A 144179-nucleotide genomic window follows, 5' to 3' on the forward strand; every position below is an offset into this window, starting at 1 on the left:
CAAAGCCATCCCCACACCCCCACTTCTTGCCTTCAAACAACCACACAACCTCAAACAGACCACTATCTGCAGCAAACTACCCAGCCTTCAGGAGAATAGAGACCACAACACCACATAACTCTGCCACAGCAACCTCTGCAAGACATGCCAAATCATCGACACGGATGCCATCACCTCACGTGAGAACACCATCCACCAGGTACACAGTACATAGTCTTGTAACTCGGCCAATGTTGTCTAACTGATACGCTGCAGGAAAGGATGTCCCAAGGCATGGTACATTGGGGAGACCATGCAGACGCTACGACAACAGATGAATGAACACAGCTCGACAATCACCAGGCAGGCGTGTTCTCTTCCTGTTGGGGAACAGTTCAGCGCTCACAGGCATTTGGTCTTCGATCTTTGGGTAAGCGTTCTCCAAGGTGGCCGTCACGACACATGACAGCACAGAGTCGCTGAGCAGAGACTGATAGCCAAGTTCCGCACACATGAGGATGGCCTCAACCAGGATCTTGGGTTCATGTCACACTATCTGTAACCCCCATGACTTGCCTGGGTTTGCAAAACCTCACTCACTGTGCTGTCTGGAGACAATACACATCTCTTTAACCTATGGTTAATGCTATCTCCACTCACATTGCCTGCACCTTTAAGACTTGAATAGCAGATGAGCTGTAGAGACTCATATTCTGTAAACTGTGTGTGCCTTTATATGCCTTGTTCCTGATCAGAACTTTCCACTCACCTGACGAAGGAACAGCATTTCCGAAAGCTTGTGGCGTTTACTATCAAATAAACCTGTTGGACTTTAACCTGGTGTTGTGAGAGTTCTGACTGTGTGAACCCCTTTAATAAAGGAGCCAGACTCTGGGTTTATCTGTGTGAACCCCTTTAATGCAAGAGGCAGACTCTGGGTTTATGTGTCTGAACCCCTTTAATGCAGGAGCCAGACTCTGGGTTTATCTGTGTGAACCCCTTTAATACAGGAGCCAGACTCTGGGTTTATCTGTCTGAACCCCTTTAATGCAGGAGGCAGACTCTGGGTTTATCCGTCTGAACCCCTTTAATGCAGGAGCCAGACTCTGGGTTTATCTGTCTGAACCCCTTTAACGCAGGAGCCAGACTCTAGGTTTATCTGTGTGAACCCCTTTAATACAGGAGCCAGACTCTGGGTTTATCTGTCTGAACCCCTTTAATGCAGGAGCCAGACTCTGGGTTTATCTGTGTGAACCCCTTTAATGCAGGAGCCAGACTCGGGGTTTATCCGTCTGAACCCCTTTAATGCAGGATCCAGACTCGGGGTTTATCTGTGTGCACCCCTTTAAACACAGTAAACCGTCTGACTACACCAGGTCAGACTTTTTACTGTGTATACCCCAGTCCAACGCCGGCATGTCCACATCATGAACCCCTTTAATACAGGAGCCAGACTCTGGGTTTATCTGATGTTTTATTATGTTTATTTTTAATTTACTTTATATTTTTTAATCCCTGCGGCGCTGCCAATCTGGTACCGAAGGTCTGACATTGAAAACCGATTGTGATTTCCCTTGTACAGCCTGTGGTGCGTGTGTGTGTGTGTGTGAGGACTTGTGTTTCCCTGAACTGTTCCCGCTCACTCTGTGTCCCTGTCCATATTTGGTCTTCACCGTCACACCATGGGCTGAGGGGCGGAGTCTGGACTGTGCCATTCTGAGACACACAGGGGGGGAGTGAGGAGTAATGTCCCAGCCTCTGTCAGGGAAAACCGGGTTAAAAGCTGCTTTTCCCCTGAAGGGATTGGAGTGAAACAACAATCCGAGTGCCGGCTTCCGGGAAACTGTTCAGCCCACACCCGGGGAGAGGGAGGAGAGAGCGGGGATGGTCAGCACCCCCCCTCTCTGTGTGAATGAACCCAGGTCCCGCCTCCCGGATGATCAGAACACTCGGCGGGAAAGTCCCTCTTTGCGGCTCAGTGGAGAATCTGATGTTTTCTGTCCCTCCTGTTGTCAGTGTGGAGTCTCCGAGCTGATCCCTGTGTGGGGAATGGATGGAAAGGAGCTGCAGGTACTGTCAGTGTCTCAGAGCCGGGGGGGAAAGGGGGGGATCTGGGGGAAACTTTCCTTCATCCTCACCCCCATTCAGCTCCTTATCCGGGGGAATGGATGGAAAGGAGCTGCAGGGACTGTCAGTAAAAACAGGAGCGGGGGAGGGGGCTGAGGGGAGAAATGGAGGGAGAGGGGAGAGTTGATGGGGAGAGAGGGGAAGGGGTGGCGGCAGTGAAGAGGCAGCTGGAGCGGCTCCTGATGATTTAGAGCCATTGAAAAATAAATGAAGAAAATTGCAGTGCCTTTGATTGATAAGCAGATGTAGAATCTGATTGACTCGCCCTCTGACTCTTCATCCGGTAGGAAAGTTGTGTAAATCCCCAGCTCAGAATTAAAATTTAAAATTCAATGTCATAGGGATCATAGAATCCCTACAGTGCAGAAAGAGGCCATTTGGCCCATCGAGTCTGCACCGACCACAATCCCACCCAGGCTCTATCCCCATATCCCTGTACATTTAACCCGCCAATGCCTCTAATCTACACATCCCTGGACACTAAGGGGCAATTTAGCATGGCCAATCAACCTAACCCGCACATCTTTGGAGTGTGGAAAGAGGAGAGCCCAGAGGAAACCCACACAGACACGGGGAAAATGTGCAGGCTCCATACAGACAGTGACCCAAGCTGGGAATCGAACCCAGGTCCCTGGAGCTGTGAAGCAGCAGTGCTAATCACTGTGCTACCGGGCCACCCATTTCTCTTCAGAACTGTTCTGTTTTTAGCTCCAATTTAGAGCAACTGAAATATGTTCCGTTTTAACCTAAAAACTACAGACAATGATGATGTAGTTATATCTTTCTCTTCTGTTCCCACTGCCACATTCTTCAATAAAACCTCCCAAAGCCACAACCTCCCAAAGCCACAACCTCCAGCCTCCAGCCTCCTCTAGAAGGACAAGGGCAGCAGGAACGTGGGGAACACCATCACCTCCAAGTTCCCCTCCCAGTCTCTCACACACCGTCCCCACTTGGAGATATATCGGCCGTTCCTTCATCGTCACTGGGTCTAAATCCTGGAGCTCCCTCCCTAACGGCACCGTGGGAGCACCTTCACCACACGGGACTGAAACTGGTCAAGAAGAAACCCCATCACCACCTTCTCAAGGGACATCTTCACATGTCAGTTTTCACAGTGAATGTTTAATTTTAGAAGATTAAATTTCAAGCAGTTCATTTTGGGAAGCCACGTTGTCATGAAAGGTGCTACATAAATGCAAGCCCTGTTTTCAAAGTTGCTCCAAGGTCTCCCTCCAATACCGGCATCCATGAACCTGGCAGCAATGATGTTCCATTTCTAGTGGCTGGAATCAGCGCTCCAGAGGCTGCCCTCTGCTCCTGGGCAATGGCCTCCTTGAAAGGCACTCACACAAAGAAGGCAAATATCCTTGCAAACCTCTTGCGGCATTTCAATGTCAGTTCTGCTTCCTCCAGCTTGCTGTCAGAAGTAGGTGGGTTGCAGCGGACCGGAGGTTGCTGCTTTCTCCTTGAGCATCGAGGCCTGGGTTCAGTCTCTTCATCGGGCAGCAAGCGAGTTGACGCAGCCAAGTCCAGCACATCCATCTCAAATCCAAGGTTAGGGACAGAGAATGGGAGCTGGCAGGTTCCAGAGTTTCTTCCGAGACTCTAGATATGACCCACGAGCGTGGCTATGTCCGTATCCATTCCTGGCCACCAGACAGAGCACCTTGCGAGCATTTTAATTTTTGTTACTCCTGGGCAGCCATGGTGATGTTTGGCCAGGATGGGACAGTGGCCCTGGCATGGAATAACAACTCTGGAGTCCCATAGGAGAACATAGAACATTACAGCAAAATACAGGCACTGCGGCCCTCGATGTTGTGCCAAGCTATGTCAAGCCCAAGATTAAACTATCGCACTCTCTATCACTCTGGTGCGCTCCATGTGCTTATCCAATAACCGCTGGAAAGTTCCTAAAGTGTCCGACTCCATTATCACAGCAGGCAGTGCATTCCACACCCCAACCACTCTGAGTAAAGAATCTACCTCGTACATCCCTCCTATATCTCCCACTATGAACCTTATAGTTATGCCCCTAGTAACAGCTACATCCACCCGAAGAAATAGTCCTTGCACATCTGCTCTACCTATCCCCTAAATAAAGTCTGCACATTCTTCCCCGTGTCTGTGTGGGTTTCCTCCGGGTGTTCCAGGTTTCCTCCCACAGTCCAAAAGATGTGCTGGAATGGGTTCATTGGCCATGCTAAATTGCGCCTTAATGTCCCAGGATGTGTAAGTTAAATGGATTGGCCATGCTAAATTGCCCCTTAATGTCCCAGGATGTGTAAGTTAAATGGATTGGCCATGCTAAATTACCCCATTAGTGTCCAAAGATGTGTAGGTTCGGTGGATCAGTCATGTGTGGAGTCTCAATCTTTCTCTACACCCGAGCTGTGACTGTTACACTACATTCTGCACTCACTCATTTCCTCCTCTACATACGGCATGCTTTGTCTAAACAGTGTGCAAGAAACAATACTTTTCACTGTATACTAATACATATGAGATACATAATAAATACAATCCAATCCAGGGTAGGGGAAAGTAAGATACTCTGTCTAAATGGCCTCTTCAGCACTGTAGGGATTCTATGATGATATTGTAACTGGATAGATAGGCAGACAGACAATCTATCAAGGGGGCACTGAATATTGAAGCAGATTCACAAGGTTTAATGGGTGACTCCAAAGCCAGCACATCATTTTCTGTATGACTGTCGTGTGGGTAAATTAGACAGAAAAGCAATGATTAACATGGAACTTGAAAAACATTGCTGACTGTGTATTTTTGCCCCATGCGGTGAGTGTTGGTAGAATCACAAGGAAGCCCAGAGGTAAACTGAGCACAAAAGCCCAAACTAATTTCGCCGGGGAGTCTCAGACTGCGTCAGTCCAGTAATAGATTTAGCCCCAATACTAAATTTACCCAGTATCAGTACCAGATATTGAGAGTGTAATGAGAACGGAAAGGAAGGATTGATAGAAATTCAAGTCTCTTTGTTCTAAATGCTGCTGGAAAGTGCCAGTGTTTCAATCTCTCACGGGGACAGGATTAAAGAAATGAGTTCCCGCACACTATCCACTGCATCGACACACAGGCAAGAATAGGGATTTGAGAGCAGTGAAGCTTTCAATATTTCAGGAATTTCAACTGTGTGTCAATAATGGAAAGTTCTGCAAACAAAAGACCTGTTTCAGCTGATTGAGAGAGAGGTAGCCACACAATGTAATCATTCCAGAACAAGAGGCAACTCGGAATCTGGTTAGATCGCAACAACATCACAAGTCACCCCTCAGCACTTCAGCATGTTGTCATTTCCCCGCCCACAACATTACTTTCAACATCCAAATATCTCCCAACTAAAGCATCTGTGGAGTTATCCAGACATGCAAATCACATTGGTTCAAAGTGCTGGGGGCAAACAGAATTCAACTCGTAATCTTAAATGTGCCGTAAATATTCTGTGCGCTGGGTAAGAGCTGTGCATGCTGCTACACGCAAACACACAGGAACACACCTGAGTGCACGCACACATATATGCACAAGCATACACAGGCACACACATGCAAACAACACACCTGTGTGTGCATGCACACACACACGCAAACACACCTGGTGCATGCACACACACATGTTCATGCATGCACAGGCACACGTTTGTGGGCACATACACACATACAAACACACGCCTGAGCGTATGTACACTGGCATACATTTGCACACCTGTGCAACGCACACCTACATACATTCACCCAACTGCATGCATGCACACATCTGTTACAGGCACACACACTTGAGTACACATAGCTATATACATAACATGTATGCATGTGGACATGCGCACACACACACACACAGCTGTGTCTGCACATCTGTGAGTACAGACATAGACAGACTCAGAGCTGCACCTTTCAAGACTTGATTCAAAAGCTTTATTGTGTTTCCTTCAGAAAGTTTTCCAATGTCTGCAGCACTAAGAAACAAAAGACAATAATCAGATTATGCCTGCTATCTTCCATGGCCAGCTGCTGGCTCCAGCTCCAGTATGTGTGGAATGTCAGCTGGAATGGCTTTTTCAGTTTCCCCGTCATACGAACTGTTTCAATTTTGCCAGAGCCGGATCTTTTTGAGTCCACAGCCAAATTGTATTTGCTGCCACTGGGAGAGTTTCCAAAAAGTTAATTGTCATCACCATCTCTTCCATTGGGGGTACAAGTGGAGTGTCGATCTGTAGTAACTCAAGACATCTGTGTTAGTGATTCAGCCTCCTGGACGGTGGTCCAGTTGATAATTAGAGGCAGCCAAGAATGAAGTTCATCATTGGATTCAGGCTGTTACCATGGGTGACACCACCTTGTCATCCTTTAGCAATCCTAGTAGTGGTTTGTGGTCTGTGACAATGATTAACTTTCACCCTTACAGCTCCTGGTGGAATATCTCAACCCCGAATATTCCCACAAACCCTTCTTTTTCAATGTGGAGTATTTGTGTTCTGAGATCGTCAAGGTCATGGAAGTATACACGATTGGGTGTACATCTTCAATTGGCCACCCATGTACTAATACCACCCCGATTGTGTATGGGGTTGCATTGCAGGTCAGTAATAGTTCTTTCCTTGGATCGTAATATGCAAGAACATTCAACAAGGAAAGCTGTTGTTCCACTTTATGGAAAGCCAAGGATTGAGTGGAAGCCCACTCCTAAGGCTGATCTTTTTTTAGTAGTTGGTGTAACGGGGCCAGGAAGGAGGCAAATTGGGTATAAATTTCCCAAATTGGGTTACCAACTCCAAAAATGATCTTAGCTCTTGAATGGACATGGGGCGCCTTTGATTGCCCGTATCTTGTCTTCCAAGGGGTGTACATCAGACTTGTCCAATCTGTTGCCCAGTTGGGTCACTTGGGGGACTTGAGGTACACAATTCTCCTTTCTTAGGTGTACACCTATTGTGGAAAATTGACTTTGAAATTCCTCAAGGTTCTCTAAACCTTTTTTAAAGTTAAAGTTTATTCATTAGTGTCACAAGTCGACTTACATTAACACTGCAATGAAGTTACTGTGAAAATCCCCCAGTCGCCACACTCTGGCACCAGTTCAGGTACACTGAGGGAGAATGTAGCACGGCCAATGTACCTAACCAGCGCGTCTTTCGGACTGCGGGAGGAAACCGGAACACCCGGAGGAAACTCCTTATTCGTTTTTCCCTGTTATGAGGACATCATCCAGATAAACAGCTACCTGAGGCAGACGATATAAGATGTTTTCCATCGTCTGCTGGAAAATCGTGCAGGCTAACGATACCCCAAATAATAATCTAGTGTACTGGTAAAGGCCTTTATGGGTATGAATTGTTGAATATTGGTGGGAATTCTCGTCCAGTTGTATTTGTAAGTAAGCGTCACTCATCAAGTTTCGAAGAGTCCTCCTGTCAACTTCACATACAAGTCCTTGATCTGAGGGATCGGGTATTTATCCAGCTGCGAGAAATGGTTTACCATTTGTTTAAAATCCCTGTAAAGGAGGACTGATCCATCTAGATTCAGAACTGGTCCATATGGTGCTGTGCTGGTTTGATGATCCCTTCACGCTCCAGTCTCCAGATTTAAGTTTCAATGTTTTCTCGGAAGGTAAATGGTACTGGGTGCGCCTTGCAAAATTGCAGAATTGCTTCCTGATCAATTTGTAAGGTTGCCTTGGCTCCTTTGATAGTCCCTAGGCCCTCCTGGAAAACTTCAGGGTATTTAAGCAGGACTTCACGAAGATGGCCATTTTTTTAAATGTTATGGGGCTGTGTTTTTCTAAATCTATGTCTTGTAGGGCTCCTTTGCTGTTTTGGCTCCACATACCAGAAACAATTACAATGCACCACCAGGCGGGATTCTGAAGGGACATGAGACTGATTGATTGCAGTTTGGCTTTGTTTTGGGGATGTGCTGTGGACAGACCTGAAGGTTTGTGTATCTGGATGCTTCCTGAGTGAGGCTATGTAATCGCCTGTGTTCAAATTGTGGTCCCCGAACTCAGTCAAACCGGCGTGGGGTGTCCACTTCCATCGGGATATCTTGCAACTCATACGTTCCGCTAGCAGCATTTTCCAATGGTGAGGCCAATGTAAGGCTATAGCACCTGTGTGAAGTCAAGTTAAGCTTCAGTTAATAGATATTTTTGAATCGTTCCATTTTTAATCCCGCAAACCAGGAGGTCTCTAAGCATCTCATTAAACCAAATTTACATGCTTCCACCAGTCAGCTTATACTCGATAGGAAACCAATTTCTCTTTATTTATTTATTATTGTCACAAGTCGGCTTACATTAACACAGCAATTAAGTTATTGTGAAAATCTCCCAGTCTCCACACTCTGGTGCGTGTTTGGATACACTGAGAGATGGTCAATGCCCTTAACCAGCAAGTCTTTCAGACTGTGGGAGAAAATCAGAGCACCCAGAAGAAACCCACGCAGACATGGGAAGAACATGCAGACTCGACACAGACAGTGACCCGAGCCAGGAATCGAACCCAGGTCCCTGGAGCTGTGAAGCAGCAGTGCTAACCACTGTGCTACCCTTCAGAGCCCGTGGTGTAGGAGGCAAGATACCAGCATAGATAGAAGATTGGTTCACTGGGCGAAGGCAGAGAGTGGGGGTAAAGGGGTCTTTTTCAGGATGGCAGTCAGCGACTAGTGGAGTTCCACAAGGTCCACAACTTTTTACTTTATATATCAATGATCTAGATGAAAGAATTGAAGGCGCTGTGGCTAAGATTACAAACGAAACAAAGATAGGTGGAGGGACAGGTAATATCGAAAAGGTGGAAGGACAGGTTAGGAGAATGAGCAAAGAAGTTGCAGACAGAATACAATGTGTGAGATTGTGAACTTTGGTAGGAAGAATAGAGGCATAGACTATTTTCTAAATGGAGAGAGAATTCAGAAATCGGAAGTGCAAAGGGATCTGGGAGTCTTAATTCAGGATTCCCTTGAGGTTAATTTGCAGGTTCAGTCTTAGGACGAGAATATAAAAGCAGGGATGTACTGCTCAGGCTTTATAAGGCTCTAGTCTGACCACGTTTAGAATATTACGAGCAATTTTGGGCCCAGTATCGAAGGAAAGATGTGCTGGCTGTAGAGGGTTCAGAGGAGGTTCACAAGAATGATCCCGGGAATGAAAAGCTTAATGTACAAGGAGCGTCTGAGGACTGTGGGTCAGTACTCGATGGAGTTTAGAAAGCTGAGGAGGGGAATCTCATTGAAACTTACAGAATAATGAAAGACATGGATAGAGTGGACATGGGGAAAGATGCTTCCATTAGTGGGAGAGACGAGGATCCAAAGGCACAGCCTCAGAGTAGAGCGGCGACCCTTTAGAACTGAGATCAGGAGGAATTTCTTCAGCAAGAGGATTGAGAATCTATGGAATTCATTGCCACAGAAGGCTGTGGAGGCCAGGTCACTGAGTGCATTTAAGACAGAGACAGACAGGTTCTTGATTGGTAAAAGGATCACTGGGAAAAAGCGGGAGAATGGAGTTGAGAAACTTATCAGCCATGATGTCATGCTGGAGCAGTCTCAATGGGCCAAATTACCTAATTCTGCTCCTATATCCTGTGGTCTTATAGAGGACAGTGGAGGTAGGGTCATGGAATACTTTAATTTGGAGTTAAACAGATTTTTATTGATGAGAAACTCATAGGGTTTTGAGGGCGGGTAGTAGTGTGAGAAAACAGGAAAATAAAATTGAGGCCACTGTCAAGTCGGCCATTATCCGGTCAAATGGTGATGCAGGGTTGAGGAGCTGAATGGCCTACTCCTGTTCCTAATTTCTACGTTCCTGTGTCTTGCATTAGCAGAACAAACTGTACACAGTACTCAATGTTTGGTCTGGCCCATGCTCCACTTACATTTCAGCAAGACTTTTTTCCTCTTATTTTTCTAGCAAATTGCAATGAAGGCCAACATCCCATTTACCTTGTTGACTGTTTGCAGTACCTGGGTGTTAACTTGGTGATTTGGATACAAATCTCCAAATACCATTCACTGGCCTCTCAGCTTTTCCATTCTTCCAAACCATTTCCCACATTATATTCCATCTGCCACCATTATTTCCTGATGTGGGGATGCTGGTGTTGGACTGGTGTGGGAGGTTCTCTCCAGCCGGTGCTGTGCAGTGTCAGTGGTACACACCAGTTCCACAGCTACCACCGACACTGCAAACTGCTGGCTCAAAGTGGAGAGGATCTCCAAGAAGATTGTGGATATCGCCACTCACCTGATGAAGGAGCAGCACTCCGAAAGCTCGTGATTCCAAATAAACCTGTTGGATTTTAATCTGCTGTTGTGTGACTTCTTATTGTACCCATTATTTCCCAATTACTGAACTGGCCAAGATCTGTTTGCAGCCTCAGTGTCCTCCTCACAGCTTACTCTCCCACTTTCTATCATCAGTAAACTTGGACATATCGCACTCTCTCCCCTGATCAAAGTCACTGATAGGGATTGTGAATATCTGAGACTCCAGCACTGATCCCTGCAGCACCAGTTACATCCCACCAACCAAAAATCACCCATTTGTTCCTCCTCTGTTTCTGTCCATTAACCAGTCCTCAATCCATGCTATATTACCCCCAGTCCCCTGAGCCTGTATCTTGTGGAACAACCTGTTGTGTGGCACCTTATCAAATACCTTCTGAAATTCCAGATACATTCCTCATCCACTGGTTCTCCCAGTGGGATAATATTTGCTCCTTTCCAATCCACGGGGACTGTTCAGCGGCGAGAGGATAACAAGCTGGAAGTGACTGGTTAACGCTGCTCAATGATAGGGTGGATTGAAGCATCCTCACAGCTCAGTAAATGGACAGTTCTAGAGTTCAGCAACATTGAACAAACATTATAAACCAAAAACAGGATTCAATGGAAACAGTGGAACATTCTGGAACTCACCGTCGTTAGCACTTTCGGAATATATAAATTCCAATTCCAGCAACAACAAAAATAGCAACAAGAATTCCGATTCCCAATCCAACTCTTGTTCTAGTAGAGGGTTCAGGACCTAGAGACAGAATGAAGCCATTAACAGACTGAGACACACTCACAAAACTAACAGCAGAGACTTTCAGCATCGAGTGTTTCAGAACCATCCCCAGTACAAACAGATCCCTGGTTAATTCTAGTCCTGGAGGGATGTGTGAGGTGAGTTACCAATAATCTCACACACACCAGGCCGCTCCACAGCTCCTTGCACACACACACTGCCCCATAATGTGATCGATACATGCTTTCCAATAGAGATAACTGGTCATTGAGCAGCAATAGCCCCCCCACTGCACCACCCCCCTGCAACCCCCACCACCACCACGCCCCTCACCACCGCGCTCCCCCCCCCCAGCACCACCCCCCCAACCTCTTCACTCCCCCTTAAACCCCAACACTCCACTAAAATAGAACAAGAACCTCAAACTAAAATCCGGTGGAAAATCTCAGGATGAGATGGAACATCCGGCACCGTAACATTGACATGTCTGCCCTGAGCGAGACACGACGGGCAGGGGAAGGCCAGCTAAAAGACCAAGGTGGTGGATATACCTTCTTCCGAAAGAAGAATGTTGTCTCTACGGCGTTGGCTTTGCCATAAAAACAGATGGGTCAGACGTCTCAATAGACCCACCGGGGGAGGAAACACCTCATGACTTTATGGCTCACTCTGCCCCAGAAACAGCTCATCACAGCCGTCTGTGCCTCCACCCCAACCCTAGACTTAAGGGACAAGACAAAGGAAAGAGTCCACTCCAGCCTTGACCAATCGCTGTCCCACATCCCAAAAGGAGACAAGCTGATTCTCTTCAGTGATGTCAGTGTTCGAGTCGGGAGGGGAACAAACATTTAGAAATGCGCGCTGGGTGGGGAAGGCGCTCCGAAGACAAACACCATCTTCAGGAAAGCAGACGGGTCCGACTGTGGAAATTACAGAGGGATTTTCCTACTCTCCACCGTGGGAAAGGTCATTGCAACAATCCTCCTCAACGATTCCTCCCAGTGTCTGTACAGCTGCTCCCTGACCCTCAGTGTGGCTTCGCCTGTTAAGAGACACAATGAACATGATCTTCAGCACGCGGCAAATCCAGGTAAAGTGCAGGGAGCAGCATCAATCGCCGTACATGGCCTTCTTCCATCTCACAAAGGCTTCCGATTCTGTCAACTGTGAGGGATTGTGGAACATCCTCCTCAAATCCGGCTTCGCACGGAAATTCGTCACCATTCTCCACCTGTTCCACAATGATAATGCAAACTGTGATCCTCACCAGTGGAGCCACCACACACCCAATACGTCCACAAACTGGGATCAAACAGGACTGCATCACTGCACCAACATATTCCTCACAGCAACACTCCATCCCATCACCTTGAAGCTTCCCGCTGGAGTGGAACGAAGCAGGAAACTGTTCAAACTCCGACACCTCTAGTGTCTGCAGAGCCACAACCAAGAGGCCGAGCTACAAACCACCGTCAACACATTCACTGAGGCATATAAGAGAACGGACCTCAGACTAAACATCTGGAAAACACAGGTTCTCTACCAACCCGCTCTTCCTGTATTAAACTGCCCCCACCCCCCAACCATCAGGATCCACAGTGAGCCCCTGGACAATGTGGATCATTTCCCACATCTCCTCCGGCACGAGCAGATATCGACAATGAAATCCAGCATCAACTCCAATGTGCCAGTGCAGCCTTCAGACATCCGAGCAACAGAGTGTTCGAAGCCTGAGACCTCCAATCCAGCTCATGGTTACAGTGCACCCTCCTGTATGCATCAGAAACATGGACAATGCACAGCAGACACCTCAAATCCCTGGAGAGATATCACCAACACTGCCTCTGCAAAACCCTGCAAATCCACTGGCAGGATAGGCGAATCAATGTGAAAATCGCCTCCCAGGCTGATATCCCCAGTATTCAGGCATTGGTCACACTGCTGCGATGGACAGGCCACATTGTCCGCACGCCCGACACAAGACCTGCTGAAACGAGTGCTCTGAGCTCTGCAATGGTAAGCAATAGGGCACACAGAGAAAAAGCTACAAGGACACTCTGAAAACCTCCCTAAATAAATGTAACATCCCCATTGACACGTGCAAATCACTGATCTTAACTGGAGACAACACATCTGTGAAGGCACCAATCACCTCGAGTGTCAGTGAGTAGAGCACGCAGAGGACAAGTGTAAACATTGGGAATAGAGCACAGAACCCAGAGCGAGCCACCCACCCACCCATCTCATCAACCACCAGCTACCAAACCCGGGGCAGAATCTGCGGCTCCAGGATTGGGCTATTCAGCCAGCTGCAGAACCCACCTCTCTGCAGGAGAAGCAAGTCATTCTCAACCCTGAGGGACTGTCATAGAAGGAGAAGATTAGTGAACCAGGTGGGGTTTTATAATAATGCAATAGCTTCATGGGCACTTTTAGTGGGACCAATTTTATATTTCCAGATTTTTATTAAATAAACTGAATTTAAATTCTGAAACTGAGACAGTGGGATTTGAACTCACATTCTCTGGATTATTAGTCCAGGTCTCGGGATTATTAATCTAGTAACATAACCACGGCACGACTGAACCCATAAAAATTAGAGATTAAATACACAAAACCTGAAACAGAAATCTCTCACCTGTTACAGAGAGATGGACGAGATGAAATTGCTCCCAATAATAGCCTGTCTCCAGCCTCTTGTAAATCTGACACTGATAATCATTCTGGTCTGAGTCCCTGAGGTCAGAGAGCAGGACTGACCAGTTTCCTTGTTCCAGTTGATCTTTGAATAACTTTGTTCGGTTTCTGAACCGTGGATCTTGTTGCGTCAAATCATCGTTTCCATTGACCACTCTGTGTAAGATATCACCCTTGGTAGTTCCCCAGATTCCCAGTAAATCTGAGATGGTAACATTCCCCTTGTAGGTACAGGGCAGCACAACCTGCTCCCCAAGGAACCCAGAAACTGGGACAGGCGAGTCACCTGGAAAAGATTGGAAGTATTTATAAATGGATAGAATCTCCTTGTTGAACTCCATATCTGAGGGACAGGAAGGTGAGACTCAGGAACAGAAATAACAATTCCAGGTAATTTAAGGACCAATTACAGGTAACAGTGACTCACACCAGTCACTCTCACACAATCATTCTTTGTTAAAATATCACACAATATTTCAAACCTTCCAATGTTACTCACTGTCTATCCAGTGAAACAACTGCAGAAATGTTCAAAAGACTCTAAATCATTTTAATATCATCACTGTATCATAAATGTGGAATATCTGAAATAGAAACCTCTCACCTGTTACAAAGAGATTGACTGAATCAATTTTCTCCAAATGAATTTGTTTATCAATCTTGGAGATCCAACACTCGTACTGGCTCCGGTCTGATTCCCTGAGGTCAGAGAGCAGAACTGACCAGTTTCCTTGTTCCAGTTGATCTTTGAACAGCTTTGTTCTGTTTCTGAACTGTGCATCTTGTTCTGTCAAAGCATCGTTTCCACTGACCACTCTGTGTAAGATATCACCCTTGGTAGTTCCCCAGATTACCAGTAAATCTGAGACTGGGACATTCCCTTTGTAGGTACAGGGCAGCACAACCTGCTTCCCAAGGAACCCAGAAACTGGGAAATGTGAAAAACCTGGAAAAGATTGGAAGTATTTATCCACAGATATAACCTCCCTGCTGGTACATCACATCCCAAGCTTCACATGGTTACACTGCGATGCTCGATTTACAAGAAGCACTGATCAGTACCTCACTGCTTTCATTTGTGTGGGAAGGTTAAAGCTCAGACATTGAGAGCCTTTAACTAAAACCAGCTTGTGCTGGATATTTGTAAGCACAGAGCAGCTGGACAACACTTTGAATCACATGTTTTCCATTTGTACACGTGCTGGGAGAACACATCAGGATATTGGTCACCTCCCCTTGGGAGAAAAATCACAGACTGTCGGGGGGTGGACAATGTGAGGTGGAACTCAGGAGCTGAAAACTGACCCTGAAATGTAAAGGTCGGATTTACTAACGTCGATCTGATCTCAGGACAGTCCCAGACTCCTGATTCCAGAGCTCAGGATCTCATCCCAGTCCCTTTCGATTCCCATCTGAGACCCACTGGCTCTCAGGCACCCATCCCAGTGTTATCCAGTCACCCATCCCAGTGTCACTGAGTGTTGCTCAGTGTCCAGATCCCACTGTTCACATCACAGGGGTTAATGTGAAAACATTAACTTCCTTCCTTTCAGTTCTGATGATCATTGTGTGTGATGTGAAACTACCGTGTCCACTCCCTCAATGGCTCCACTGGCAGGACACACAGCACCTTAAAGCTAGATGTATTCCTGATCCCCCCACCCTGTGATCAGTGCTGAAATGTTCCAGCAGTCACAGCTCTTACCTGAAACAGCAGCAACAACACTCAGCAGCAGCAGCAGGAGTCTGTGGAAGTTGTGTCCCTGCAACAAGAAAACACAGTGACCCCCTTTACAACAGGTTCACCCACTGTTCAGACTGATGATTGGACTGCCTCAAACTTCCAGTGCAAAGAATTGTCCCCTTGCCCAGGATTACATGCTGAGAGACACATTCAAGCTTGGAACAGCTGCTGCCAGGGCACGATGGGGAAAGGTCACTTTGTAAAGCCTTTCAGCCAAGTCACTGAAGCGCTGTTAAAGATCTATAAACCCCGAGACTGTGAGTTTAATCCCAGTCTCGTGTCGGATGGCACGTGGGATGAGATTGTGGATTCTTGTGAAGAGTATCTCTGCCTGGATTTAATATTTCCGTGAGGATTTCACCTGCGCCAGAGGCCTTGCTGTTTTTCAGCTTTCGGATGGTTTTTTTGCCCTCACGTTGAGCTGGGGTTGTGCTGAGATGGTGGTGGGTAGTGTGTTCCAAGATGGTGTCAATGGCATTGTGTCAAAGACTGGATCCTGGTTACAGAGATCCTAAAGTGCTCTCCCCAGTGGGTGTTAACTGCCTCTCTGCGCTGCATTATTAGTGAGTATTGAAGTGCCCCAAAGTGCAACATGACCGATCGTTTGAAAAGAATTGTACTCTCTGTAACAAAAATATAGAAATGTTTCTGATATCGTCAGATCTCTGGAGAGAATGTGAATATCACTGCGATTTACAGTCTGACATGTTTTGTAATGTGTCTTCAAGATTTTAGATGAAATTATATTATTACAAATAAAAACAACTTTGTTTCTCCCTCTTTCTGGTTTTAATGAAGGGTGATTGATGTGAAACATTAACTCTATCAGAGGGTCAGTACTGCTGAGGATCACTGTGTGTATGTCATTGTGGAACAGGTGGAGAATGGTGATGTATTTCCGTGGGAAGCCGGATTTGAGGAGGATGTTCCACAATCCCTCACGGTTGACAGAATCGGAAGCCTTTGTGAGATGGAAGAAGGCCATGTACGGAGATTGATGCTGCTCCCTGCACTTTACCTGGATTTGCCGTGTGCTGAAGATCATGTCCATTGTGTCTCTTAACAGGCGAAGCCACACTGAGGGTCAGGGAGCAGCTGTACAGACACTGGGAGGAATCGTTGAGGAGGATTGTTGCAATGACCTTTCCCATGCTGGAGAGTAGGAAAATCCCTCTGTAATTTCCACAGTCGGACCCGTCTCCTTTCCTGAAGACGGCCACAATTAAGGCATCTCTGAAATCTGCTGACATGCTGCCCGAGAAGGAACAGCCAGTTCCAAAAGCCAGTGGCATTTGCTACAAATAAATCTGTTGGATTTTAACCTGGCACGTGGGATGAAATTGGGGATTCTTGTGAAGAGTATCTCTCTGCCGGATTTAATATCTCAGTGAGGATTCCACCTGCGCCAGAGGCCTTGTTGGACGGCTGTTTTGCCCTCACGTTGAGCTGCGGTAGCACTGAGATGATGGTGGGTAACGTGTTGCGAGGTGGTGTCAATGGCTCTTGCGGCAAAGGCTGGATCCTCGTTACAGGGAGCGCCGAGGGAGCACCGTCAGAGGGTCAGCGCCGAGGGAGCGCCGCGCCGTCAGAGGGTCAGTACTGAAGGAGTGCCGCACCGTCAGAGGGTCAGCGCCGAGGGAGCGCCGCACCGTCAGAGGGTCAGCGCCGAGGGAGAGCCGCACCGTCAGAGGGTCAGCGCCGAGGGGGCGCCGCACCACACCATCAGAGGGTCAGCACCGCACCGTCAGAGGGTCAGCGCCGAGGGAGCGCCGCACCGTCAGAGGGTCAGCGCCGAGGGAGCGCTGCGCTGCACCGTCAGAGGGTCAGCGCTGAGGGAGAGCCGCACCGTCAGAGGGTCAGCACTGAGGGAGCGCCGCACCGCACCGTCAGAGGGTCAGCGCCGAGGGAGCGCCGCACCGTCAGAGGGTCAGCGCCGAGGGAGCGCTGCGCTGCACCGTCAGAGGGTCAGCGCTGAGGGAGAGCCGCACCGTCAGAGGGTCAGCGCTGAGGGAGAGCCGCACCGTCAGAGGGTCAGCACCGAGGGGGCGCCGCACCGCGCCGTCAGAGGGTCAGCGCTGAGGGAGCGCCGCGCTGGGCGTTTGTCTGACTTCGTTCCAGAATATCCCACTGGACTTTTTTGTAATTGAAATGTAATTACAGTATTAAATAGAAATTATTGCTCTGTTATGTGTTTTGAGACAGTAGCTGGGATTTTACCAGCACGCCCTGCCCATCGATAGGCAGAACGAGCCGGTAAAATCGCACAGGAGCTGAAAAATCAGGATCACACCCAATTTCTCAGCTCTCACGAGTTTATGAGATGTGGATTTCTGGCGGGGTCAGCCTCTCACCGGAAATGGGCGTGGGTTGGATAAATTATGGTAATATTTATTTGCATGTACTTGCCTTTGTGGCCTTGCTGGGCAAGGTTCTCTCCTTGGGCAGTGGCAGCCTGGTAGTGCCACCCTGGCACATTGGCACCGCCAACATGGCAATGCTCACCAGCTACTGTCCCCCAGCCAGTGCTAAGGAGCGGAGACTATGGAGATGGGATCAGGTGCAGGGCCTATGGTGCAGAGGTGGAGCCAATGGGTGCATAGCCAGGGGCAGGGCCTGATCAGGGAGGGAGGGGGCTGTTGCGCACTGTGCATTGCTATTGGGTCAGGAGAAGAGGACATGATCAGTCTGGGCAGCGAGGTCTGCATTTGAGTGTTGTGGGGCTTATGATCAGCCGCGGGTCCCCATGATTGCGAATTAGGGGGTGGGGTTTGTTTCAGTTGCCTGCAGCAGCAGCAGCCTGACAGCCCTCTGTCTGTCAGACCCCTGCTGTTCAACTTGTGCATGTGCAGAATCAGAGGTCTGCACATGCGCAGTAGCTCCCTCTGCAGGCCAGCTGCCGAATTAAGCCCAACCCAGTGCCTGCAGCAGCAGCAAGTAACAAACCATTTTCTTTCCTCGAAGATTGGGCGTGAAAACTCACCCAAGAAACAGATCAGGAACTCTCTCATTTTCACACTCGCTGGGCACTTAGAATCATTCATGTAAAATTCTGCTCAATATCTCTATGATGAGACTTTATGTTAACTCTGAAATGAATTCAATGGGCTGAGGGAATTGAGATCTGATGCCAAGGTTGTAGTTGGTGAGGTTTCTGGATATGTTGACCATGGTTTCTTCACCCTGTCTACTGCTGTAAAATTGAGATGGATGCTCTGAATCACAGAAACTGTCACTGGCTATTTTTTTGCAGTGAGGGTTGGGAATGTAACTGATTACCGCAGTGAGTCATAAGAACATAAGAACATAAGAAATAGGAGCAGGAGTAGCCATCTGGCCCTTCGAGCCTGCCCCGCCATTCAATAAGATCATGGCTGATCTGTCGTGGCTCAGTTCCACTTTCCCGCCCTCTCCCCATAACCCTTAATCCCCTCTCTTATCAAAAACCCATCAACCCGCTTCTTAAAAATATTTAGCGAGGCAGCCTCCACCACTTCAACGGGCAGAGAATTCCAGATATTCACCACCCTTTGAGTGAAGAAGTTCCTCCTCAACTCCGTTCTAAACCGCCCCCCCTTTATCTTGAGGCTGTGCCCCCTAGTCCTACTGTCTTTTTTGAGCGGGAAGAGTCTCTCCACCTCTATCCTATCCATCCCATTCATCATCTTATACGTCTCAATGAGATCTCCCCTCATTCTTCTAAACTCTAACGAGTACAAGCCTAGTTTATTCAGCCTCTCCTCATAGCTCAACCCCCTCAACTCCGGTATCAGCCTAGTAAACCTCCTCTGCACTCCCTCCAAGGCCAAAATATCCTTGCGCAGGTGCGGCGCCCAAAACTGCACACAGTACTCCAGCTGCGGCCTCACCAATGCCCTATACAGCTGCAGCAAGACCTCTCTACTTTTATATTCAATCCCCTTCGCTATGAAGGCCAGCATCCCATTCGCCTTCCTGACCACCTGCTGCACCTGCAGGCTGGGTTTTTGCGACTCATGCACAAGGACCCCGAGGTCCCTCTGCACCGTCGCCTGCTGCAGTTTTTCGCCACGTAAGTAATAGTCCTTCCTACCATTCTTCCGACCAAAGTGGACCACCTCACACTTGCCAACATTAAATTCCATTTGCCATTTCCTGGCCCATTCGCCCAGTCAGCAGGTAGTACATAAGAACATAAGAAATAGGAGCAGGAGTAGGTCATCTAGCCCTTCCAGCCTGCCCCGCCATTCAATAAGATCATGGCTGATCTGTCGTGGCTCAGTTCCACACTCCCGCCCTCTCCCCATAGCCCTTAATCCCCTCTCTTATCAAAAACCCATCAACCCGCTTCTTAAAAATATTTAGCGAGGCAGCCTCCACCACTTCAACGGGCAGAGAATTCAAAGAGATTCACCACCCTTTGAGTGAAGAAATTCTTCCTCAACTCCGTTCTAAACCGCCCCCCCTTTATCTTGAGGCTGTGCCCCCTAGTCCTACTGTCCTTTCTGAGCGGGAAGAGTCTCTCCACCTCTATCCTATCCATCCCATTCATCATCTTATACGTCTCAATGAGATCTCCCCTCATTTTTCTAAACTCTAACGAGTACAAGCCTAGTTTATTCAGCCTCTCCTCATAGCTCAACCCCCTCAACTCCGGCATCAGCCTCGTAAACCTCCTCTGCACTCCCTCCAAGGCCAAAATATCCTTGCGTAAGTACGGCGCCCAAAACTGCACACAGTACTCCAGCTGCGGCCTCACCAATGCCCTATATAGCCGCAGCAAGACCTCCCTACTTTTATATTCAATCCCCCTCGCTATGAAGGCCAGCATCCCATTCACCTTCCTGACCACCTGCTGCACCTGCAAGCTGGGTTTTTGCGACTCATGCACAAGGACCCCGAGGTCCCTCTGCACCGTCACCTGCTGCAGTTTTTCGCCACGTAAGTAATAATCCTTCCTACCATTATTCCTACCAAAGTGGACCACCTCGCACTTGCCAACATTAAATTCCATTTGCCAGTTCCTGGCCCATTCACCCAGCCTATCTAGATCCTTCTGCAGACTCTCCACACCCTCCGCGCAATTTGCCGTTCCACCAATCTTGGTGTCATCAGCAAATTTCGACACCATACACCTGGTTCCCTCCTCCAGATCATCTATGTAAATGGCAAATAGCTGAGGCCCCAGCACCGACCCCTGGGGCACTCCACTAGTCACCAACCGCCAATCCAAATAGCACCCATTGACCCCCACTCTCTGCCTCCTATTTGACAACCGATCCTCTATCTACGCTAACACCCTACCCCCAACTCCATGTCCCCTGACCTTCTGCAATAACCTCTTGTGAGGTACCTTGTCAAACGCCTTCTGAAAATCCAGAAAGACCACATCCACCGGCTCTCCTCTATCCACTGCCCTAGACACAACCTCATAGAACTCCAGTAAATTTGTCAGACACGACTTCCCTTTAATGAAACCGTGTTGCGTCTGCTCTATCAAGCAATTCCCTTCAAGATGCCTCGCAATTTCCTCCTTAATGACGGATTCTAACATTTTACCTACCACAGACATTAAACTAACCGGCCTATAATTCCCCGCCTTTTGCCTGGCACCCTTCTTAAACAACGGTGTAACATTAGCCTTTTTCCAATCTTCCGGCACTTCCCCGGAATCCAGCGATGTCTGGAAAATAACCACCAAGGCATCCACTATAACCTCCGCCATTTCTTTCAGAACCCTCGGATGCATTCCATCCGGTCCTGGGGACTTGTCCACAATCAGCCCCTCCAGTCTGTCAAGCACCACCTCTCTAGTAACAGTAATGTCATTAAGACCCTCCAGTCCTACCACCTTTCCATCGCTAACACCCGGCAAATTATTCACGTCCTCCTCCGTGAAGACAGAAACAAAAAAGTTATTCAAGACCTTAGCCATATCCCCATCCCCTACCACTAGGTCCCCTTTCTCATCCTCTAAAGGACATTAAGAAGCGGGTTGATGGGTTTTTGATAAGAGAGGGGATTAAGGGTTATGGGGAGAGGGCGGGAAAATGGAACTGAGCCACGACAGATCAGCCATGATCTTATTGAATGGCGGGGCAGGCTCGAAGGGCTAGATGGCCTACTCCTGCTCCTATTTCTTATGTTCTTATGTTCTTGAACCTGCTGCAGTCCCTGAGGTGTAGGTACACCCACCATGCTGTGAGGAAAATTGGAAATCATGAGGTACTTGGCAACATGGGGAATTTTTAAAAAGAGAGATTTTTAAGGCTAGGGATTCTTAACAATAAATGGCTGATAATCGCAATCTGTTATCGAGAAGTATGAGGCAGAGTCTTATTCACTATTTACAAAGCATGACCATTGAAAGGAACTGAACTGAATCAATCGCAACCTATTGCCCTGGTTAGCTGCCTCGCTAAATATTTTTAAGAAGCGGGTTGATGGGTTTTTGATAAGAGAGGGGATTAAGGGTTATGGGGAGAAAGCGGGAAAGTGGAACTGAGCCACGACAGATCAGCCACGATCTTATTGAATGGCGGGGCAGGCTCGAAGGGCTGGATGGCCGACTCCTGCTCCTATTTCTTATGTTCTTATGAAACGCAAATAAAAGCAGTTGCTGTCCACAGTGTAAAAACCAGGCAGCTTGCTGAACCGGTCTGTTTCTGCTTGAAGTAAAATGTAAATAGAATCATCCTCCCAGTCCAGGGAATAAGAGACAGACACTGATCTCATCCTCCAACCATCACCACTCTTTTTCCATCCATTTCCCATTGCCCCCACCCCATTCCCCCGGTGCCCCCACCCTTACATTCTCCACCCACCCATTGCTGTCCCTCTAGACCCTGCTGACAGTCCCTGCAGCTCCTTTCCATCCATTCCCCCGGATAAGGAGCTGAATGGGGGTGAGGATGGAGGAAAGTTTCCCCCAGATCCCCCCCTTTCCCCCCCCGGCTCTGAGACACTGACAGTACCTGCAGCTCCTTTCCATCCATTCCCCACACAGGGATCAGCTCGGAGACTCCACACTGACAACAGGAGGGACAGAAAGGGTCAGATTCTCCACTGAGCGGGAAAGAGGGACTTTCCCGTTACAGCACAATCTGTAACAGCAAAGGGCAGCGCAGGACCATCTCAAACTTCAGCGGGGGGGGGAAACCTGCGTTTATTCACACAGACAGAGGGGGGGGTGCTGACCATCCCCGCTCTCTCCTCCCTCTCCCCGGGTGTGGGCTGAACAGTTTCCCGGGAGCCGACACTCGGATTGTTGTTTCACTCCAATCCCTTCAGGGGAAAAGCAGCTTTTAACCCGGTTTTTCCTGACAGAGGTTGGGACATTAATCCTCACTCCCCCCCCGTGTGTCTCACAATGGTACAGTCCAGGCTCGCTCCTCAGCGGGAAGTTTCCCGTTACTCAAAACGGGATCAGTAAAGGTAATAACACCCACACATATCACTGCAAACCACAAAGCTGGGGTAAGGAAGGTCAGGGTAATCCGTTTTCAGTGTCAGGCCTTTTGGCTAAGATCAAGTGTAGTATCGACATGCTGCACTTGGTTGAAGTCATTAGGTTACATTTCAGCTTCATTTGAAGCAATTTTTTAAAGCGGCGTCTCGGCCTTTTGGCTAAGATGCAAATTAGATCAAGCCATGGAGGAGGAACTACACCTACTCCAGTCAGCTTGGATCATGTAGATCAAGCCCAAGACAGGAGGTGAGAGCCCTGTCTTGTCAGCTTCGATCGGGAATGTCCCAACTTGTTGGGACTCTGAATTGGGTTTAATTTAACTTGATTGGATTGGAATAAAGTTTATTAAAAAAAAATCCGTTTTCAGTGTCAGATTGGCAGCGCCACAGGGATTAAACAATATAGAATAAATTAAAAATAAACAGAATGAAATATCAGATAAACCCAGAGTCTGGCTCCTGTATTAAAGGGGTTCACACAGATAAACCCAGAGTCTGGCTCCTGGATTAAAGGGGTTCAGACAGATAAACCCAGAGTCTGGCTCCTGTATTAAAGGGGTTCACACAGATAAACCCAGAGTCTGGCTCCTGTATTAAAGGGGTTCACACAGATAAACCCAGAGTCTGGCTCCTGTATTAAAGGGGTCCCGGCAGCAAATGGTGATGTTATCGAGCTGACGTGGTGAATACAAACTGATCAAGAGGCAGCACAGTAGCACAGTGGTTAGCACTGCTGCTTCACAGCTCCAGGGACCCGGGTTCGATTCCCGGCTTGGGTCAACGTCTGTATGGAGTTTGCACATTCTCCCCGTGTCTGCATGGGTTTCCTCCCACAGTCCAAAGATGTGCAGGTTAGGTTAATTGGCTATGCTAAAATTGACTCTTTGTGTCTCAACATGTGTACGTTAGAGGGATTAGCAGGTAAATGTGTCAGGATATGAGGATAGAGCCTGGGTGGGATCGTAGTCAGTGCAGACTCGATGGGCTGATTGGCCTCTTTCCACACTGTAGGCTATGATTCTATTAGCACCATCAGGTGAAATAGCTCAGTATTTCAGGGGTATATTCAATTTAAAATGGCACCCTGTTGATTTTCATAGCACCCTGCATAGCTGGTACAGTGCTTAGTATAGCTGCCTCACAGCGCCAGGGACCCGGTGACTTGTGTGGAGATTGCAGTTTCTCCCCACATTGTGTGGGTTTCCTCCACATCCCAAACATGTGCAGGTTCGGTTGATTTACTCTGTTAAATAACTCCTTTGTGTCAGGGGATTAGCAGGGTAAAACCATGGGGGTTACGGGGGTAGGGCCTGGCTGGGATTGTAGTCGGTGCAGGCTCGATGGGTCAAATGGCTCCTATTGAACTGTAGGGACTCTATGGTTTCCACCATGAGCGATTTAAGGTCAATAAAATACATCTTTGGAAGTCTAGTCACAGCTGCAAGGTAGAAAATAATGCAATAATGTAATCACAGCAAACTCTCACAAAGGAGAAAGTCAGAAACAGACTCAACTGTTTATCAGAAATGTCAGGCTAGAATAGCACGGCAGCACCACCTCCCCCCCAGGGCCCACCCTCCCACGGCACGGCAACCCCCTCAGGGCCCACCCTCCCAGGGCATGGCAGCCCCCCCCCCAGTGTGAATACATCCTACAAGGCGAATGTAGTCACAGAAACAGCTCAAAGACAGCAGGTCAAATATTCCAACCCTCACTTACCCTGAATAAGGATCCAACCATGTAAAATTAAACCATCATTGTCACTCACATGAAGAATGGGTATTTATGCAAGGTAGCAGAGGCTGCAGGAATCCACATGTCAGACGTGACTCAATGGCTAACATTCTCACCCCAGAATCAGCAGTTTGTGGGTTCGAACCCCACTCCTCTGAGTGGAGTTCAGAGTAAATGCTAACAATCCCACTGCAGTGCTGAGGGTCTGTATTTCAAAGACATTAAACTGAGGAATCTCTCAGGGATCCTACACCCACTATTGGAAATAGAATCGCTGAGTTGTTACGAGTTTATTTGCAGTATTTATCCACCAATCTCCACCTCAAACAGGTGATAATTGTTAAATCAACCACTATAAAACTCAGATCATTCTTTAATATTAGAACAACGTTCAAATGAGGGAAACAAAACGGAAACTTACCTTTGAGACACATTGAACTGTTGGCTGCGGGGGTCTCTCCTCGTGTTGCTGTGATTTGGAACATGTTTTACTGTCCATGTGTCTCAACACTCACAATGTTTAATAACATCCACACTTCAGAAAAAAAAACGGACATTCCTCGTTGTTGTGATTGAGTTGATGTCAGTGCCCAGGATACATTGATCATTCCATTTAGTTGCTGTTGGTCTTGTTTCAGTGTCCAAGGTGGGGATGGGGCTTCTTCTTGAACAGTTTCAGTCCCGTGTGGTGAAGGTGCTCCCACGGTGCCGTTAGGGAGGGAGCTCCAGGATTTTAACCCAGTGGCTGCGAAGGAGCGGCCGATATATCTCCAAGTGGGGACTGGGAGGGGAACTTGGAGGTGATGGTGTTCCCCATGTTCCTGCTGCCCTTGTCCTTCTAGAGGAGGCTGGAGGTTGTGGCTTTGGGAGGTTTTATTGAAGAATGTGGCAGTGGGAACAGAAGAGAAAGATATAACTACATTATCAGTGTCTGTAGTTTTTAGGTTAAAACGGAACATATTTCAGTTGCTCTAAATTGGAGCTAAAAAGAGAAATGGGTGGCACGGTAGCACAGTGATTAGCACTGCTGCTTCACAGCTCCAGGGACCTGGGTTCGATTCCCAGCTTGGGCCACTGTCTGTATGGAGTCTGCACATTTTCCCCGTGTCTGCGTGGGTTTCCTCTGGGTACTCCTGTTTCCACACTCCAAAGATGTGCGGGTTAGGTTGATTGGCCATGCTAAATTGCCCCTTAGTGTCCAGGGATGTGTAGATTAGAGGCATTGGCGGGTTAAATGTACAGGGATATGGGGGTAGAGCCTGGGTGGGATTGTGGTCGGTGCAGACTCGATGGGCCAAATGGCCTCTTTCTGCACTGTAGGGATTCTATGATCCCTATGACATTGAATTTTAAATTTTAATTCTGAGCCGGGAATTTACACAACTTTCCTACTGGATAAAGAGTCAGAGGGCGAGTCAATCAGATTCTACATCTTCTTATCAATCAAAGGCACTGCAATTTTCTTCATTTATTTTTCAATGGCTCTAAATCATCAGGAGCCGCTCCAGCTGCCTCTTCACTGCCGCCACCCCTTCCCCTCTCTCCCCATCAACTCTCCCCTCTCCCTCCATTTCTCCCCTCAGCCCCCCCCCCCCCCGCTCCTGTTTTTACTGACAGTCCCTGCAGCTCCTTTCCATCCATTCCTCCGGATAAGGAGCTGAATGGGGGTGAGGATGGAGGAAAGTTTCCCCCAGATCCCCCCCTTTCCCCCCCGGCTCTGAGACACTGACAGTACCTGCAGCTCCTTTCCATCCATTCCCCACACAGGGATCAGCTCGGAGACTCCACACTGACAACAGGAGGGTCAGAAAACATCAGATTCTCCACTGAGGAGGAAAAGAGGCACGTTTACCCGTTAGAGAACAATTTCAAACTTCAGCGGGGGGGCGGGGAAACCTGGGTTCATTCACACAGAGAGGGGGGGTGCTGACCATCCCCGTTCTCTCCTCCCTCTCCCCGGGTGTGGGCTGAACAGTTTCCCGGGAGCCGACACTCGGATTGTTGTTTCACTCCAATCCCTTCAGGGGAAAAGCAGCTTTTAACCTGGTTTTTCCTGACAGAGGCTGGGACATTAATCCTCACTCCCCCCACTGTGAATGGGAGAGTCCAGGCTCTGCCCTCAGCCCCATTCTGCAGCTTCCTGCAGTTTGAATGAATGAACTCCATCAGCAGCACCCACATTATCAAGTTTACTGGGAGGATTCGGTCAGGAAACTAGTTTCATCATCAACCCTTCAGTGGCAGCTTGAAAATTAATATTCACAGTTTGGTTCTCTAATCCGGAATCAATCAGACCCCCTAATACTGGCTCAAGATTGACAGCACCACATGGCTTCAAATAAACCATCAGATAAACCCAGGGTCTGGCTCCTGTATTAAAGGGGTTCACACAGATAAACCCAGAGTCTGGCTCCTGTATTAAAGGGGTTCAGACAGATAAACCCAGAGTCCGGCTCCTGTATTAAAGGGGTTCAGACAGATAAACCCAGAGTCCGGCTCCTATATTAAAGGAGTTCACACAGATAAACCCAGAGTCTGGCTCCTGTATTAAAGGGGTTCAGACAGATAAACCCAGAGTCTGGCTCCTGTATTAAAGTGGTTCACACAGATAAACCCAGAGTCTGGCTCCTGTATTAAAGGGGTTCACACAGTAAAAAGTCTGACAACACCAGGTTTTAGTCCAACCTATTTATTTGATAATATACTCACAAGCTTTCGGGTTGGCCCCTTCGTCAGGTGAATGGAGAGTTCTGGCCTCAGACAGAGCGTATAAAGCACAGTTTAGAGATTACTGATTAAAATGCGAATCCTTACACCTAACCTGCTGTTCAAGACCTGAAGTGGCTGATAATGTGAGTGGAAGGAGCACTGATCACAGTTTAAAGAGATGTGTATTGTCTCCAGACAGTACAGTAAGTGAGGTTTTGCAAACCCAGGCAAGTCACGGGGGTTACAGATAGTGCGACATGAACCCAAGATCCCTGTTGAGACCGTCCTCATGTGTGCGGAACTTGGCTATCAGTCTCTGTTCAGCGACACTGCGCTGTCGTGTGTCGTGAAGGCCGCCTTGGAGAATGCTTACCCGAAGGTCAGAGGCTGAATGCCCGTGACCACTGAAGTGTTCGCCAACAGGAAGGGAACAGTCTTGCCTGGTGACTGTCGAGCGATGTTCATTCATCCGTTGTCGTAGCGTCTGCATGGTCTCCCCAATGTACCATGCTTCGGGACATCCTTTCTTGCAACGTATCAGGTAGACAATGTTGGCCGAGTTGCAAGAGTATTTACCATGTACCTGGTGGATGGTATTCTCACGTGTGATGATGGTATCCATGTCGATGATCCGGCATGTCTTGCAGAGGTTGCTGTGGCAGGGTTGTGTGGAATTGTGGTCACTGTTCTCCTGAAGACTGGGTAGTTTGCTGTGAACAATGGTCTGTTTGAGGTTGTGTGGTTGTCTGAAGGCAAGAAGTGGGGGTGTGGGGATAGCCCTGGCGAGATGTTCGTCTTCATCACTGATACGTTGAAGACTCCGGAGAAGATGTCGTAGCTTCTCCGCTCCGGGGAAGTACTGGACGACGAAGGGTACTCTGTCCACTGTGTCCCATGTTTGCCTTCTGAGGAGATCGGTGCGGTTTTTCGCTGTGGCGCATCGGAACTGTCGATCTATGAGTCGAACACCATATCCTGTACTTATGAGGACAGATTCACACAGATATCTCACACACAAATCTCACACAGATAAACCCAGAGTCTGGCTCCTGTATTAAAGGGGTTCACACAGATAAACCCAGAGTCTGGCTCCTGTATTAAAGGGGTTCACACAGATAAACCCAGAGTCTGGCTCCTGTATTAAAGGGGTTCACACAGATAAACCCAGAGTCTGGCTCCTGTATTAAAGGGGTTCACACAGATAAACCCAGAGTCTGGCTTCTGTATTAAACGGGTCCCGGCAGCAGATGGCGCTCTGTCCAACCAACAGCGCCACCAGGTGACCAGCTGATGGTGTTGCAGGGAACCGTGGAACAAATTTGAAAATCGGAGCTGCATTTGTCTAGCGCCTTCCAGACAGGAATTCCCAAAATGTATCACTTGAGATTTCACCTCGTCAAAATAAACCTTCACAGTGAAAACTGATATGTGAAGATGTCCCTTGAGAAGGTGGTGATGGGGTTTCTTCTTGAAGAGTTTCAGTCCCGTGTGGTGAAGGTGCTCCCACGGTGCCGTTAGGGAGGGAGCTCCAGGATTTTGACCCAGTGACGATGAAGGAACGGCCGATATATCTCCAAGTGGGGACGGTGTGTGAGAGACTGGGAGGGGAACTTGGAGGTGATGGTGTTCCCCATGTTCCTGCTGCCCTTGTCCTTCTAGAGGAGGCTGGAGGTTGTGGCTTTGGGAGGTTTTATTGAAGAATGTGGCAGTGGGAACAGAAGCGAAAGGAAACTTGTTCTCCTCCTTGTCCTCTCACCCTCCTCAAACTCAACTTTGGGAAGTTGGCCATTGACTTTGACCTTCCACCTCCCAACCCACTTTTCAAATTTGAACTTTTTCCTTCTGGGTTTCTGCTCGCGGTGGGGGGAGGGTCTCAGAAATTGCTGACCAATCAAACACCAGGTCCCAATCAGATGTCAGCCAGAGTTGGCCCCCTCCCCCTCAGCACACTCCCCTTTTCCCTCCAATTTCTCCTCATCAAGCCAGTGGTTGGTTGCCCCAGATCAGGCCAATGATTGCTGGCTGTTTGGCCTTATCAGGTGCTGGCTTCTCCTGTCAACAGTGAAAAATCACAGAAAAATTCCTCAAATCCGTCTGCAGTGAGCCCCTCATTCTGCAACTCTGCCCTCTGGTCCTACACTCTGCCATGAGTGGAAACATCCTCCCATCATTTACCCTGTCTAACCGCCTCAGAATCTTAATGTTTCAATCATATCACCTCTCATTCTTCTGAACTCCATGGAGTACAGACCCAACCTGTTTATTCTTTTCTCATATGCCAGTCCCTCTTTAGCCATGATCATCCTCGTAAACATCCTTTGTGCTGCCTCCAATGATAATATATCTTTTCTTAAATAAGGGGACCAAAACTGCCCACAGTAAATGTGGCCTGACTAGAACCTTGTGCAGTTGCAGCAACACCTCTTTAATACTTCACTCCCCTTGAAATAAAAACCAGTGTGACATTTGGCTTCCCTATTACCTGCTAGCTTCAGGAACAAGGACCCCCATTTCTCTTTGTGCTTCAGCTTTCTGCAGTCTCCATTTAAAATCCATCTTATTCTTCCAAAATTAACAATCTCAGCTTTTCCCAAATTGAATTCCATTTGCTTATTTTCAGTCCACTCCTATAACCTATCACTATTTCTCTGGAATCTATTTATATCCTCCTTACCACCTGCCTTCCCTCTCCCTTTGTATCACCTGCAAATTTGGCCTCAGTACACTCTGTTCCTTCCTTGAAATCATTAATATGTATTGTGAAGACCTGTGGTCCCAGCACTGATCCCTGTGGACTACATTTATTACTAGTATACAGTGAAAAGTATTGTTTCTTGCACTATACAGACAAAGCATATCGTTCATAGAAAAGGAAAGAAGTGCTGAATGTAGTATTACAGTCATAGCTCGGGTGTAGAGAAAGATCAACTCAATGCAAGGTAGCTCCATTCAAAAGTCTGATGGCAGCAGGGAAGAAGCTGTTCTTGAGTCGGTTGGTCCGTGACCTCAGACTTTGGTATTATTTCCTGACAGAAGATGGAAGAGAGAATGTCCAGGGTGTGTGGGGTCCTTAATTATGCTGGCTGCTTTGCTGAGGCAGTGGAAAATGTAGACACAGTCAGTGGAAGGGGGGTGGTTTGTGAGATATATTGGGCTTTGTTCGTGACTCTTTGTAGATTAGTGTGGTCTTGGTCAGAGCAGGAGCCATACCAAGCTGTGATACAGCCAGAAAGGATGTTTCCTATGGCATTTGTAAAAGTTAGTGAGAGTCGTAGCAGACATGCCGAATTTCCACAGTCTTCCAACAGGAGAAGGAACTCCTTTTCATGGATCTGATGATAATCCGATGCCTTCAGACTCGCCTTAGCACAACATTCCCAAATTTGGCTGTCAAAGTTGAGTTAAAACAAGCCCAGAAAAGGGACCATGAGGTCAGAGATTGGATAGAATCTTTAAGACGGCAGACACGGTCCACGTGAGGAACTTCGCCGACGGCTGTCTGTGGCTTCCGGGAGTTATTCTTAAAAAAACAGGACTGGTGTGATGTGAGGTGCAAACCAGGGAGAAAATCTTCAAAACACATCAATCTCCTCCGTCACAGCGAACGGGTTCTACAGACATTCCACTGTCAGCATCCTTCACACCGGCCTATGGACAGGGAATTCCACCCACTAAAACCTTAAGAGCCAGTCCTCAGGATGCTGATGATTCTGGCTCAGATATGGAGACAGAGGCAGCGGAAACCCAGCCAGTGGTCACCCTGAGAATGAGCCTGTGCACTGGTTCTTCAGCACTCTGCATGAAATAGCTGTTCACCAACCCGTTATACGCCTTCTGCCTGCCTCCTGGATTGACCCTACAAGTGGTGGAGATGAGGCCAAAGGTGAAGACACAGAGAAGGCCCCACCATCGTGGTGAGAGGGGTGTGATAACCCCAATGAGGTCCGGGAGAATCCCTGATTGATCTCCCTGTGGGGCTTGTTGAGTTCCCCTGACAACAGGCAATGACTTGCCCAGTTGGAGCTAATTACCTAAGACTTTTATAAGGCAAGACCCAGGACTGGGCCTGCTGAACTACTTGCCCCAGGCAGGGACTCGTGTGTGTACACCATGGTCGTGGTTTTACTTTGCATTCTTAGAATCATAGACCGGACTTTTACCATCTCGCTCGCCACAGCAATCGGAGTGGGTGAGGGGCAGAGCATGGAAAGGTCCGTTGACTTCAGGCAGGATTTTCCAGTTTCCGGACGATCAATGTTGTAACATCCCGCCCATAGAATCCCTACAATGCAGAAGGAGACCATTCAGTCCATCAAATCTGTACCAATAACAATCCCACCCAGACCCTTTCCCTGTCACCCCATGTAATTACCCTGCTAATCCTTGACACTACAGGGCAATTTAACATGGCCAATCAAACTAATCTACAGATCTTTGGCCCTGCAATAATTGTTCCTTTCTGATCAGCTTCCTGAGTTATTACAAAACATTTTGGAGTAGGTGCAGCAGTCTGTGTTTCCATTTCATTCCCTTTTTAAACTGTTTAACCAGTTTCAATGTCTACGTTCCATACTCTAGCTCCAGAATGTTTGTTTATGGCTTGTTTCCGTAACAACGGGACATATAAAACCTCCAACGGGTTCAGACCCAGCCAGATCCATTTCTTTTCCGTTAGACTCCAGCACTGTGGCCCTCGGCCGTTTTCCCGTCTCCTGTTCGAGCTCCATGTTTCCCAATTCAGAAATCATCCCTGTGTGGGGAATGGATGGAAAGAAGCTGCAGGTACTGTCAGTGTCTCAGAGCCGGTGGGGGGAAAGGGGGGGAGGATCTGATCAAAGGGTGGGGGGGTCTGGAATACATCTTGCTTTAAGGTGCTATGTGTACTGCAAGTGGAGCCATTGAGGGAGTGGACACGGTCGCTTCACATCACACACAATGATCATTAGAACTGAAAGGAAGGCAGTTAACCCCTGAGATGTGAATGGTGGGATCTGGACACTGAGCAACACTCAGTGACAGTGGGATGGATGTGTGTGTGACACTGGGATGGGTGACAGGGATCAGGTGGGACTGAGATGAGGTCATGTGGAACTGGGATCGGGAGTCTGGGACAGTACTGGGATCGAATAGAGCTGGGAATTGTCTAGGAGTGTGGGGAGTAGGGTCATCAGATTGGTGAATCCACTTGATTCATCAGCCGCACTCACAAGACAGCCCCGAACTTCACCCAAGCAGAAGACAACACCATCCACGCTCTCAAGACCAACTATAACATTGTCATCAAACCAGCAGACAAAGGAGGGGCCACCGTCATAGTGAACAGAACGGATTATTGCAAGGAAGTGTACCGACAACTGAACAACGAGGAATACTACAGACAGTTATCCGCAGATCCGGCCAAAGAACACATCTGCTAGTTCAACAGACTGGTCAAGACCTTTGATCCGGACCTTCAGAGCACCCTCTGTGCTCTCATTCCACATACTCCCCGTGTTGGAGATCTCTACTGCCTCCCAAAGATACACAAGGCAAACACACCCGGCCGTCCCATCGTATCAGGCAATGGGACTCTGTGTGAGAACCTCTCCGGCAACGTCGAGGGCATCCTGAAACCCATTGTACAAAGAACCCCAGCTTTTGATGCAACACTACAGACTTCCTACAGAAACTCAGCACACATGGGGCAGTTGAACCAGGAGCTCTACTCGTCACAATGGATGTCTCGGCTCTCTACACCAACATCCCCCACAAAGACAGCATTGCTGCAACTGCCTCAGTACTCAACAGCGACAATTGCCAATCTCCAGATGCAATTTTATAACTAATCCACTTCATCCTGGATCACAATGACTTTACCTTCAACAACCAGTTTTTCATCCAGACACATGGAAGAGCCATGGGGAGCAAATTTGCACCTCAATATTGCCAACATCTTCATGCATAGGTTCGAACAAGACCTCTTCGCCACACAGGATCTTCACCCGATGCTGTACACTGGATAACATCGATAACATTTTCTTCCTTTGGACTCATGGTGAACAATCACTGAAACAACTATATGATGGCATCAACAAGTTCCATCCCACCATCAGACTCACCATGGACTATTCTCCAGAATCAGCTGCATTCTTGGACACACGCATCTCCATCAAGGACGGTCACCTCAGCACCTCACTGTACCGCAAGCTCACAGATAACCTGATCATGCTCCACTTCTCCAGCTTCCACCCTAAACAAGTTAAAGAAGCCATCACCTACGGACAAGCCCTCTGTATACACAGGATCTGCTCAAATGAGGAGGATCGCAACAGATACCTCCAGACGCTGAAAGATGCCCTCATATGTTGCAACTGTACACTACTCTAGTGCGGTCGCATTACAAGAAGCGTTGGAGAGGGTGCAGAGGAGGTTTACTAGGATATTGCCTGGTATGGTGGGGAGGTCCTATGAGGAGAGACTGAGGGATTTAGGGTTGTTTTCGTTGGAAAGAATTTTTCGTTTTTTTTTCGTTGAATTTTCGTTGAAACATATAAGATGATTAGAGGTTTAGATAGGGTGGATAGTGATAGCCTTTTTCCTCGGATGGAGAAAGCTAGCACGAGGGGGCATGGCTTTAAATTAAGGGGGGGTAGCTACAGGACGGATGTCAGGGGTAGGTTCTTTACCCAGCGGGTGGTGAGGGATTGGAATGCCCTGCCTGCTGCAGTTGTAAATGCGTCTAGTTTGGGGGCGTTTAAGAGATCTCTGGATAGGTTTATGGACGAAAAGGGATTGGTATAGGCTAGTGGGTCATTGTTTTTGTAACTGGTCGGCGCAACATCGTGGGCCGAAGGGCCTGTTCTGCGCTGTAATGTTCTATGTTCTATGTTCTATAAGAATAGGATATGGCACTCAACTCATCCATCGATAGTTCTGGCGCGCCACAGCGAAAAACTGCACCGACCTCCTCAGGAACACGTCATCCAATACTTCCCCGGAGCGGAGAAGCTACAACATCTTCTCCAGAGCCTTCAGCATATCATTGATGAAGACAAACATCTCGCCAAAGCCATCCCCACACCCCCATTTCTTGCCTTCAAACAACCTCACAACCTCAAACAGACCACTATCTGCAGCAAACTACCCAGCCTTCAGGAGAACAGAGACCACAACACCACATAACCCTGCCACAGCAACCTCTGCAAGACATGCTGAATCATTGACACGGATGCCATCACCTCACGTGAGAACACCATCCACCAGGTACACAGTACATAGTCTTGTAACTCGGCCAATGTTGTCTAACTGATACACTGCAGGAAAGGATGTCCCAAGGCATGGTACACTGGGGAGACCATGCAGACGCTACGACTACAGATGAATGAACACTGCTCGATAATCTCCAGGCAGGCGTGTTCTCTTCCTGTTGGGGAACGCTTCAGCGCTCACAGGCATTTGGCCTTCGATCTTTGAGTAAGCGTTCTCCAAGGTGGCCTTCACAACACATGACAGCACAGAGTCGCTGAGCAGAGACTGATAGTCAAGTTCCGCACACATGAGGATGGCCTCAACCAGGACCTTGGGTTCATGTCACACTATCTGTAACCCCCATGACTTGCCTGGGCTTGGAAAACCTCATTTGCTGTCCTGTCTGGAGACAGTACACATCTCTTTAACCTATGCTTAATGCTATCTCCACTCACATTGTCTGCACCTTTAAGACTTGAATAGCAGATGAGCTGTAAAGACTCACATTCTAATCAGTATTCTGTAAACTGTGTGTGTCTTTATATGCCTTGTTCCTGATCAGAACTTTCCACTCACCTGACCAAGGAACAGTGTTTCCGAAAGCTTGTGGCGTTTACTATCAAATAAACCTGTTGGACTTTAACCTGGTGTTGTGAGAGTTCTTACTGTGTGAACCCCTTTAATACAGGATCCAGACTCTGGGTTTATCTGATGTTTTATTCTGTTTATTTTTAATTTACTCTATATTTTTTAATCCCTGCGGCGCTGCCAATCTGGTACCGAAGGTCTGACATTGAAAACCGATTGTGATTTCCCTTGTACAGCCTGTGGTGTGTGTGCGTGTGAGGACTTGTGTTTCCCTGAGCTGTTCCCGCTCACTCTGTGTCCCTGTCCATATTTGGTCTTCACCGTCACACCATGGGCTGAGGGGCGGAGTCTGGACTGTGCCATTGTGAGACACACGGGGGGGAGGGAGTGAGGATTAATGTCCCAGCCTCTGTCAGGAAAAACCGGGTTAAAAGCTGCTTTTCCCCTGAAAGGATTGGAGTGAAAGAACAATCCGAGTGCCGGCTCCCGGGAAACTGTTCAGCCCACACCCGGGGAGAGGGAGGAGAGAGCGGGGATGGTCAGCAGCCCCTCTCTCTGTGTGAATGAACCCAGGTCCCGCCCCCTGTATTATCGGGACTGATCCTGCGCTGAACTGTGTTGATGTGGGTATGCCGGCGTTGGACTGGCGTAAACACAGTAAAAAGTCTGACAACACCAGGTTTTAGTCCAACCTATTTATTTGATAATATACTCGCAAGCTTTCGGGTTAGCCCCTTCGTCAGGTGAATGGAGAGTTCTGGCCTCAGACAGAGCGTATAAAGCACAGACAGTTTAGAGATTACTGATTAGAATGCGAATCCTTACACCTAAATAAATAGGTTGGACTAAAACCTGGTGTTGTCAGACTTTTTACTGAACTGTGTTCTCAGAACACTCGGTGATAAAGTTCCTCTTTGCTGCTCAGTGGAGAATCTGATGTTTTCTGTCCCTCCTGTTGTCAGTGTGGAGTCTCCGAGCTGATCCCTGTGTGGGGAATGGATGGAAAGGAGCTGCAGGTACTGTCAGTGTCTCAGAGCCGGGGGGGAAAGGGGGGGATCTGGGGGAAACTTTCCTCCATCCTCACCCCCATTCAGCTCCTTATCCGGGGGAATGGATGGAAAGGAGCTGCAGGGACTGTCAGTAAAAATAGGAGTGGGGGAGGGGGGGTGAGGGGAGAAATGGAGGGAGAGGGGAGAGTTGATGGGGAGAGAGGGGAAGGGGTGGCGGCAGTGAAGAGGCAGCTGGAGCGGCTCCTGATGATTTAGAGCCATTGAAAAATAAATGAACAAAATTGCAGTGCCTTTGATTGATAAGCAGATGGAGAATCTGATTGACTCGCCCTCTGACTCTTTATCCAGTAGGAAAGTTGTGTAAATTCCCAGCTCAGAATTAAAATTTAAAATTCAATGTCATAGGGATCATAGAATCCCTACAGTGCAGAAAGAGGCCATTTGGCCCATCGAGTCTGCACCGACCACAATCCCACCCAGGCTCTACCCCCATATCGCTGTACATTTAACCCGCCAATGCCTCTAATCTACACATCCCTGGACATTAAGGGGCAATTTAGCATGACCAATCAACCTAACCCGCACATCTTTGGAGTGTGGAAACAGGAGCACCCAGAGGAAACCCACAGAGACACGGGGAAAATGTGCAGACTCCATACAGACAGTGACCCAAGCTGGGAATCGAACCCAGGTCCCTGGAGCTGTGAAGCAGCAGTGCTAATCACTGTGCTACCGTGCCACCCATTTCTCTTCAGAACTGTTCTGTTTTTAGCTCCAATTTAGAGCAACTGAAATATGTTCCGTTTTAACCTAAAAACTACAGACAATGATGATGTAGTTATATCTTTCTCCTCTGTTCCCACTGCCACATTCTTCAATAAAACCTCCCAAAGCCACAACCTCCAGCCTCCTCTAGAAGGACAAGGGCAGCAGGAACATGGGGAACACCATCACCTCCAAGTTCCCCTCCCAGTCTCTCTCACACCGTCCCCACTTGGAGATATATCAGCCGTTCCTTCATCGTCACTGGGTCAAAATCCTGGAGCTCCCTCCCTAACGGCACCGTGGGAGCACCTTCACCACACGGGACTGAAACTCTTCAAGAAGAAACCCCATCACCACCTTCTCAAAGGATATCTTCACATGTCAGTTTTCACAGTGAATGTTTAATTTTAGAAGGTTAAATTTCAAGCAGTTCATTTTGGGAAGCCACGTTGTCATGAAAGGTGCTACATAAATGCAAGCCCTGGTTTCAAAGTTGCTCCAAGGTCTCCCTCCAATACCGGCATCCATGAACCTGGCAGCAATGATGTTCCATTTCTAGTGGCTGGAATCACCGCTCCAGAGGCTGCCCTCTGCTCCTGGGCAATGGCCTCCTTGAAAGGCACTCACACAAAGAAGGCATCTATTCTTGCAAACCTCTTGCGGCATTTCAATGTCAGTTCTGCTTCCTCCAGCTTGGTGTCAGAAGTAGGTGGGTCGCAGCGGACCGGAGGTTGCTGCTTTCGCCTTGAGCATCGAGGCCTGGGTTCAGTCTCTTCATCGGGCAGCAAGCGAGTTGACGCAGCCAAGTCCAGCACATCCACCTCAAATCCAAGGTTAGGGACAGAGAATGGGAGCTGGCAGGTTCCAGAGTTTCTTCCGAGACTCTCGATATGACCCACGAGCGTGGCTATGTCCGTATCCATTCCTGGCCACCAGACAGAGCACCTTGCGAGCATTTTAATTTTTGTTACTCCTGGGCAGCCATGGTGATGTTTGGCCAGGATGGGACAGTGGCCCTGGCATGGAATAACAACTCTGGAGCCCCATAGGAGAACATAGAACATTACAGCACAATACAGGCCCTTCGACCCTCGATGTTGTGCCAAGCTATGTCAAGCCCAAGATTAAACTATCGCACTCTCTATCATTCTGGTGCGCTCCAGGTGCTTATCCAATAACCGCTGGAAAGTTCCTAAAGTGTCCGACTCCATTATCACAGCAGGCGGTGCATTCCACTTCCCAGCCACTATCTGAGTAAAGAATCTACCTCGTACATCCCTCCTATATCTCCCACTATGAACCTTACAGTTATGCCCCTAGTAACAGCTACATCCACCTGAAGAAATAGTCTTTGCACGTCTGCTCTACCTATCCCCTAAATAAAGTCTGCACATTCTTCCCCGTGTCTGTGTGGGTTTCCTCCCACAGTCCAAAAGATGTGCTGGAATGGGTTCATTGGCCATGCTAAATTGCCCCTTAATGTCCCAGGATGTGTAAGTTAAATGGATTGGCCATGCTAAATTACCCCATTAGCGTCCAAAGATGTGTAGATTCGGTGGATCAGTCATGTGTGGAGTCTCAATCTTTTTCTACACCCGAGCTGTGACTGTTACACTACATTCTGCACTCACTCATTTCCTTCTCTACATACGGCATGCTTTGTCTCTACAGCGTGCAAGAAACAATACTTTTCACTGTATACTAATACATATGAGATACATAATAAATACAATCCAATCCAGGGTAGGGGAAAGAGGGGAAAGTAAGATACTCTGTCAAAATGGCCTCTTCTGCACTGCAGGGATTCTATGATGATACTGTAACTGGATAGACAGACAGACAGACAGACAATCTATCAAGGGGGCACTGAATATTGAAGCAGATTCACAAGGTTTAATGGGTGACTCCAAAGCCAGCACATCATTTTCTGTATGACTGTCGTGTGGGTAAATTAGACAGAAAAGCAATGATTAACATGGAACTTGAAAAACATTGCTGACTGTGTATTTTTGCCCCATGCGGTGAGTGTTGGTAGAATCACAAGTAAGCCCAGAGGTAAACTGAGCACAAAAGCCCAAACTAATTTCGCCGGGGAGTCTCAGACTGCGTCAGTCCAGTAATAGATTTAGCCCCAGTACTAAATTTACCCAGTATCAGTACCAGATATTGAGAGTGTAACGAGAACGGAAAGGAAGGATTGATATAAATTCAAGTCTCTTTGTTCTAAATGCTGCTGGAAAGTGCCAGTGTTTCAATCTCTCACGCGGACAGGATTAAAGAAATGAGTTCCCGCACACTATCCACTGCATCGACACACAGGCAAGAATAGGGATTTGAGAGCAGTGAAGCTTTCAATATTTCAGGAATTTCAACTGTGTGTCAATAATGGAAAGTTCTGCAAACAAAAGACCTGTTTCGGCTGATTGAGAGGGAGGTAGCCACACAATGTAATCATTCCGGAACAAGAGGCAACTCGGAATCTGGTTCGATCGCAACAACATCACAAGTCACCCCTCAGCACTTCAGCATGTTTTCATTTCCCCGCCCACAACATTACTTTCAACATCCAAATATCTCCCAACTAAAGCATCTGTGGAGTTATCCAGACATGCAAATCACATTGGTTCAAAGTGCTGGGGGCAAACAGAATTCAACTCGGAATCTTAAATGTGCCGTAAATATTCTGTGCGCTGGGTAAGAGCTGTGCATGCTGCTACACGCAAACACACAGGAACACACCTGAGTGCACGCACATATATATGCACAAGCATACATAGGCACACACACACGCAAACACACCTGTGTGCATGCACACACACATGTTCATGCATGCACGGGCACACGTTTGTGGGCACATACGCACACATACAAACACACGCCTGTGCGTATGTACACAGACATGCATTTGCACACCTGTGCAATGCACACCTACACACATTCACCCAACTGTGTGCATGCACACATCTGTTACAGGCAAACACACTTGTGAGAGTACACATAGCTATATACACAACATGTATGCATGTGGACATGCGCACACACACACAGCTGTGTGCGCACATCTGTGAGTACAGACATAGACAGACTCAGAGCTGCACCTTTCAAGACTTGATTCAAAAGCTTTATTGTGTTTCCTTCAGAAAGTTTTCCAATGTCTGCAGCACTCAGAAACAAAAGACAATAATCAGATTATTCCTGCCATCTTCCATGGCCAGCTGCTGGCTCCAGCTCCAGTATGTGTGGAATGTCAGGTGGAATGGCTTTTTCAGTTTCCCCGTCATACGAACTGTTTCAATTTTGCCAGAGCCGGATCTTTTTGAGTCCACAGCCAAATTGTATTTGCTGCCACTGGGAGAGTTTCCAAAAAGTTAATTGTCATCACCATCCCTTCCATTGGGGGTACAAGTGGAGTGTCGATCTGTAGTAACTCCAGACATCTGTGTTAGTGATTCAGCCTCCTGGACGGTGGTCCAGTTGATAATTAGAGGCAGCCAAGAATGAAGTTCATCATTGGATTCAGGCTGATGCCACGGGTGACACCACCTTGTCATCCTTTAGCAATCCTAGTAGTGGTTTGTGGTCTGTGACAATGATTAACTTTCACCCTTACAGCTCCTGGTGGAATATCTCAACCCCGAATATTCCCGCAAACCCTTCTTTTTCAATGTGGAGTATTTGTGTTCTGAGATCGCCAAGGTCATGGACGTGTACACGATTGGGTGTACATCTTCAATTGGCCACCCATGTGCTAATACCACCCCGATTCTGTATGGGGTTGCATTGCAGGTCAGTAATAGTTCTTTCCTTGGATTGTAATATGCAAGAACATTCAACAAGGAAAGCTGTTGGAAAGCCAAGGATTGAGTGGAAGCCCACTCCCAAGGCTGATCTTTTTTTAGTAGTTGGTGGAACGGGGCCAGGATGGAGGCAAATTGGGTATTAATTTCCCAAATTGGGTTACCAACTCCAAAAATGATCTTATCTCTTGAGTGGACATGGGGTGCCTTTGATTGCCCGTATCTTGTCTTCCAAGGGGTGTACATCAGACTTGTCCAATCTGTTGCCCAGTTGGGTCACTTGGGGGACTGGAGGTACACAATTCTCCTTTCTGAGGTGTATGCCTATTGTGGAAAATTGACTTTGAAATTCCTCAAGGTTCTCTAAACCTTTTTTAAAGTTAAACTTTATTCATTAGTGTCACAAGTCGACTTACATTAACACTGCAATGAAGTTACTGTGAAAATCCCCCAGTCGCCACACTCTGGCACCAGTTCAGGTACACTGAGGGAGAATTTAGCACGGCCAATGTACCTAACCAGCGCGTCTTTCGGACTGCGGGAGGAAACCGGAGGAAACTCCTTATTCGTTTTTCCTGTTATGAGGACATCATCCGGATAAACAGCTACCTGAGGCAGACGATATAAGATGTTTTCCATCGTCTGCTGGAAAATCATGCAGGCTAACGATACCCCAAATAATAATCTAGTGCACTGGTAAAGGCCTTTATGGGTATGAATTGTTGAATATTGCTGGGAATTCTCGTCCAGTTGTATTTGTAAGTAAGCGTCACTCATCAAGTTTCGAAGAGTCCTCCTGCCAACTTCACATACAAGTCCTTGATCTGAGGGATCGGGTATTTATCCAGCTGCGAGAAATGGTTTACCATTTGTTTAAAATCCCTGTAAAGGAGGACTGATCCATCTAGATTCAGAACTGGTCCATATGGTGCTGTGCTGGTTTGATGATCCCTTCACGCTCCAGTCTCCAGATTTAAGTTTCAATGTTTTCTCGGAAGGTAAATGGTACTGGGCACGCCTTGCAAAATTGCAGAATTGCTTCCTGATCAATTTGTAAGGTTGCCTTGGCTCCTTTGATAGTCCCTAGGCCCTCCTGGAAAATTTCAGGGTATTTAAGCAGGACTTCACTAAGATGGCCATTTTTTAAAATGTTATGGGGCTGTGTTTTTCTAAATCTATGTCTTGTAGGGCTCCTTTGCTGTTTTGGCTCCACATACCAGAAACAATTACAATGCACCACCAGGCGGGATTCTGAAGGGACACGAGACTGATTGATTGCAGTTTGGCTTTGTTTTGGGGATGTGCTGTGGACAGACCTGAAGGTTTGTGTATCTGGATGCTTCCTGAGTGAGGCTATGTAATCGCCTGTGTTCAAATTGTGGTCCCCGAACTCAGTCAAACCGGCGTGGGGTGTCCACTTCCATCGGGATATCTTGCAACTCATACGCTCCGCTAGCAGCATTTTCCAATGGTGAGGCCAATGTAAGGCTATAGCACCTGTGTGAAGTCAAGTTAAGCTTCAGTTAATAGATATTTTTGAATTGTTCCATTTTTAATCCCGCAAACCAGGAGGTCTCTCAGCATCTCATTAAACCAAATTTACATGCTTCCACCAGTCAGCTTATACTCGATAGGAAACCAATTTCTCCTTATTTATTTATTATTGTCACAAGTCGGCTTACATTAACACAGCAATTAAGTTATTGTGAAAATCTCCCAGTCTCCACACTCTGGTGCATGTTTGCATACAGTGAGAGATGGTCACTGCCCTTAACCAGCACATCTTTCAGACTGTGGGAGAAAATCAGAGCACGCAGAGGAAACCCACGCAGACATGGGAAGAACATGCAGACTCGACACAGACAGTGACCCGAGCCAGGAATTGAACCCAGGTCCCTGGAGCTGTGAAGCAGCAGTGCTAACCACTGTGCTACTGTGCCACCCTTAAGAGCCCGTGGTGTAGGAGGCAAGATACCAGCATGGATAGAAGATTGGTTGACTGGGCGAAGGCAGAGAGTGGGGTAAAGGGGTCTTTTTCAGGATGGCAGTCAGTGACTAGTGGAGTTCCACAGGGTCCACAACTTTTTACTTTATATTTCAATGATCTAGATGAAAGAATTGAAGGCACTGTGGCTAAGATTACAAACGAAACAAAGATAGGTGGAGGGACAGGTAATATCAAAGAGGCAGAAGGACAGGTTTGGAGAATGAGCAAAGAAGTTGCAGACAGAATACAATGTGTGAGATTGTGAACTTTGGTAGGAAGAATAGAGGCATAGACTATTTTCTAAATGGAGAGAGAATTCAGAAATCGGAAGCGCAAAGGGATCTGGGAGTCTTAATTCAGGATTCCCTTGAGGTTAATTTGCAGGTTCAGTCTTAGGACTAGAATATAAAAGCAGGGATGTACTGCTCAGGCTCTATAAGGCTCTAGTCTGACCACGTTTAGAATATTACGAGCAATTTTGGGCCCAGTATCTAAGGAAAGATGTGCTGGCTGTAGAGGGTTCAGAGGAGGTTCACGAGAATGATCCTGGGAATGAAAAGCTTAATGTACAAGGAGCGTCTAAGGACTCTGGGTCAGTACTCGATGGAGTTTAGAAAGCTGAGGAGGGGAATCTCATTGAAACTTACAGAATAATGAAAGACATGGATAGAGTGGACATGGGGAAAGATGTTTCCATTCGTGAGAGAGACTAGGATCCAAAGGCACTGCCTCAGAGTAGAGCGGCGACCCTTTAGAACTGAGATCAGGAGGAATTTCTTCAGCAAGAGGATTGAGAGTCTATGGAATTCATTGCCACAGAAGGCTGTGGAGGCCAGGTCACTGAGTGCATTTAAGACAGAGACAGACAGGTTCTTGATTGGTAAAAGGATCACTGGGAAAAAGCAGGAGAATGGAGTTGAGAAACTTATCAGCCATGATGTCATGCTGGAGCAGTCTCAATGGGTTAAATTACCTAATTCTGCTCCTATATCCTGTGGTCTTATAGAGGACAGTGGAGGTAGGGTCATGGAATACTTTAATTTGGAGTTAAACAGATTTTTATTGATGAGAAACTCATAGGGTTTTGAGGGTGGGTAGTAGTGTGAGAAAACAGGGAAATAAAATTGAGGCCACTGTCAAGTCGGCCATTATCTGGTCAAACGGTGATGCAGGGTTGAGGAGCTGAATGGCCTACTCCTGTTCCTAATTTCTAAGTTCCTGTGTCTTGCATTAGCAGAACAAACTGTACACAGTACTCAATGTTTGGTCTGACCCATGCTCCACTTACATTTCAGCAAGACTTTTTTCCTCTTATTCTCCTAGCAAATTGCAATGAAGGCCAACATCCCATTTACCTTGTTGACTGTTTGCAGTACCTGGGTGTTAACTTGGTGATTTGGGTACAAATCTCTCCAAATGCCATTCACTGGCCTCTCGGCTTTTCCATTCTTCCAAACCATTTCCCACATTATATTCCATCTGCCACCATTATTTCCTGATGTGGGGATGCTGGTGTTGGACTGGTGTGGGAGGTTCTCTCCAGCCGGTGCTGTGCAGTGTCAGTGGTACACACCAGTTCCACAGCTACCACCGACACTGCAAACTGCTGGCTCAAAGTGGAGAGGATCTCCAAGAAGATTGTTGATATCACCACTCACCTGATGAAGGAGCAGCACTCCGAAAGCTCGTGATTCCAAATAAACCTGTTGGATTTTAATCTGCTGTTGTGTGACTTCTTATTGTACCCATTATTTCCCAATTACTGAACTGGCCAAGTTCTGTTTGCAACCTCAGTGTCCTCCTTTTTCTATCATCAGTAAACTTGGACATATCGCACTCTCTCCCCTGATCAAAGTCACTGATAGGGATTGTGAATATCTGAGGCTCCAGCACTGATCCCTGCAGCACCAGTTACATCCCACCAACCAAAAATCACCCATTTGTTCCTCCTCTGTTTCTGTCCATTAACCAATCCTCAATCCATGCTATATTACCCCCAATCCCCTGAGCCTGTATCTTGTAGAACAACCTGTTGTGTGACACCTTATCAAACACCTTCTGAAATTCCAGATACATTCCTCATCCACTGGTTCTCCCAGTGGGATAATATTTGCTCCTTTCCAATCCACGGGGACTGTTCAGCAGCGAGAGGATAACAAGCTGGAAGTGACTGGTTAACGCTGCTCAATGATAGGGTGGATTGAAGCATCCTCACAGCTCAGTAAATGGACAGTTCTCGAGTTCAGCAACATTGAACAAACATTATAAACCAAAAACAGGATTCAATGGAAACAGTGGAACATTCTGGAACTCACCATCGTTAGCACTTTCGGAATATATAAATCCCAATTCCAGCAACAACAAAAATAGCAATAAAAATTCCGATTCCCAATCCAACTCTTGTTCCAGTAGAGAGTCCAGGACCTAGAGACAGAATGAAGCCATTAATAAACTGGGACACACTCACAAAACTAACAGCAGAGACTTTCAGCATCGAGTGTTTCAGAACAATCCCCAGTACAAACAGATCCCTGGTTAATTCTAGTCCTGGAGGGATGTGGGAGGTGAGTTACCAATAATCTCACACACACCAGGCCGCTCCACAGCTCCTTGCACACAGACACTGCCCCATAATATGACCAATACATGCTTTCCAATAGAGATAACTGGTCATTGAGCAGCAATAGCCCCCCCACTGCACCACCCCCCTGCAACCCCCACCACCACCACGCCCCTCACCACCACGCTCCCCCCCCCCCCCCCCCCCAGCACCACCCCCCCAACCTCTTCACTCCCCCTTAAACCCCAACACTCCACTAAAATAGAGCAAGAACTTCAAACTAAAATCCGGTGGAAAATCTCAGGATGAGGTGGAACACCCGGCACCGTAACATTGACATGTCTGCCCTGAGCGAGACACGACAAGCAGGGGAAGGCCAGCTTAAAGACCAAGGTGGTGGATATACCTTCTTCCGAAAGAAGAATGTTGTCTCTACGGTGTTGGCTTTGCTATAAAAAACAGATGGGTCAGACGTCTCAATGGACCCACCGGGGAAGGAAACACCTCATGACTTTATGGCTCACTCTGCCCCAGAAACAGCTCATCACAGCCGTCTGTGCCTCCACCCCAACCCTAGACTTAAGGGACAAGACAAAAGAAAGAGTCCACTCCAGCCTTGACCAATCGCTGTCCCACATCCCAAAAGGAGACAAGCTGATTCTCTTCAGTGATGTCAGTGTTTGAGTCGGGAGGGGAACAAACATTTAGAAAGGTGTCATAGAAATCATAAAAACCTATGGCACAGAGAGAGGCCATTCAGCCCATTGAGTCTGCACTGACCACAATCCTACCCAGGCCCTATCCCCATATCCCTACATATTTTACCCACTAATCCCTCTAACCGATACATCTCAGGACCACAAAGGGGCAGTTTAAGCATGACCAATCAACCTCAACCTAACCTGCACATCTTTGGACTGTGTTCAGCTGGAAAGACACGCTGGGCGGGGAAGGAGCGCTGGGCGGGGAAGGAGCGCTGGGAGGGGAAGGCGTGTGGAAGACAAACACCATCTTCAGGAAAGCAGACGGGTCTGACTGTGGAAATTACAGAGGGATTTTCCTCCTCTCCACCATGGGAAAGGTCATTGCAACAATCCTCCTCAACGATTCCTCCCAGTGTCTGTACAGTTGCTCCCTGACCCTCAGTGTGGCTTCGCCTGTTAAGAGACACAATGGACATGATCTTCAGCACACGGCAAATCCAGGTAAAGTGCAGGGAGCAGCATCAATCTCCGTACATGGCCTTCTTCCATCTCACAAAGGCTTCCGATTCTGTCAACCGTGAGGGATTGTGGAACATCCTCCTCAAATCCGACTTCCCACGGAAATTCGTCACCATTCTCCACCTGTTCCACAATGATAATGCAAACTGTGATCCTCACCAGTGGAGCCACCACACACCCAATACGTCCACAAACTGGGATCAAACAGGACTGCATCACTGCACCAACATATTCCTCACAGCAACACTCCATCCCATCACCTTGAAGCTTCCCGCTGGAGTGGAACGAAGCAGGAAACTGTTCAAACTCCAACACCTCTAGTGTCTGCAGAGCCACAACCAAGAGGCCGAGCTACAAACCATCGTCAACACATTCACTGAGGCATATAAGAGAACGGACCTCAGACTAAACATCTGGAAAACACAGGTTCTCTACCAACCCGCTCTTCCTGTATTAAACTGCCCCCACCCCCCAACCATCAGGATCCACAGTGAGCCCCTGGACAATGTGGATCATTTCCCCCATCTCCTCCGGCACGAGCAGATATCGACAATGAAATCCAGCATCAACTCCAATGTGCCAGTGCAGCCTTCAGACATCCGAGCAACAGAGTGTTCGAAGCCTGAGACCTCCAATCCAGCTCATGGTTACAGTGCACCCTCCTGTATGCATCAGAAACATGGACAATGCACAGCAGACACCTCAAATCCCTGGAGAGATATCACCAACACTGCCTCTGCAAAACCCTGCAAATCCACTGGCAGGATAGGCGAATCAATGTGAAAATCGCCTCCCAGGCTGATATCCCCAGTATTCAGGCATTGGTCACACTGCTGCGATGGACAGGCCACATTGTCCGCACGCCCGACACAAGACCTGCTGAAACGAGTGCTCTGAGCTCTGCAATGGTAAGCAATAGGACACACAGAGAAAAAGCTACAAGGACACTCTGAAAACCTCCCTAAATAAATGTAACATCCCCATTGACACGTGCAAATCAGTGGTCTTAGAATGCACTAACTGGAGACAACACATCTGTGAAGGCACCAATCACCTCGAGTGTCAGTGAGTAGAGCACGCAGAGGACAAGTGTAAACATCGGGAATAGAGCACAGAACCCAGAGCGAGCCACCCACCCGCCCATCTCATCAACCACCAGCTACCAAACCCAGGGCAGAATCTGCGGCTCCAGGATTGGTCTATTCAGCCAGCTGCAGAACCCACCTCTCTGCAGGAGAAGCAAGTCATCCTCGACCCTGAGGGACTGTCATAGAAGGAGAAGACTAGTGAACCAGGTGGGGTTTTATAATAATGCAATAGCTTCATGGGCACTTTTAGTGGGACCAATTTTATATTTCCAGATTTTTATTAAATAAACTGAATTTAAATTCTGAAACTGAGACAGTGGGATTTGAACTCACATTCTCTGGATTATTAGTCCAGGTCTCTGGATTATTAGTCTACTAACATAACCACTGCACAACTGAACACATAAAAATTAGAGATTAAATACAGAAAACCTGAAACAGAAATCTCTCACCTGTTACAGAGAGACGGACGAGATCAAATTGCTCCCAATAATAGCCTGTCTCCAGCCTCTTGTAAATCTGACACTGATAATCATTCTGGTCTGAGTCCCTGAGGTTAGAGAGCAGGACTGACCAGTTTCCTTGTTCCAGTTGATCTTTGAATAACTTTGTTCGGTTTCTGAACCGTGGATCTTGTTGTGTCAAATCATCGTTTCCACTGACCACTCTGTGTAAGATATCACCCTTGGTAGTTCGCCAGATTCCCAGTAAATCTGAGATGGTAACATTCCCTTTGTAGGTACAGGGCAGCACAACCTGCTCCCCAAGGAACCCAGAAACTGGGACAGGCGAGTCACCTGGAAAAGATTGGAAGTATTTATAAATGGATAGAATCTCCTTGTTGAACTCCATATCTGAGGGACAGGAAGGTGAGACTCAGGAACAGAAATAACAATTCCAGGTAATTTAAGGACCAGTTACAGGTAACAGTGACTCACACCACTCACTCTCACACAATCATTCTTTGTTAAAATATCACACAACATTTCAAACCTTCCAATGTTACTCACTGTCTATCCAGTGAAACAACTGCAGAAATGTTCAAAAGACTCTAAATCATTTTAATATCATCACCATATCATAAATATGGAACATCTGAAATAGAAATCTCTCACCTGTTACAAAGAGATCAACTGAATCAATTTTCACCAAATGAATTTGTTTATCAATCTTGTAGATCTGACACTCGTACTGGCTCCGGTCTGATTCCCTGAGGTCAGAGAGCAGAACTGACCAGTTTCCTTGTTCCAGTTGATCTTTGAACAGCTTTGTTCTGTTTCTGAACCGTGGATCTTGTTCCCTCAAATCATCATTTCCATTGACAAACTTGTGCAAAAATTCACGTTTGGGTGTCCCCCAGATTACCTGTAAATCTGAGACTGGGACATTCCCTTTGTAGGTACAGGGCAGCACAACCTGCTCCCCAAGGAACCCAGAAACTGGGTAATGTGAAAAACCTGGAAAAGATTGAAAGTATTTATCCACAGATATAACCGCCCTGCTGGTACATTACATCCCAAGCTTCACATGGTTACACTGCGATGCTCGATTTACAAGAAGCACTGATCAGTACCTCACTGCTTTCATTCGTGTGGGAAGGTTAAAGCTCAGACATTGAGGGCCTTTAACTAAAACCAGCTTGTGCTGGATATTTGTAAGCACAGAGCAGCTGGACAACGCTTTGAATCACATGTTTTCCATTTGTACACGTGCTGGGAGAACACATCAGGATATTGGTCACCTCCCCTTGGGAGAAAAATCACAGACTGGGGGGGGGTGGACAATGTGAGGTGGAACTCAGGAGCTGAAAACTGACCCTGAAATGTAAAGGTCGGATTTACTAACGTCGATCTGATCTCAGGACAGTCCCAGACTCCTGATTCCAGAGCTCAGGATCTCATCCCAGTCCCTTTCGATTCCCATCTGAGACCCACTGGCTCTCAGTCACCCATCCCAGTGTTATCCAGTCACCCATCCCAGTGTCACTGAGTGTTGCTCAGTGTCCAGATCCCACTGTTCACATCACAGGGGTTAATGTGAAGACATTAACTTCCTTCCTTTCAGTTCTGATGATCATTGTGTGTGATGTGAAACTACCGTGTCCACTCCCTCAATGGTTCCACTGGCAGGACACACAGCACCTTAAAGCTAGATGTATTCCTGATCCCCCCACCCTGTGATCAGTGCTGAAATGTTCCAGCAGTCACAGCTCTTACCTGAAACAGCAGCAACAACACTCAGCAACAGCAGCAGGAGTCTGTGGAAGTTGTGTCCCTGCAACAAGAAAACACAGTGACCCCCTTTATAGAACATAGAACATTACAGCGCAGAACAGGCCCTTCGGCCCACGATGTTGTGCCGACCAGTTAAAAAACAATGACCCTCTAACCTAAACCAATCCCTTTTCATCCACAAACCTATCCACGGATCTCTTAAACACCCCCAAACTAGGCGCATTTACAACTGCAGCAGGCAGGGCATTCCAATCCCTCACCACCCTCTGGGTAAAGAACCTACCCCTGACATCCGTCCTATAACTACCCCCCCTTAATTTAAAGCCATGCCCCCTCGTGCTAGCTTTCTCCATCTGAGGGAAAAGGCTATCACTGTCCACCCTATCTAAACCTCTAATCATCTTATATGTTTCAATAAGATCCCCTCTTGGCCGCCTTCTTTCTAGCGAAAACAACCCCAAATCCCTCAGTCTCTCCTCATAGTGCCATTACGCACCGTCAGAGGGTCAGCGCTGAGGGAGCACCGCGCTGGGCGTTTGTCTGACTTTGTTCCAGAATATCCCACTAGATTTTTTTGTAATTGAAATGTAATTACAGGATTAAACAGAAATTATTGCTCTGTTATGTATTTTGAGACAGTAGCTGGGATTTTACCAGCACGCCCTGCCCATCGATAGGCAGAACGAGCCGGTAAAACCACACAGGAGCTGAAAAATCAGGATCACACCCAATTTCTCAGCTCTCACGAGTTTATGAGATGCGGATTTCTGGCGGGGTCAGCCTCTCACCGGAAATGGGCGTGGGGCTGAATAAATTATGGTCATATTTATTTGCATGTACTTGCCTTTGTAGCCTTGCTGGGCAAAGTTCTCTTCTTGGGTAGTGGCAGCCTGGTAGTGCCACCCTGTCACATTGGCACCGCCAACCTGGCACCCAGGCAAAGCTCACCAGCCACTGTCCCCCAGCCAGTGCTAAGGAGCGGAGACTATGGAGATGGGACCAGGTGCAGGGCCTATGGGGCAGGGGTGGAGCCAATGGGTGCATAGCCAGGGGCAGGGCCTGATCAGGGAGGGAGGGGGTCTGTTGCACACTCTGCATTGCTATTGGATCAGGAGGAGAGAACATGATCAGTCTGGGCAGCAAGGTCTACATTTGAGTGTTGTGGGGCTTATGATCAGCTGCGGGTCCCCATGATTGCGAAATAGGGGGTGGGGTTTGTTTAAGAACATAAGAACATAAGAAATAGGAGCAGGAGTAGGCCAACTAGCCCTTCAAGCCTGCCCCGCCATTCAATAAGATCATGGCTGATCTGTCGTGGCTCAGTTCCACATTCCCGCCCTCTCCCCATAACCCTTAATCCCCTCTCTTATCAAAAACCCATCAACCTGTGTCTGAGCAGCAGCAGCCTGACAGCCCTCTGTCTGTCAGACCCCTGCTGTTCAAATTGTGCATGTGCAGAATCAGAGGTCTGTACATGCGCAGTAGCTCCCTCTGCAGGCTCGCTGCCGAATTAAGCCCAACCCAGTGCCTGCAGCAGCAGCAAGTAACAAACCATTTTTTTCTGTAAGATTGGGCGTGAAAACTCACCCAAAAAACAGATCAGGAACTCTCTCATTTTCACACTCGCTAGGCATTTCGAATCATTCACGTAAAATTCCGCTCAATGTCTCTATGATGAGATTCTATGTTAACTCTGAAATGAATTCAATGGGCTGAGGGAATTGAGATCTGATGCCAAGGTTGTAGTTGGTGAGGTTTCTGGATATGTTGACCATCGTTTCTTCACCCTGTCTACTGCTGTAAAATTGAGATGGATGCTCTGAATCACAGAAACTGTCACTGGCTATTTTTCTGCAGTGAGGGTTGGGAATGTAACTGATTACTGCAGTGAGTCAGCAGGTAGAAAAGCTGGGTTCAACTTCAAATATTAATTCTGTTTCTCTCTCCACAGATTCTCTGTCTGGACTGCTGAGGAATTCCAACATTTTCTATATTTATCTCAGATCTGGAATTCTCTGCCCGTTGAAGTGGTGGAGGCTACCTCGCTAAATATTTTTAAGACGCAGGTTGATGGGTTTTTGATAAGAGAGGGGATTAAGGGTTATGGGGAGAGGGCGGGAATGTGGAACTGAGCCACGACAGATCAGCCATGATTTTATTGAATGGCGGGGCAGGCTCGAAGGGCTAGTTGGCCTCCTCCTGCTCCTATTTCTTATGTTCTTATTTCCAGGATCCTCAGCAGTTTATTTTGAATAAAGAGCTGAATGGGGGTGAGGATGAAGGAAAGTTTCCCCCAGTGACACTGACAGTCCCTGCAGCTCCTATTCACTCATCCCAGTCAATACGGGGATTAACACTGAGCCCAACACCAGAGGCACATTCACAGTCACCTATCCATCAGAAGTAGCCAGAAGAAACAAAGGTGCAAAGCACAGGTTGGGTGGCCCTATGTCCGAGGGATAATTCCTTCACCTTGTACCAGAGGGGATTGGTGGAGCTGGATCACTCCTGGTCTCCAGTTCCTCACCTTCCAGGTCAGAAGTGAAGTTTCCCAGGAATGTGCTTGGATCGAGATTAGAACAGTCTGGACCCACCCAGTGAAACATATTGTGGAGAAAAGTAGAGAGGCTATTAATTTAGCAAGTCAGGAAGTGCTAATATGGAAAAAAGGGTGTCCCTTTTTAGCAATGTGATATACAAGGAAACCTCTAACGAAATGTTTTAACTCATTTACAGGACGGGGTGTCACTGGCTAGACCAGCATTTATTGCCCATCTCTATTTGCCCCTTGAGAAGGTGGTGGGTGAGCTGCCTTCTTGAACCTGCTGCAGTCCCTGAGGTGTAGGTACACCCACCATGTTGTGAGGAAAATTAGAAATCATGAGGTACTTGGCAACATGGGGAATTTTTAAAAAGAGAGATTTTTAAGGCTGGGGATTCTTAACAATAAATGGCTGATAATCGCAATCTGTTAAGGAAGAATGAGGCAGAGTCTTATTCACTATTTACGAAGCATAACCATTGAAAGGAACAGAACTGAATCAATTGCAACCTATTGCCCTGGTTATTATTAAATGAAACGCAAATAAAAGCAGTTGCTGTCCACAATGCAAAACCTATTTATTTGATAATATACTCGCAAGCTTTCGGGTTAGCCCCTTCGTCAGGTGAACCTGACGAAGGGGCTAACCCGAAAGCTTGCGAGTATATTATCAAATAAATAGGTTGGACTAAAACCTGGTGTTGTCAGACTTTTTACTGTGTTTACGCCAGTCAAACGCCGGCATACCCACATCACAATGTAAAAACCAGGCAGCTTGCTGAACCGGTCTGTTTCTGCTTTAAGTAAAATGTAAATAGAATCATCCTCCCAGTACAGGGAATAAGAGACAGACACTGATCTCATCCTCCAACCATCACCACTCTTTTTCCATCCATTCCCCCGGGCCCCCACCCTTACCTTCCCCACCCCCCATTGCTGTCCCTCTAGACCCTGCTGACAGTCCCTGCAGCTCCTTTCCATCCATTCCCCCGGATAAGGAGCTGAATGGGGGTGAGGATGAAGGAAAGTTTCCCCCAGATCCCCCCCTTTCCCCCCCCCGGCTCTGAGACACTGACAGTACCTGCAGCAGCTTTCCATCCGTTCCCCACACAGGGATCAGCTCGGAGACTCCACACTGACAACAGGAGGGACAGAAAACATCAGATTCTCCACTGAGCCGCAAAGAGGAACTTTACCCGCCGAGTGTTCTGAGAACACAGTTCAGCTCAGGATCAGTCCCGATAATACAGGGGGCGGGACCCGGGTTTATTCACACAGAGAGAGGGGGGGTGCTGACCATCCCCGCTCTCTCCTCCCTCTCCCCGGGTGTGGGCTGAACAGTTTCCCGGGAGCCGGCACTCGGATTGTTGTTTCACTCCAATCCCTTCAGGGGAAAAGCAGCTTTTAACCTGGTTTTTCCTGACAGAGGCTGGGACATTAATCCTCACTCCCCCCCACTGTGAATGGGAGAGTCCAGGCTCTGCCCTCAGTCCCATTCTGCAGCTTCCTGCAGTTTGAATGAATGAACTCCATCAGCAGCACCCACATTATCAAGTTTACTGGGAGGATTCGGTCAGGAAACTAGTTTCATCATCAACACTTCAGTGGCAACTTGAAAATTAATATTCACAGTTGGTTCTCTAATCCGGAATGAATCAGACCCCCTAATACTGGCTCAAGATTGACAGCACCACATGGCTTCAAATAAACATCAGATTAATACAGGAGCCAGACTCTGGGTTTAAGGGGTTCACACGGATAAACCCAGAGTCTGGCTCCTGTATTAAAGGGGTTCACACAGATAAACCCAGAGTCTGGCTCCTGTATTAAAGGGGTTCACACAGATAAACCCAGAGTCTGGCTCCTGTATTAAAGGGGTTCGCACAGATAAACCCAGAGTCTGGCTCCTGGATTAAAGGGGTTCAGACAGATAAACCCAGAGTCTGGCTCCTGTATTAAAGGGGTTCCGGCAGCAGATGGCGCTCTGTCCAACCAACAGCGCCACCAGGTGACCAGCTGATGGTATTGCAGGGAACCGTGGAACAAATTTGAACATCGGAGCTGCATTTGTCTAGCGCCTTCCAGACAGGAATTCCCAAAATGTATCACTTGCGATTTCACCTCGTCAAAATAAACCTTCACAGTGAAAACCGACATCTGAAGATGTCCCTTGAGAAGGTGGTGATGGGGTTTCTTCTTGAAGAGTTTCAGTCCCGTGTGGTGAAGGTGCTCCCACGGTGCCGTTAGGGAGGGAGCTCCAGGATTTTGACCCAGTGACGATGAAGGAACGGCCGATATATCTCCAAGTGGGGACGGTGTGTGAGAGACTGGGAGGGGAACTTGGAGGTGATGGTGTTCCCCATGTTCCTGCTGCCCTTGTCCTTCTAGAGGAGGCTGGAGGTTGTGGCTTTGGGAGGTTTTATTGAAGAATGTGGCAGTGGGAACAGAAGAGAAAGATATAACTACATCATCATTGTCTGTAGTTTTTAGGTTAAAACGGAAAATATTTCAGTTGCTCTAAATTGGAGCTAAAAACAGAACAGTTCTGAAGAGAAATGGGTGGCACGGTAGCACAGTGATTAGCACTGCTGCTTCACAGCTCCAGGGACCTGGGTTCGATTCCCAGCTTGGGTCACTGTCTGTATGGAGTCTGCACATTTTCCCCGTGTCTGCGTGGGTTTCCTCTGGGTGCTCCTGTTTCCACAGTCCAAAGATGTGCGGGTCAGGTTGATTGGCCATGCTAAATTGCCCCTTAGTGTCCTGAGATGTGTAGATTCGAAGCATTGGCGGGTTAAATGTACAGGGATATTGGGGTAGAGCCTGGGTGGGATTGTGGTCGGTGCAGACTCGATGGGCCAAATGGCCTCTTTCTGCACTGTAGGGATTCTATGATCCCTATGACATTGAATTTTAAATTTTAATTCTGAGCTGGGAATTTACACAACTTTCCTACTGGATAAAGAGTCAGAGGGCGAGTCAATCAGATTCTCCATCTGCTTATCAATCAAAGGCACTGCAATTTTCTTCATTTATTTTTCAATGGCTCTAAATCATCAGGAGCCGCTCCAGCTGCCTCTTCACTGCCGCCACCCCTTCCCCTCTCTCCCCATCAACTCTCCCCTCTCCCTCCATTTCTCCCCTCACCCCCCTCCCCCGCTCCTGTTTTTACTGACAGTCCCTGCAGTTCCTTTCCATCCATTCCCCCGGATAAGGAGCTGAATGGGGGTGAGGATGAAGGAAAGTTTCCCCCAGATCCCCCCCTTTCCCCCCCGGCTCTGAGACACTGACAGTACCTGCAGCTCCTTTCCATCCATTCCCCCGGATAAGGAGCTGAATGGGGGTGAGGATGGAGGAAAGTTTCCCCCAGATCCCCCCCTTTCCCCCCCGGCTCTGAGACACTGACAGTCCCTGCAGCTCCTTTCCATCCATTCCCCACACAGGGATCAGCTCGGAGACTCCACACTGACAACAGGAGGGACAGAAAACATCAGATTCTCCACTGAGCCGCAAAGAGGGACTTTCCCGCCGAGTGTTCTGATCAGCCGGGGGGGCGGGACCTGGGTTCATTCACACAGAGAGAGGGGGGGTTCTGACCATCCCCACTCTATCCTCCCTCTCCCCGGGTGTGGGCTGAACAGTTTCCCGGGAGCCGGCACTCGGATTGTTGTTTCACTCCAATCCCTTCAGGGGAAAAGCAGCTTTTAACCCGGTTTTTCCTGACAGAGGCTGGGACATTAATCCTCACTCCCCCCGCCCCTGTGAATGGGAGAGTGCAGGCTCTGCCTTCAGCCCCATTCTGCAGCTTCCTGCAGTTTGAATGAATGAACTCCATCAGCAGCACCCACATTATCAAGTTTACTTGGAGGATTCGGTCAGGAAACTAGTTTCATCATCAACCCTTCAGTGCCAGCTTGAAAATTAATATTCACAGTTTGGTTCTCTAATCCGGAATGAATCAGACCCCCTAATACTGGCTCAAGATGACTTGAAATAAACCATCAGATAAACCCAGAGTCTGGCTCCTGTATTAAAGGGGTTCAGACAGATAAACCCAGAGTCTGGCTCCTGGATTAAAGGGGTTCACACAGTAAAAAGTCTGACAACACCAGGTTTTAGTCCAACCTATTTATTTGATAATATACTCGCAAGCTTTCGGGGTTAGCCCCTTCGTCAGGTGAATGGAGAGTTCTGGCCTCAGACAGAGCATATAAAGCACAGACAGTTTAGAGATTACTGATTAGAATGCGAATCCTTACACCTAACCTGCTGTTCAAGACCTGAAGTGGCTGATAATGTGAGTGGAAGGAGCACTGATCACAGTTTAAAGAGATGTGTATTGTCTCCAGACAGTGCAGTAAGTGAGGTTTTGCAAACCCAGGCAAGTCACGGGGGTTACAGATAGTGCGACATGAACCCAAGATCCCTGTTGAGACATAAGAACATAAGAAATAGGAGCAGGAGTAGGCCATCTAGCCCTTCGAGCCTGCCCCGCCATTCAATAAGATCATGGCTGATCTGTTGTGGCTCAGTTCCACTTTCTCGCCCTCTCCCCATAACCCTTAATCCCCTCTCTTATCAAGAACCCATCAACCCGCTTCTTAAAAATATTTAGCGAGGCAGCCTCCACCACTTCAACGGGCAGAGAATTCCAGAGATTCACCACCCTTTGAGTGAAGAAGTTCCTCCTCAACTCCGTTCTAAACCGCCTCCCCTTTATCTTGAGGCTGTGCCCCCTAGTCCTACTGTCTTTTTTGAGTGGGAAGAGTCTCTCCACCTCTATCCTATCCATCCCATTCATCATCTTATACGTCTCAATGAGATCTCCCCTCATTCTTCTAAACTCTAACGAGTACAAGCCTAGTTTATTCAGCCTCTCCTCATAGCTCAACCCCCTCAACTCCGGTATCAGCCTAGTAAACCTCCTCTGCACTCCCTCCAGGGCCAAAATATCCTTGCGCAGGTGCGGCGCCCAAAACTGCACACAGTACTCCAGCTGCGGCCTCACCAATGCCCTATACAGCTGCAGCAAGACCTCCCTACTTTTATATTCTATCCCCCTCGCTATGAAGGCCAGCATCCCATTCGCCTTCCTGACCACCTGCTGCACCTGCAAGCTGGGTTTTTGCGACTCATGCACAAGGACCTCATGTGTGCAGAACTTGGCTATCAGTCTCTGTTCAGCGACTCTGCGCTGTCGTGTGTCGTGAAGGCCGCCTTGGAGAATGCTTACCCGAAGGTCAGAGGCTGAATGCCCGTGACCACTGAAGTATTCACCAACAGGAAGGGAACAGTCTTGCCTGGTGACTGTCAAGCGATGTTCATTCATCCGTTGTCGTAGCGTCTGCATGGTCTCCCCAATGTACCATGCTTCGGGACATCCTTTCTTGCAACGTATCAGGTAGTATCTGATGAATGAACATCGCTCGACAGTCACCAGGCAAGACTGCTCCCTTCCTGTTGGCGAACACTTCAGTGGTCACGGGCATTCAGCCTCTGACCTTCGGGTAAGCATTCTCCAAGGCGGCCTTCACAATACACGACAGCGCAGAGTCGCTGAACAGAGACTGATAGCCAAGTTCCGCACACATGAGGACGGTCTCAACAGGGATCTTGGGTTCATGTCGCACTAACTGTAACCCCCGTGACTTGCCTGGGTTTGCAAAACCTCACTTACTGTACTGTCTGGAGACAATACACATCTCTTTAAACTGTGATCAGTGCTCCTTCCACTCACATTATCAGCCACTTCAGGTCTTGAACAGCAGGTTAGGTGTAAGGATTCGCATTCTAATCAGTAATCTCTAAACTGTCTGTGCTTTATATGCTCTGTCTGAGGCCAGAACTCTCCATTCACCTGACGAAGGGGCTAACCCCGAAAGCTTGCGAGTATATTATCAAATAAATAGGTTGGACTAAAACCTGGTGTTGTCAGACTTTTTACTGTGTTTACGCCAGTCCAACGCCGGCATACCCACATGAAGGGGTTCAGACAGATAAACCCAGAGTCTGGCTCCTGGATTAAAGGGGTTCAGACAGATAAACCCAGAGTCTGGCTCCTGTATTAAAGGGGTTCAGACAGATAAACCCAGAGTCTGGCTCCTGGATTAAAGGGGTTCACACAGATAAACCCAGAGTCTGGCTCCTGTATTAAAGGGGTCCCGGCAGCAGATGGCGCTCTGTCCAACCAACAGCGCCACCACGTGACCAGTTGATGGTATTGCAGGGAACCGTGGAACAAAATTGAACATCGGAGCTGCATTTGTCTAGCGCCTTCCAGACAGGAATTCCCAAAATGTATCACTTGAGATTTCACCTCGTCAAAATAAACCTTCACAGTGCAAACTGACATGTGAAGATATCCCTTGAGAAGATGGTGATGGGGCTTCTTCTTGAAGAGTTTCAGTCCCGTGTGGTGAAGGTGCTCCCACGGTGCCGTTAGGGAGGGAGCTCCAGGATTTTGACCCAGTGACAATGAAGGAACGGCCGATATATCTCCAAGTGGGGACGGTGTGTGAGAGACTGGGAGGGGAACTTGGAGGTGATGGTGTTCCCCATGTTCCTGCTGCCCTTGTCCTTCTAGAAAAGGCTGGAGGTTGTGGCTTTGGGAGGTTTTATTGAAGAATGTGGCAATGGGAACAGAAGAGAAAGATATAACTACATTATCATTGTCTGTAGTTTTTAGGTTAAAACAGAACATATTTCAGTTGCTCTAAATTGGAGCTAAAAACAGAACAGTTCTGAAGAGAAATGGGTGGCACGGTAGCACAGTGATTAGCACTGCTGCTTCACAGCTCCAGGGACCTGGGTTCGATTCCCAGCTTGGGTCACTGTCTGTATGGAGTCCGCACATTTTCCCCGTGTCTGCGTGGGTTTCCTCTGGGTGCTCCTGTTTCCACACTCCAAAGATGTGCGGGCTAGATTGATTGGCCATGCTAAATTGCCCCTTAGTGTCCAGGGATGTGTAGATTAGAGGCATTGGCGGGTTAAATGTACAGGGATATTGGGGTAGAGCCTGGGTGGGATTGTGGTCGGTGCAGACTCGATGGGCCAAATGGCCTCTTTCTGCACTGTAGGGATTCTATGATCCCTATGACATTGAATTTTAAATTTTAATTCCGAGCTGGGAATTTACACAACTTTCCTACTGGATAAAGAGTCAGAGGGCGAGTCAATCAGATTCTACATCTGCTTATCAATCAAAGGCACTGCAATTTTCTTCATTTATTTTTCAATGGCTCTAAATCATCAGGAGCCGCTCCAGCTGCCTCTTCACTGCCGCCACCCCTTCCCCTCTCTCCCCATCAACTCTCCCCTCTCCCTCCATTTCTCCCCTCACCCCCCTCCCCCGCTCCTGTTTTTACTGACAGTCCCTGCAGTTCCTTTCCATCCATTCCCCCGGATAAGGAGCTGAATGGGGGTGAGGATGAAGGAAAGTTTCCCCCAGATCCCCCCCCGGCTCTGAGACACTGACAGTACCTGCAGCTCCTTTCCATCCATTCCCCACACAGGGATCAGCTCGGAGACTCCACACTGACAACAGGAGGGACAGAAAACATCAGATTCTCCACTGAGCCGCAAAGAGGGACTTTCCCGCCGAGTGTTCTGATCAGCCGGGGGGGCGGGACCTGGGTTCATTCACACAGAGAGAGGGGGGGTTCTGACCATCCCCACTCTATCCTCCCTCTCCCCGGGTGTGGGCTGAACAGTTTCCCGGGAGCCGGCACTCGGATTGTTGTTTCACTCCAATCCCTTCAGGGGAAAAGCAGCTTTTAACCCGGTTTTTCCTGACAGAGGCTGGGACATTAATCCTCACTCCCCCCGCCCCTGTGAATGGGAGAGTGCAGGCTCTGCCTTCAGCCCCATTCTGCAGCTTCCTGCAGTTTGAATGAATGAACTCCATCAGCAGCACCCACATTATCAAGTTTACTTGGAGGATTCGGTCAGGAAACTAGTTTCATCATCAACCCTTCAGTGCCAGCTTGAAAATTAATATTCACAGTTTGGTTCTCCAATCCGGAATGAATCAGACCCCCTAATACTGGCTCAAGATTGACAGCACCAGATGGCTTCAAATAAACCATCAGATAAACCCAGAGTCTGGCTCCTGTATTAAAGGGGTTCACACAGATAAACCCAGAGTCTGGCTCCTGTATTAAAGGGGTTCACACAGATAAACCCAGAGTCTGGATCCTGTATTAAAGGGGTTCAGACAGATAAACCCAGAGTCTGGCTCCTGTATTAAAGGGGTTATAAGAACATAAGAAATAGGAGCAGGAGTAGGCCATCTAGCCCTTCGAGCCTGCCCCGCCATTCAATAAGATCATGGCTGATCTGTCGTGGCTCAGTTCCACTTTCCCGCCCTCTCCCCATAACCCTTAATCCCCTCTCTTATCAAAAACCCATCAACCCGGTTCACACAGATAAACCCAGAGTCTGGCTCCTGTATTAAAGGGGTTCACACAGATAAACCCAGAGTCTGGCTCCTGTATTAAAGGGGTTCAGACAGATAAACCCAGAGCCTGGCTCCTGTATTAAAGGGGTTCACACAGATCAACCCAGAGTCTGGCTCCTGTATTAAAGGGGTTCAGACAGATAAACCCAGAGTCTGGCTCCTGTATTAAAGGGGTTCAGACAGATAAACCCAGAGTCTGGCTCCTGTATTAAAGGGGTTCACACAGAGAAACCCAGAGTCTGGCTCCTGTATTAAAGGGGTTCACACAGATAAACCCAGAGTCTGGCTCCTGTATTAAAGGGGTTCCGGCAGCAGATGGCGCTCTGTCCAACCAACAGCGCCACCAGGTGACCAGCTGATGGTATTGCAGGGAACCGTGGAACAAATTTGAACATCGGAGCTGCATTTGTCTAGCGCCTTCCAGACAGGAATTCCCAAAATGTATCACTTGAGATTTCACCTCGTCAAAATAAACCTTCACAGGAAAAACTGACATCTGAAGATGTCCCTTGAGAAGGTGGTGATGGGGTTTCTTCTTGAAGAGTTTCAGTCCCGTGTGGTGAAGGTGTTCCCACGGTGCCGTTAGGGAGGGAGCTCCAGGATTTTGACCCAGTGACGATGAAGGAACGGCCGATATATCTCCAAGTGGGGACGGTGTGAGAGAGACTGGGAGGGGAACTTGGAGGTGATGGTGTTCCCCATGTTCCTGCTGCCCTTGTCCTTCTCGAGGAGGCTGGAGGTTGTGGCTTTGGGAGGTTTTATTGAAGAATGTGGCAGTGGGAACAGAAAAGAAAGATATAACTACATCATCAGTGTCTGTAGTTTTTAGGTTAAAACAGAACATATTTCAGTTGCTCTAAATTGGAGCTAAAAACAGAACAGTTCTGAAGAGAAATGGGTGGCACGGTAGCACAGTGATTCGCACTGCTGCTTCACAGCTCCAGGGGGCTGGGTTCAATTCCCAGTTTGGGTCACTGTCTGAATGGAGTCTGCACATTTTCCCCGTGTTTGCGTGGGTTTCCTCTGGGTGCTCCTGTTTCCACACTCCAAAGATGTGCGGATTAGGTTGATTGGCCATGCTAAATTGCCCCTTAGTGTCCAGGGATGTGTAGATTAGAGGCATTGGCGGGTTAAATGTACAGGGATATGGGGGTAGAGCCTGGGTGGGATTGTGGTCGGTGCAGACTCGATGGGCCAAATGGCCTCTTTCTGCACTGTAGGGATTCTATGATCCCTATGACATTGAATTTTAAATTTTAATTCTGAGCTGGGAATTTACACAACTTTCCTACTGGATAAAGAGTGAGAGGGCGAGTCAATCAGATTCTACATCTGCTTATCAATCAAAGGCACTGCAATTTTCTTCATTTATTTTTCAATGGCTCTAAATCATCAGGAGCCGCTCCAGCTGCCTCTTCACTGCCGCCACCCCTTCCCCTCTCTCCCCATCAACTCTCCCCTCTCCCTCCATTTCTCCCCTCAGCGCCCCCCCCCCACTCCTGTTTTTACTGACAGTCCCTGCAGCTCCTTTCCATCCATTCCTCCGGATAAGGAGCTGAATGGGGGTGAGGATGGAGGAAAGTTTCCCCCAGATCCCCCCCTTTCCCCCCCGGCTCTGAGACACTGACAGTACCTGCAGCTCCTTTCCATCCATTCCCCACACAGGGATCAGCTCGGAGACTCCACACTGACAACACGAGGTACAAAAAACCTCATGTTGTCTGCTCAGCGGGAAAGAGAAACCTTTACCCGTCAATTGTACTCATAATCCGGGAATAGGGGGCGGGGAAACCTGGGTTCATTCACCTAGTGAGGGGGGTGCTGACCATCCCCGCTCTCTCCTCCCTCTCCCCGGGTGTGGGCTGAACAGTTTCCCGGGAGCCGGCACTCGGATTGTTGTTTCACTCCAATCCCTTCAGGGGAAGGGCAGCTTTTAACCCGGTTTTTCCTGACAGAGGCTGGGACATTAATCCTCACTTCCCCCCCCCCCGGGTGTCTCACATTGGCACAGTCCAGACTCCGCCCCTCAGCCCGCAGTGTGACGGACTGACGACAGGGAGAGAGTTCTCAGGAACAGCTCAGGGGAACGACCCCCACACACCCTGTACAAGGGAAATCACAATCGGCTTTCATTGTCAGATTGTTTAATCTCTGCGGCGCTGCCAATATAGAATAAATTAAAAAGAAACACAATAAAACATCAGATAAACCCAGAGTCTGGTTCCTGTATTAACGGGGTTCAGACAGATAAACCCAGAGTCTGGGTCTTGTCTTAAAGGGGTTCACACAGATAAACCCAAAGTCTGGCTCCTGTATTAAAGGGGTTCACACAGATAAACCCAGAGTCTGGCTCCTGTATTAAAGGTGTTTACACAGATAAACCCAGAGTCTGGGTCTTGTCTTAAAGGGGTTCACACAGTGAACAGTCTGACAACACCAGGTTTAAGTCTAACCGATTTATTTAATAGTAAACTCACAAGCTTTCGAAGTTACCCTCTTCGTCAGGTGACCTCGAAAGCTTGTGAGTTTACTATCAAATAAATCGGTTGGACTTAAACCTGGTGTTATCAGGCTTTTGACTGTTTTTACCCCAGTCCAACGCCGGCATATCCACATCATTAAAGGGGTTCAGACAGATAAACCCAGAGTCTGGTTCCTGTATTGAAGGGGTTCAGACAGCAAATGGCGATGTTGTCGAGCTCATGTGGTGAATACAAACTGATCAAAAGCGGCACAGTAGTTAGCACTACTGCTTCACAGGCTCCAGGTTCACTTCCCCGCTTGGGTCACTGTGGAGTTTGCATTCTTCTTATGCCTGCACGGATTTCCTCCAGGTGATCTGGTTTCCTCGCACAGTCCAAAGGTGTGCGGGTTACGTTGATTGGCCATGCTAAAATTGACCCTTTGTATCCCAAGATGTGTAGGTTAGAGGGATTAGCAGGAAATATGTTGGGATATGAGATAGAGACTGGTGGGATCGTAGTCAGCGCAGACTCGATGGGCCAAATGGCCTCTTTCGGCACCATAGGGTTTCTATGATTCTGTGAGCACTATCAGGTGAAATAGCTCAGTATTCAATTTAAAATGGCACCCTGTTGATTTTCATAGCACCCTGCACAGCTGGTACAGTGGTTACTATTGCTGCCTCACAGCACCAGGGATCCAGGTGACTTGTGTGGAGTTTGCAGTTTCTCCCCACATTGTGTGGGTTTCCTCCACATCCCAAACATGTGCAGGTTACATAAGAACATAAGAAATAGGAGCAGGAGTGGGCCATCTAGCCCCTCGAGCCTGCCCCGCCATTCAGTGAGATCATGGCTGATCTGAAGTAGCTCAGTTCCACTTTCCCGCTTTCTCCCCATAACCCTGAATCCCATTGCTACCAAAAACCTATCTACCCGTATCTTAAAATATATTTAGTGAGGTAGCCTTCACCACTTCAACGGGCAGAGAATTCCAGAGATTCACCACCCTTTGAGTGAAGAAATTCCTCCTCAACTCCGTTCTAAACTGCTCCCCCCTTACCTTGAGGCTGTGCTGTCGCGTCTTGCTGTCCTTTGAGCGGGAAGAACCTCTCCACCTCTACCCTATCCATCCCCTTCATCATCTTATACGTCTCAATAAGATCCCCCCTCATCCTTCTAAACTCCAACGAGTACAAGCCCAGTCTCTTCAGCCTCTCTTCATAGTTCAACCCCCTCAACTCCGGTATCAGCTGAGTGAACCTCCTCTGCATTCCCTCCAAGGCCAAAATATCCTTGCGCAAGTGCAGCAACCAAAACTGCACACAGTACTCCAGCTGCGGCCTCGCCAGTGCCCTGTACAGTTGCAGCAAGATCTCCCTACTTTTATATTCAATCCCCCTTGCTACGAAGGCCAGCATCCCATTTGCCTTCCTGATCACCTGCTGCACCTGTAAGCTGGGTTTTTGCGACTCATGCACAAGGACCCCCAGGTCCCTCTGCACTGTAGCATGCTGCAGCTTTTCGCCCTTTAAGTAGTAGTCCCTCCTAATATTATTCCTGCCAAAGTGGATAACCTCACACTTGCCAACATTGTATTCCATCTGCCAGGTACTCGCCCACCCTCTCTAAATCCCTCTGCAGACTTTCTACACCCTCCGCACAATTGGCTTTCAGTAAGGTTGATTTACTCTGTTAAATTACTCCTTTGTGTCAGGGGATTAGCAGGGTAAAGCCATGGGGGTTACGGGGGTAGGGCCTGGCTGGGATTGTAGTCAGTGCAGCCTCGATGCGTCAAATGGCTCCTTCCGAACTGTAGGGACGCTATGATTTCCACCATGAGAGATTCAAGGTCAATGAAATACATCTTTGGAAGTCTAGTCACAGCTGCAAGGTAGAAAATAATGCAACAAATATAACCACAGCAAACTCTCACAAAGGACAAAGTCAGAAACAGACTCAACTGTTTAGCCAGAAATGTCAGGCTAGAATGAGATGGAAACTTTGCTTTCTCTTTCCAATATTGTTTCTGAGTTTCTTCATCAATCTGAGATGGGAGTCAGAGCTGCAGTTTAATGCCTCGCCCAAAAGACCACATCTGGCACAGCGCGACAGCACCCCCCCCGCCAGGGCCCACCCTCCCAGGGCACGGCAGCCCCCCCCAGTGCGAATACATCCTACAAGGTGAATGAAGTCAGAGAAACAGCTCAAACATTCCAACCCTCACTGACCCTGAATAAGGATCCAACCATGTAAAATTAAACCATCAGTCACTCGCATCAAGAATTGGTATTTACGTGAGCTAACAGAGGCTGCAGGAATCCACATGTCAGACATGACTCAATGGCTAACACTCTCACCCCAGAATCAGCAGTTTGTGGGTTCAAAGCCCGGTCCTTTGAGCTGAGTTCAGAGTAAATGCTGACAATCCCACTGCAGTGTTGAGGTTCTGTCTTTCACCAGACATTAAACCGAGGAATCTCTCAGGAATCCCACACCCACTATTGGAAGTGGAATTGCTGAGTTGTTGCGTTTATCCACCAATCTCCACGTCAAACAGGTGACAATTGTTGAATAAACCACTATAAAAACTCAGATCATTCTTCAATATTAGAACAACGTTCAAATGAGGAGATAAAACTGACACTTAGAGACACATTGAACTGTTGGCTGCGGGGGTCTCTCCTCGTGTTGCTGTGATTTGGAACATGTTTTACTATCCGTGTGGCCTCAACGCTCACAATGTTTCATAACATCCACGCTTCAGAAAAAAAAGGGACATTCCTCATTGTTGTGATTGAGTTGATGTCAGATGTCAGTGCCCAGAACACATTGATCATTCCATTTAGTTGCTGATGGTCTTGTTTCAGTGTCCAAGGTGGTGATGGGGCTTCTTCTTGAAGAGTTTCAGTCCCGTGTGGTGAAGGTGCTCCCACGGTGCCGTTAGGGAGGGAGCTCCAGGATTTTGACCCAGTGACGATGAAGGAACGGCCGATATATCTCCAAGTGGGGACGGTGTGAGAGAGACTGGGAGGGGAACTTGGAGGTGATGGTGTTCCCCATGTTCCTGCTGCCCTTGTCCTTCTAGAGGAGGCTGGAGGTTGTGGCTTTGGGAGGTTTTATTGAAGAATGTGGCAGTGGGAACAGAAGAGAAAGATAATAATTATAATTACTCTCAATAGAAATGAACGAAAAATACTTGACCTACTGGAAATTGATCTAAAGACAGAAGTTCTGAAGAGAAATGTTATTGGAAAGCTCAACTCTGAGAATTTCCAGCACTCACTGAATGAAGACTCAGCGGGTCAGCCAATCAGATTCCGGATCCCGCTGTCAATCACAAACAGCCCCGCCCCCATCTTGTTGTTTACCGTAAAAATAAACCCCTCCAGCCGGCACGCACAGGCTCCGCCCCCACCCCGCCGGCACGCACAGGCTCCGCCCCCACCCCGCCGGCACGCACAGGCTCCGCCCCCACCCCGCCGGCACGCACAGGCTCCGCCCCCACCCCGCCGGCACGCACAGGCTCCGCCCCCACCCCGCCGGCACGCACAGGCTCCGCCCCCACCCCGCCGGCACGCACAGGCTCCGCCCCCACCCCGCCGGCACGCACAGGCTCCGCCCCCACCCCGCCGGCACGCACAGGCTCCCCTCCCCCCCGGCACGCACAGGCTCCGCCCCCACCCCGCCGGCACGCACAGGCTCCCCTCCCCCCTCCCCGACATTAACAGAGCGGATCTCACCCCCCAGATCCAGTGGAATGGTGAAGGAAAGATTTCTCCCTCAGGGTGAGGAACACAAACTCCTGAAATAAACAAACTCTCTCCCCCCGCCCCGGCTGAGAGACACAGAGAATAAGGAGCTGAATGGGGGTGAGGATGAAGGAAAGTTTCCCCCAGATCCCCCCCTTTCCCCCCCGGCTCTGAGACACTGACAGTACCTGCAGCTCCTTTCCATCCATTCCCCACACAGGGATCAGCTCGGAGACTCCACACTGACAACAGGAGGGAGGAGAGAGAACCCGCAGCCGAGCGGAGAAACCCCAAACACAACAATTCCTGTCCAGATGCGAGAAAAACCAACTCCAAACAGCAAACTGACAGCAAATAAATTCACCGAGACACAAAAAAACCCCGAAACCCAGAGAGACAGCAACAAAAAACAAACCCAATTCCAAACAGCAAATAAATTCACTGAGACACAAAAACAACCCGAAACCCAGAGAGAGGAAAATGGCCGCCTGCCAACACCCAGCAGCTCCATTCACACAGAGAGGGGGGGGGTACTGACCATCCCCGCTCTCTCCTCCCTCTCCCCGGGTGTGGGCTGAACAGTTTCCCGGGAGCCGGCACTCGGATTGTTTTTTCACTCCAATCCCTTCAGGGGAAAAGCAGCTTTTAACCCGGTTTTTCCTGACAGAGGCTGGGACATTAATCCTCACTCCCCCCCTGTGTGTCTCACAATGGCACAGTCCAGACTCCGCCCCTCAGCCGGAAGTGTGACGGTGAGGATCAGATTGGTTGCAGACACACACAGTGTGTGAACAGGAACAGCTCCGGGAAACAGAACCACACACACAGCACAGACTGTGCAAGGAAGATCAGGACAACCGGGTTTCGGTGTCAGATTGGCAGCGCCGCAGGGATTAAACAATATTGAATAAATTAAAAACAGAATAAACCATCAGATAAACCCAGAGTCTGGCTCCTGTATTAAAGGGGTTCACACAGATAAACCCAGAGTCTGGCTCCTGTATTAAAGGGTTTCACACGGATAAACCCAGAGTCTGGCTCCTGTATTAAAGGGGTTCACACAGATAAACCCAGAGTCTGGCTCCTGTATTAAAGGGGTTCCGAGAGTGCATCTACTCATTAACCAAATGTGAGGTTATCCACTTTGGAAGAAATAATAGTAGGATGGATTATTATTTAAATGGTAAAAAGCTGCAGCATGCTACAGTGCAGAGGGACATGGGGGTCCTTGTGCACGAATCATAAAAACCCAGTCTGCAGATGCAGCAGGTGATCAAGAAGGCGAATGGAATGTTGGCCTTTATAGCGAGGGGGATAGAATATAAAAGCAGGGAGGTCTTGCTGTAACTGTACAGGGCACTGGTGAGGCCGCAGCTGGAGTACTGTGTGCAGTTTTGGTCCACTTATTTGCGAAAAGATATATTGGCCTTGGAGGGAATACAGAAAAGGTTCACCAGGCTGATACCGGAGATGAGGGGGTTAGCTTATGAGGAGAGATTGAGTAGATTGGGCTTATACTCATTGGAGTTTAGAAGGCTGAGGGGGGATCTTATAGAGATTTACAAGATAATGAAGGAGCTGGATAGGGTAGAGGTAGAGAGATTCTTTCTACTTAGAAAGGAAACCAGAACTAGAGGGCACAGACTCAAAATAAGGGCGGGTGTGGGGGGGAGCAGTTTAGAACATAGTTGAGGAGGAACTTCTTCTCTCAGAGGGTGGTGAGTCTCTGGAATTCTCTGTCCATTGAAGTGGTGGAGGCTACCTCGTTGAATATGTTTAAGTCACGGTAGATAGATTTCTGATCGATAAGGGAATTGAGGGTTATGGGGAGCAGGCGGGTAAGTGGAACTGATCCACTTCAGATCAGCCACGATCTTATTGAATGGCGGGGCAGGCTCGAAGGGCTAGATGGCCTACTCCTGCTCCTATTTCTTCTGTTTTTAACTCTAACTGTTTACACACATCATAAAAACATAATATTGAATACAGGATAGAGATCCCACTGTAAAAATATAACATTTGTAGGCACTTAGTTTGTGCAGAGTAATACACAGAATGTAGACTATCAATTATGTATAATACTGTGAAAGTGAAGATTGCAGAGTAAAAACTTGTAACTGCAAGATTCGTAAGTTAATGAAATGATGCTGGGTCGCAGTTACACTCACCCAGAGAGAGGTTTCTAAATACAAAAACAGCACAAATGCAAGGAGGCTGTTCTGAACAGTTATAAATCACTAGTTAGACATTAGCACCAGAATGGAGTCCAATTCAAGGCACCACACGTTAAGAAAGATGTCAAGCTCATGGAGAGAGTGCACATGGAGATGCTGCTGGAAAGGGAGTTTGTGTGAAACCTCTTCCATGTTCATCACTGGGAGCTCCATCACGTCCAGGACTGCAGTGGCTCAAGCAGAGATGGACAATAAATGGGGCCCTGGCAGCATCACTCACACTGAAAACAAGTTAATAACTTCATAATAACTCTGATGGTCCCATTCACTCATCAACAGGATATTTTGTGAGTTACCGTTTCACACAGGAAGTGATCAAGGCTAAAGGTGTTTCTGTATGTTCCTGTCAGTGGGTTTCGACACAGTCTGTCACAGGAATGTTGATAATGGCAGGTTCTTCACCTACGAAGATCATGCAAAGTCTTGTCTCTGTGAAAGTCAGCAGAATATACCTTCATCAAGTTCTGCTTTTGACATTCTGGAACCCTCCATGTGTCATGATGTGGATGTGCCGGCGTTGGACTGGGGTAAACACAGCAAAAAGTCAGACAAACCCGAAAGCTAGTGAGTTTACTATCAAATAAATCAGTTGGACTTCAACCTGGTGTTGTCAGACTTTTTACTGTGTTTACCCTCCGTGTGTGCCACACTTTGCCCAGTGTGACTGGTGTTGTGAGAGAATGTATTCAACTCTGGACGGATTGGTGCTGTTGAGATCATTGTTTGTGATGTAGGCCTGGATGGATCGAGGGCCATGTTGATGGAAGCTCTCCATTTGTTTTCTCTCCATTCTGACCCACACAAGAGGGCAGTAATGACAATCTCTCTGTATACCTGAGTTCTATTAGACACGCGTAGTGAATGGTTTCACCAAACACAGTTCAAGAGGTGGCCAAAGGAGCTGTTGGCCTTGGACGGTGGATTGAAAACTCAGTGCTGCACATTCCGTTCCTCAGAAGGTTTTGTTCTCCAGCTGCTCCATCCTGATGCTCAGGTGCAGCTGGACAACACTTTGAATCACATGTTTTCCATTTGTACACGTGCTGGGAGAACACATCAGGATATTGGGGGGTGGACAATGTGAGATGGAACTCAGGAGGTGAAAACTGACCCTGAAATGTAATGGCAGGAACGGGTGGGGGCAGGGGGTACCCGAGGATGTGGAATGGGGTTTGGACGGGTTGGGGGGGACAGTGATGGACGGGTACACTGTGTAGGGGCTGAGGCAGCATCTGATGCTCTGAAAGGGGCTGAGGCAATGTGGATCCTCACTTCCCTCCACCACTAACCTGTCAAACCTTGCTCCTCCTCCCAATACAGCTTGACCCTGCCCTCCCCCAGGACTCAAAGCCCACTTCCCAGCTCCCTGATGGCCCTATTCCCTACACTCCAAGACAATTCCCAGCTCTATTTGATCCCAGGATCATCCCAGACTCCTGATCACAGAGCTCAGGACCCCATCCCAGTCCCACTGGATCGTAGTCACCCATCCCAGTGTCACTGAGTGTTGCTCAGTGTCCCGATCCCACTGTTCATAAGAACATAAGAACATAACATAAGAAATAGGAGCAGGAGTAGGCCATCTAGCCCTTCGAGCCTGCCCCGCCATTCAATAAGATCATGGCTGATCTGTTGTGGCTCAGTTCCACTTTCCCGCCCTCTCCCCATAACCCTTAATCCCCTCTCTTATCAAGAACCCATCAACCCGCTTCTTAAAAATATTTAGCGAGGCAGCCTCCACCACTTCAACGGGCAGAGAATTCCAGAGATTCACCACCCTTTGAGTGAAGAAGTTCCTCCTCAACTCCGTTCTAAACCACCTCCCCTTTATCTTGAGGCTGTGCCCCCTAGTCCTACTGTCTTTTTTGAGCGGGAAGAGTCTCTCCACCTCTATCCTATCCATCCCATTCATCATCTTATACGTCTCAATGAGATCTCCCCTCCTTCTTCTAAACTCTAACGAGTACAAGCCTAGTTTATTCAGCCTCTCCTCATAGCTCAATCCCCTCAACTCCGGTATCAGCCTAGTAAACCTCCTCTGCACTCCCTCCAGGGCCAAAATATCCTTGCGCAGGTGCGGCGCCCAAAACTGCACACAGTACTCCAGCTGCGGCCTCACCAATGCCCTATACAGCTGCAGCAAGACCTCCCTACTTTTATATTCAATCCCCCTCGCTATGAAGGCCAGCATCCCATTCGCCTTCCTGACCACCTGCTGCACCTGCAAGCTGGGTTTTTGCGACTCATGCACAAGGACCCCGAGGTCCCTCTGCACCGTTGTCTGCTGCAGTTTTTCGCCATGTAAGTAATAGTCCTTCCTACCATTCTTCCTACCAAAGTGGACCACCTCACACTTGCCAACATTAAATTCCATTTGCCAGTTCCTGGCCCATTCGCCCAGCCTATCTAGATCCTTCTGCAGACTCTCCACACCCTCCGCACAATTTGCCTTTCCCCCAATCTTGGTGTCATCAGCAAATTTCGACACCCTGCACTCGGTTCCCTCCTCCAGATCATCTATATAAATGGTAAATAGCTGAGGCCCCAGCACCGACCCCTGGGGCACCCCACTAGTCACCAACCGCCAATCTGAATAGCACCCATTGACCCCCACTCTCTGCCTCCTATTTGACAACCAATCCTCTATCCACGCTAACACCCTACCCCCAACTCCATGTCCCCTGACCTTCTGCAATAACCTCTTGTGAGGTACCTTGTCAAACGCCTTCTGAAAATCAAGAAAGACCACATCCACCGGCTCTCCTCTATCCACTGCCCTAGACACATCCTCATAGAACTCCAGTAAATTTGTCAGACACGACTTCCCTTTAATGAAACCGTGTTGCGTCCGCCCTATCAAGCAATTCCCTTCAAGATGCCTCGCAATTTCCTCCTTAATGACGGATTCTAACATTTTACCTACCACAGACGTTAAACTAACCGGCCTATAATTCCCCGCCTTTTGCCTGGCACCCTTCTTAAACAACGGCGTAACATTAGCCGTTTTCCAATCTTCCGGCACTTCCCCGGAATCCAGCGATGTCTGGAAAATAACCACCAAGGCATCCACTATAACCTCCGCCATTTCTTTCAGAACCCTCGGATGCATTCCATCCGGTCCTGGGGACTTGTCCACAATCAGCCCCTCCAGTCTGTCGAGCACCACCTCTCTAGTAACAGTAATGTCATTAAGACCCTCCATTCCTACCACCTTTCCATCTCTAACACCCGGCAAATTATTCACGTCCTCCTCCGTGAAGACAGAAACAAAAAAGTTATTCAAGACCTTAGCCATATCCCCATCCCCTACCACTAGGTCCCCTTTCTCATCCTCATCCTGTTCACATCACTGGGGTTAATGTGAAGACATTGACTGCCCTCCTTTCAGCTCAATTATGATGGAGAAAAATCTTGGAACCACACACAGAAATATTGGACGTTAAAAAGGACCCAAGTTGTATATTTAAAAAACAGACACCAGACGCTGAAGATTGCTGAAAATGCACAATCTGTCATGGACAGGAATGATATCGGGGATTTCTCTAAGGGGCAATTGGACACTCCACCTGCTTCCAGACAAGGTACTGCTACAATTTCTCCTGGTGTTTACTGCAGTGGGAATGGCATATAAAAGTAGTGGCCTTAAGAATGTGAAAATTAGCCTCAGAGCTCCTGCAATCTCCTCCCTTACCTCACAAAGCAGCCTAAGATACCTTGGCTTGGGGGTTTATCCAGTTTTACCCCCACTAGAACTGCTAACACCTCCTCCCTCCCAATGTTAATCTGTTCAATTATATCACAGTCCCTGCCCTGTTTTCAAAATGCAAAGTATTCATATAGTACCTCACTGACGCCTTCCAACTCCATAGAGACTGTTACTTTGGTCCCTAATGGGTCCTGCTTCATCTATTATTATCCTCTTGCCCTCAATATACTTATAAAACACCTTGTGATTTTCCTTTATTTTGTCCACCGGTGCTTTTTTATGCTCCCTTTTTGCTCTCTAATTTTTTTTAAGTACCCCCTGAACCTTTTACACTCTTCTAGGGCTTCCACTGTGTTGTGCCCCCTGCATCTGTTACAAGTCTCCCCTTTTCCATATTGAATCCTGCATATCCCTTGATATCCAGCTTCTCTGGACTTTTTGGTTCCGCCCTTTACCTTTACGAGAGCATGTTGGCCCATATTCTCTCTCTATTTCCTTTTTGAAAGACTCTGACTGCTCTGATGTGGATCTTCCCACAAATAGATGCTCCCAGTCCACTTTTGCTCGACCTCAACTCATCATATTAAAATCGATTTTCCCCCACCAGTTCAGAAACCTTATTTCCGGTCCATCTTTGTCTTTTTCTTTAAATCTTACCAAGTTATGATCACTATCACTGAATTGCTCCCCATTGACACATCTAGCACCTACCCTGCTTCATTCCCTAAAATGTTGTCAAATATTGCCCCCTCTCTTGTAGGACTATCTACGTGATGGCTCAAAATTCTCTTGGATGCATTTTAAGAATTCCAATCCCTTTAAGCCTTTCGTACTCTGCCTATCCCGGTGAATATTGGAGGAGTTTAAATTCCTACTATTATTGCCCTATAATTTTTATATTTCTCTTCGCTTTGTCTACATATCTACTCTTCTAGCTGTCTCTGACTGTTTGGGGGTCTATTGTACACAGCCAACAACATGATTGCCCTCTTTTTTGATTTTAAGTTCCACCCATATGGCCTCAATTGAGGAACCTGATAAGGTATCACCCCTACTCACGGCAGTAATTGACTCTTCGATGTTGCAATACCACCTTCTCTTTTACCCCCCTCCTTCTTGCCCAGAGATTCCATACCCCAGAAAACTGAGCTGTCAGTCCCGCCCCTTCTCAACCATGTCTCTGTGATAACAATATCACACCTTCAGTTTGCCTTACCCAGAAGACTCATTGCATAAAAGTAAATGCCAGCCAGCCTTGCCATATTCCCTTGTGCCTTAACGTGTCTCTCTTTGCGCTGCCTTCTAGACTAACTTACGTTTTCTTCTATACTGGCCGTGCGTCACCCCACACTGAGATCCATGCCCCTGCCAAATTACTTTTGCCCTCTCAGTATATGTATCACATCATCATAATGTCTCAATCTTACTCTTGAGGGCTTTATTTTCATATGGCCATGTTGAACCACTTCACACAGATTTGTGCAGGTCATTATGTTACATGATGCCTCAGTGTCTACCTAACATTTCTTGTACATTTGATACTCTCCCTTTGCGGCCGTCATTGTGAAACATTTCTCCTTTAGAGTTGACTATATAAAAATAATCAGTTTTATTGTCTATATTTCTTCATCAGACTCTTCTGCTGATGTCTCTCCGGTGGCCACCAACTCAATTGGTTCATTTTGCTTCTTTCGTACCAAACACTTGTGTGAAATTATTCTGCTCTAATCCTTTTCCTGTGTCTGCCATGCTCTGCAGTATTTGCATCCTGCCCTTTTTCTGCTTGGAGTGTCTCTCAGCGTAATTTATCTCCTGGTTTGCTCCAAAATACATGTGCTCTAACTGATATTTCACAACTTCCACATTTCAACAAAGGTCTGTTTCTTTCCTTAGGTCAGTTTCTCACCAAGAGGTCTTGCATGTCTAAGTTAGTCTGTCTCTATTCAGGTCATCTTTTAACTATTTGAATTCACATGATCCTCCATTATTGCATTCAAGTACTGGACACACTCCTCATTTTCACTCTGAACCTGAGTGTTGAATACATATCGTTCGTTTGTCGCATTCACTCGAAGTTCAAAATGTGATTTTAAGGTTTTCAAATTCTCTACAGTCTGTTTTCTCTGCTCATCACTCAGATTAAGGTGGTGTACACATTTTAGTTGTCCCTCACCAACAGTGTGAAAAGCAGTGTTAAAAGTATGGCTACTCTTATTGGTTCAGGCTTGTTAATTGAGCCTGTTGCAATCTCATAGTTCTGCCATTGTAAGTGAAAATCTGTGACCCTGGGTTCTGTGTCTTCTCTACATAATTTCCAAGGTTCAAAAAACTATTTTTCTCCACTTCCTGACACAATTTTTCATTTTTGATACTATTCATTAGTATCTGTCTTAATGAGAGGCTTCATTGAACTGTTCAGAGATGATTTGATTTATTATTGTCACATGTATTAGTTTACAGTGAAAAGTATTGCTCCTTTGACACTATACACACATTCAAAGCATACCGTTCACAGAGAAGGAAAGGAGAGGGTGCAGAATGTAGCGTTACAGTCATGGCTAGGGCACAGAGAAAGATCAGTTCAATGCAAGGTAGGTCCATTCAAAAGTCTGACAACAGCAGAGAAGAAGCTGTTCTTGAGTCAGTTGGTACGTGACCTCAGATTTTTGTATCTTTTTCCTGATGGAAGAAGTTGGGAGAGCGAATGTCCAGGGTGCATGGGGTCCTTAATTATGCCGGCTGCTTTTCTGAGGCAGCAGGAAGTGTGGACAGAGTTAACGGACGGGAGGCTGGTTTGCGTGATGGACTGGGCTACATTCATGGCTTTTTGTAGTTTCTTGCGGTCTTGGCCATACCAAACTGTGATACAATGAGAAAGATTGCTTTCTACGGTGCATTTGTAAAAGTTGGAGACAGTCGTAGCAGACATGCCAAATTTCCTTAGTCTTCTGAGAAAATAGAGGTGTTGGTGGGCTTTCTTAACAATTGTGTCAGCATGGGGAGGACCAGGACAGATTGTTGGTGATCTGGACACCTAAAAACCTGAAGCTCTTGACCATTTCTACTTCGTTCCCATTGATGGAGATAGGGGCATGTTCTTCACTGAACTTCCTGAAGTCGATGACAATCTCTTTCATTTTGTTGACATTTGAGGGAGAGATTATTGTCTCCCTCAGCTGGCAGTCTAAAGTGCTTACCTCATGGCAGTCACAGGGCTATGGCAAGCAAGGTAAAGATAGTCTGTACCATCCACACACACAACTCTCCAAAGCTCCTTTACCAGCACCTTCCAAAGCTGTGACCACCAAGAAATATGCCAGCAGACACCTCCCATCACCCGCAATTTCCACTCTGAATCATCCTGACTCGGAACTATATCCCCACTGCATTCGTTTCTTCATATCAATAATTCGCCCAGCACTCAGGATTCTCCTTACACCCACTAGGGGGATTCTATTCTCCAGTTATCAATCACCCACCCCAGTGAACAGCCAACCCAGAATTAAAACTGAGCAGAAATGATATTGCAGTGTTTCAGTGTAAGAGAACTGTGGATATGTGCGACTGATAGTCAGAACTGGGGTGAGTGAAATGGTTAAATGTGAACTGAAACTATTGAACCGTTTAACTGAACTCAACCCACACTAAAAAAACAAATGTATCTGTCTGATAAAGCTGGGGGTTTGTGGATGGATTGCATGTTAACGGAAAACAGTTGAGCTGCACCGACTCCAGAGAGCGGGGATGGTCAGCACCCCCTCTGTGTGAATAAACCCAGGTCCCGCCCCCTGTATTATCGGGACTGATCCTGAGCTGAACACTCGGCGGTAAAGTTCCTCTTTGCTGCTCAGTGGAGAATCTGACCCTTTCTGTCCCTCCTGTTGTCAGTGTGGAGTCTCCGAGCTGATCCCTGTGTGGGGAATGGATGGAAAGGAGCTGCAGGTACTGTCAGTGTCTCAGAGCCGGGGGGGAAAGGGGGGGATCTGGGGAAAACTTTCCTTCATCCTCACCCCCATTCAGCTCCTTATCCGGGGGAATGGATGGAAAGGAGCTGCAGGGACTGTCAGTGTCTCAGAGCCGGGGGGTGGGGGTTGGTGGTGGAAAGGTGGGGGATCTGTGTGGGTCTCTGCTCTCTCCGGAGGAGTGAAATTGGGGTTGATCTTTGTGGCCCTCATTCCCCTGTGAGGTTGGGGGTGATGATGTGGAGATGCCGCTCCTGGACTGGGGTAAACACAGTAAGAAGTCTCACAACACCAGGTTTAAGTCCAACAGGGTGTGGGAGGGGGGTGGGGAAATAACGTGGATGGGGGCACCAGTGTGGGTGTTTTCCCCCCCCTGGGTGCTGGGGGGGGGAGGTCAGTGTGGGTGGGGATAATCAGTATGGGTGTCTTCCCCCTCCTGGGGGCTGGGGGGATCAGTGTGGGTGACTTCCCCCTCTGGGTGTGGGGGGATCAGTGAGGGTATCTTTCCCCGTGACGGTGGGGGGGGGGGGCGTAATCAGTGTGGGTGGGGATAATCAGTATGGGTGTCTTCCCCCTCTGGAGGTGAGGGGATCAGTGTGGGTATCTTTCCCCTCTGGGTGTGGGGGGATCAGTGTGGGTGGAGAGGGTGAGATGAGTATCTGTCTGTGCCTGGAAGAGAACTGGGCTGAAATTGGATTGAATGAATAAATGTATTGTTCTTGCTGCTGTTCAGTCGCTGCCTGGTTTATATCCTGTACACCTGCCTCTTTTATTTGCTTATCCGTTATTGAATGACGTATTGGCCATCTGGCTGAGGTTGATTCAATGCCCTACCACAATTTGTTTGTTTATTCTGTTAATATTGAACATCTGTCTCATACTTCTCAATATTAAGTTGCGATTATCAGCTATTTACTCTTAAAACTTGCCAGCCCTTACAAAAGCCCCCAGCTCCCCATGTTGCTAAGTATTCCATGATTCCCACTTCCCTAACAGCATTGTGGGTATCCCTACACCACCGGCAGCAGTTCAGGAAGGCAGCTCACCACCACTTTCTCAAGGGGCAATTAGAGATGGGCAATAAATGCTGGTCTAGCCAGTGACACCCAGAAAGAGTTTGTTCAGTTTGTAGGTTTTTTTTGTTGCAGAGCTGTGGGTGGAGGAAATCTTTGCTTTCCTTTCCCATCCTGACAGAGCTGGCCTGATGTCCCCGGCGTTAATACTGAGCTTCATTCAAACATTTCACAACAGAAAAAAGGCCTCTCTCACTTAAAAATATTACAGAAATTACAGGAAAGAAAAAGATGAGGGATGAAGCTAATTGAAACATTTGTCAAAATGTCAAGGTATACATGGAAAGGTTATTTCTGCACGCTCCTCCAATCCCAGTTGGAATATAGCCTGGGAACTATCGTGGGATATCAAAGAACAGTCAATGGACAATTCAACATGGAATAATCATAGGTAAAGGATGAAAGGTCAGATACCCAGGTTTCTTGGACATTAGCAAACCATGTTGTCTGCTGCCCTTGTCCTAGATGGTAGCAGTCACGGGTCTGGAAGGTGCTGCCTAAGGAGCCTTGGTGAGATGCATCTTGTAGGTGGTACACACGGCCGTCACTGTGCGTCGGGGTTGGAGGGAGTAAATGTTTGTGGTTAGCATGTTGATTAAGTGGGGCTGCTTTATGCTGGATGGTGTCGAGCTTCTCGAGTGTTGTTGGAACTGCATTCATTCAAGCAAATGGACAGTATTCCATCACACTCCCGACTTGTGCCTTGTAAAAGGTGAACAAACTTTAAGGATTCAGGAGGTGAGTTACTTCGGATTCCCGGCCTCTGATTTACTCTTTAAACCTCAGTATTTATATTGCTAGTCCAGTTTAATTTCTTATTAAGGGTAACCCGCAAGATGTTGATAGTGGGAGATGCAGCAATAATAACGCCATTGAATGTCAAGGGACAATGGTTAGATTCTCTTTGTTGCAGATGTTGTGTGGCGTGGATATTACTTGCCACTTGTTAGCCCAAGCCTAGATATTATCCAGGTCTTTCTGCACTGCTTTAGTATCTGAGGAGTTTCAATTGGTGCTGAACATTGTGCAGTCATCAGTGAACATCCCCATCTTATGACAGAAGGTCATTGATGAAGCAGCTGAAGATGGTTGGGCTGAGGACACTATCCTGAGGAACTCCTGCAGAGATATCCTGGACCTGAGATCACTGTCTCCAAAGACCACAACCATTGTTCGAGAAAAGGATCATTCCCCCCAACCATGTTTTGGAAAAACAGCAAAGAATTAAACTCTGAAGCCCAACTCTGAGGAAGACTCATACAGACTCAAAATGTTAAATGTTTCTCTCTCTCTACAGATGCTGCCTTATCTGCTGAGTTTATCCAGCATTTTCTGTTTCTATTTCAAATTTCCAGCATCCGCAGTATTTTGCTTTTAATTTAATAGAATTAAACCCTGCAGAAGGTGAAGGAATGTTTTCCCTAAACATCCCCTGCTTCCCTCCCCGCCAATATCTGAGTTATTGACAGTACCTGCAGCTCCTTTCCATCCACCACAAGGATCACTTGCAATACAGGGTACTCAGGGACACTGAAAGGGACAACCGTAACTGAGCGGGAACAAGATACCTGTAGATATTTTTTCCCGGGAATTGAGACAGTTAAAGAGTGCAGTGTTTACTGTGAGGATCCAGTGTGATTCTGGATCACTGGGAGTTTCAGGTACAGCTCCTGAGAAATGGGGATTATTGAAGGGAGAACCACACAGGTTCCAGTGGAGCTGTGATCAACAGCCACTGGTTGTTGTTAATGTAACACACTGTCTGGTGATTGTTTGAGGCAAAACATTGAACAGAAAAGCAAAATATTGGAGATAATGGAAATCTAAAATAAAGCTAACACACAGCAGGTCAGACAGAGAGGAAAAGTCAGTTAATAATAGTCGTGAATGTTCATTCCAGCACATTTCTGTTCCTCAGTTTTATGTTGCTATTTTCAGGAACACCAGATTTCTCAAAGTGCTTCAGAGTCAATGAAATACTTTCTGAAATGGACTCTCTGCTACAAGAGACATGTCAGTCTTGGATTTAGTGTTTAAGTCTGGAAATGGGACTGATTTCGGGATCCTTGCTGAGATGGAACCAATTTAGAGAGAGACAGGCAGTAAAGAGCTGAATTCTGGTGAAGATCAAAGACAGCTTCCCCTGATCCACCTCTTTTTCTTTGGGGTCTGAGACACTGACAGTTCCAGCCATTCCCTTTGTTGCGATCCCAGTTGTTGTTATACCTGAGAGAAAGATCCCAGAACAGATCCAGGCTGGGAGAAACTTTCCTTCATCTTCACCCCCATTCAGCTCCTTATCCGGGGGAGTGGATGGAAAGGAGCTGCAGGGACTGTCAGCAGGCTGTAGAGGTACAGCAATATTGGTACGAGGGAGAGTGGGGGAGAGGGTGTGAGGGTGGGGGATCTGGGGGGAATGGGGTGGGGACAATGGGAAATGGATGGAAAAAGAGTCGTGATGGTTGGAGGATGAGATCAGTGTCTGTCTCTTATTCCCTGTACTGGGAGGATGATTCTATTTACATTTTACTGAAAGCAGAAATAGACCGGTTCAGCAAGCTGCCTGGTTTTTACATTGTGGACAGCAGCTGCTTCCTTTATTTGCATTTCAGTTAATAATAACCAGGGCAATCTGGTTCCAGCTAATTCAGTTCAGTTCCTTTCAATGGTTATGCTTTGTAAATACTGAATAAGACTCTGTCTCATACTTCTCGAAAACAGATTGCGATTATCAGCCATTTATTGTTAAGAATCCCCAGCCTTAAAAATCTCTCTTTTTAAAAATTCCCCATGTTGCCAAGTACCTCATAATAAGAACAAAGAACAAAGAACAACCCAGCACGGGAAACAGGCCCTTCGGCCCAACGAGCCCGCGCCACCGCATCACCCTACACCTATTCTACCCTGTGTGTCTACGAGTGGAACCCCTAACTTAGCCAGATTCAGGGGAGAATAGTGTCAATTTGGTAAAACCAATCAGCCTAAGAGCACATCTTTGGGGTGTGGGAGGAAACCGGAGCGCCCAGAGGAAACCCACGCAACCACAGGGAGAATGCACAAACTCCCACAGACACAGGCCCAAATCCATGTATCTGCACAGCTAGCAGTGCTAGTCACCGAGCTGTTGCGGCGCCCGTCTACCGGTCCAGGATCAAGCACACACACCGACACGAAGTACTAGGCCACTCCCGGAACCTCCAAGAGCAGCCCACGCACGACCCACCGTGTGCATGCCCCTCGTTTGACAACGAGGTGGACCTCCGCCTGCGGAATAAAAAGACAAAAACGTTAATCTTACAAACCTGCTTTTCCGGTGTCTCCCGAGGTTCTGACCTTATTTAATAGCCCCTACCATAAGCCTCCATCCTCGTTTCACTCATGTGTCTATCTAACTGAACCTTAAACGAGTCCAACGTTCCTGCCTCCACCACCCTACTCGGTAGCGCGTTCCATACCCCCACAACTCTCTGCGTAAAGAACCTTCCTCTCACATCCAAATTATACCTCTCCCCCCTCACCCTTAAATCATGACCTCTCGTATTTGTACCCAGTCGAGGGAGCAGTCTCTCACTATTGACTCTATCTATTCCCTTCAGTATCTTATATACCTCTATCATGTCCCCCCTCAATCTCCGTCTTTCCAAGGAGAAAAGTCCTAGTTTCTCCAACCTTTCCTCGTAACCCAGCCCCTCCATGCCAGGCAACATCCTGGTAAACCTCCTCTGCACCCTTTCCAGAGACTCCACGTCCTTCCGGTAGTAAGGTGACCAGAACTGGACGCAGTACTCCAAGTGCGGTCTAACCAACGTTCTATACAACTGAAGCATTAGACGGCAGCTTTTGTACTCTATACCCCTTCCTATAAAGGCTAGCATTCCATAAGCCTTCCTAACAACCTTCTCCACTTGTGTCGCAACCTTCATGGATTTGTGAACCTGCACTCCCAGGTCCCTCTGTATTTCTATACTCCTAATCTGTCTACCTTTTATCACATAGCTCCTCTCTGCATTATTCCTTCCAAAATGCATCACCTCGCATTTGTCAGGATTAAATTCCATCTGCCACCTATCTGCTCAATGCACCAACCTATCTATATCCTGTTGTATCACCTGACAATCCACTTCAGTACCCGCCAACCCTGCCATCTTGGTGTCATCCGCAAACTTGCTGATCACACCACCTACACTCTCTTCCAAGTTATTTATGTATACTACAAAGAGTACAGTGAACATAAGAACATAAGAAATAGGAGCAGGAGTAGGCCATCTAGCCCTTCGAGCCTGCCCCGCCATTCAATAAGATCATGGCTGATCTGTCGTGGCTCAGTTCCACATTCCCGCCCTCTCCCCATAACCCTTAATCCCCTCTCTTATCAAAAACCCATCAACCCGCGTCTTAAAAATATTTAGCGAGGCAGCCTCCACCACTTCAACGGGCAGAGAATTCCAGAGATTCACCACCCTTTGAGTGAAGAAGTTCTTCCTCAACTCTGTTCTAAACCGCCCCCCCCTTTATCTTGAGGCTGTGCCCCCTAGTCCTACTGTCCTTTCTGAGCGGGAAGAGTCTCTCCACCTCTATCATGATTTCCAATTTTCCTCACAGCATGGTGGGTGTACCTACACCTCAGGGACTGCAGCAGGTTCAAGAAGGCGGCTCACTCACCACCTTCTCAAGGGGCAATTAGAGATGGGCAATAAATGCTGGTCTAGCCAGTGACACCCCGTCCTGTAAATGAGTTAAAACATTTTGTTAGAGGTTTCCTTGTATATCACATTGCTAAAAAGGGACACGTTTTTTCCATATGAGCACTTCCTGACTTGCTAAGTTAATAGCCTCTCTACTTTTCTCCACAATATGTTTCACTGGGTGGGTCCAGACTGTTCTAATCTCGATCCAAGCACATTCCTGGGAAACTTCACTTCTGACCTGGAAGGTGAGGAACTGGAGACCAGGAGTGATCCAGCTCCACCAATCCCCTCTGGTACAAGGTGAAGGAATTATCCCTCGGACATAGGGCCACCCAGCCTGTGCTTTGCACCTTTGTTTCTTCTGGCTACTTCTGATGGATAGGTGACTGTGAATGTGCCTCTGGTGTTGGGCTCAGTGTTAATCCCTGTATTGACTGGGATGAGTGAATAGGAGCTGCAGGGACTGTCAGTGTCACTGGGGGAAACTTTCCTTCATCCTCACCCCCATTCAGCTCTTTATTCAAAATAAACTCCTGAGGATCCTGGAAATCTGAGATAAATATAGAAAATGCTGGAATTCCTCAGCAGTCCAGACAGAGAATCTGTGGAGAGAGAAACAGAATTAATATTTGAAGTTTAACCCAGCTTTTCTGCCTGCTGACTCTCTGCGGTAATCAGTTACATTCCCAACCTTCACTGCAAAAAAAAAGTAAAAAGTCTGACAACACCAGGTTTTAGTCCAAACGATTTATTTGATAATACTCACAAGCTTTCGAGGTTTCCCTCTTCGTCAGGTGAATGGAGAGTTCTGGCCTCAGACAGAGCGTATAAAGCACAGACAGTTTAGAGATTACTGATTAGAATGCAAATCCTTACACCTAACCTGCTGTTCAAGACCTGAAGTGGCTGACAATGCGAGTGGAAGGAGCACTGATCACAGGTTACAGAGATGTGTATTGTCTCCAGACAGTACAGTAAGTGAGGTTTTGCAAACCCAGGCAAGTCACAGGGGTTACAGATAGTGCGACATGAACCCAAGATCCCTGTTAAGACCGTCCTCATGTGTGCGGAACTTGGCTATCAGTCTCTGTTCAGCGACTCTGCGCTGTCGTGTGTCGTGAAGGCCACCTTGGAGAATGCTTACCGAAGGTCAGAGGCTGAATACCCATGACCACTGAAGTGTTCGCCAACAGGAAGGGAACAGTCTTGCCTGGTGATTGTCGAGTGATGTTCATTCATCCGTTGTCGTAGCGTCTGCATGGTCTCCCCAATGTACCATGCTTCGGGACATCCTTTCTTGCAACGTATCAGGTAGACAATGTCGGCCGAGTTGCAAGAGTATTTACCATGTACCTGGTGGATGGTATTCTCACGTGTGATGATGGTATCCATGTTGATGATCCGGCATGTCTTGCAGAGGTTGCTGTGGCAAGGTTGTGTGGAATTGTGGTCACTGTTCTCCTGAAGACTGGGTAGTTTGCTGCGAACAATGGTCTGTTTGAGGTTGTGTGGTTGTCTGAAGGCAAGAAGTGGGGGTGTGGGGATAGCCCTGGTGAGATGTTCGTCTTCATCACTGATATGTTGAAGACTCCGGAGAAGATGTTGTAGCTTCTCCGCTCCGGGGAAGTACTGGACGACGAAGGGTACTCTGTCCACCGTGTCCCGTGTTTGTCTTCTGAGGAGATCGGTGCGGTTTTTCGCTGTGGCGCATCGGAACTGTCAATCTATGAGTCGAGCACCATATCCTGTTCTCATGAGGGCATCTTTCAGGGTCTGGAGGTGTCTGTCACGATCCTCCTCATCTGAGCAAATCCTGTGTATACGGAGGGCTTGTTCATAGGGAATGGCTTCTTTAACATGTTTAGGGTGGAAGCTGGAGAAGTGGAGCATTGTGAGATTGTCTGTGGGCTTGTGGTACAGTGAGGTGCTGAGGTGGCCGTCCTTAATGGAGATGCGTGTGTCCAAGAATGCAACTGATTCTGGGGAATAGTCCATGGTGAGTCTGATGGTGGGGTGGAATTTGTTGATATCATCATATAGTTGTTTCAGTGACTGTTCACCATGAGGCCAAAGGAAGAAAATGTCATCGATGTTATCTAGTGTACAGCATCGGGTGAAGATCCTGTGTGGTGAAGAAGTCTTGTTCGAACCTGTGCATGAAGATGTTGGCATATTGAGGTGCAAATTTGGTCCCCATGGCTGTTCCATGTGTCTGGATGAAAAACTGGTTGTTGAAGGTGAAGACATTGTGGTCCAGGATAAAGCGGATGAGTTGTAAGATTGCATCTGGAAACTGGCAGTTGTCAGCATTGAGTACTGAGGCAGTCGCAGCAATGCCATCGTTGTGGGGGATGTTGGTGTAGAGCGCCGAGACATCCATTGTGACGAGGAGTGTCCCTGGTTCAACTGCTCCATGTGTGCTGAGTTTCAGTCGGAAGTCCGTAGTGTCGCGACAAAAGCTGGGGGTTCTTTGTACAATGGGTTTCAGGATGCCCTCGACGTGAGGAGGATCGTGATAGACACCTCCAGACCCTGAAAGATGCCCTCATAAGAACAGGATATGGTGCTCGACTCATAGATCGACAGTTCCGATGCGCCACAGTGAAAAACCGCACCGATCTCCTCAGAAGGCAAACACGGGACACAGTGGACAGAGTACCCTTCATCGTCCAGTACTTCCCCGGAGCGGAGAAGCTACGACATCTTCTCCGGAGTCTTCAACATATCATTGATGAAGGCGAACATCTCGCCAGGGCTATCCCCACACCCCCACTTCTTGCCTTCAGACAACCACACAACCTCAAACAGACCATTGTTCGCAGCAAACTACCCAGTCTTCAGGAGAACAGTGACCACAATTCCACACAACCCTGCCACAGCAACCTCTGCAAGACATGCCGGATCATCGACATGGATACCATCATCACACGTGAGAATACCATCCACCAGGTACATGGTAAATACTCTTGCAACTCAGCCGACATTGTCTACCTGATACATTGCAAGAAAGGATGTCCCGAAGCATGGTACATTGGGGAGACCATGCAGACGCTACGACAACGGATGAATGAACATCACTCGACAATCACCAGGCAAGACTGTTCCCTTCCTGTTGGCGAACACTTCAGTGGTCACGGGTATTCAGCCTCTGACCTTCGGGTAAGCATTCTCCAAGGCGGCCTTCACGACACACGACAGCGCAGAGTCGCTGAACAGAGACTGATAGCCAAGTTCCACACACATGAGGACGGTCTCAACAGGGATCTTGGGTTCATGTCGCACTATCTGTAACCCCCGTGACTTGCCTGGGTTTGCAAAACCTCACTTACTGCACTGTCTGGAGACAATACACATCTCTGTAACCTGTGATCAGTGCTCCTTCCACTCACATTGTCAGCCACTTCACGTCTTGAACAGCAGGTTAGGTGTAAGGATTCGCATTCTAATCAGTAATCTCTAAACTGTCTGTGCTTTATATGCTCTGTCTGAGGCCAGAACTCTCCATTCACCTGACGAAGAGGGAAACCTCGAAAGCTTGTGAGTCTATTATCAAATAAATCGTTTGGACTAAAACCTGGTGTTGTCAGACTTTTTACTGTGTTTACGCCAGTCCAACGCCGGCATACCCACATCATGCAAAAAAAAAGCCAGTGACAGTTTCTGTGATTCAGAGTATCCATCTCAATTTTACAACAGTAGACAGGGTGAAGAAACCATGGTCAACATATCCAGAAACCTCACCAACTACAACCTTGGCATCAGATCTCAATTCCCTCAGCCCATTGAATTCATTTCAGAGTTAACATAGAGTCTCATCATAGAGACATTGAGCAGAATTTTACATGAATGATTCTAAGTGCCCAGCGAGCGTGAAAATGAGAGAGTTCCTGATCCGTTTCTTGGGTGAGTTTTCACGCCCAATCTTACAGAAAAAAATGGTTTGTTACTTGCTGCTGCTGCAGGCACTGGGTTGGGCTTAATTCAGCAGCTAGCCTGCAGAGGGAGCTACTGCGCATGTGCAGACCTCTGATTCTGCACATGCACAAGTTGAACAGCAGGGGTCTGACAGACAGAGGGCTGTCAGGCTGCTGCTGCTGCAGGCAACTTTAACAAACCCCATTACCCCCCACCCCTTGCAATCATGGGGGCCCGCACTTGATCATAAGCCCCACGATGCTCAAAATGCAGACCTCCCTGTCCAGACTGATCATGTCCTCTCCCCCCTGATCCAATAGCAACGCAGAGTGCGCAGCAGACCCTGCTCCCTCCCTGATCAGGCCCTGCCCCTGCCCCTGGCTGTGCACCCATTGGCTCCACCCCTGCACCATAGGCCCCACACCTGGTCCCACCTCCATAGGCTCCATTCCTTAGCACTGGATGGTGGGCAGTGGCCGGTGAGCATTGACCAGGTGCCAGGATGGCAGTGCCAATGTGCCAGGGTGGCACTACCAGGCTGCCACTGCCCAAGGAGAGAACCTCGCCCAGCAAGGCCACAAAAGCAAATACATGCAAATAAATATTACCATAATTTATCCAGCCCCACGCCCATTTCCGGTGAGAGGCTGAGCACGCCAGAAATCCGCATCTCATTAAAATCACGAGAGCTGAGAAATTGAGTGTGATCCTGATTTTTCAGTTCCTGTGCGATTTTACCGGCTCGTTCTGCCTATCGATGGGCAGGGCGTGCTGGTAAAATCCCAGCTACTGTCTCAAAACACATAACAGAGCAATAATTTCTATTTAATCCTGCAATTACACTTAAATTATAAATCAGTTAAAGGGGATACTCTGGAGCTCAGTCAGATAAACGCCCAGTGTAGCACTCCCTCAGCACTGACCCTCTGACAGTGCGGCACTCCCTCAGTACTGACCCCCTGACAGTGAGGCACTCCCTCAGTACTGACCCCCTGACAGTGCGGCACTCCCTCAGTACTGACCCCCTGACAGTGCGGCACTCCCTCAGTACTGACCCTCTGACAGTGCGGCACTCCCTCAGCACTGACCCTCTGACAGTGCGGCACTCCCTCAGCACTGACTCACTAATAATGCAGTGCAGAGAGGAGTTAACACCCACTGGGGAGAGCACTTTGAGGATCTCCGTAACTAGGATCCAGCCTTTGCCGTAAGTGCCATTGACACCATCTCGCAACACGTTACCCGCAATAACCTCAGCGCAACCCCAGCTCAAGGTGACGGTGGAAAAGCCATCTGACAGCTGAAAAACAAGAAGGCCTCTGGCACAGGTGGAATCTTCATTGAAATATTAAATCCGGCAGAGAGATACTCTTCACAAGAATCCACAATCTCATCCCACTCTTGTCTGGATGTATCTCACAACAGCAGGTCAAAGTCCAACAGATTTATTTGCAGCAAATGCCACTAGCTTTTGGAACTGGCTATTCCTTCTAATCATGATGTGGATGTGCTGGTGTTGGACTGGGGTAACCACAGTAAAAAGTCTGACAACACCAGGTTTTAGTCCAACCGATTTATTTGATAGTAAACTCACAAGCTTTCGAGGGGACTCCCTCTTCGTCAGGTGAATGGAGAGTTCTGGACAAGCCCTCCGTATACACAGGATTTGCTCAGTTGAGGAGGATCGTGACAGACACCTCCAGACGCTGAAAGGTGCCCTCATAAGAACAGGATATGGCGCTCGACTCATAGATCGACAGTTCCGATGCACCACAGCGAAAAACCGCACCGATCTCCTCAGAAGACAAACACGGGACAAGGTGGACAGAGTACCCTTCGTTGTCCAGTACTTCCCCGGAGCAGAGAAGCTACGACATCTTCTCCGGAGTCTTCAACATATCATTGATGAAGACGAACATCTCACCAGGGCTATCCCCACACCCCCACTTCTTGCCTTCAGACAACCACACAACCTCAAACAGACCATTGTTCGCAGCAAACTACCCAGCCTTCAGGAGAACAGTGACCACAACACCACACAACACAGCCACAGCAACCTCTGCAAGACATGCCGGATCATTGACATGGATACCATCATCACACGTGAGAATACCATCCACCAGGTACCCAGGAAATACTCTTGCAACTCGGCCAACATTGTCTACCTGATACGTTGCAAGAAAGGATGTCCTGAAGCATGGTACATTGGGGAGACCATGCAGCCGCTACGACAACGGATGAATGAACATTGCTTGACAATCACCAGGCAAGACTGTTCCCTTCCTGTTGGTGAACACTTCAGTGGTCACGGGCATTCAGCCTCTGACCTTCGGGTAAGCGTTCTCCAAGGCGGCCTTCACGACACACGACAGCGCAGAATTGCTGAGCAGAGACTGATAGCCAAGTTCCGCACACATGAGGACGGTCTCAACAGGGATCTTGGGTTCATGTCGCACTATCTGTAACCCCCGTGGCTTGCCTGGGTTTGCAAAACCTCATTCACTGTACTGTCTGGAGACAATACACATCTCTGTAACCTGTGATCAGTGCTCCTTCCACACACATTGTCAGCCACTTTAGGACTTGAACAGCAGGTTAGGTGTAAAGATTCGCATTCTAATCAGTAATCTCGAAATTGTCTGTGCTTTATATGCTCTGTCTGAGGCCAGAACTCTCCATTCACCTGACGAAGAGGGAGTCCCCTCGAAAGCTTGTGAGTGTACTATCAAATAAGTCGGTTGGACTAAAACCTGGTGTTGTCAGACTTTTTACTGTGTTTATCCCAGTCCAACGCCAGCACATCCACATCAGAGTTAATGTTTCACATTAATCACCCTTCATTAAAACCAGAAAGAGGGAGAAACAAAGTTGTTTTTATTTGTAATAATATAATTTATTCATCTAAAATCTGGAAGACACATTACAAAACATGTCAGACTGTAAATCGCAGTGATATTCACATTCTCTCCAGAGAGCTGACAATATCAGAAACATTTCTATATTTTCGTTACAGAGAGTACAATTCTTTTCAAACGATCGGTCATGTTGCACTTTGGGGAACTTCAATCCTCCCTAATAATGCAGCGCAGAGAGGCAGTTAACACCCACTGGGGAGAGCACTTTAGGATCTCTGTAACCAGGATCCAGCCTTTGACACAATGCCATTGACACCATCTTGCAACACACTACCCACCATCATCTCAGCACAACCCCAGCTCAACGTGAGGGCAAAAAAACCATCCGAAAGCTGAAAAACAGCAAGGCCTCTGGCGCAGGTGGAATCCTCACTGAAATATTAAATCCAGCAGAGATACTCTTCACAAGAATCCACAATCTCATCCCACGTGCCATCTGACACGAGACTGGGATTAAACTCACAGTCTCGGGGTTTATAGATCTTTAACAGCTCTTCAGTGACTTGGCTGAAAGGCTTTACAAAGTGACCTTTCCCCATCGTGCCCTGGCAGCGGTTGTTCCAAGCCTGAATGTGTCTCTCAGCACGTAATCCTGGGCAAGGGGACAATTCTTTGCACTGGAAGTTTGAGGCAGTCCAATCATCAGTCTGAACAGTGGGTGAACCTGTTGTAAAGGGGGTCACTGTGTTTTCTTGTTGCAGGGACACAACTTCCACAGACTCCTGCTGCTGCTGCTGAGTGTTGTTGCTGCTGTTTCAGGTAAGAGCTGTGACTGCTGGAACATTTCAGCACTGATCACAGGGTGGGGGGATCAGGAATACATCTAGCTTTAAGGTGCTGTGTGTCCTGCCAGTGGAGCCATTGAGGGAGTGGACACGGTAGTTTCACATCACACACAATGATCATCAGAACTGAAAGGAAGGAAGTTAATGTCTTCACATTAACCCCTGTGATGTGAACAGTGGGATCTGGACACTGAGCAACACTCAGTGACACTGGGATGGGTAACTGGATAACACTGGGATGGGTGCCAGAGATCCAGTGGGTCTCAGATGGGAATCGAAAGGGACTGGGATGAGATCCTGAGCTCTGGAATCAGGAGTCTGGGACAGTCCTGAGATCAGATCGACGTTAGTAAATCCGACCTTTACATTTCAGGGTCAGTTTTCAGCTCCTGAGTTCCACCTCACATTGTCCACCCCCCCCCAGTCTGTGATTTTTCTCCCAAGGGGAGGTGACCAATATCCTGATGTGTTCTCCCAGCACGTGTACAAATGGAAAACATGTGATTCAAAGTGTTGTCCAGCTGCTCTGTGCTTACAAATATCCAGCACAAGCTGGTTTTAGTTAAAGGCTCTCAATGTCTGAGCTTTAACCTTCCCACACAAATGAAAGCAGTGAGGTACTGATCAGTGCTTCTTGTAAATCGAGCATGGCAGTGTAACCATGTGAAGCTTGGGATGTAATGTACCAGCAGGGAAGTTATATCTGTGGATAAATACTTCCAATCTTTTCCAGGTTTTTCACATTTCCCAGTTTCTGGGTTCCTTGGGAAGCAGGTTGTGCTGCCCTGTACCTACAAAGGGAATGTCCCAGTCTCAGATTTACAGGTAATCTGGGGGACACCCAAACGTGAATTTTTGCACAAGTTTGTCAATGGAAGCGATGATTTGAGGAAACAAGATCCACAGTTCAGAAACAGAACAAAGCTGTTCAAAGATCAACTGGAACAAGGAAACTGGTCAGTTCTGCTCTCTGACCTCAGGGAATCAGACCGGAGCCAGTACGAGTGTCAGATCTACAAGAAGATTGATAAACAAATGCATTTGGTAAAAATTGATTCAGTCGATCTCTTTGTAACAGGTGAGAGATTTCTATTTCAGATGTTCCATATTTATGATATGGTGATGATATTAAAATAATTTAGAGTCTTTTGAACATTTCTGCAGTTGTTTCACTGGATAGACAGTGAGTAACATTGGAAGGTTTGAAATATTGTGTGATATTTTAACAAAGAATGATTGTGTGAGAGTGAGTGGTGTGAGTCAGTGTTACCTGTAACTGGTCCTTAAACTACCGGGAATTGTTATTTCTGTTTCTGAGTCTCACCTTCCTATCCCTCAGATATGGAGTTCAACAAGGAGATTCTATCCATTTATAAATACTTCCAATCTTTTCCAGGTGACTCGCCTGTCCCAGTTTCTGGGTTCCTTGGGGAGCAGGTTGTGCTGCCCTGTACCTACAAAGGGAATGTTACCATCTCAGATTTACTGGGAATCTGGGGAACCACCAAGGGTGATATCTTACACAGAGTGGTCAGTGGAAACGATGATTTGACACAACAAGACCAACGGTTCAGAAACCGAACAAAGTTATTCAAAGATCAACTGGAACAAGGAAACTGGTCAGTCCTGCTCTCTGACCTCAGGGAATCAGACCAGAATGATTATCAGTGTCAGATTTACAAGAGGCTGGAGACACGCTATTATTGGGAGCAATTTGATCTCGTCCATCTCTCTGTAACAGGTGAGAGATTTCTGTTTCAGGTTTTCTGTATTTAATCTCTAATTTTTATGGGTTCAGTCGTGCAGTGGTTATGTTACTAGACTAATAATCCCGAGACCTGGACTAATAATCCAGAGAATGTGAGTTCAAATCCCACTGTCTCAGCTTCAGAATTTAAATTCAGTTTATTTAATAAAAATCTGGAAATATAAAATTGGTCCCACTAAAAGCACCCATGAAGCTATTGCATTGTTATAAAACCCCACCTAGTTCACTAATCTTCTCCTTCTATGACAGTCCCTCAGGGTTGAGGGTGACTTGCTTCGACCGCAGAGAGGTGGGTTCTGCAGCTGGCTGAATAGACCAATCCTGGAGCCGCAGATTCTGCCCCGGGTTTGGTAGCTGGTGGTTGATGAGATGGGCGGGTGGGTGGCTCGCTCTGGGTTCTGTGCTCTATTCCCGGTGTTTACACTTGTCCTCTGCGTGCTCTACTCATTGACACTCGAGGTGATTGGTGCCTTCACAGATGTGTTGTCTCCAGTTAGTGCATTCTAAGACCAGTGATTTGCACGTGTCAATGGGGATGTTGCATTTATTTAGGGAGGTTTTCAGAGTGTCCTTGTAGCTTTTTCTCTGTGTGCCCTATTGCTTACCATTGCAGAGCTCAGAGCACTCGTTTCAGCAGGTCTTGTGTTGGGTGTGTGGACAATGTGGCCTGTCCATCGCAGCAGTGTGACTAATGCCTGAATACTGGGGATATCAGCCTGGGAGGCGATTTTCACATTGATTTGCCCATCCTGCCAGTGGATTTGCAGGGTTTTGCAGAGGCAGTGTTGGTGATATCTCTCCAGGGATTTGAGGTGTCTGCTGTGCATTGTCCATGTTTCTGATGCATACAGGAGGGTGCACTGTAACCATGAGCTCGATTGGAGGTCTCAGGCTTCGAACACCCTGTTGCTCGGATGTCTGAAGGCTGCACTGGCACATTGGAGTTGATGCTGGATTTCATTGTCGATATCTGCTCGTGCCGGAGGAGATGTGGGAAATGATCCACATTGTCCAGGGGCTCACTGTGGATCCTGATGGTTGGGGGGTGGGGGCAGTTTAATACAGGAAGAGCGGGTTGGTAGAGAACCTGTGTTTTCCAGATGTTTAGTCTGAGGTCCGTTCTCTTATATGCCTCAGTGAATGTGTTGACGATGGTTTGTAGCTCGGCCTCTTGGTTGTGGCTCTGCAGACACTAGAGGTGTCGGAGTTTGAACAGTTTCCTGCTTCGTTCCACTCCAGCGGGAAGCTTCAAGGTGATGGGATGGAGTGTTGCTGTGAGGAATATGTTGGTGCAGTGATGCAGTCCTGTTTGATCCCAGTTTGTGGACGTATTGGGTGTGTGGTGGCTCCACTGGTGAGGATCACAGTTTGCATTATCATTGTGGAACAGGTGGAGAATGGTGACGAATTTCCGTGGGAAGCCGGATTTGAGGAGGATGTTCCACAATCCCTCACGGTTGACAGAATTGGAAGCCTTTGTGAGATGGAAGAAGGCCATGTATGGAGATTGATGCTGCTCCCTGCACTTTACCTGGATTTGCCGTGTGCTGAAGATCATGTCCATTGTGTCTCTTAACAGGCGAAGCCACACTGAGGGTCAGGGAGCAGCTGTACAGACACCGGGAGGAATGGTTGAGGAGGATTGTTGCAATGACCTTTCCTATGACAGACTGTAGGAAAATCCCTCGTAATTTCCACAGTCAGACCCGTCTCCTTTCTTGAAGATGGCTTTTGTCTTCCGTGCACCTTCCCCGCCCTGCACTCCTTCCCGGCTGAACACAAATGTGCAGGTTAGGTTTAGGTTGATTGGCCATGCTTAAAGTGCTCCTTAGTGGTCCTGAGATGTAAGAACATAAGAAATAGGAGCAGGAGTAGGCCATCTAGCCCTTCGAGCCTGCCCCGCCATTCAATAAGATCATGGCTGATCTGAAGTGGATCAGTTCCACTTTCCTGCTTTCTCCCCATAACCCTTAATTCCCTTGTCTGTCAAAAACCTATCTACCCGTGACTTTAATATATTTAGCAAGGCAGCCTCCACCACTTCAACGGGCAGAGAATTCCAGAGATTCACCACCCTTTGAGTGAAGAAGTTCCTCCTCAACTCCGATCTAAACTGCACCCCCCTTATCTTGAGGCTAAGCCCTCTAGTCCTGCTACCCTTTCTAAGCAGGAAGAATCTCTCTACCTCTACCCTATCCATCCCTTTCATCATCTTATACGTCTCTATAACATCCTCCCTCATCCTTCTAAACTCCAACGAGTACAGACCCAGTCTATTTAGTCTCTCTTCATAGTCTAACCCCCTCATCTCCACTATCAGCCTAGTGAACCTCCGCTGCACTCCCTCCAAGGCCAATATATCCTTGCACAAGTGCGGCGACCAAAACTGCACACAGTACTCCAGCTGCGGCCTCACCAGTGCCCTGTACAGTTGCAGCAAGACCTCCCTGCTTTTATATTCTATCCCCTTGCTACGAAGGCCAGCATCCCATTCGCCTTCTTGATCACCTGCTGCACCTGCAGACCGGGTTTTTGCGACTCATGCACAAGGACCCCCGGGTCCCTCTGCACCGTAGCATGCTGCAGCTTTTTGCCCTTTAAATAGTAATCCCTCTTGCTATTATTTCTGCCAAAGTGGATAACCTCACACTTGCTAACATTGTATTCCATCTGCCAGGTCCTCGCCCACTCACTCAGCCTATCCAGGTCCCTCTGCAGACTTTCCACACCCTCTGCACAATTTGCTTTTCCACTCGTCTTTGTGTCATCAGCAAATTTTGTTCCCCTACACTCAGCCCCCTCCTCCAGATCATCGATATAAATGGTGAATAGCTGAGGCCCCAGCACCGATCCCTGCGGCACTCCACTAGTCACCAACCGCCAATCAGAATAGCACCCATTGATACCAACTCTCTACCTCCTATTAGACAACCAATCCTCTATCCACGCTAACACCTTACCCCCAACTCCATGCCCCCTAACCTTCTGAAGCAACCTTTCATGCGGCACCTTATCAAACGCCTTTTGAAAAATCGAGAAACACCACATCCATTGGTTCCCCTCTGTCTACCGCACCAGTCACATCCTCACAGAAATACAATAACTTTGTCAAACACAACTTCCCCTTAACGAATCCGTGCTGCGTCTGCTCCATCAAACCATTCTTTTCTAGCTGCCTCGCTATTTCTTCTTTGATGACGGATTCAAGCATTTTTCCAACTACAGACGTTAAACTAACCGGCCTGTGTAGGTTAGAGGGATTAGTGGGTAAAATATGTAGGGATATGGGGATAGGGCCTGGGTAGGATTTGGTCAGTGCAGACTCAATGGGCTGAATGGCCTCTCTCTGTACTGTAGGTTTTTATGATTTCTGTGACACCTTTCTAAATGTTTGTTCCCCTCCCGACTCAAACACTGACATCACTGAAGAGAATCAGCTTGTCTCCTTTTGGAATGTGGGACAGTGATTGGTCAAGGCTGGAGTGGACTCTTTCTTTTGTCTTGTCCCTTAAGTCTAGGGTTGGGGTGGAGGCACAGACGGCTGTGATGAGCTGTTTCTGGGGCAGAGTGAGCCATAAAGTCAGGAGGTGTTTCCTCCCCCGGTGGGTCCATTGAGACGTCTGACCCATCTGTTTTTTTATGGCAAAGCCAACACCGTAGAGACAACATTCTTCTTTCGGAAGAAGGTATATCCACCACCTTGGTCTTTAAGCTGGCCTTCCCCTGCCTGTCGTGTCTCGCTCAGGGCAGACATGTCAATATTGCGGCGCCGGATGTTCCGCCTCATCCCGAGATTTTCCACTGGACTTTAGTTTGACGTTCTTGCTCTATTTTAGTGGGCTGTTTGAGTTTAAGGGGGAGTGAATGGCAAGGGGAACTATTGCTGCTCGATGACCAGTTATCTCTATTGGAAAGCATATATCGGTCACATTATGGGGCAGTGTCTGTGTTGAAGGAGCTGTGGAGCGGCCTGGTGTGTGTGAGATTATTGGTAACTCACCTCACACATCCCTCCAGGACTAGAATTAACCAGAGATCTGTTTGTACTGGGGATGGTTCTGAAATACTCGATGCTGAAGGTCTCTGCTGTTAGTTTTGTGAGTGTGTCCCAGTTTATTAATGGCTTCATTCTGTCTCTAGGTCCTGAACCCTCTACTAGAACAAGAGTTGGATTAGGAATTGGAATTTTTGTTGCTAATTTTGCTGTTGCTGGAATTGGGATTTACGTATTCCGAAAGTGCCAAAGACGGTGAGTTGCAGAATGTTCCACTATTTCCATTGAATCCTATTTTTAGCTTATAATGTTTGTTCAATGTCGCTGAACTCTAGAACTGTCCATTTACTGAACTGTGAGGATGCTTCAATCCACCCTATCATTGAGCAGTGTTAACTGGTCACTTCCAGCTTGTTATCCTCTCGCTGCTGAACAGTCCCCGTGGATTGGAAAGGAGCAAATATTATCCCACTGGGAGAACCAGTGGATGAGGAATGTATCTAGAATTTCAGGAGATATTTGATAAGGTGCCACACAGGCTGTTCCACAAGGTACAGTCTCAGGGGTTTGGGAGGTAATATTGCATGGGTTGAGGATTGGTTAATGGACACAAACAGAGGAGGAACAAGTGGGTGATTTTTGGTTGGTGGGATGTAACTGGTGCTGCAAAGATCAGTGCTGGAGTCTCAGATATTCATAATCTGTATCAGTGACTTATTACACTCCATCCCTTCATATATGTCAAAGTTTGCTGAAGATATAACTCTGGGTGGGAAAGTAAGCTGTGAGGAGGACACAAAGCCATAATATAAGCAGTCTGAATTTTCCACTTTGCTGGGAAGAATGGAAAAACAGATTAGCTGGCAGACTGGAAAATGTTGGTATTCTGAAGGATTTTAGTGAATCCCTGCAGGGCAAGCAGGCAATTGGGATGTTGGCAGACGGCTCAAAGAGCCAAATGGCCAACTCCTGCTTTTATTCTTTATTTTCTATTTTTACCAAATTTTGAATGCTGTTGCATTCCCATTTCTCACAGAATCTTAGGAATGGATTATCCTACAACTCTTGTGATCTCAGATTCTGTGCTCTCACACATCCCTTGATTTCTGTCGTTCCACCATTGCTGATTGTGCCTCCAAAAGCCTGGGCTCTAATCTCAGAAAATCCCTTCCTAAATCTTAGACTCTCTCTCCCTCCTCCACGATAATGCTCCTTTAAAACTTATCCTTCTGTCTGAATTTCTCCCTCAGTAACTCAGTGTTGAATATTGTTTGATCTTTCCATGAAGTATTTCTGGGTGTTCTATAAAGATGCTATATAAATGCAAGTTGTGGTTCGTCAATCACCTCCTGCACTTTTCAGATCTCCCCTTGGCCTGGACATCAGAGGATTCAGTCACTGGGAAAGCCATGTCGGATTTCCTTCTTTCACTCAATAGCCACATCTCCGTGCTCACCACCCATCCCCACACACACCCCTCACAGTGGCAGCAGGAACTATTGCAGGGTTCTCTAACTCTATCCTCTGACCCTCCCTCTGTGGGTCAGCACAGCTCCTGTGGAGTGTCCAGCTCTTGCTCATTGCCTCCCCTACAGGCCTTCTCTCCTCTACACTCTGTGCTCCATCACCATGCAGCTCCTGTGACCCCTTTTCCAGCTGCCATTGGTACCCAGGATGTTGAGTGGAATTTAATGGGTCTGTGCTCCTGAATGGCTCCTTTACACACTTATCCAAAGTATTGGATTCTTTTCACGGGGCATAACTTTAAGGTGAGGAGCAGGAGATTTAGAGGGGATTTGAGGAAAATGTCTTTCACCCAGAGGTGGCGGGGGTCTGGAATGTGCTGCCTGGGAGGGTAGTAGAGGCAAGAAACCTCACACCCTTTAAAAGGTACGTGGATTTGCCTCGATATTAGCCAGCTGACAGAAAACAGAATATGTGTAAAATGAGTCTTTTTCTGATTGGGGGATTCCACTTCCCACATCCTGCCAATGTCTGTGCCAGAGTCTCGAATCTTTACAATTTACATTGATGATTTAGATGAGGGGAGTGAAGGCATGGTAGCTAAATTTGCAAATGACACAAAGATAAGAAAGTTTGTCGGGGAGAAGACATGTGGAGTTTGCAGATGGCTGTAGATAGGTAGACTGAGTGGACAAGAAATTGGCAGATGGGAGTGTCAAGTTGGAGGATTCAGTCACTGGGACTTCCTTGTTTCATTCAATAACCTCCTCTCTGTGCTCACAACCTATCCCCACACACACCCCTCAGCAGGAACTATTGCAGGGTTCTCTAACTCTATCCTCTGACCCTCCCTCTGTGGGTCAGCACAGCTCCTGTGGAGTGTCCAGCTCTTGCTCATTGCCTCCCCTACAGGCCTTCTCTCCTCTACACTCTGTGCTCCATCACCATGCAGCTCCTGTGACCCCTTTTCCAGCTGCCATTGGTACCCAGGATGTTGAGTGGAATTTAATGGGTCTGTGCTCCTGAACAGCTCTTTTACTCACTTATCCAAAGTGTTGGATTCTTTTCATGTGATCTGAACTCTACTTTTTTTTCTTTCCTAGGCAACCAGCCAGATACAGCATGAATCTAAATGAAACCTCTAAAGATATCCCTTTGACAGGGGAGACCTGTTAATGTGAATCATAGGGCCTTGTGACAACAGCAGCTGAGCATCAGGATGGAGCAGCTGGAGAACAAAACCTTCTGGGGAATGGGACTGTCCAGCAATGACTGAGTCTCCACTGCACTGAACTGCGTCAGGGAGGGGAAAATCAGACCAGTATTGGCATTCTTCAGGCATTCCCCATTTCAAAATGCAGAGGGATTTAGGTATTCTTGTGCATAAGTCATAAATGGTTAATGTGCCAGCACACTCTGTCTTCAAGAAGGCTGCTGATATATTATCCGTTATTATGAGAGGCATTAAGCATAAAATTTAGGATATTGTGTATAAGTTACGTAAGGCATTGATAAGAACACTTCTTGAATCCATGTGCAGTTTAGAAACACAGAAACGATGAGCATTTAGCCCAACGATCTTGTTCTTCCATTCTATAAGATCATGGTTAATCCTCCAGCTCACAGCATATTCCCACTTTCTAAAATAATTCTAAAAGAATTATCTATTTCTCTCTTGAATACTTTTAATTAGATTTATTATTGTCACGTTATTAGTATTACTGAATTATTGTTTCTTGCGTGCTGTACAGACAAAGCATACCGTTCATAGAGTACGTAAGGGAGAAAGAAAGGAGAGGGTACAAAATGGCTATTTTTGCCTCTCATCTTTCATATACTGAAAGAAAATACTCTTCCTATCTTCTTTTATATTACTAGCTAGCTTACACTCATGTTTCATCTTCTCCCCCCACTGCTTTTTCAGTTGTCCTCTGCTCATTTTTAAAGGTTTCCCACAGATCCTTGCCATAGAATCCTAAAGTGCAGAAGGAGACCATCTGGCCCATCGAGTCGATAGAGGAGAGCCGGTGGATGTGGTCTTTCTGGATTTTCAGAAGGCGTTTGACAAAGTACCTCATAAGAGGTTATTGCAGAAGGTCAGGGGACTTGGAGTTGGGGGTAGGGTGTTAGCGTGGATAGAGGATTGGTTGTCAAATAGGAGGCAGAGAGTGGGGGTCAACGGGTGCTATTCGGATTGGCGGATGGTGACTAGTGGAGTGCCCCAGGGGTCGGTGCTGGGGCCTCAGCTTTTTACCATTTATATAGATGATCTGGAGGAGGGAACCGAGTGTAGGGTGTCGAAATTTGCTGATGACACCAAGATTGGGGGAACGGCAAATTGTGCCGAGGGTGTGGAGAGTCTGCAGAAGGATCTAGATAGGCTGGGCGAATGGGCCAGGAAATGGCAAATGGAATTTAATGTTGGCAAGTGTGAGGTGGTCCACTTTGGTAGGAAGAATGGTAGGAAGGACTATTACTTACCGGGCGAAAAACTGCAGCAGGCGACGGTGCAGAGGGACCTCGGGGTCCTTGTGCATGAGTCGCAAAAACCCAGCTTGCAGGTGCAGCAGGTGGTCAGGAAGGCGAATGGGATGCTGGCCTTCATAGCGAGGAGGATTGAATATAAAAGTAGGGAGGTCTTGCTGCAGCTGTATAGGGCATTGGTGAGGCCGCAGCTGGAGTACTGTGTGCAGTTTTGGGCGCCGCACCTGCGCAAAGATATTTTGGCCTTGGAGGGAGTGCAGAGGAGGTTTACTAGGCTGATACCAGAGTTGAGGGGGTTGAGCTATGAGGAGAGGCTGAATAAACTAGGCTTGTACTCGTTGGAGTTTAGAAGAATGAGGGGAGATCTCATTGAGACGTATAAGATGATGAATGGGATGGATAGGATAGAGGTGGAGAGACTCTTCCCACTGAAAAAAGACAGTAGGACTAGGGGGCACAGCCTCAAGATAAAGGGGGGGCGTTTTAGAACGGAGTTGAGGAGGAACTTCTTCACTCAAAGGGTGGTGAATCTCTGGAATTCTCTACCCGTTGAAGTGGTGGAGGCTGCCTCGCTAAATATTTTCAAGAAGCGGGTTGATGGGTTTTTGATAAGAGAGGGGATTAAGGGTTATGGGGAGAGGGCGGGAAAGTGGAACTGAGCCACGACAGATCAGCCATGATCTTATTGAATGGTGGGGCAGGCTCGAAGGGCCAGATGGCCTACTCCTGCTCCTATTTCTTATGTTCTTATGTTCTTATGAGTCTGCACTGCCAACAATCCCATCCAGGCCCTATCCCCATAACCCCATACATGCACCCTAGCTAGTCCCCTTGACACTAAGGGGCAATTTAGTACGGCCAATCCATCTAGTTTGTACATTTTTGGATTGTAGGAGGAAACCAGAACACCCGGGGGGAAACCCATTGGAGGATGAGGTGGAAAGTGTACAAAGTTATCATTTCTAAAAAGTTGAGAACATATTTCTGCTCCTTTCTTTAATAAAAAGAATAATTGTAATAGTTGAATAATAATGTGATAGGATTGTCAATCAGCAACACAAAGCCTAGGAATAAAAACTGAACTATTAGTTTTTCTTCTGTTGGCTTGTGTTTGTTTTTGGGGTGGTTTTAAGTCTGTGCCACCTGACTTTACACTAAAATTTACTGAAAAAGTAACTTGAAAATATTGTATTCAAAGTCATGGTTTAGATTGGATCAGACCAAAACATTCAAACTTACTACACTATTTGAGAAATGTATTCCTGCCAAAGACTACCATTACTTTACACACAAATGAAATGATGTACTAGTGATTCTCTAAATCATGTTTTGTGTTGTATAAAGTTTGTATTAAGGTTATCTGCTTTTCATGATCTTTAATCAGTAAAAGGGTTAATACTTACACAAGTTTAAAAATCACAAGTTGCTATAGGAGGAACAGAAATCTTTATGGAAATCGACACATAAGCGTAATGGCCTTTAGGCTGACAGAATTCATTAAATCAGACGTCTGGACAGGGGAGGAGGGAGTGATATCCACAAACACAGACACAAACTCAGGCATCAATGTGCAGTGTGTGTTACAGAATTTTGAGAGAAAGGAACTATGTTCTCTCAACTTACTAGGAAATATTACAAATTAATTGGCAAGATGGAAAATTGATTAGAGAAAAAATAAGGTTGAGCTAATAATTTGAATAGTTTTGTATTTCAGTGTGTATGCGTGGTCTGGTTGCTTGTTGTTACATTAGATTAACAGCAGGAGTTGTTAAAAGTCTGTTTGGTGGAGTACTTATTGTGGACTATAAATGCAATGCTTTACACTTTGGTTTAACTTCAAAGGGGCTGAGGAAGTGTTAAAACTGTTAAATTTATGTATAAGATTTCTTGAATTTACTTCTGTTTTTGAGTTTAGTTACAGTTTGGAAGAAAGAAGAATGAAGACAGCTGTCTTAATCTATTTTCTTTATTTTCCTTCAATGTTTTATTTTCATCCCAATTTAAAATGTTGGATTTGAATGAGAGGTGATGTATGGAATGCATGTTGGAAGCTTCCATGTGTGTCTGTGTGTGTCTGGTAAAGTGGTTGTGTCAATGTTTTTGTTTTGTTGTTTGCTTTAATGTTTTAATTTCTTCCCCTAATTGTGATTTTATAGCAGTGGATTTGATACAGAGTTTAAATACAAATTGGAAATTGGATTGGATTAAATTGAAATAAGTTCTTGGAATTTTCTTAGCCTTTTGAGTACAATCAATGGCCATGATTGTGCTTAAAAGGTATAGAATATAACTACATAAACAGTATGTATATATGTGGGACGTTGCTTTGAACACAATTTTGGAAAGTAATTTGATACTTCAAAATCAAAGAACATAAATTGAAGTTTGAAATAACCAATTTGAATTTTGAATAATCCTGAGTTTGAATTTTGTTAAGGATTTAAACCTTGGAGGAAACCATGTGCCCTTTCCTTTGTTTTGAAGAAATTGTGATATCATCACATCGGCTGAGATTTCACCATCTTCTGTCCCTACTTTGGCAATTGAAAATTATATACATTGGAGGTTGTAAATTTTATTTTCTTCTTTTGTTTTAATTTGACAGTTTTTTTTTGAGACCAAATTAATTCATTTGGCTCCAAGCCAAATGTATCTTTTGTGTTTTGTTTTAAATAGATGGCTCATGAATAACAAGTCCAGCAGCTTCATGGCAAGCAAGTTTATCACAACCTAGTGATAACTGAGACTTGAAGAGTTGGCTCATTCAGATTTTCTCACTATTGACTTTCAAGTTAAAGCGATTGGTTACGCTTAAGTGTTACAGTTTTGACATTTAATTGATAGAACAAATTGAGTACACAAAATAACCCAACTTGTAAATGGGAAGTTGCTTAAATTCGAAAGAGGTAAATAAGTTTAATTTTGACAAGTAAAGGGTAATGGAAAAAGTCTGTATGGGTTTTGTGTTTCAAAGAGGGATGCATTGAAACATATTCAAAGTTTATGATGTAACCATTTGAATGAGAGATAATTTTACAAAGTAATATCTGAGTAAATGTTATCTGTGGTAATCCTCGTGTTCACATGTAATGTTTGTTCAGTTCAATGTATGTAAATGCTAATAAGTTGGGAGTTAATTTTTCTGGAAAGTTAAGGGCTCTGGAGAGTGTCAATGATTTTACAACAGATGACAGGATTTTTCCTAGTATTTAGTTATTTGGGGTTTCAAGAGTTAAAATGCTTAAAGGGGAACAAATAAACCATTTGTGCAAATCATGTTATTCATAAATAAAATTGGTAAAGTAGACAGAATGCTGGAAGAGTTTCTTCTATAATTTGTTGAACTGGTAGAAAATCATTTGAATTATTTCTAAACTTGTACTTTGGTTACATTGTATTAATTGGGTCATAAAAACATAGTATGTGTATGCTAGAAGGAGATAGATTTTGAGCTGTGACTGTGGAAGTTTAAGTCTAAAATGGTAACTGTGACAAAATGTGTTTATTATCCAAATTTGGATCATTTTTAAATTACAAATACTTTGGAGTGTTGAAACCTACCTCTTCTGCACTTTTGCGTGCATGACCCTCCAAAATCCATATTTAAATGTTATTTCTCTTTCACATCAGTCAATGATTTATTATTGTCCTGTGCATAACTCTGAACGTAAAATGGTGTTTAGAATATCTGATTGTTTGTATTTGTGGGTAACTAGCTTATTGTAATAATGGGGTTTAGAATATGTGGTTGTTTGTATTTGTAGAGTGGTGTTCTCTGTAGCTTCTGGAATATGTTGTAGAAATGTATTATTACTGTACATGTCAATGCGTGGGCCTTGCTTGACTGGGGAATTCCTGACAGATATTGGTCCCGAGTTTGTGATCCATCACGCTTCGCGTTCCGGATCAAAAGGGGGGAATGTAGCCAAACGGGCCATCTAAAATGGTGTTTTGTAAAGCATTCTGGGACAATTGGGCAAGAAACTAAACTGACAGGCTGCAACCCTGATGAGTGAATACACAGTCACTTTCATCCTGGAGATGGCCCCATATCCTTTCTGGTCACACTGGGTTGTGTGCCAGACATAGGGGCACCGGGAACCCTTATTTAGACGGAAGGTATGTGACCTATGTGTCTACAACACCTACAGGCATGGCCGCTGGGAACCACACCCAGAGATCGGTGTGGTAGCACCTGATTGAACTCTTACCGATCAGGGTGATCAAGTCCTGATTGATTGGCAATGGCCAAAAAGGGACGTGAAACCAAATGGGGTATAAAGGGTACTGCACAACCAGGAATCTCTCACCCTCTGACCCCACGAATGAGCTACAATGGTGAACATCGCCTGCAAGGAGGAGAGTCACCACACCCGAGAAAGGAGGAAGAAAGACTACAGCCAGAATGCCAGACCAGACCAAACCAAGGGACCAAACTACACAGACAACTACCAAGGCCAGCACACAGATAAAAGCCAATATCTGTTTGGGTACTTGTCAGTCACATGAAGTTAAGTCAAGGTCTTGTATTGTACTTGAATTCTAGTATTTTCTGTAAGATAACTTATTGTTGGTCAGGTGGGTGATTATTGATTGTGTGGGCTTAAGTAAATATTGTTTGTTCTAATAAGACATCTACTCATAATTATTTGTCCACCGTATAAGGGTTAAAACAGGCTGATTTTACAACAAATGACAACTTGGCATCAATGATAGGTCTGTTAACATGATTTAAGTCTTCATGCTGATTGGATATTATAATTAAGCAGGAGTGCAATGGTTGTGATTGGTTTTGAGATCTATATTTTACACACGTAACCTTAATCATTAGCTGTGAGTGGATAGAGATAACTCATACCTTGATTAGTATATGTTAATTACTTGTAATTGAATTTGAAACTACATCTGCTTCTGTATTCCTGAAATCTGTATTCTGACTGGCCTTGATGACCTTTCAAAATCCTACAATTTAAAAACCATTTTAAACTGGAACATAAAACAGTACAGGCCCTTCAGCCCTCAATGTTGCACTGACCTGTGAAACCAATTTAAAGCCCATCTAACCTACACTATTCCAATATCATCCATATGTTTATCCAATGACCATTTAAATGCCCTTAAATTTTGGAAATCCACTGCTATTGCAGGCAGGGCATTCCACACCTTTACTACTCTCTAAGTAGAGTATCTTTGACGCCTGTCCTATATCTATCACTACTCTATGGCTTTGTCTGGATACTTAAATGGAACAAAGTAATAAATATAGTAACAGGAAGACCTGCAACAAACAGTCCACTATATTTAAGTGCCCCAGTACAGCTGTATTTGGTGGGTTCACTGTAGTAACTATGGGATTAAGAGGGTTAAGGCTTTCACTATCTTATCACTCTAGGTCACCAGCTGCTCTCTGGTGCCCATTCTGGTCAATTCCACCATGGAGACAACCACCCCTGCAATGGGGGTGAAGATTAATGCTTTGTCCCACTTCAGTGTTTGATCTGACCCTTTTTCCCCCTCAACTGCCCAAGAAAATTCCAAAGTACCTCATTGCCAATGAGGTAATTGATCAGAGGAAGTCACAATTCCCAAGTCTATACAAAAACATACAGCCTGTGAATTTTGAATGATTTGTTTCACGCACAATACAACAAAGATGCTGAGTGAAAGAACTACAGAACGATTATTCAACTCTTAGAGATTGTTGAATTTTATAAAAGCCTCCCCAATTCACAAATTGGGGGAACAGTAACATTGCTTTTTCTCTAACATCTGTTGGGGGTGGGGGTCTTCCCCTCCTTTCCCCTGCCCCCGCCCCCACTGGGGAGCTGCTGTACTGGGCTGGGAACAGCACTCTGTTTGAGGCTGGCAGTGAGGAATGGCAGCAGCTCTGAAAACTAGTGGCGTTTACTACCAAATAAACCTGTTCAGCTTTAACCTGGTGTTGTGAGACTTCTTACTGTGTTCACCTTAGTCCAATGCTAGCATCTCCACATCATTAACAGCAGCAGCACAGCAGACCATGGGCTCAGTGTGTTAACAGAGCCAGCTCCACTGGCAACTTGAGGAGAATTGTTTGATAGAGCAGACGCAGCACGGCTTCATTAAGGGGAAGTCATGTCTGGCGAATTTATTGGAGTTCTATGAGGATGTGTCTAGGGCGGTGGATAGAGGAGAGCTGGTGGATGTGGTGTTTCTTGATTTTCAGAAGGCGTTTGATAAGGTGCCGCACGAGAGGTTATCATGGAGTTGGGGGTAGGGTGTTAGCGTGGACAGGGCATTGGCTGTCAAATAGGAGGCAGAGAGTGGCGGTCAACGGGTGCTATTCAGATTGGCGGTTGGTGACTAGTGGAGTGCCCCAGGGGTCGGTGCTGGGGCCTCAGCTATTTACCATTTATATAGATGATCTGGAGGAGGGAACCGAGTGTATGGTGTCGAAATTTGCTGATGACACCAAGATTGGTGGAACGGCAAATTGTGCAGAGGGTGTGGAGAGTCTGCAGAAGGATCTAGATAGGCTGGGCGAATGGGCCAGGAACTGGCAAATGGAATTTAATGTTGGCAAATGTGAAGTTGTCCACTTTGGTAGGAATAATGGTAAGAAGGACTATTACTTACGTGGCAAAAAACTGCAGCAGGCAACAGTGCAGAGGGACCTCGGGGTCCTTGTGCATGAGTCGCAAAAACCCAGCCTGCAGGTGCAGCAGGTGGTCAGGAAGGCAAATGGGATGCTGGCCTTCATCGTGAGGGGGATTGAATATAAAAGTAGGGAGGTCTTGCTGCAACTGTACAGGGCACTGGGGAGGCCACAGCTGGAGTACTGTGTGCAGTTTTGGTCGCTGCACTTACGCAAGGATATTTTGGCCTTGGAGGGAGTGCAGAGGAGGTTTACTAGGCTGATACCGGAGTTGAGGGGGTTGAACTATGAGGAGAGGCTGAATAAACTAGGCCTGTACTCGTTAGAGTTTAGAAGAATGAGGGGAGATCTCATTGAGACATATAAGATAATGAATGGGATGGATAAGATAGAGGTGGAGAGGCTCTTCCCGCTCAGAAAGGACAGTAAGACTAGGGGGCACAGCCTCAAGACAAAGGGGGGAGCGGTTTAGAAAGGAGTTGAGGAGGAACTTCTTCACTCAAAGGGTGGTGAATCTCTGGAATTCTCTGCCTGTTGAAGTGGTGGAGGCTGCCTCACTAAATATATTTAAGATGCGGGTTGATAGGTTTTTGATAGGCAAGGGGATTAAGGGTTATGGGGAGAAGGCGGGAAAGTGGAACTGAGACATGACAAATCAGCCATGATCTTACTGAATGGCGGGGCAGGCTCGAAGGACTAGATGGCCTACTCCTGCTCCTATTTCTTATGTTCTTGTATGTAAATTTCCCCTGTTTCCGCTCCACACTGGATCCTAACCAGTCAAAGAGAGCAGCACCCACTCAAAAACTAATATTTGCGCTGCCAGAGCTCTCACTGTCTCAGGAAGCACTCACCTGCATCTGAGACCAACTCCCAAACTGACAGCTCCAGCTCACCACCCCCCACTCCTCTTAGCCGAGCTTCCAGCCAATCAACTGATGCTCACGCGTGTCGCACTCCTGATTGACAGCAATTTTCACCAATGGAAATCCCCGTCTGTGGAATGGACCGGCTGCAAGAACGCTGATTGGTGGAGAGAAGACAAGTGCTCCTTCTTCCCTGGTTGGCCAGCTGATTCTGCCTCGAGGGGGAGCCGTTGGAAGGACAAAATAGAGGCCGCTCGCTCAGGGGGCGGGGAGGAGATGTGATTGACAGGAGAATCCGACACATGATAGGGCGGAATAGCAATCAATCACTGCACTGATCTGGGGCCAACCAATCAATGGCCTGATCTGGAGAACAGGAGGTGGGGAAAAGGAAAGGGGTGGGGTTAGGTCTCCCGATATATGGTTTGTCGGTTAGCTCCCGCCCCCATCCCCCCGCCTCGCCGGCTCCCGCCCTGACAAGGAAACGTTGGGAAAAAACGGTTAAAATTTGAAAAGGGGAAATGTTGCAGATGCTGGAAACCTGAAACAAAAACAGAAACATGCTGGAAAATCTCAGCGGGTCTGATAGCCTCTGTGGAGAATGTTTGGAGTTTGGATGACCCTTCCCCAGAGCAGAAGAAACTAGGATAAGATTTATGCCATGAGCAAAGGGATCTGTAATGGGACGAAGGGAATGTGAATGGTAATGATAAAGTCAGGGAAAGGTGCTAACAGTCCATTAAGTGATCGGAATTAAGCAGCAAAACAAAGGTGCAGATTGTCAAAGAATGTGGCAGTTGGCCCTATGTGAGGAGTGAGGATTAGCAGACAAGATGGAGCGTGAGATTTGAGCAGTGGAGAAATAAGAGCGTAGAACATTACAGTGCAGTACAGGACCTTTGGCCCTGATGGTTTCACAGGGCGGTGCAACATCTAAAGCCCATCTAACCTACACTATTCCAATATCATCCATATGTTTATCCAATGACCATTTAAATACCCTTAACGTTGGTGAGTCCACTACTGTTGCAGACAGGGCATTCCACATCCTTATTACTCTCTGAGGAAAGAACCTACCTCTGACATCTATCCCTGTATCTATCACCCCTCATTTTAAAGCTATGTCCCCTCATGCTAGGCATCTCCCTCCGAGGAAAAAGGTTCACACTGTCCACCCTATCCTATCCAATCCTCTGATCATCTTATACGACTCTATTAAGTCAGCTGTTAACCTTCTTCGCTCTAACGAATACGAAGTACTAAAAATGGACGAATAAGATGAAGAGAAGAAATAAAATAAATGGAAATGGGCTGAAGGTGGAGGGGAGAGTTCATGCTCTGAAGCTGTTGATCTCAGTGTTCAGTCAGGGAGGCTGTAAAGTGCCCAATCGGAAGATGAGGTGCTGTTCCTCCAATTTGTGTTGGGCTTCACTGGAACATTGCAAAAGGCCAAGAACGGACATGTGGACAGGAGAGCAGGGTGATGCGTTGAAATGGCAAGTGACAGGAATGTCTGGGTCCTATTTGCAGACGGACTGAAGCTGTTCTGCAAAACGATCACCCAGTCTGCATTTGATCTCTCTGATCTAGAGTCAACTGCATTGGAAGCAATGAATGCAATAGACCAGATTAAAGGAAATGCATGTGAAGCGCTGCTTCACCTGAAAGGGGTGCTTGAACATAAGAAATAGGAGCAGGAGTAGGCCATCTAGCCCTTCGAGCCTGCCCCGCCATTCAATAAGATCATGGCTGATCTGTCGTGTCTCAGTTCCACATTCCCGCCCTCTCCCCATAACCCTTAATCCCCTCGCCTATCAAAAACCTATCAACCCGCGTCTTAAATATATTTAGCGAGGCAGCCTCCACCACTTCAACGGGCAGAGAATTCCAGAGATTCACCACCCTTTGAGTGAAGAAGTTCCTCCTCAACTCCGTTCTAAACCGCCCCCCCCTTTATCTTGAGGCTGTGCCCTCTAGTCCTACTGACTTTTCTAAGCGGGAAGAGCTTCTCCACCTCTATCCTATCCATCCCATTCATCACTTTATATGTCTCAATGAGATCTCCCCTCATTCTTCTAAACTCCAACGAGTACAAGCCTAGTTTATTCAGCCTCTCCTCATAGCTCAACCCCCTCAACTCTGGTATCAGCCTAGTAAACCTCCTCTGCACTCCCTCGAAGGCCAAAATATCCTTGCGTAAGTGTGGCGACCAAAACTGCACACAGTACTCCAGCTGCTCCAGATTCTTTCCCCTCTTAAACTTAAACCTATGCCTAAACATAGCACTCCAGTGTTAAACTCCATCTTCAGCAAGAGCCAAAAACCACTGAGACACTTCCAGCAAAAATACACATAAGAACATAAGAAATAGGAGCAGGAGTAGGCCATCCAGCCCTTCGAGCCTGCCCCGCCATTCAGTAAGATCATGGCTGAACTGTCGCTGCTCAGTTCCACTTTCCCGCCCTCTCCCCATAACCCTTAATCCCCTCTCCTATCAAAAACCCATCAACCCGCGTCTTAAAAATATTTAGTGAGGCAGCCTCCACCACTTCAACGGGTAGAGAATTCCAGAGATTCACCACCCTTTGAGTGAAGAAGTTCCTCCTCAACTCCGTTCTAAACCGCCCCCCTTTTATCTTGAGGCTGTGCCCCCTAGTCCTATTGTCTTTTTTGAGCGGGAAGAGTCTTTCCACCTCTATCCTATCCATCCCATTCATCATCTTATACGTCTCAATGAGATCTCCTCTCATTCTTCTAAACTCTAACGAGTACAAGCCCAGTTTATTCAGCCTCTCCTCATAGCTCAACCCCCTCAACTCCGGTATCAGCCTAGTAAACCTCCTCTGCACTCCCTCCAAGGCCAAAATATCTTTGCGCAGGTGCGGCGCCCAAAAATGCACACAGTACTCCAGTTGCGGCCTCACCAATGCCCTATACAGCTGCAGCAAGACCTCCCTACTTTTATATTCAATCCCCCTCGCTATGAACGCCAGCATCCCATTCGCCTTCCTGACCACCTGCTGCACCTGCAAGCTGGGTTTTTGCAACTCATGCACAAGGACCCCGAGGTCCCTCTGCACCGTCGCCTGCTGCAGTTTTTCGCCTCGTAAGTAATAGTCCTTCCTACCATTTTTCCTACCAAAGTGGACCACCTCACACTTGCCAACATTAAATTCCATTTGCCATTTCCTGGCCCATTCGCCCAGCCTATCTAGATCCTTCTGCAGACTCTCCACACCCTCCGCACAATTTGCCGTTCCCCCAATCTTGGTGTCATCAGCAAATTTCGACACTCTACACTCGGTTCCCTCCTCCAGATCATCTATATAAATGGTAAAAAGCTGAGGCCCCAGCACCGACCCCTGGGGCACTCCACTAGTCACCATCCGCCAATCCGAATAGCACCCGTTGACCCCCACTCTCTGCCTCCTATTTGACAACCAATCCTCTATCCACGCTAACACCCTACCCCCAACTCCATGTCCCTTGACCTTCTGCAATAACCTCTTGTGAGGCACTTTGTTATACGCCTTCTGAAAATCTAGAAAGACCGCATCCACCGGCTCTCCTCTATCCACCGCCCTAGACACATCCTCATAGAACTCCAGTAAATTTGTCAGACACGACTTCCCTTTAATGAAACCGTGCTGCGTCTGCTCTATCAAGCAATTCCCTTCAAGATGCCTTGCAATTTCCTCCTTAATGACAGATTCTAACATTTTACCTACCACAGACGTTAAACTAACCGGCCTATAATTCCCTCCGTGGTAGCCACAATCACCAAGAGAGCTTTCTTCCTCCTCAAGACATTCAAAAATAACCTCGCATTTCTATAGTTCCTTTTAAATGTTGCTCTTGAACGTGCCTCAACCACTTTCTCTGACAGCTCATTCTGCTTAAAGAAATTGCCCTCAGGTCCACTTTAAATCTTGCCCCTCTCATCTTATGACCTCTAGTTTTCAATTCCCCTATCCTGGGGGGGAAAAAAAACTGTGCGTTCATCCTATCTATGCCCCTCATGATTTTATACACTTCAATAAAGTCACCTCCTCATTCTCCTATGTTCCAAGGAATTAAGCTCCAGCCTGGCCAACTTCTCCTTATATCTCAGGCCCAATAGTCCTGACAACATCCTCATAAATCTTCTCTGCACACTTTCCAATTTATCAATGTCTTTCCTATAACAGGGTGACCAAAACTGTACACAATACTCCAAGCGCGGCCTTGCGAACAACTTATAAAACTGTAAACTAATGTCCCTATATTCAATGCCCTGACTGATGAAGGCCAGTGTGCTAGGTGCCTCCACTGCACTGTAAGATTCTACGATGGTAATTACACCAAAATCATAGGCAACAGATAATGGAGAGGTGGTGGTGTAGTGATATTGTCATTGGATTAGTGACCCAGAGACTCAGGTCAATGCTTTGGAAGCCTTAGATTGAATCCCAGCATAGTAGATGGTAAAATTTGAATTGAATAAAATCTGGAACCATGAAACCACTGTCAATTTTTAGAAAAGCCCATCTATTTCATCAATGTTCTCTAGGGAAGGAAATCTGCCATCCCTACCAGGCCTAGCCCAAACGTGACTCAAAATCCACAGCAATGCCCTCTGAAAAGATTACCAAGCCACTTAGTTCAAGAGCAACTAGGAACGGGCAACTAATTCTGGCCCAGCCAGCGATGTCCACACCCCATAAGTGAATTAAAAAGATTGAGCTCGAAGAGTGGTGTCCAAGGTCTGAATTGTGTTGATGGTGGAGAGAAGTTGGCCATGCCAAATTGCCACGTAGTATCGGGGGACTAGCAGGGCAATTACTCGGGATTACAGGGATAGGGGCTGGGTGGGATTGTGGTTGGTGCAGACTTGATGGGCTGAATGGCCTCCTTCTGCACTGTAGAGATTCTATGATCCTAAGATTCTATGTTCCTTTCACATCATCCTACAGCACTTTATAGCCACATGGTTTTTGAGATAAAATTGCTGTTATAATGTAGGGAACAGCCAAGCATTGAAGCAAGCCATTCAGCAAAACATATCCACACCAGCGTTCATGCTCCACATGAAGAGAAGTGGGAAGTTTATCAATATATCCTTCCAGCTCTTGCTCCCAATGTTAAGCTAGCCTCCCTTAAGCTAGGGCAGCACAGTGGCTAGCACTTCTGTCCCACAGCTCCAGGGATCTAGGTTCAATTGCCGGCTTGGGTCACTGTCGATGTTGAGTTTGCACACACTCCCCGTTTGTGTGCTCCGGTTTCCTCCCACGGACCAAAGATGTGCGGGTTAGGTGCACTGGCCATGCTAACTTGCCCCTTAGTGTCCTGGGATGAGTAGGTTAGAGGGATTAGCTGGATAAATGTGGGGTTACAGGGATAGGGCCTGGGTGGGATTGTTGTGCAAATTCAATAGGCTGAATAGCCTCCTTCTGCACAGATCACTCCAAATTCCCTCCCTAATGGCATCGTGGGTCAACCCACAGCACATAAATGCTGGCCAGCCAGCGACACCCACATCCCATGAATTAATAAAAAAAATCCCTAGGTTTAAAAAGATCCCTCTCTTTATCCGGTCACTACTCAATTAGTGCACAGCAAAAGTCCCACAAAGAACGAGCAAATAATTCTCTTCGTAAATCTGCTCAGTGACACAGTGGTTAGCACTGCTGCCTCACAGCAAAAGGGACCCGGGTTCAATTCCAGCTCCAGGTGACTGTGCGGAGCCCACATGGGTTTCCTCCGGATATTCCGGTTTCCTCCCAAAGATGTGCAGGCTAGCTGAACTGGCCATGCTAAATTGCCCCAATTTGTATAAGTTAGGGGGATTGGTGGGGTAGATATGTGGGATTATGGGGTTAGAGCCTGGGTAAAGATGCTCTGTCAGAGGGTCAGTGCAGGCTCGATGGGCTGTATGGCCTCCTTCGGCACTTATCATTTCTTAGAACCCCAGCAGTGGAAGAGTAAATATAAGCAGGACATGAGGGAGATTCCCCTGCTCTTCTGTGAATTGTGACTTTTTATAATTCGCGGGACATGGAGTCGCTGATGGGCCAGCATTTGTAGCCTATCCCTAATTTCCCTCCTGAAAGGTGGTGGTGAGCTGCCTTTCTGAACTGCTGCAGTCCACGATGCCCATCCAAATTGGGCAGAAATTTAAACGTTTCTCATCATCCAAATGTCGGCACTTCTGACTCCCTCAGTGCTGCAGCAGAGAGAGTTCATCTGGGTTTTTTGTGGTCACTTTGGGGACTTGAAGCCACAACCTTCTGACACAAAAGGCGGAAATACTGCCCACAAAGCCACAGGAAGACGAATGCGCACATCTGCATTCTCTGGCATAATTAAAGGCACTATTTTCAGCTGCATTATAAGCTTTTAAAATGGTAACCCTGGATGTTCCAGCAGAGATATTTGAACTTTTAACCCCGAAAGTGGTCACAGCAAGAGTGAATCACGACAGTTCTGACTTTTTCCTGATGTTCACCTTCAACTTAAAGAGACTGTAGCCAAGACTGGCATGGGTTACATTTCTATTCGCATTCACTTCCAAGTCAGAGGATACGGGAAAAGATGATCTTTCTCACTTCAGGCTAGGACGGGAGCCGTGATTAGGGGGAGATCCTTGATAAATCCAGTCAGGGTTTAAACAGAAATCTCACTGCCGAGGGTCCAATTTGCCACCACGGGGAAATAAAAGCTCATTGTGGAGGTTAACGCACTGGCATGGATTAAAGGTTGGCTGGCTAACAGCTAACAGTTTGAAGGCAGGGATAGGTTACTTTTTGAACAGTAAAGGAATAAAGGGTTATGGCGAGCGGGTTAAGTGGAGCTGAATCCACGAAAAGATCAGCCACGATCTTACTGAATGGCAAAGCAGGCTTGCCGATGACCTACTCCTGCTCCTAGCCCTTATGTTCTTAAGCGCAGTTGACATAAATGGGTCTTTTTATGGTTGGCAGGATGTGGTACACCACAGGCATCAGTGCTGGGGCCTCAATTCTTTTAATAACTGTTTGGGACCTGGGATGGTGAGCAGGGATGAACAAGGTGAAAGGGCAAGTGTTGCACCTTCTGCGATTGCAAGGGAAGGCGTCATTGGCAGTGGGTGTGATGGAGGAGTGGACCAGAGTGTCTTGGACAGAATGGTCCCTGCACAATGTTGACACGGAGTGAGGAGAAGATGTGTTGAGTGATGGCACCATGCTGGAATTAGCGGAAATGGTGGAGAATGATCCTTAGAATGTGGAAGAGGGTGGGGTGAAAAGTGAGGACAAGGGAGAACCTATCTTCATTCTGGGAGGGAGGGGAGTGGGTGAGAATAGTGGCCTGGGACACAGTCGAGAGCCCTGTCAACGACAGTGGGTGGAAACCCACGATTTAGGAAGAAGAAAGACATATTGGCAGAGTCATTATGGAGAGTGATGTTATGAGAATGGATGCAGCGGAGGTGAAGGAACTGAGGGAATGGGATGGAGTCATTATAGGATGCAGAGTGTGATGTGCTGTAGTTGGTGAGCTGGTAATGGATACTGGTGGACAGTCTATCCCAGAAGTGGAATCAGAAAGGCCAAGGAAGGGAAGAGAAATGTCAGAGATGGTGAAGGTGATAGAGGTGTGAAAATTGGAAGAGAAATTGATCTCTTTTTCCAGGTCCAAACGAGAGCATGAAGCTGTACCGAAATAGTGGTCGATGTATCAAGGAAAGAATTGTGGAAGGGGGCCAGAATAGAACTGGAATAGGGAATGCTCCATAAAGAGACAGGCATAACCTGTGCAGATGCCCATAACCACATCTTTTATTTGGAGGAAGTGAGAGGAGTTAAAGGAGAAATTGCTGAGTGAGAGAACCAGTTCAGCCAGGCGGAGGAGAGTGATGGTGGCTGGGGATTGTTCAGGCTGTGTTTGAGGAAGAAATGTAGAGCTCTGAGGCCATCCAGGTAAGGAAGGGAAGTATAGAGGGTTTGGATGTCCACGGTGTGGAGGAGGCGGTCTGAGCTGAGGAACTGGAAATTGTTGATTTGGATGTAGGTGAGAAGGGACTGGGCAAGAGAAGAAAAAGTGGAGTCAAGATGGGAAAAACTGAGTTCAATGGGTCAGAAAAAGGCTGAAATGATGGGTCTACCAGGGCGGTCCTGTTTGTGGACTTTGGGAAGGACGTAGAGGCAGGCTGGCTGGGGTTGGGGGACTATGAAGTTGGAGGCTGTGGAGGGAAGATCTCCGGAAGAAATGAGGTCAGTGAGAGTCCTGGAATGTTTGTTGGTGGGGTCATGGTTTGGAGGGAATGTAGGAGAAAGTGTTTGAGAGTTGGTGCTCAGGCTCTGCGATGTAGAGGTCAGTACACCAGACAACAACAGCATTGGCAGGTTTGGGGACAAAGTCAGGGTTGGTCCTGAGAGAGCAAGGTGAAGCAAATAAAATGTGAAAAGTTGGCCGGGAGATGAACTTCTTGAGTGTTGCTGGAGCTGCACTCATCCAGGCAAGTGGAAAGAACATAAGAAATAGGAGCAGGAGTAGGCCATCTAGCCCTTCGAGCCTGCCCCGCCATTCAATAAGATCATGGCTGATCTGAAGTGGATCAGTTCCACTTTCCTGCTTTCTCCGCATAACCCTTAATCCCCTTGTCTATCAGAAACCTATCCACCTGTGACTTAAATATATTCAGCGAGGTAGCCTCCACCACTTCAACGGGCAGAGAATTCTCTAGAGATTCACCACCCTTTGAGTGAAGAAGTTCCTCCTCAACTCTGATCTAAACTGCTCCCCCCCTTATCTTGAGGCTGTGCCCTCTAGTCCTGCTATCCTTTCTAAGCGGGAAGAATCTGACTACCTCTACCCTATCTATCCCCTTCATTATCTTATACGCCTCTATAAGATCCCCCCTCATCCTTCTAAACTCCAATGAGTACAGACCCAGTCTATTTAGTCATAGGCTAACCCCCTCATCTCCGGTATCAGCCTAGTGAACCTTCTCTGCACTCCCTCCAAGGCCAGTATATCCTTCTGCAAGTGCAGCGACCAAAACTGCACACAGTACTCCAGCTGCGGCCTCACCAGTGCCCTGTACAGTTGCAGCAAGACCTCCCTGCTTTTATATTCTATCCCCCTCGCTATAAAGGCCAACATCCCATTTGCCTTCTTGATCACCTGCTGCATCTGCAGACTGGGTTTTTGCGACTTGTGCACAAGGACCCCCAGGTCCCTCTGCACCATAGCATGCTGCAGCTTTTCGTCTTTTAAATAGTAATCCCTCCTACTATTATTTCTGCCAAAGTGGATAACCTCACACTTGCTAACATTATATTCCATCTGCCAGATCCTCGCCCACTCGCCCAGCCTATCCAGATCTCTCTGCAGACTTTTCACACCCTCCACGCAATTTGCTTTTCCACTCATCTTCATGTCATCAGCAAATTTCGTCACCCTACACTCAGCCCCCTCCTCCAGATCATCTATATAAATGGTAAACAGCTGATGCCCCAGCACCGATCCCTGCGGCACTCCACTAGTCACCAACTGCCAACCAGAATAGCACCCATTGATACCAACTCTTTGCTTCCAATTAGACAGCCAATCCTCTATCCACGCTAACACCTTACTCCTAACTCCGTGCCCCCTAACCTTACGTAGCAACCTTTTGTGAGTAGGTAAGTGAGTTGGAAAGTATTCCATCACACTCCTGATTTGTGCCTTGTAGATGGCAGGCGGGATTTGGGGAGTTAGGAGGTGAGTTACTTGCCACAGGATTCCCAGTCTCTACCTGCTAAGACCTGGAAGACAGGAGCAAAAGCGCATCAAGACTCCTGGCTATTCAATGAGATTATGCCTGATCTGATGTGAAAATCCTCAACTCCACTTTTCCACCTTATCCCCATAAAATCTAATCCTCTGTCTATCTCAGCCTTGAACATACTTAATGACCCACCGTCTACAGTGTTGTAACTACAGTACTTATCTGGCTAGTTCAGTTTCTGCTCAATGGTGACCCCCACAGAATGTTGATAATGGGGGATTCAGCGATGGTAATGCCATTGAATGTCGAGATGGTTAGATACCCTCTTGTTGGAGATAGTCATTGCCTGGTATTTGTGTGACAGTTGTTACTTGCCACGAGTCCACCCATACCTGAATATTGTTCAGATCTTGTTGCATTTGGACATGGACTGCTTCAGTATCTCAGGAATCACAAATAGTGCTGAACGTTGTACAGTCGGAAGTGAACATCTCCACTTCTGAACTTACGATGGAAGGAAGATCATTGATGAATTAACTGAAGATGGTTGAGCTTAGGACATTACCCTAAGGAACTCCTGCAGAGATGTCCTGGAGCTGAGATGATTGACCTCCAAACACCACAGCCATCCTCCATGGTGCTAGGTGTGGTAAGCAAGTGCCACTTGATAGCATCATCTCGATTACTGATGTTCTTATTGAATGATGGAGCAAGCTTGAGGGGCAGAATGGCCTCCCCCTGCTCATATTTCTGATGTGTCTAAATGACTCCCAGAATATGATAGAGAGTCCTATCTGTCCCCTGTCCCTTAGAGTGTAATCAAGAGCAGGCGATGTGAGGGACAGAAACCTCCCGCAACATCACGGCTTCCCTGTGGTTCAGAGTCTGAATGTCCTGGGTTCACAGAGTCACGCCAGGGAGCTGAGCACAAAATTCAGGCTGACATCCGAGTATCAGCACAGAGAGAAGGCCACACTGTCAGAGGGTCAGTGCTGAGGGCGCGCCGCACTGTCGGAGGGTCAGGACTGAGGGAGTGCCGCACTGTCGGAGGGTCAGGACCGAGGGAGTGCCGCACTGTCGGAGGGTCAGGGCCGAGGGCGCGCCGCACTGTCGGAGGGTCAGGACCGAGGGCGCGCCGCACTGTCGGAGGGTCAGTACTGAGGGAGTGCCGCACTGTCGGAGGGTCAGGACCGAGAGAGTGCCGCACTGTCGGAGGGTCAGGACCGAGGGCGCGCCGCACTGTCGGAGGGTCAGGACCGAGGGCGCGCCGCACTGTCGGAGGGTCAGTACTGAGGGAGTGCCGCACTGTCGGAGGGTCAGGACCGAGGGAGTGCCGCACTGTCGGAGGGTCAGGGCCGAGGGCGCGCCGCACTGTCGGAGGGTCAGGACCGAGGGCGCGCCGCACTGTCGGAGGGTCAGTACTGAGGGAGTGCCGCACTGTCGGAGGGTCAGGACCGAGAGAGCGCCGCACTGTCGGAGGGTCAGTGCTGAGGGCGCGCCACACTGTCAGAGGGTCAGTACTGAGGGAGTGCCGCACTGTCAGAGGGTCAGTACTGAGGGAGTGCCGCACTGTCAGAGGGTCAGTACTGAGGGAGTGCCGCACTGTCAGAGGGTCAGTACTGAGGGAGTGCCGCACTGTCAGAGGGTCAGTACTGAGGGAGTGCCGCACTGTCAGAGGGTCAGTACTGAGGGAGTGCCGCACTGTCGGAGGGTCAGTGCTGAGGGCGCGCCGCACTGTCGGAGTGTCAGTGCTGAGGGCGCGCCGCACTGTCGGAGTGTCAGTGCTGAGGGCGCGCCGCACTGTCGGAGTGTCAGTGCTGAGGGCGCGCCGCACTGTCGGAGGCTCAGTGCTGAGGGCGCAGCTCAGGGTAAAGCATCAGCAGACAATGCGGCAAGGACCCATCATTACATTACAGTCAGGTTGTGTTTGGGCTGTGCTCATGGCTGCCCTCTGGTGGACATTGACCCCATAGCAGTTTGATGGATTTTCACTATGTTCCACTATTACTGTTGTGATCATTGGAATTCAGAAGAATGAGGGGAGATTTTATAGAAACGTATAAAATTATTAAGGGAATAGATAAGATAGAAGCAGGGAAGTCGTTTCCACTGGCGGGTGAAACTCGAACTGGGGACATGGCCTCAAAATAAGGAGGAGCAGATTTAGGACTGAGTTGAGGAGGAGCTTCTTCACCCAAAGAGTTGTGAATCTGTGGAATTCCCTGCCCAGTGAAGTAGTTGAGGTTACCTTATTGAATGTTTTTAAGACAAGGATATACAGATTTTTGAATAGTAAAGGAATTAAGGGTTATGTTGAGTGGGCGGGTAAGTGGAGCTGAGTCCACGAAAAGATCAGCCATCACCTTATTGAATGGTGGAGCAGGCTCGAGGGACCAGATGGCCTACTCCTGTTCCTAGTTCTTATGAAATAACAGAGTTTAGAAGGTAGGCAGATGATCCTGTTCATTAGGATGTTTAGCAGTGGGGAGAAACTTGTTAGCTGAATAGTGTTAAAATAATTATTTGTACTGAACAAAGTCACTGATTAAATGAGGAAAACGGGTCATTCACCATCCTGACTTGGAAATATGTCAGGCATTCTTTCACTGTCGCTGAGATAAAATCCTGGAACTCTCTCCTTAACAGCAATGAAACAAATTTGAATTTTTCAGGGAGGTGATTCCGTATGTAGATAGGACAGTGCTGTTGATGTGGTCTACATCGACTTCAGAAGGGCCTTTGACAAGGTTCCATGCAGGATACTAATCAAGAAGGTAAGAGCCCAAGGGATTGAGGGCAGTTTGGATCCAAAATTGGCATAGTGGCAGGAGGCAAAGGGTGATGGTCAAAGGTTGTTTTTGTGACTGGAAGCCCATGTCCAGTTGTGTACTGTACGTATCAGTGCTGGATCCTTTGTGGTTTGTTGTATACATTAATGGTCTAGATGTGAATGTGTTTTTTAAAGTTTGTTAATTTCACAAGTAGGTTTACAAAAACACTGCAAATAAGTTAGTGTGAAATGATCACTCCCAAGGACAAATCTGTTCCTGAAATCCTTTTTTGCTCCCTGAAATTATCCTTCCTGTTAATGATTTATCCAATTTGTTTTTGAAAGTGAAGAGTGGGAAGTGCAGGATAATGTAGTTGTATAGGTAACTGAGACTTGCCTTAGTGCAGCAGCTCAGGGTTTACTCAATGTTTGTGTATCTTCTCTCACATCATTTTATCTGTTCGGTCATTTAATGCGTTTTTACAAACATTGCCCTCAAGAGCACTGGATATGAAATGACAGTTGTAAATCTAACCTGTTGATAAGTGTATTGAAGTATCTCAGAGTAACACTTCTCTGTTGAAAAAAAAGAACTTAGTAAACTCAGTTTATGTGTTAGTGTCACAAGCCGGCTAACATCCACAATGAAATTACTGTGAAAACCCCCTAGTCGCCACATTCCAGTGCCTATTCGGGTACACTGAGGGAGAATTTAGCATGGCCAATGCACCTAACCAGCATGTCTTTCGGACTGTGGTATGAACAGTAAATTTTCAGATGACACAAAAATAGGCGGTGTGGTAAATAGCAAGTAGGAAAGCTTTAGATTGGAGGAGGATATAGATGGGCTGGTCCCATGGGCAGAACAGTGCCAAGTGGAATTTAACCCTGAAAAGTGTGAGGTGGTGCCTTTGGGAGGATTAACAAAGAAAGGGAATAAATAGTGAATAGTAGGATGCTTGGAAGTATAGAGGACCAGAGGGAGATTGGAGCGCATGTCCAAACATCCTTGGAGGCAACAGGACAGAAGGCAAAAGGTAAGTTAGTTACCAAGAAGGAAAATTCAAATGGTTGCACCCCAGCAACAGGCAAGCGAGGCGAGGGAGAGGCAGTCAAGCACCAGTCCTGAGTGAGGCAGCCATTATCTTGTAAATTGAGTTTGTGTCTATATATGCCCTGTTTGTGAACACAAGTCCTCACTCACCTGATGAAGGAGCGGGACTCCGAAAGCTTGTGCTGCCAAATAAACCTGTTGGACTTTAACCTGGTATTGTGACACTTCTTACTAGGCAGTAGGTCCTAGACCAGCAGCAGAGTGAACGGAGGCCCTCACGTGAGGCAGCAGAGTGAATTTTGAAGTTTATTTATTAATGTTACAAGTAAGCTTACACTAACACTGCAATGAAGTTACTGTGAAAACCCCCTAGTTGCCAGATTCCGCTGCCTGTTCGGATACACCGAGGGAGAATTTAGCATGGCCAATGCACCTAACCAACACATCTTTCACACTGTGGGAGGAAACCCACACAAACATGGGGAGAACGTGCAGATTCTGCACTGACAGTAACCCAAGCCAGGAATCGAATCCGGGTCCCTGACACTGTGAGGCAGCAGTGCTAACCACTGTGCCACCCCACCAAGCAGAGGGCCCCATACGAGATAGTAGAGTGAATGAAGGGTTCCAGAAGTGGAAGTGGGCAGTTCAAGGTTCCCAGGCTAGTGAGATGAGAATGGGAATGTGAGAGAGGCTGAGGAGTTAGTGTGGCATTTGAAGAATTGACGGTAAGAAACCATGAGGTTCAACAAATTAAAGAGCTTTATTAAGAAGGTGCTCACTACAGGCTGTGATCTTACTCTGCAGTCACCCGCGCACATAGTTTATAACATCACCTCCAATAGCATCATGCATACATAATCTTAAAGTTTTTTTTTGAGTATTTTGACATTCGGAACCAAATTTATTCATTGCAGTATTAAACTACTCCGTGCAGAAGGCAGTTCACACAGAGAAGCGCCCTCTTGAGGAACAAACAAATCAGCAACATCTACTTTTGATATAAAATCAGGGGAAAGTGCAAACGCAGTTCCCCACTACCACAAATTTTGCAGTCAAGAATCCCACATTTGGGGACACTGCAGACGTCAGCACACCCGAAGTGCAATGGGATAGCCTCATCCTGGGCGATATACCTTTTTTTGCAAAAATATACTTTATTCATAAAAATCTCAAATAAACCATTGCAAATCTATATGTCTTTGAATTACAAACAGTGCAGAATTAAAACTTTTCACAGTTCTATACAAATTACAGTTATAACATTTCAAAACTTAAGACTATATACATGCCTTAAAAATTACTGTGTGCCGTTATTGCTCAGATTGGCACACAGTTACACAGGTCGAGGGTATTCTGCAGTTCCCGGGCCCTCGGTCTGCTTCCGTTAAAAGGCCTTACAGTGTGGCCTTTTCCAAAAAAATACTTTACTCATAAAATCTCAAATAAACCATTGCAAATCTATATGTCTATGAATCGCAAACAGTGCAGAATTAAAACTTTTTACAGTTCTGTACAAATTACAGTCATAACATTTCAAAACTTAAGACTATATACATGCCTCAAAAATTACTGTGTGCCGTTATTGCTCAGATTGGCACACAGTTACGCAGGTCGAGGGTATTCTGCAGTTCCCGGGCCCTCGGTCTGCTTCCGTTAAAAGGCCTTACAGTGTGGCCTTTCCCCATTGTGCCTTTGCGGTGGCTGCTCCAAGCTTCAGCCCGTCCCTCAGCACGTAGTCCTGGACCTTGGAATGTGCCAGTCTGCAACACTCGGTCGAGGACAGTTCTTTCAGCTGGAAGATCAGCAAGTTTCGGGCGGACCAAAGTGCGTCCTTCACCGAGTTGATGACCTTCCAGCAGCAGTTGATATTTGTCTCGGTGTGCGTCCCCGGAAACAGCCCGTAGAGCACAGAGTCCTGCGTCACCAAGCTGCTCGGGATGAACCTCGACAAATACCACTGCATCTCACTCCAGACCTTCTTTGCAAAGGCACATTCCACAAGGTGGTGTGCGACCGTCTCATCCGCCCCACAGCCGCTTCGAGGGCAGCGTGCGGTGCTGCTGAGACCTCGAGCGTGCATGAAGGATCTGACGGGGAGTGCCCTCCTCACCACCAGCCAAGCCTGATCTTGGTGCTTGTTTGTCAGTTCTGGTGATGAGGCGTTCTGCCAGGTGACACTGACAGTCTGCTCAGGGAACCATCCGACAGGATCCGCCATCTCCTTTTCTCTCAGGGCTCCAAGGACATTGCGTGCTGACCACTGATTAATCGCCATGTCGTCAAAGGTGTGTTTGCGGAAAAATTTCTCCACGAAGGGCAGGTGCTGCAGTACAGTCCAACTACTCGGAATGTTCCGCGGCAGTGTGACCAGACCCGTCCTCTGCAACACTTGGGACAGGTAGAACCTCAAAAAATAATGGCACTTGCTGTTGGTGTACCGAGGATCTACACAATCTTAAAGTACTCAGTTTAGCTTCAACACAGCTTAGAAATAGAAATAGCAGCTGTACTATAATACACAACATGTCCCCTTTTAAATCAAACATCTCAAACACATTAAACATGAATTATCAATTTGTCAGATGATTTGGAGGCAATTATTCTCTGGTTGCTGATGAATCTCAGGCGCCTGCTTTTTGACAATTATTGTAACCTCTGGCATTTTCAGCTAGATATGAATGTCATCAATAGTTGGTTTGACTGGAGTCAAGGGGTAATGTCAGTGTCAGATTTTTGGGAAGGTTCTGGTTATAACTTGGCACAGTTGGATTCGTATTCACTGCAGGTTCTTCTCCTGATGGATTGGTTCTCTTCGCCTACAGTTTATCCACACGCTTCCTCCAAAGGACATTGTCTCAGGTCTAGACAGTATAGGAAATATGTTTAGCCTGTGCTATGATTACAGCAGGACCCATTTTTCTCCTATGGTATAGTTTCTAGTCAGAATTTCTTGCCCCCGGCGGAAGAAGTGTTTTGCTTTGCTTTCCTGCTGTTCAATTTGACCTTGTTGCTTTCTGTGGATGATTTATTTTGTCTTTAGTCATTTTAATGAATTGATTGCTATGTGTAATTGTCATTTCATCATCTTTACTGCTGGAGAAACTTTTCTGACTGAATGACCAGTATTTCTATACATGAGCAGGAATTGATTCAAATATTTGATCAAATAAACTTACTCCTTGGTTGCCTTTAACGTGTTTCATCATTTGCAGAAATCTACTGCTAGTCCATTCGTAGCAAGATGATTTGCTGCAGAATATATTGTATTCCAAGAAGCTTTCAAATTCTTGAGAGATAAACTTTGATCCTTTATCACTCACCAATTCCTCAGGGAAATTGAATCTGCTAAAGATTTCTCCCAGTCCTACAATCATCTTCTCTTATGAAGTTGAGTTCATGAAGGCAACTTCTGGCCATTTTAAATGAGTATTCATTATAATTAGAAACATCATCCTTCAGGTGGTCCTGCATAATCAACTTGTACCCTTTGCCAACCCACTTTGGGGCAGCACTGTGGCACAGTGTCTGTGTAGGTTTCCTCTGGGTGCTCTGGTTTCCTCCCACAGCCCAAAGATGTGCAGCTGGATTGGCCATGCTAAATTGCCCCTTCACGTCAGGGGAATTAGCAGGGTAATTGCGTGGGGTTACGGGGATAGGACCTAGGTGACATTACTGTGGGTGCAGGCTCGGTGGGCTAAATGTGCTCCTTCTGCACTGTAGGGACTCTACGATTCTGGCCATTTCCGAGGATGCAATAGTGCTAATAGTTGCACCTTCACGCAAGAAGCATGTTCCCAATTTATCTATTTCTGCATCTAATGCAGGCAACCAGAAATAGCTCCTCGCTATCTCCTTCATTCTCAATTCCACAATGGCTCTTGTGTAATTGTTTCAACACACTCTCAATGGGGTCTGAGTAATTACTCTCAGCCCCCAAAAGAGACAACCTACACAAACAGATAACTCAAGTCTTTGAATGGAATACAATTTCCACTCAAGGAGTAACGAGGTTACTCCTGAGGCTTTACCTCGAAGCACTCAGGGTGTACTTCCTCACATGTCCTGAAATGATAGGAGTATTATCTATCTATTCAAAGTAGAGGATGTTTCTGCTTGAACTACTTGTTGACAAACTAGTTTGCAAGGATAGCCAGGAAAGCATATCTACATCACCATGAAGGTTGGATTGACAATACTTGACAGCATATATATGTGCTGACAACAACGATGCACATCTCTGCATTCTGCTCATTGCCAGTGATGGAATCCCTGTACTTGGTCCAAAAGTTCCAGTGTGGATGATAGTCCGACAATAATGTGAATTTACTTCAGTACAGGAATTGGCAGAACATTTTTATCCAAAGGTAATTCTTCAACTATACTGAGATATCCTTCATACTTCCCAATTCACCATTGAATCAACAACTTTATTCATAAGCAGCCCTGAGAACCTTGCTGCTAGCAATTCCCATTGATAAGAACTTGCTCATGGTGAGGTTTTATTGTTTCCTGAGAATGTGGTTCTGTCAGAAATGACCCATACTATCAGGCCTTGCAGCAACTTGCTCTTGGCAAAAATGCACAATCACTTCAAAACAAAAAATGTTCATGAATTTAAAATATCAAAATACTTGTTTGAATCATAATCACTTATTGCATTCATGTGTGTAAACTATTTTCTTGTTAGCTTACAAGTCTGATTTAGTTATTTAACACAATGCTGGTAATTCAATGTCTTCAATACCTAATAGTTTAAAATCTTCCCTAACCTGCTCGAATATTTTCTTTCCCCACAGGACTGAATGGCTTCCTTCTGCACTGATATGTCAAAGTATTTTACATTCTTTATATACAAGGATAATATAGGTTCACTAGTTTAATTTCTGTGATGCGAGGGTTGTCCTATGAGGCTAGATTGGATAGAATGATCTCTCTGAAATATCTAAAATTCTGAGATTTTGAAATGGAATAGGGTCCCAACCTCAGGATAAGGGGGCAGCCTGTATGGACCAAGATGGGGAGAAATTTCTTCATTCAGAGTGTGATAGTGTACAAATGAAGCAGTGGCATGATGGGAAAAATGCTCAAGTAATTGGTACAAAATAAAAGGAGAGCTGACCAAGCTATTCCAAATTGCCAGACCCCTGTAAAACTGACTCTGAATAACCTAAGACATGACGAACATCAGAGAAAGTCAAGTCAACGATGACTCCACATAACTTAGGGCTGGATGAGTGAGGCGAGATAAGGTTAGAAATGACAAAGTCATCGGCCGCCTTCTGTTCTATCAAAAGGACAAGATAATGATATTACTGATGACACAGAGGTCTCAGAGGTCACCGGATCCTAATACAATTGATGATGTATTACTGCTTGTATTACTAATTGAACATATACACTGATAAGAAAAAGGTATAACTATGGAACTGATTCTTGTAGCAGTGCAGTCTTGGTATAGAATCGGCAGTTTGTAGGGACTGCTCTCTGTTTCCAAGACTCTGCCAAATACTGCATGCAGTTTTGTGATAATAAAAGCTAGTTGTTTTTGCAAAGCAAACTTTGTTTAGTTTTACTATCACAGCTCGGAAAACAAGAAATTCTCCACTACAACATTTGGCGCTGCGAGCAGAAACCAATATCCTGGGTGAATTCTGTGAGGGACTGAAGCAGCAATTGAGCCACGACCCGGAGGGAAGAGATGGACGCCGGCACAAGGTAAGATTTGCCCTGGTCTCTCTCTTTCTCTCGGATCGGTGCTGCGACCCCTCATCCCTTATGGAGGACACTGACAGGTGATGGTGTTCGAACCTAAATTATACTCTGCATAGCGGTTTGGGCCAGGGACCCCTTGATCTTGTGTGGACCTGGATCAGGGTTGTACAGGCTTAGTTAGGGTGAGGGACCCTGTGATTTGATTCTGGTACTACTTTGGGTCAGGGACCCTGCAATTTGATTTCAGTACCAGGAATTTTTATTGCCATTTTTGCCAGGGGCACGGTATACTGACGTTATGGGACAGACTTTAGACAAGACACAGGTGTTATATCTGGGACATGACTATATGACTATTTGGGGGAGAAGGGGAATTTGTCACAACAGGAGGCACTCGAATCAAACATGGTCAGATTTATTAGAGCTCAGTGAGCTCCCATCACTAAAGGGTTAAAAAGAATCAAGCAGGCTGACCCTGTTTGGTACGCAGAGAGAGAGAGAGGGCGTAATTGTGCAATCGAGAGTCTCATGTGGTTTAATAGGCCAATCAAAGTGAATTGCTTCAAGTTTAATAAATTACGTAGGGATCGGACAGAGATTTGAGTTCTGCCACTTAGGAAAGGTGGCATTACATTACATCTGAAAAGTTATAAAGAGAGTTAACCATTTAGGCACACAGTAGATTTGATTTTGTACTTGCCTGTGTTGGTTACAAAGGCATAATAATGAAGGCATAGAAATAATTAATCATGTACATTGCTGCACATTAGAATGCTTTCAGTATTTCTTTGTGCATCCCTGCTCCAAGTGATAAGATCCAGTTGTGTGCCCTTGTAAAATGTTTTGTTTTACTCTGCCAGAATTGTAAGAACGTGTGAGGGTCTTAATTTAGTAGGGATATTGAAAGGTGATAAAAAATAAATCTTATTTTGGATTTTCTGGATCAGGCTTTTGTTAAATTTAAAAATGTGTTCTAGATAGAACTGACAATGAAAGAATTATTCCTAAGTGTTTGAAGAGTCCATTTGAGTGAACTTACTCCCCCTGCCCTTCTGCTGCAACAAGCAGAAAATTAACCCATTCTGTCCTAGTCAGGATGGATCTTAGTGTTATAAGACTTGCAGTAATTTTAGGACATAAAGTCAAAACAAACTAACAGAAAAGGGAGTTACATAAAGTAGAATAGGTGTGTATTTAAAATGTGTCCAATTAGTAAATCAAACACAAACTTGGAGTTGAGCTGATCACAAAGCACACCCTGTTGTGATCTTAGCTTTTATGTTTCACTGTGTTTGTGTGGTCTGGTCGTTTGTCTTTTGTGAAATATTTATGGTGGGGAATAAATGCAATGCTGTACATTTCAGTTTAACTTCAAAGGGGCTGAGAAATTGTTAAAACTATTAAAGTATAAGATTTTTTGAATTTACTTCTGTTTTGAGTTTAATTACAGTTTGGAAGAAAGACGAATGAAGACGACTTCATACCTGAATGCATGTTGGAAGCTTCCATGTGTGTGTTTAATAAATTGCTTGCGTGGATATTTCCTTAATATTTGCTTTAATGTTCTTCCCCTAATTGTGATTTTACAACAGTGGGTTTGATACAGAGTTTAAATAAAAATTGGAAAGTAAATTGAAGTTTAAGAAATGATGTAGACCTTGGGGGGAACCACACGCTCTTTCCTTTGTCTTGAAGTAGAAATTATGCGAGTTAATTGAGAAGTTAAGAGAATAGGTAACTTTGTGGAAAGAGTCGACTAGGCACCACAAACAAACGTTATTAATGAATTGGAGGGATAATGCATGGAGAAGAGGGATTGAGGTATGTGTAGATGGGAAGTCGAAGGATTGGGAAACTTTGAAATTGGAATGTGAGCTTTGGGAAAGGAAACATGATGAGATGAAAAGACAGGTGAAGGGCATGAAGCCATTGGCTGATAGGTAGGTTGGACTAGCCCATCAGGTTAAAAAGGAGGATCCTCCCAGTTGCCCTGGCATGCTGCTGTTTCTCTATTCAGGCAATACGGAGGGAGGAGTTGACCCTAGACCCTCCCTTTCTTTGGGTTAAAAATCTCCTTGACGCTGTTTAGCTTCCTTGTCAATTGGCTGTTACTAAAAGCGTTGCACATACAAAGGGGGACACTCCTGTGCAATTACAGAATGCCCATGCTGATTCAGCTGCCAAGGCGGCAGCCGAAACGGCCCGTGATTACCCCCAGCGGGAACAATCAGGCTCTAAATTGGGTACCTGCATTAGAGATAACTGAGGTTCAACATTTACAGAGGGATGCCTCTGATTCTGAGCGCACACTGGAAGTCAATGGGGTATTTGTACTCCTTGGCATGGACCTCTGGCTTACTCCAGTTGTGATGTGGGTATGCCGGCGTTGGACTGGCGTAAACACAGTAAAAAGTCTGACAACACCAGGTTTTAGTCCAACCTATTGCATCGGTTGAAGACGCTGTACACTAGATACATCGATGACATTTTCTTCCTTTGGCCTCATGGTGAACAGTCACTGAAACAACTATATGATGATATCAACAAATTCCACCCCACCATCAGACTCACCATGGACTATTCCCCAGAATCAGTTGCATTCTTGGACACACGCATCTCCATTAAGGACGGTCACCTCAGCACCTCACTGTACCGCAAGCCCACAGACAATCTCACAATGCTCCACTTCTCCAGTTTCCACCCGAAACATGTTAAAGAAGCCATTCCCTATGGACAAGCCCTCCGTATACACAGGATTTGCTCAGATGAGGAGGATCGTGACAGAAACCTCCAGACCCTGAAAGATGCCCTCATAAGTACAGGATATGGTGCTCGACTCATAGATCGACAGTTCCGATGCGCCACAGCGAAAAACCGCACCGATCTCCTCAGAAGGCAAACACAGGACACAGTGGACAGAGTACCCTTCGTCGTCCAGTACTTCCTCGGAGCGGAGAAGCTACGACATCTTCTCCGGAGTCTTCAACATATCATTGATGAAGACGAACATCTCGCCAGGGCTATCCCCACACCCCCACTTCTTGCTTTCAGACAACCACACAACCTCAAACAGACCATTGTTCGCAGCAAACTACCCAGCCTTCAGGAGAACAGTGACCACAATACCACATAACCCTGCCACAGCAACCTCTGCAAGACATGCCGGATCATCGACATGGATACCATCATCACACGTGAGAATACCATCCACCAGGTACACGGTAAATACTCTTGCAACTCGGCCAACATTGTCTACCTGATACGTTGCAAGAAAGGATGTCCCGAAGCATGGTACATTGGGGAGACCATGCAGACGCTACGACAACGGATGAATGAACATCGCTCGACAGTCACCAGGCAAGACTGTTCCCTTCCTGTTGGCGAACACTTCAGTGGTCATGGGCATTCAGCCTCTGACCTTCGGGTAAGCATTCTCCAAGGCGGCCTTCACGACACACGACAGCGCAGAGTCGCTGAACAGAGACTGATAGCCAAGTTCCGCGCACATGAGGACGGTCTCAACAGGGATCTTGGGTTCATGTCGCACTATCTGTAACCCCCGTGACTTGCCTGGGTTTGCAAAACCTCACTTACTGTACTGTCTGGAGACAATACACATCTCTGTAACCTGTGATCAGTGCTCCTTCCACTCACATTATCAGCCACTTCAGGTCTTGAACAGCAGGTTAGGTGTAAGGATTCGCATTCTAATCAGTAATCTCTAAACTGTCTGTGCTTTATATGCTCTGTCTGAGGCCAGAACTCTCCATTCACCTGACGAAGGGACTAACCCCAAAAGCTTGTGAGTATATTATCAAATAAATAGGTTGGACTAAAACCTGGTGTTATCAGACTTTTTACTGTGTTTACTCCAGTTGGTCAAGTTTGTATTCTGGATTCTTTAATACCGGTACTTAGACTATTTGCATTCTTGTACCCATCTTGGCAAGGATGGAATGGGACAGCTACTTCTAAAAACTTGGTGGCACCCAGAATTGAATACAGCAGCGCAAATACGGCTGAATCAATGCCTCATTTGCATGAAAAATAATAGGGTAAAGGTATTAAATGCCCTCTTCGAAACACTTCCTTGCCAGATGGTCCTTTTGCCTGTATACAGCTTGATTTTATTGAATTACTGAAAGCACAGTGGTATAAATATTGCCCAGTAGTAATCGATGTGTTTAGTAAATGGATTGAAGCCTTCCCCACCAGGAATGGTACTGCACATACGGTGGTGAAATTGTGGTTGACAGGAGTTATTCCCCATTTTGGGGTATCCAAAATGGTGAGCTCATATAACGGACCACATTTTGTGGCCGGATCAATACTGAATTGTGCGATGCACTCTTAATTAAAGAACAACTGCACTGTGCGTATCACCCGCAGGCAGCAGGAATTGTGGAAAGGGGTAATGGGATAATGGGACTTTGAAAGAGAAATTATCTAAATTGACTGAAGAAACTGGATTAAATTGGCTGAAGGTATTGCCCTTGGCACTGTTTCACGTGAGTGACTCCCCATTCACGGACCGGACTGTCAGCTGCAGAGATAGTCTACGGTCGACAATGAGGACACCCTGGGATGCCCATGAAAAACCCCTAGAGGCAGTAGACCTCCATGTGATGGGGGAAACAGATGCAGAATTACTTGAAGCAATTAACCCTCTCTGAAGTTTCTCCAGTCACAGATGAAACAAGCACATCTCCTAGAAACAGCAGGGACAGCCACCTCTCAATACCCCATGATCGAACCCGGAGATTACATATTGGTTAAGAGCTGGGATAGAAAGAAACTAGGACAATGCTGGAGCAGACTTTTTCAACTACTACTGACCACATCAACTTCCATCAAGCTTGAAGGACATTCAAGTCGGGTTCATCTTTCCGATTGTAAGAAAATTGTCTCAAACACAGATGCGAACACAGGATGAAGATTTTCATCATATTTTTCGGATTTTGTGGACTATTTGGACTTAATGGACATGTGGTAGTAAAAAAACGAGTTACCCAAAGACTGCATGCTAATACTTATTTACATATGTCATGTATTTATGCTGAAAGAAAGAATGTTAGTAATTGTTGGGTTTGCACCCACATCCCCATCCACTCAAAAGAAGGAATACCTCTCCAATCCCTCCCATTCCACTTAGCCGAAACCGCGGAGTGGATTTTACGTCAAAACCAAACAGGAATTGGCAGAGATATGATAAAGTGGGAATCGGCTGGCTACAAAATGAGTAGGTTTTCAACCTGGTACCAGCCTGCATATAATCATGCCTTTTCTCCACCCTCACTTATCATCCCCTCACGTGATGTGCAAGGTTCCCTATGTTTTAGTAAATCAGGGAAAGGAAAGTTGATGGGGCAAAGTAGATGCAACCTTACGGCTAAGTGGCAAGGACCAGTAGCAAACCTATCTACCAAGTGTATGTTTATTCTCGATTGGTCCAAAGTATGGAATATAACCTCCAATAGCTCATGGGCACATAACATCCCCAACGCCCTGGATGACATTGGCTGATAATTTTACAGGAAAAACTGGCAAACATAACAGCGGCAGAAGCCAGGACAACTGGACAGGCACTGGCCGAGGTCTCAGCTGAGCTGGTGGCTGTCCGGACCATGGCGTTACAAAACCGAATGGCTTTGGACTATCTATTAGCCTTGCAGGGAGGGAGGTGTGCAATTGTATTTCAGGAGTGCTGCACTTATATCCCAGATACCTCTGAAAATATCACCAACCTGGCTGGCTACATCAAGAGACAGGCAGATCAGCTTCAGGAGGTTGGCCAGGAATTTCTTGATAACAACCCACCAGGTTGGTTAGGATGGTTGGGTCCTGGATTAATTGATTGGATTAAGGCTTTTATTTTGCTACTATTACTGTTACTTGGGATAGGATTGTTTGTTTGCTTGTATAGATGCATTATTAATCGAGTCATAAGGAGCAGGAGTAGGCCATCTAGCCCTTCGAGCCTGCCCCGCCATTCAATAAGATCATGGCTGATCTGTCGCGGCTCAGTTCCACCTTCCCGCCCTCTCCCCACAACCCTTAATCCCCTCTCTTATCAAAAACCCATCAACCCGCGTCTTAAAAATATTTAGCGAGGCAGCCTCCACCACTTCAACGGGCAGAGAATTTCAGAGATTCACCACCCTTTGAGTGAAGTAGTTCCTCCTCAACTCCATTCTAAACCGCCCCCCCTTTATCTTGAGGCTGTGCCCCCTAGTCCTACTGTCTTTTTTGAGCGGGAAGAGTCTCTCCACCTCTATTCTATCCATCCCATTCATCACCTTATACGTCTCAATGAGAACTCCCCTCAGGGAATGTAATAGTGTATGAATGAAGAAGTGGCATGATGGGGAAAAATGGTAAAGTAATTGGTACAAAATAAAAGAGCTGACCAAGCTATTCCAAATTGCCAGACCCCTGTAAAACTGACTCTGAATAATTTAAGACATGACGAACATCAGAGAAGGTCAAGTCAATGATGATTCCACGTAACTTAGGGCTGGATGAGTGAGGCGAGATAAGGTTAGAAATGACAAAGTCATCGGCCGCCTTCTGTTCTACCAAAAGGACAAGATAATGATATTATTGATGAGACAAAGAGGTCTCAGAGGTCACCGGATCCTAATACAATTGATGATGTATTACTGCTTGTATTACTAATTGAACATATACACTGATAAGACAAAGGTATAACTATGGAACTGATTCTTGTAGCGGTGCAGTCTTGGTATAGAATCGGCAGTTTGTAGGGACTGCTCTCTGTTTCCAAGACTCTGCCAAATACTGCATGCAGTTTTGTGATAATAAAAGCTAGTTGTTTTTGCAAAACAAACTTTGTTTAGTTTTACTATCACAGCTCGGAAAACAAGAAATTCTCCACTACAACACAGAGGATTGCAAATCTCTGGAATTCTCTACCCCAGAGAGCTGTGGATGCTCCATGACTGAGTATATTCAAGACTGCAATGGATAGATTTTATGACACCTGGGGAATTTCCTCCCTAACAATGCCATTAGGGAGAGAATTCCAGGATTTTGACCCAGCAGCTGCGAATGAATGGCAATACATTTCCAAGTCAGGACAGTGAGTGGTTTGGAGGGAAACTTGCAGGTGGTGATGTTCCCATGTATCTGCTGCACTTGTCCTTCTAGATGGGAGTTGTAGTAGATTTGGGAAGTGCAGTCTAAGGAACTTTGGTGAATTTCTGCAGTGCATCTTATAAATAATTCATGATACTGAGTGGCAGTGATGGAGGGACTGGATGTGGTGCTGAACATATGGGCTGCTTTGTCCTGGATGGTATTGAGCTTTGAGTGTTGTTGGAGCTGCACCCATCAGGGCAAGTGGGGAGTATTCCATCACACTCCTGACTTGTAGATGGTGGACAGGCTTTGGGGAGTCAGGTGATGAGTTACTTGCCACAGTATTCCAAGCCTCTAACCTTGTGGCCACAATGTTTATGTGATGAGTCCAATTGCATTTCTGATCAATGGTAATCCCAAGGATGTTGACAGTGGAGGATTCAGTGATGGGTAACACCATTGAATGCTAAGGGGCAGGGTTAGTGTGACATTTAGTGGAGATGGTCATTGCCTGGCATTTGTGAAGCACAAAAGTTACTTGCCACTTGTCAGCCCAAGTTTGGCTACTGTCCAGGTCTTGTTGCTTTTGAACATGGACTGCATCAGTATCTAGGAGTTGCAAATGGTGCTGAACATTGATTGCACATCCCCACTTCTGACCTTATGACAGAGGGATGGTTATTGATGAAATAGCTGAAGACACTACCCCTGAGGATCTCCTGCAGAGATATCTTGAAGCTAAAGATGGCTGACCCCCCCATCCCCCCAACAACCGAAACCATCTTTGAGTCCAACCAACGGTGAGTTTGCCTCTTGATACTTAGTGATACTTTTGCAAGGGCTCCTTCATGCCACACTTAGTTGAATGCAGCTTTGATATCAAGGGCTTACACTCTCATCACACCTCTGGAATTCAGCTCTTTCAAATAGGTTTGAACCGAGGCTGGAATGAAGTCAGGAGCTGAGTGACCCTGGCAAAACTCAAGCTGGTCACCACTGAGCAGGTTATTGCTGGGCACGCCCTGCTTGATAGCATTGTCAACAACTTCTTCATCACTTTACTGATGAAGCGGTGATTGGCCAGGTTGGAACCCATGAAGCAGAGATGAAGATCAATTATCATTTGATTCAATGGACTTGGAGGCATGAGGGGCTGAATGGCCAATCATCTTCCTGTTAAAGTTCATCCAACAACTGAAAAGTTACCAAATGTTGTTTCTTTGTTTTCAGTCAATGCATATTGTAGAAATGGCAAATATGTTGGAAGAATTTATGCATGAGACTCCTAAATAACAACTCTTTGACTGGAAGCTGATCTTTCCTGAAATTCTGCGCACATTCTTCTGAGCAGCAGAGCGGAATATGATTGCTCATCCCAATCCCGAGCTCAAACTTTCCATTAGGAATCACTTGATAACTGCAATACTGAACTGATCCAAGCTCAGTGCAGTGCTGGACAATACCGTTCTCTAGCTGCTCCATTTTGATGCTGAGGTGCTGTTGTCAGAAAGCTCTGTGCTTCACCTGAACAGGTCATCTCTCTCAAAGGGTCACCATTTTGATTGCTGAGGTTGTTATTGCGAGCAAAATACCTGGGAGAAAGGAAAATTGCAGATTGAAGGTTACATTAAAACAATAGGTTATTGAGCACTTCAGCCCTGTGCTATTCAACATGATCCCACATCCTCCAGCCAAGCTCCACTTTCCACCCACTTTCTATATCCCCTCCCATTCCCTTTGGTTGGAAAACCTCTCAGCCTAAATAAATGCAACAAAAAGAGTGTCCACAACTATTTAGCGTAGAGAATTCCAGAAATTCACAAATTTCTGCATGAATAAATCTCTTATTTCAGTCCAAAATGATTTGTCCCTTATCCTGAGATGATATACACTATTCAGGATTCATCTGAAGAAGAAGCGACACAAAGCTTATGCTACCAAATAATCCTGTTGGACTTTAACCTGGTGTTGTGAAACTTCTTACTAGGATCATTCTCAGCAGGCTACATCCCCCTGTGGAGAGAATCCCCTCAGAATACTTGGCCTACTGGGACATACTTCCAAAACCAGAATTAACAACGTGACCAATAAAACTCACCAACTTAACACAGTTCGCATTAAGACAGCCACGATTACACCAAGAAAACAAATAAAAAAAAGAATTCCAATGATTTCGCCAACAGAAAGTCCAGGACCTAGAGACAGAATGAAACCATTAACAGACTGGAACACACTCACAAAACTAACAGCAGAGACCTTCAGCACCGAGTGTTTCAGAACCATCCCCAGTACAAACAGATCCCTGGTTAATTCTAGTCCTGGAGGGATGAGGGAGGTTAGTTACCAATAATCTCACACACACCAGGCCACCCCACAACTCCTTGCACACTCACACAGCCCCACAACGTGATCAATACATGCTTTCCAATAGAGATAACTGGACATTGAGCAGCAGCAGCTTCCCTTCAATTACACAAAACGGTTGGCTGAAATAGAACGAATTTTGAAATAATTTGCTGATTGGAAAGGCCACAGGATTTTGGAGGTGTTGGTTTACACTCTCCACTGACTTCACCCAGTGTTACAACCAATCCTATCAGTTTCCCAACAGGTGGGTTTGAGTAAAATTGTACTGAAACTTTCCACACAGAATTCCAGAAACCCTAATGCTAGTGGGAAGCAGGAATCCTCAGAGTTCTGTATCTGAGGAACATGAGACTCAAACAGAAATAACAATTCCCGGTAGTTTAAGGGCCAGTTACAAGTAACAGCGACTCACACCACTCACTCTCACACAATCATTCTTTTGTAAAATATCACAGCATTTCAAACCTTCCAATGTTACACACTGTCTATCCGGCATGTAATGAGTTGTAAGAGCTGAAAACACTTGCAGTAGTTTAGAAACAGATTTACCTGGTTCAGGTGTGTTTGGTCCAGGTGTAGGAGGTCGCTCTAAAGAAAACATCATGTGTTTAGTATTGTGGGTGACAAACTGCAGAAATGATCAAAGACTTTCGGGCTTCAGGGAAAAACATCCAGGGAGGAATGAGACTTGACTCAAACTGATCAGGAAGGATCAAGAACAGGGTCAGCAGAGTGAAAAGTCCAACGGGATTGCATTAACTGTGATGGGTAGAATGGAAGTTTTCCAGAGTTCCCCTGAGCAGGATCATTCCCAGCAGTCCACACCCCCCTCTTTGGGGAGAATCCCCACAGGATCCTGGGCCTACTGGGATACACTTTCAAAGTAAGTGCACTGGCTCTTGTAAAGGCTGCCCAAGAAGTGCTGTAGACCCCACCTCCTGCACCCCAACATCTGGAGACAGATGGAGCATGTTTCTGAAGAGAGAGTGCAGCTTGGTGGCACCGTCAACTCCATCCATCACCCAGTTCTATCCTCAGGGCTCAGCCAGCTCTGTCAATGGGTTATTACCGAGACACCCTTAGTGATAACCAGTGAATTCTCCCTCACCTGAGGGAGGGCAGTCAGTGATAATCAGCAGGAGGTTTCCAGGCTCATGTTTGACCTGAAATTGTGAAACTTCATGTAGTTCAGAGTCAATGTTGAGGATTCCTGGAGCCACTCCCTCCTGACTGTATATCACTGTGTCCCCACCTCTGGTGGGTCTGTGCTCAGTGGGACAGGACATACCCAGGGATGGTTTAAAGGAGTCTGAGATGTAGGGTTGATTCACACAGCTCTCCCAACTTAGAGATACTAAAAATTCTGGCCCAGGTTTCCTTCCCTAAAGGGACAATAGTGAACCAGTTGTAATTTGAACTCATTTTCTGAATTATTCATCCAGGCCTCTGCATGACTGTTGCACAATAAAATCAGAAATCAGCTGCAGAATTTCTGAAAAGAAACCTCTCACCTGTTAGAGAGATGGACAAGATCAGTTTGCTCCCAGTGTAACCCTGCACATCAGGATATTATTTGTCAACTCCCCTTGGGAGAAAAAAAATCACAGACTTGGAGGGGGGGGTGGGCAGGGACGTGGAAAGGTTGGGGGGGACAGTGACCGACAAATACACTGTTATGGGGTGAGGCTGCACCAGATGGTCTGAATATGGATTCTCACCTCTCATTAACCTGATCCTGTCCACAATACGGCCAAACTCGTCCTCCTCCCAATACCCAAAACCCAATTCCCAGCTATTTGGTCCCTGGACACCCAGTGCTCAAGACTCTATCCAAGTCCCATTGGGTCTCAGTCACTGAATGTTACTTCGTGTCCAGATCTGACTATTCACATCACACAGGTTAATCTGAAGACATTAATTGCCTCTCCCCAATTACACTTCCTTCCCAAAAAACATCCACGTTATGGGTAAGGTTTGTGAAATTTCATTACATAACATAATTACATGAAATGTGACATCACAAAGTGCAACAAGGGCCAGTTTTATCTATACAGCATGTCCCACTCTATAGTTGAAATTAAAGGTTATTGTCCAAACTATGTGAAAGACCTTTCCTTAAAGTGGCTTGTTAGATCAGATTGCATATGTGTCACATCTTTTCAATCATGAGTGGTTCACTTTCAAAATAACGGGTGGGATTCTCCCAAAAAATTCTAAATGCCAAATTTGCTTAAAAACTGGAATAAATCCCACAGGTCTTCTCAGTGGGATTTTCAGAAGGAATCTCCCACACTGTATCTGAGTGCCTCAGTGTGAATCAGGCTAAAAAATCAGAAGGCAGATCCTATTTCCACCCTTCCTCCTCCACTTCCCCACCCTTCCCAAATCGCTGGCCTCCAGGACACGTCGGGCCAAAGGTCTGTTTTTGAATCGACCAATCTGTTTACGACACTCCAATTCAACTTGAACTTTTCTAGTCAAGATCAACCAATGAGCTGGAAATTTCTTTGGGCAACGTGGAGTGGCAGTTCCATGGTTTGTCCAACCAACTCTACCTCGATGATGATGAAATCTCTCAAAGATGCAACTTCTTCAGTAGAAGTTCTCAAGATCATGGGGCCAATTCTCTTGTGCTGTTCGGGAGACATCAACCAGGGCCATTTCGCAAACTTCTCGCTGGGCACTCAGACCTCCGAGATTACATTTTTTGACATAACAGCTCTGTGCCAGAAATCAGTGTGGTGCTGATTATCACATGAAAATGGAGATTAACTGGCCTGGGACTGAATTCTCCAGACATGCTAGCATTTCTCCGCGCTCCCCCCTCCCCCCTTTGCAAGAGTGGTTCCCCCCAGTGGCGTTTACTGCTGATCCCAACTAACAGGGAACAGGTGGCCCAACCATGCTGTAGAGAAGAGAGGCTATTGAGACCCCTGGGAGGTCAGAGGTAAGCAGGCTGGCACTGCCCGCAGTGGGGAGGGGGGGGAAAAAGAGGAGGAAGGGGGGGGGAAGAGGAGGAAGGGGGGGGGAAGAGGAGGAAGGGGGGGGAAGAGGAGGAAGGGGGGGGAAGAGGAGGAAGGGGGGGGAAGAGGAGGAAGGGGGGGGAAGAGGAGGAAGGGGGGGGAAGAGGAGGAAGGGGGGGGAAGAGGAGGAAGGGGGGGGAAGAGGAGGAAGGGGGGGGAAGAGGAGGAAGGGGGGGGAAGAGGAGGAAGGGGGGGGAAGAGGAGGAAGGGGGGGGAAGAGGAGGAAGGGGGGGGAAGAGGAGGAAGGGGGGGGAAGAGGAGGAAGGGGGGGGAAGAGGAGGAAGGGGGGGGAAGAGGAGGAAGGGGGGGGAAGAGGAGGAAGGGGGGGGAAGAGGAGGAAGGGGGGGGAAAAGTCACTGCCACTCTGCCAGAGGATTGGTGGGGGAGGTGGGGGGGAGGTGGTTGGAAGACCAGTGATGGGAGGGTTGCAAGGCTGGCCAACGTTTGGGCTAACTAATAATCTGGAGGCTGGCAGTACGAGCTACTGTGCATGTATTAGATCAACAGCTCAGTGGGCTGCTCATCACCATGGTGCTGGCCTCTCCAGCAGAAATAGGCCCCACCACAGATTTCCAGAGTGAATTATGCTTGGGCACTCTGCAGCGCACATTCATTCTGGAAATCACACTAAAAAAAATGGCGGGATCTACTCCCATTTTTCCACACATTGGCAGAATCCCAATACATATCTGCTGGCTACAATGGAAGATGCTCAATTTCTGTTTGTAAGTGCTTTCAGGAATTACTGCTACGGTAGTGCCTGTACCGATCTCCATTTTGATAGGCTGTCCACTTAATTTAGGAAGTAGCCAGAACCTACGTGATAACACATTCAACTTCATCAGCCTTCTGAACTGTGCCTTCATTATTTTTGGCGTGGAGATGCCAGAGTTGGACTGGGGTGAGCACAATAAGAAGCCTCAAAACCAGGTTAAAGTCCAACAGGTTTATTTGGAATCATGAGCTTTTGGAGTGCTGATGAAGGAGCGGTGCTCTGAAAGCTTGTGATTCCAAATAAACCTGTTGGACTTTAACCTGATGTTGTGAGGCTTCATTATTTTTGTCATTCTTCGCTACCATGTTATTATTATTCAGGGGAGGTAGCGACCTAGTAATCTTGTCTCTGGACTAGTACTCCAGAGACCCAGGGTAATGTTCTGGGGACCCTGGTTCGAATCTCACCACGGCAGTTGAAATTTGAATTTAATAAAAAATTTCTGGAATTAAGAATTTACTAATGACCGTGAAACCATTGTTGATTGCCGGGAAAACCCATCTGGTTCACTATGTCTTTTAGGGACGGAAATCTGCAGTCCTTTCCTAGACTGGCCTACATGTAACTCCAGAGCCACAACAATGTGGTTGACGCTTAAAATGCCTTCAGGGATGCCCACATTCCATGAATGAATAAAAAAAATTAATTTGTTTATTTTTCTTTTTAAATGTATCCTGGTTCTTCTTCTGAACATTCTTTTTAGGGAAAACATGTCTTCTCTAGCAAGCTCTTGCAACATGACCCATCTTGCCACAATTCTTGAATCGACTATTTTTTGCTCCAGTACCTAGCTTGTGAATGGCCCATTTTTGCACATTGATGACACGCCTGCTTCTGGATAGACTTTCTTTGGGTGGCGCTCATCACCTGGGCTCTCATGCCTGCTCCAAACTGTGAAGTACCCTTTGCTGCAAGTTCTATCAAGATGGCAATTTCTTATGCTGTTTTTAAGCTTGAAGTGTGTTCAGTGAGCAATCTCTGCTGGGTAGCCTCATTTCTCTACCCACAAACCAAACAATCTCAAAAGATTTCATCCAGAGATTCACCAAACCCATAATATTCTGTGAGACATTTTAATGTACTTTTCTTACAGAGCTTCCTTTGATGTTAAGCTAAATTGGTGTATTTTTAAATTGAGCTGTTAATAGTTAGAACTAGCCCTTGATTTCAATATAATGCATGGACTCTACTTCATACCTGAGGCTAGCTGTGGTTTTCGTTGTAACTGTATGCATGTCGAATGGGCAGCAATAGTGGCACAGTGGTTGGTACTGCTGTATCACAGTGCCAGAGACCTGGGTTCAGTTCTGATTCAGGTCATAGTCTGTGTGGAATTTGCACATTCTCCATGTCTGAGTGGGTTTCCACCGGTCGCTCCAGTTTCCTCCCACAGTCCAAAGATGTGCGGGTTAGGTTGATTGGCCATGTTAAATCGACCATTAGTGTCAGGGGGATTAGCAGGATAAGTATGTGGGGTTACGGGGATAGGGCCTGGGTGGGATTGCTGTTGGTGCAGGCTCGATGGGCCAAGTAGCCTCCTTCTGTTCTGTAAGGAATCTATTATTCTAAGAATACCACAGCCAGAAATGCTTGGATTGTTTTGGATCCTTTATTATTTCCTTGGTAGGGAACTTTCTTTTTCTCTTAGTACCTTACCGGACATTGGACCCGATCCCAGACCTGCTGCTGAGTTTTCCTGAAACCTCAAAGTTTGAAATCCCACGGTAAATGCAGCCTCAATGTTTTACCTTGAACATTTTAAATCTGTATTGGTCATCAGTTTTTTTTTAAATCTTGTTACGTTTGCTGGAGGGAGTGCAGAGGAGGTTTACTAGGCTGATACCGGAGTTGAGGGGGTTGAGCTATGAGGAGAGGCTGAATAAACTAGCCTTGTACTCGTTAGAGTTTAGAAGAATGAAGGGAGATCTCATTGAGACGTATAAGATGATGAATGGGATGGATAGGATAGAGGTGGAGAGGCTCTTCCCGCTCAAAAAAGACAGTAGGACTAGGGGGCACAGCCTCAAGATAAAGGGGGGGGCGGTTTAGAACGGAGTTGAGGAGGAACTTCTTCACTCAAAGGGTGGTGAATCTCTGGAATTCTCTGCCCGTTGAAGTGGTGGAGGCTGCCTCGCTAAATATTTTTAAGACGCGGGTTGATGGGTTTTTGATCAGAGAGGGGATTAAGGGTTATGGGGAGAGGGCGGGAAAGTGGAACTGAGCCACGACAGATCATCCATGATCTTATTGAATGGTGGGGCAGGCTCGAAGGGCTAGATGGCCTACTCCTGCTCCTATTTCTTATGTTCTTATGTTGATAAAAAGAATGAGTTGCTATGTGTAGGTTTTGTGGAAAACAACAGGTAGGTTTATTTAGAGCTGTTCAGTGTACAAGGCGCCTAAGTGTACAATCTGGACTAAGGCAAAGTGTGGGAATTTCCCGATGATGTCACGCAGTGACCATGTGATCTTTCTCTTACAGAATCAACACAACGATTCAAATCTACAACAGCACCTTAAAGCAAGATTATTCCTGATCCCCCCACCCTGTGATCAGTGCTGAAATGTTCCAGCAGTCACAGCTCCTACCTGAAACAGCAGCAACAACACTCAGCAGCGGCAGCAGCAGCAGGAATACTTTGTGGAAGTTGGGTCCCTGCAACAAGAAAATAGTGACCCCCTTTACAACAGGTTCTTCTTGCTGCCTCTTCCACTGCTTCATCAGCCTCCCCAGGTACAGTCTCTCCTGTGGATGATGGGGTCAAAAGCACAGACACAGCAGCTTGTCACCAGTGAGAGGACCGGACCAGAGAGGGGTTGGTGACAGACTCCAGTGTCCGAATGAGACACTCCTGTCCCTGGGAACAAACTCAACAGTGAAATGGGAAGGAAGGGCCAGGAGCACCTCACTGGAGACCAAGTCCCTCCAGCATGGGCAGTGTCCACCCCCACTCCCTCCCAGTTCTTTCCCCCTTTTTCCCTCCCCACCGGGCTCTCTTTTTCTGTCCTCCCCCCGACCCCCGGGGCTCTTTTTTTAACCTCCTTTCCCCCCAGGGCTCTTTTTTTCTCCTTCTCCCCCCCCCCGGCTCCTTTTTTTTCTCCTTCCCCCCCCCCCCCAACCCCCCCGGGGCTCTTTCTCCCCCCCCCACCGGGGCTCTTTCTCCCCCCCCCCCCCCCCCCCCCAACCGGGGCTCTTTCTCCCCCCCCCCCCCCCCCCCCCCCCAACCGGGGCTCTTTCTCCCCCCCCCCCCCCCCCCAACCGGGGCTCTTTCTCCCCCCCCCCCCCCCCCCCCAACCGGGGCTCTTTCTCCCCCCCCCCCCCCCCCCAACCGGGGCTCTTTCTCCCCCCAACCGGGCTCTTTCTCCCCCCCCCCCCCCCCCCCCAACCGGGCTCTTTCTCCCCCCCAACCGGGGCTCTTTCTCCCCCCCCCCCCCCCCCCCCCCAACCGGGGCTCTTTTTCCCCCCCCCCCCCCCCCCCCAACCGGGGCTCTTTCTCCCCCCCCCCCCCCCCCCCCAACCGGGGCTCTTTCTCCCCCCCCCCCCCCCCCCCCCCCAACCGGGGCTCTTTCTCCCCCCCCCCCCCCCCCCCCCCCCAACCGGGGCTCTTTCTCCCCCCCCCCCCCCCCCCCCAACCGGGCTCTTTCTCCCCCCCCCCCCCCCCCCCCCCAACCGGGGCTCTTTCTCCCCCCCCCCCCCCCCCCCCAACCGGGGCTCTTTCTCCCCCCCCCCCCCCCCCCCCAACCGGGGCTCTTTCTCCCCCCCCCCCCCCCCCCCCCAACCGGGGCTCTTTCTCCCCCCCCCCCCCCCCCCCCCAACCGGGCTCTTTCTCCCCCCCCCAACCGGGGCTCTTCTCCCCCCCCCCCCCCCCCCCCCAACCGGGGCTCTTTCTCCCCCCCCCCCCCCCCCCAACCGGGGCTCTTCTCCCCCCCCCCCCCCCCCCCCCCCAACCGGGGCTCTTTCTCCCCCCCCCCCCCCCCCCCCACCGGGGCTCTTTCTCCCCCACCC

General features: G+C 47.1%; 2 protein-coding genes, 2 long non-coding RNA genes and 1 other non-coding gene across 7 annotated transcripts; 1 reads left to right on the forward strand and 4 right to left on the reverse strand.

The window, feature by feature from the left end:
- Positions 1-10770: 10770 nt before the first annotated feature.
- On the reverse strand, positions 10771-25299 carry LOC145338021 (CD276 antigen-like). The gene is made up of 5 exons (XM_080182792.1): positions 25179-25299; positions 15542-15599; positions 14441-14782; positions 13778-14200; positions 10771-11157 (listed from the first exon to the last, which is right to left on the reverse strand). Exons 1-5 carry the CDS (start codon positions 25254-25256, stop codon positions 11054-11056), a joined length of 1005 nt encoding a protein of 334 aa, XP_080038918.1. The 5' UTR covers positions 25257-25299; the 3' UTR covers positions 10771-11053.
- A 10891-nt stretch (positions 25300-36190) lies between these two features.
- LOC145338020 (polymeric immunoglobulin receptor-like) lies at positions 36191-99663 on the forward strand. Of its 3 annotated transcripts, none has more exons than XM_080182789.1 (6): positions 36191-36297; positions 90348-90405; positions 91165-91509; positions 91828-92172; positions 96340-96448; positions 98761-99663. In XM_080182789.1, the coding sequence occupies exons 1-6, from the start codon at positions 36277-36279 to the stop codon at positions 98831-98833; spliced, it is 951 nt and encodes a 316-aa protein (XP_080038915.1). In that variant the 5' UTR covers positions 36191-36276; the 3' UTR covers positions 98834-99663. The 3 variants fall into 3 exon arrangements, with proteins under 3 accessions (XP_080038915.1, XP_080038917.1, XP_080038916.1); XM_080182790.1 differs by lacking the exon at positions 36191-36297 and adding an exon at positions 76952-77035; XM_080182791.1 differs by lacking the exons at positions 96340-96448; positions 98761-99663 and adding an exon at positions 93590-93695.
- LOC145338030 (uncharacterized) lies at positions 48168-49990 on the reverse strand. The gene is made up of 3 exons (XR_013885440.1): positions 49928-49990; positions 48827-49168; positions 48168-48508 (listed from the first exon to the last, which is right to left on the reverse strand). It is a non-coding gene; the product is annotated as an uncharacterized LOC145338030 (long non-coding RNA).
- A 22541-nt stretch (positions 99664-122204) lies between the features above and the next one.
- On the reverse strand, positions 122205-122368 carry LOC145338034 (U1 spliceosomal RNA). The gene has a single exon (XR_013885442.1). It is a non-coding gene; the product is annotated as a U1 spliceosomal RNA (small nuclear RNA).
- Positions 122369-134792: 12424 nt separating this feature from the next.
- Positions 134793-142834, reverse strand: LOC145338018 (uncharacterized). Its single transcript, XR_013885439.1, has 4 exons — positions 142763-142834; positions 136925-136963; positions 136107-136203; positions 134793-135600 (listed from the first exon to the last, which is right to left on the reverse strand). It is a non-coding gene; the product is annotated as an uncharacterized LOC145338018 (long non-coding RNA).
- Positions 142835-144179: the final 1345 nt, after the last annotated feature.

The sequence above is a fragment of the Carcharhinus amblyrhynchos genome, unplaced genomic scaffold (genome assembly GCF_965287045.1).
Source record: "Carcharhinus amblyrhynchos unplaced genomic scaffold, sCarAmb.v2.hapA scaffold_89, whole genome shotgun sequence".
Taxonomy (NCBI): Eukaryota; Metazoa; Chordata; class Chondrichthyes; order Carcharhiniformes; family Carcharhinidae; genus Carcharhinus; species Carcharhinus amblyrhynchos.

Bases quoted from the DNA above. Each gene is read 5' to 3' on its own strand.
- LOC145338021 (XM_080182792.1), bottom strand. From the start codon at position 25,256: ATGGACAGTAAAACATGTTCCAAATCACAGCAACACGAGGAGAGACCC. The intron at 14,783-15,541 runs GTAAGAGCTGTG...AATCTTTTCCAG, and splicing joins TGTTGTTGCTGCTGTTTCAG to GTTTTTCACATTTCCCAGTT. The intron at 11,158-13,777 runs GTGAGAGATTTC...TTCTGTCTCTAG, and splicing joins CGTCCATCTCTCTGTAACAG to GTCCTGAACCCTCTACTAGA.
- LOC145338020 (XM_080182789.1), top strand. From the start codon at position 36,277: ATGGATGGAAAGGAGCTGCAG. The intron at 91,510-91,827 runs GTGAGAGATTTC...AATCTTTTCCAG, and splicing joins AGTCGATCTCTTTGTAACAG to GTGACTCGCCTGTCCCAGTT. The intron at 92,173-96,339 runs GTGAGAGATTTC...TTCTGTCTCTAG, and splicing joins CGTCCATCTCTCTGTAACAG to GTCCTGAACCCTCTACTAGA.